Raw genomic sequence first — 144,179 nt, 5'->3', positions numbered from 1 at the left:
GCTAGCACAGAGGTCTTTAGCCGATTCATACACATATTCCTTGTTACAATGGCTGAGTTTTATCCGTTGTTCTCATTTTCTAATGAATAAACCACGTGATTTATAAAACACGACATGCTCTGATATTTCCTGTTATTAATTATATATCACGTAATAAAGTTCCCAAAGTCTCGCAGGATCTGCTTGGGTAATGATATATGATGACACACACGTTTGAACAGGGGTAATTAAAAAAAAAGCATTTTGTTGTCCGACTTGTCTGAGGTAATAAAATGGATCAGGCGATAAGGAAGGAAATCTCGGATCACAAATAGTGCAGCACAACTATGTGTTATCTGACCCCATCCAAGACAAGGGAAGATGCGAGACGAGGACTCTGGTAGCAATGCTTTCATTAAAATGAATATAAGCCTGAACAAGCCAAAAGACAATGTTATTGCGAAATGTAAGGACAGTCAGCTAGGTTGTGGCCTTATTAGACTTTGTGTTTGAAGCGGTAAAGTATGTGAAAATATATATGAAAACTGTTTATCAATATTACATTGTTGATGTGTCTAATGCTGCAAGAATTACGTGCTGATGTAGACAAATGCACTGGAACTGGAAGAGTGTACGCGATTCTAATAAAGATACATACGTATAAATTTCTGTCCAAAGATAAAAATGAAAAGAGAACTTGTATAAAACAAGAAACACAAAGCTTTGTTATATATATATATATATGGTGCAGGATTTCTTACTTTGAGTCATGTTTATCAAAGTTACACCTGCAGCAGTAATAATGTCTAAGAAACAGATAAAACGCAAATTTTAAAAGCAGATGAATGGAGCGTAAACAATGTACCAGACTACAGTGACTTATATTTGATTTAAGAGTGAACTAGTTATCGTGCATATCGTCTACATACTAATTAACACCACTCTTCAGGCGACAGTCCCAGATAAATTTATCTAAATACAAAGCTAATGCAAGTCGGTGTGAAAATGATTCCGCATGCAATATTGTCCGAGAAACGAAACTAAACGCAAATGTTAACGCAGCTCACTGTTGTTATGGGAAATATGTCACTGTGGCCTTGTTTTAGACTGAAGGGTCTTGTGGTCGTGATGTCTCTTTACCGCAAATGATATGTCCAAGAAAACGAAAATGAATCAGAAAATTCACCAAAGGCAAACCCTAACCAAAACAAAGCACATATTCCAGAATCATAAAATATAGGCCATGTTGACCTAGTTTTACCTTATGTCTGCAGTATTCCTTACGAAACATTTATATTGAAAGTCAAATGACTATCCAAGCAACAGCGTATGATAACATGACATATAACACCAGTCTCGATAAGAGAGATGGTTGGATGGACAGATATTATCCATCCGTGAGCTGGAATTACTTACTAATCTGGACACTGAAAGTAAAATATACACAAATAACAAAAGAGCCATTTTCAGTAGGGGATTATAACCTTTTTTTTCACAATGTAATGTGCTGTGGGGTATAGATTTCTCTGAAATAAAACAAACCATTGATACTGAAAGAGCACAATGCACTTGTTTTAATTGGGGATCAAATTAACAAGATATTAATCACCTGACTGACATGAGCTCCAAAATTCCCAGAGTCAGTTTGGTGTTAATGAGAATAGCTTTGACATTCAAATAAACATTCAAGCCACACATCCCTGGTCTGGCTCTAACAAAGCTGACCTCCGGTCACACATGTCCAGTATATATGCTAGAAACATAATCCTGTCATAATATCCTGTCCTAATAGCTTCGTAACATTACGGCTACCGTGATAGTATCATTTATTTATATATCCTTTAACTGAAGACAATAAAGAGCTTTTGCAACAATGCCTTTATTCGAGGAAAAGGAAATAAAATCATCACTGAATTTACTAAAGAAAACAGATGACCATTTGTAAAATACATGTTTATAGGTTTTAAACTTGTTTTCTGGCGAGTCTTTACAAACTGGATTTCCACTTATATTTTGCTCACTGGACGAGCAGCCAGCCTTGTGGTAGTGATAGTTGTATGAAAAACTTTAAAACAGACATAAAAGTTTCACTGTCATCAACGATAAATAGATACAACTAAACTTAAGTTTATTTTCAATACAAAAACCATGTTGCCGTTTCGAGGCCTTGGGTTTTAATAGGTGACATATAGACTTGCCATTGTATGATAAAATAATTTGTGAGTTAGTTTTTAAATTGTAAAAAAAAAGTTGTTAAATGATCACGATGTTAATCACTATGATGGACATGAGCTATTTCATCCCACGTGATCAATTCCAAAATTTATTGATATCCTTTTTATGAAGAACATTGTAGTTATTTAAATGCCATGAAGTATGAATCTATTTTCTTTGTAGTTATTTAAATGCCATGAAGTATGAATCTATTTTCTTTGTAGTTATTTAAATGTCATGAAGTATGAATCTATTTTCTTTGTAGTTATTTAAATGTCATGAAGTATGAATCTATTTTCTTTGCTATTTGAAAACTTAAAAGCCTTAAAAAGTACATAAATTATTCCTATATATGTTTGTTTTTGTAATAATATTATTATATGTTTTTTATCTTACAGGTGTTGTCTAATGTTGTAAAGCGCTTCGAGCTTCTAAAGATTAGGCGCTACACAAAGTCCTCATTATTATTATTATTCACCTAATTCTGACCCCCCTCCCCTGGCAAAATTGAATTATTCCCCGCCCACCATTTAAATTTTTTTTGGATAAAGTTGCAAGGGTTGATTGGGCGGTTTCTGCGCCGCCGCCATAATGTATTTCTGGACATTTCAACGCAAACTCCAATATACCCCTCCCCCCTTTTATTTATTAACGTGTAAAACGTTAGTCGTAACATAGCGTCACGTACGATAAATCCCGGATTCAATTGGATGTCAACAATATTCACACTGTACACAGTAAAAAATAATCTCTACACACTACAAATAACTGTACACAGGGAAACCAAACCACAAAAAAACAGCTATGCAGACACGGACAATAAGAAAGGAGTATGAAAAATAAAATACCATTTAAATATCATGTGCAATCATTTGTCACAAGTTTGAGAAATTTGATGGTGCTTTGTTGACTGAAATTATTATTGTGTGTTAAACTCTTGCAATTGAATATTGTCATGAGTCAGTTGACACTGCATACTGAGCTTTGCACTAGTGTTGTAATTGTCCTGGAATTATCTTGCATTTGCCAAAAAAGGAATTGTTTGAAACTGTGCATAAAAGAAAACCATGAGTCACTCGATTTAAGGATTTTATGTAAAATGTAAAAAGCTCGCAGTTCTCATTGGTGATTTACTTCTGCACTGTCCTGATTAAACATTTTCCAATGTTGCAGACGATTTTACCATCATCGTTCATATAGTTATCTTGCAAAACAAAGTGCGCTTCATGGAAATAAAGACAAATATTTATTAAAAAAACAGACTGGTTCAAATCTGACTGCAACCATGGAAACAAAGATTTTTTTATATTGAAAAACAGAATTGTTAAAAACTGGCTTTAACGATTAGTCACTTTGTGTTTTCTTTAGCATGGCTTTGTTTGGGTTTTATTATTCATTTATAGTGTCAGGATAATGTGACAAGGTGGGACAAGATGCTACATGTCTGCAGCATAATGACCCAGTACTAGTAGACATCACTATAAACTGCTACACTGCAGACATCATAGCTATATGACTGAATAATTGTTAAAGCTACGTTGAAAATCCAAATCACACATGCATTTATTTATTTATTTAGAGAACACCATTTTCTCAATTGAAAATTTCAATTTAATGGAAATAAGTTTGCTTTTATACAAACTTTTGATCATTATGTGCTATTGAGATACGTTTAACTTGGCATAAGTAAATATGCATTAGCTATCCATGAAACCTACCCTTTTTATGTGCGGCGTGAGAGATGTATAACTTGGCACATGCATGTGCGCATTAACCATCCACGACACCTAGGGTTTGTTATGTGTAGTTTAAGAAATATCTAGTCTGGCATATGCATGCATGCATTAATCGTCTTCGAAAACCACGCTTCGTTACGTGCCCTTTGAGATATACCTAACTTGGCACATGCACGTTTGTAATGACCACATACGACAACCATCATTCTTTATATGCAGTTTGAGACGTATAACTTCGCGTGTGCATTAACCATTCACGACATCACACCCTTCCTTCGGCCATTCCATTCATGCTGTCACTATCTATACCAGACTACTCGATTTCCGATACGTTATGGCCTGCAGGAAATAAAGATGAAACTGTACAGAGATCTTCAATTACCGTATACACTCTCTTGTAAGATCAGTCCAACTGTGAACTGCACGGACCCATATTTGTCGTTGCATAATGCGCCAGCAGATCTCGTTCTGTACAGTTTGTTAGGAGTAAACAGTAGAACAAATAACATATACCCTGATTTGTGGGCGCATTATGCTACTGCAAATCAGGTTCTTTGTTTGCAGTTGTACTCAACTTATATGCGATTATATACGGTGCGTCTTCAATTGCGCAGTACTTGTCTACAAAGCAGATTATAACTTAAGCGACAACAGGCAACACCACCTGTAGACAGGGTGGTACTAAGTACTTAGTTTTACCCGTGGGTCGGTGGTTCTTACAGTCGTTTTCACGGGTTCTTTCTCCACCATGTATCATGAGCTGACAAAAATGTTTTTAACACCGACAACCGCAAGACAACAATACCTAAAGTAATTCTCTTCACTGAAATCCTTCCATTCCACTTACATTTCGTCAACATGTATCCGTTCGATAATCTCATAATAAAATTTGGCATTCAGTTGTTTTTTTTTTTTCCGTCATAGTTTAAACCGTACAGTAAGAAATGAATTAATGAGGAAACCGAAAGCACAGAATAGTATAACCATATACATGGAAATTTCCATGCGGTTTTAATTTCGAAGCTTTCATGCTCAAGTGGAAAATTACAAAATATGTTCATCAAGTGGTGGGAACTGAAAAGGGCAATCATGCTGGCAGAATGCATGCATGTATGAAGGAAGATGCAAAGACCTCTTACATTGGATACAGGGGAAATAACTCTAGAAAATCACCTGAAGGTGACAACATGCTTGTGTAATGTCTGTAAATGCATTTCATCAAAAGCTGTGGAAGTAGCTGCACACGTAAGTGTAGTTATATATTGTATATACTTTTAACATGAAAACTGGATATAACTCTGGAGAAACGCATTAGTGCATGACAAAAGAATGACATGCACATGTTTGTCCCACGTCATTATCTTCCATATTCAAGGCAATTCATATAAAAAGAAAATATAAAAATAAAAATAAAATTTAGAAAAAAAATGCGACGTTTGCACACCCAAGAATTACCGTATATAGTATTCACCTTTAGTACTAAAAAGGAAACAACTTTGGCATAGCTCTGGAAAAACGCATGACGTGCACGAAAACAGAATGGTATCCAGTGACGAATTCCTGTCCATGATTTCTGCCAAATTTTAGGGTCATTAGTCAACAGATGTAGAACTTTTTGCAAGACCTGTCATTTACATAGCATATGCCACAAAACGAAGCATAACTATAAAAAATAAATATAAACTCACACTGTCATAATGTTATGAACACGTTAGCCTCAAATCAATAATCCCCGACAAGTTTCTGGATTCAAAACTGGGGGACAAGCTGCGCATATTATATATGGTACATACCGTACAACCATCCCACCCACCCACCCTCAACCGAGCAAAATTCCAAATCTCTAAAGTGTGACTGAGGGTCAGGACAGCACCATATTATTCCTGACTTCGCTAGTAGTTGGTAACTTTAACGAAGATTTCCACTGGTTAGAATTAGGGCCTAACCGAGTAGATAATTTTCACCGAGTACCGAATCTGAGTATTTGGATGTACTATTTGCCAGATCCAGGCACGAACCGAGTAGTAGGTGCGACTCCGGAGAGTACCGTTTGTTTCATTATCGTATACGAAGCTTAAACTTTAAATGTTAACTGTTTGTGTAATTATAATTTATTTTTAACTAAATTATTATGTATTAAAAAACTTTTTTTTAAAAAAGTTCGATATTTATTGAATTATTTTACTTGTAACCATTTGTGCGCGTTTTATTTGCCGAGGCGAATACTTCCGAATAGTACCGAAAAACAGGATATTCGGCCGAGGCGAATGTCCGAGGCGATTTCCGGTTAGGCCCTAGTTAGAATGCATGCATGAGATCTTGTTGAACTCGTTTCTTTTACAAAAAACGGTGTGAAGCGCAACGACAAATATGGTATTTTTAACACGCGGAATGAAAACTCTTAAAATGATACAAAATATTAAACAAAACTCAAAACGAAAATAAAAAAAGAAAACGAATAAAATTGCAAATATATGAATCTATTAATTTTTTTAACAAAAAAATATTTTGCGTTCGACTGTAAGTTGCCGAATAAAGTTGCTTTCATAACATCCTACCCTTAGAGATTTATTCGCTGTGTTTTTTGTCATTTGATTAGTCATACCACGAAAGACGCAGTAATAAAGAAAATCGAAACTCTTAAAAGTCTGTCATTTTTTAGAACAATTCATAAAAAGCGGTGGGACTAGTTACAAACACCGCCATCATGATATGCAGTATGGCTATACCACCAATACGGACATCTAGATCCCGTATCAGTACTATCTGCCACGTTTCAAGATAGCATCTGGAAAAATGCGCGAGTAAGTTATATGCGCACATTGCGGAATATACCTACCAGGAACAAGCTTTATAGTACATAGATACGTTACTACGATAGGCCATACAAAATAAAACCTCATGGAAATTTATAGAGTAGCTAAATTTATGTCAACAGCAGCTAAAAATAGCCCCCTAAAAATCAAACCAACCGAACAGTTCCCAGCGAAAATTTTAAATAAAAACATGTACGCCGCGAAACTATTAATTTACATGGTATTTAATGAAGTTTATGTCAATTAGCCACTAAATCATTAGTTCCCAATCCCCAGGTCGCGACACAAATCAGGGTCGCAATGATTTTTTTGGGACGGTGTCAAAACGTATCAAAATGTGGAAACGGGGTCGCGAGGCTCTGAAAAACTATTTTTTAGGGTCGTGGCCAAAAGAGATTGGGAACCACTGCACTAAATGACGTTATATTTATCAGCCCATCCACCGTAAGAAGCTATTGCTGTTATCTGAGCATCTGCATTCGGCACAAAGGAGTGACTCAGGCTCGGCTAACGTGGGTACGTGAGAAAGCCTGCCAGTAGCTTCTTGTGAGTCGGTGGTTCTTCCCGGGGTTTCCAGGGTTCTTCCTCCATCAGTTATATTGGCCACCATGTATAGCCTGTCTTGTGCTGAAAAATGGCGTTAAACCCTACAACAACAACAACAACAACACAAAGGAGTGACTGCATATGCATTACCAAGAAAATCATGAATGATTGCGTAGATTTATATCAACTGAACAGTAGGATTTAATGCATGACAGGCTGGTAGGGCACATCGCATCTCTATAATCTTCAAATTATAACATGTAACCGTCATATATGTCCAAATACAAGCCCTGCTATATGCAAAAGATTTGACCTTGACATTATCATAGACGAATGGACTTGGGCTTAGTGAAAGAAAATATTTATGTATGTCAGTGATCAACACGGACTTGAGCCACTTGGACTATGTCTCCATTGCCCTTGCTTCGTATTCTTTCTTCTCTTGATTTATGCTACCCTTTCAAGTTAGTTTGAAAATCCATTTGGAAATAATGTTACCATATAAAACGTGCTTTGCGTTGTCTCAGAAAAGTTCGTCTAAGATAGATGAGATGGTTGAGAAAAGAACAGAAAAGCTGCATCAAATTATCAGTTGCAAAAACAGTGTCACTAAAGACATATAGTACATTATGAGAGCAACGTAGAAGGAGTTTCTAGTTTCTCTAAATGCCTGTTTCACATCAAAAAGAGTTTAAATACCTCGTCCCGACAGTTGTAATAAACGGAGAGTTAGTAAAACGATATTATAATGTTCTAATTGATTTAATGGTGATTGGCAACACATCATCACATGAAAGACTATTTAGGGCTAAGGCAATTGGAGTGAAGTACTTTGCCAAAAGACACCCAATGGCAGTCAACTTAAGCTGGTCTGTACTGGATTCCGACACACACACACACACACATTTTTAAATTTTATGTTAAGGAGTCTCCATATTAGAAACAAGAATTAAACTATTCTTAAAATGACCAAACGAATGTTGAAAACAGAAATTTGTGAGCGCCTCCGTCTCAGATTGTGACAATTTATTCTTAAGGCAATACAGCTAAAACGTGCCAGACATTTTTTTTTATTCGGAAGACAATACAGCAAAATGTGCCATACACACTTTGCTGTTCTTAAGACCATACAGCGAAAAAGTGCCAGACACCTTTTTACTGTTCGTAAGTTGATACATCGAAAAAGAACCAGACACCTTTTTACTATTCGTAAATCGATTCAGCAAAAAAGTGCCTGACAACATTTTGCTATTCGTAAGTTGATATAGTAAAAAAAACAAAAAAACAAAGAGCCCGATACCTATTACTATTCTTACAGCAATACAGCAAAAAAGTGCCATACGCCCTTTTTTTTTTGTTTTAGATCAGGCTGCAACATCTGAGTCAAAGTTTAAAGTCGTGCAAATCTGGTTGAATCATCTGGGGTTTTCACTGACATAGTATTTACAGGAATATCGATGTTTCAGTTATAAGTATTCTTTCCAAATCTATCACTTGACATAGTATTTGCTGGAATAGCGACGTTACATAGTATTTACATAAATAACTATATTTTGGTTGTAAGTATTTATTCCAAATGTATAATTATATGTAAACGTTCATGATTTGTTTTAATGGTGCATGATTTGCTTATAATTTATATATCTACAAAATTAGAAAGTAATTATTTCAGTTCACACAATCTTTCTTTGTCAGATATTTTAATTGTCTTTAAATCACTAACAGGTGTTTTGTGAAACTCGCCTAAAGTGTTCAGGTTATTGTCCTGAACTGATTCAATTTTGTCTAGTTTTAGGTTATCTTTTGAAAAGATCATTTCAACATCGTTAACAAATATTTTGCTTTAAATATACTTTTTGCTCAGCATTGTTGATGGTGGTGATATCTACAATTTACAATGGGTGTGTGGGTGGTGTTGTCATTTTATTTTGATAGCTACCATGTATGCTTGAAAATAAGTGTCCCCTGTGAACAAATTATCCCCCTCTAAACAAAACGTGACCAAGAAATCAGTATGTGTACCTGCATGTACACAGCGTATGTCACAGGCTTTTTTTTCAAGTAAAGCCGCAGCAGACAATTTTAGGCACGAACCCAATGTGATCATAAATGTAGGTGTTGAGGCCGCATACAGTATTTAAGTAAAAATGCATTGAGAGTGCTAAGTTATTGGCAACTAGCGTACCTGGAAAAATTTCCCATATTACTATATCTTACTTGAAAAAACGTAAGAGTACAAGTAAACCAAACTCTTCAAGCACAGAAACTCTCATAAGCTCGAAGTTATGAGCAGCATGCAAACGCTCTCTCTCTCTCTCTCTCTCTCTCTCTCTCTCACACACACACATCAAAAGAAAATAAATAAAAGTCACTGTACCTGTGTGTATGAAAATATCAAACCACTGGCTAAAAAAATGCACTTAAAAATGCGCCGTGTCCCTAGAATTACACCTGTAGCATTAAAATCTTTTTTCAGGTGAAATTGTACAAATCTCTGTATCAGACCGTAGTTACTAAATGTGACGTTACTAAGATTCCCTTTCCATTGTTATGGAATACACATCGTATATGAACTCATCTCAGATTACCTAGATTGGCTGATCTGCAGTTTGCCTGACAATATACCGTCGGTACTCGCTTATGAGTCAAGTAAACTTGGATACAACATAGACCCGATCTACAGTAGCATAATGCACCCGCATATCAGATATATGCTGTTTGTTCTACTGATGACTTCTAGCAAACTGTACAGCCCCAGATCTGCCAGCACATTATGCGACGGCAGATCTGGGTCTGTGAAGTTTGCAGTTGGACTCGTCTTATTACAGAGTACTTAAGGTACCTGAACAAGTTGTTGAATCATCTTAAAATCCATTAGCAACCTGATAGAAAATCCTACAATAAGTTCAAGATAAAAATGGTTTTTATTTTCAGAGTACAAGTTTTCCTTTCATTCTAAAATTTCAGCCTTGCAAACAGCTATGGCTAAGGTTACCCATTTTGTCTTTTCCCAATGTAAACAAGTAAACAATACAAATTTCGTTTTATTTGGAGCATTAACTCTGAATACTCATTCGGTCATACCTGTTTGGCTTTATTGATGGGGAAACGTTGCTCTCCTTGAAATGTCAATACCCCTTCCTTTCCCTTTTTGTCTAGTAAGGTAACGATACCCCCCTATTACTTGCGTGGAGTGCCGATACTGATCATACAATTGAAAAGAGTTGTTAGTTCTTTGTCTCTCCGATTTTCAGCAAGTTAAATCATGAAAGGAAATGAAAAAGCGAATTCAATGCTCTTTTCAAAACATGAAATTTAAATTATACTTTAATTTTTAAAAGTCAATGTTTGAAAAAGACTTCTTTATGTAGGTTCTTTTTTTCCCTCAATACCCCCCCCCCATGTATTGGAAACTTTTTATTTGAATTTTCAAAATACACTTATATCAGTATACGATGTGAGATTAAAAGTTAAATCAAGACAACAAATTTAGAATTTATAATATAAATGTTGTTCCTATGTGAACTTTTAAATACTTAGAAGAAGAAAAAAAAAGAATTTTGTATACTTTAGACGTTAAAATACAATACGATGATAACATACAAAATATAAATAAATTTATATTTCTAGTATCCAGTGCTGAAAACAGCACGAAGGTGAATTTTATTATGAGTCTTCTGAAAATTTAGTTGGTCTTTGCTTGAAAATGTAGAAATTATTTCGCATAAAACAAATTGGACCCTAGCTGAATACAAATATATTTCATGTATTCATTGAAACAGTCCCTTATAATTTTTTTGTCTAATATGCAAAATGAAAATTATGTTAAAAATTTCACTATAATCGTTTTTATAATTGATTAAAATGCACATTATATACAGCAAAAATGTGTACACAAAATTAATGACCTCTGTTCATTTAAGGTATTGTTTTATATTGGAAGTTAAATTCATGGTCCACAAACTGTTCTGAAGGAGCAAGTTTCTTATATACACTGGTGTATTTTAAGTAACGCTTTACTGAGTGTGATACGCACCAGAGAATCACTGCAAGATTAAATCTTTTTTAAAGCAGACACCTCCAAGTAAAGGACACATATTGGTAACAGACAATATTTATATACCATATATACTAGCTTATAATTTGAATGTAACTGAAAAACTGCACATACACAGATGTGTCGTTGCAAACTGCACTGGTAGATATAGTTCTCTGCAGTTTCTGAAGGAGTAGTCAGTCGAACAAACATCATATATATAACCTGATCTACCGGCGCATTATGCGACGGTTGATCAGGGCCTACTTTTTAAAAAAAAGTTGGACAGAACTTATTAGTATAGACGGCAATTTAACTTCATATAAAAGACGTCTGTCAATAAATTATAATATTTTGTAATCCACTTTTTGTTGCTGACAGATTTAATTTCATTTGCATATTTCCTTACCTGCATTTGTTTTCCCGTTACCCTGGGGAGAGTTCTTAATACCGTTCTTGCTCCTTTCTTTCCCTATTAAAGACGTCAAGAATGAAATATATCTGGAAACCCACTGATGATAAATATTTACCTGCTCAAAATCGGCTGAGTACGTTTTTCAGAAATACTCGCTGGTCTTTTTCACTATTTCCATTATGTAATGAAGGTTAAACCAAAGTCTACTTAACACAAATACTTTAATTTTAACGCAGTCATCAATACATGATTAATTTCTACTTCAGTGAAATATTTTTTTCATATAGTAAGACTGCTGTTGACAATGAATTAACACTTTTGATTGATTATATTTATTTTTCGATTTGTGCTGAATGACGTTTAATTATTTAAACTGAACTATGTTCGATAAAGGTTATTCAATTTGTAATGTTTGAACAGTTTATATGCTTTGCATTATTTTAGATGTCAGTCATATTCTACAATAATTCTATACTTTAACGGCTCATCGCCAAGTTTTAAAGTCATATTAAACTTGATTCCAGTTTTAACCTTGTTATGGATGAAAACTCATAAATTATTTCTTTTAATCACAAATTTTAGATATTGAAATACCTTGTGTTGAATGCTTGTGTTTGGATTAAGCGCATTAGAGACTGCAATTGTCAAGTATTAAACTGACAGATCTCATGACACCATAGCCACGCACTTGTTAAGTATGGCGCGTTTGAGAGAGAGAGAGAGAGAGAGAGAGAGAAGTCCATTATTGACAAGATATATTTTATTTAAATAATCATAAAATTGAAGAAGCTACATGTGTGGATATAGATTTTATCTGTCATGGGTCCACTGCATGAGACGACATCTAGTTCTGAATGCGGGTCTTAGTACGTGAGTCGGAACTAAACACAGACTTTTCCTGTAATAGAAATCGTTCTTTTTGCAGCTTTTTTAAAAAAAAAATTGAAACTAGTCTTGAAAACAGACAATAGTATATGAATACACTCTCAGCGCTGTAGAAACGTAGTTTTGCCTGGACACGACAGAAATAAACACTGCGGTTAATTCGAGTCGTTAATATGTATAATCCTCCGCATCGTGTAGTATTAATTATTATCATGCAAATGATCTGAAGCGTCTACTGCAATGCTGTTCAACCCATTTGAAATGGCCCGCCAGAGCTCGAGCAGCTATATAGTCGTTGTTTTTCAGTTTTCTGCTGCGGCCCTCGACTTCAAGAAAAACATTTTTCAGTGGCCCATGGTGTCAAAAAGGTTGGACAGCACTGGTCTACTGCCTTGACAAAAGACAAGTTTTGTTGTTTCGATTTCATTATTTTCCAATCATATTGTACCTTTTTCATGTTGGCTTATATATAGTTTTCTGGTGTGCAACCTACTGTTTCCTCATGTAAATTTTAAAATCTAAATTGCGTGAATAGTAAATGACCGGTAACAGAAACAAACCTACTGTTTTTTTTTAAAAACTTTACAAATACATATACTATAGACTTTTAATTTTTATTTAAAAGGATGAAATGAACAAGATATTACTATGCCAAGGAATATCAACAACGTTTTTAATAATACAAAAAATAATGACGCAAAGTAATCTTTGAATCATTGTGCTAGGTACGTGGTCACTGGATACCAACCATTCTGTTCAACCATTCCAGAGTAATTTTCAGTGCTTCAAATAATGCTAGTATTTCATGTTTGGATGAGTCCGCCTAGTAAATGACATTACTGTTATTTACGTCATGCACCGTTTTAAGGGAATTATCCTTTTTTTTTGTACATAAGCATGAAGTATGTTGTTGCCGTATGCCACGCTTATAAAATTGGGACCTTTAGAATTTCCACCGGAAACGTGTCAACGCTTCATGGAAACGTATGGAGAATCAGCTGCAATTACTATATTGCACTGTGTATGCCTCAAATGTTGAATCGACGTGTTTCACTCACCGATGAATTCATTATCTATTTCCAATGACATTATAAATGTACTCATGTATATGTATAACTAGTGTGAACTAAAGGCTCTTATGAAGTAAAGTCAACTGTAGTCATTTTTAGCAACAAACCATCATAAACTTATCTGAAGGACTGACGAGCTTGCAGCTGCTCACAGAAAACCGATATAATTTTGCTCTTTCACGCGAAGCATGATGACCCAAAGCCGACAATATCATTATGCAGATATCAGAACAAAACGTATGTTATCATGTTCTCCTGCGAATCAAATTTTGTTCGAGTCTCAAACATGCTACAAATATCCGTTATAACATGCTACAAATGTCCGTTATGACATGCTACAAATGTCCATTATTTAAACTATTAGATGTCCTCCAGCATGACTGCCAGAGTCACCTCAAAAAAGCTGTCAGCCTTTTTTCTTCTTACATTGTGTCCTCTGATTATCATAATCGTTCACTTTCGTAGATTCTAATACTTTTCTGAAAGTAGGAAGTAGGATCATTATAAGCGGTTTGGACCTCGAGCTCACTGACGTAGTTTAACGGCTTATATAGTCCATGGCTTTACTATTTTTACCCAGCGCGTCATACGCGAGTGTTAAGCAAGTGTATACGAATCCGTGGCAGGCCTTCGTCTGTGTGGGCACATTAAAGTTATTTTAGGTGCCGCAGTCAGGACAATCCGCTGGCAAGCATTTACATTGACAAACAGTTATTCGATTTTCAGTGTCTGTGATTAAAGTACTTAATTTTGGTCGCTAGCACCCTGGCTTTGTATCTTATGCGCGGAAACGTCGGTGGTTTTCCATTTCTACCAGTACCGTTTCGAACTCACCGATACTAACTGTTTTATCTTCGATAGCCATCGAGTAGAGTTTAATAATCGGTACTGAGACTACTATGTGCCACCACGAGAAGTTGTGAACAGATAAACATTCAGGAATGTAATCGTAACGAAATTATTTTACCAGCACCACCCTAGACACCGGTTGCTGCTGATATAGCTGGGATAGCAATTCCTGTTGGAGTACCTATGATGGTTGCCGTTGGCAATTCTAGGAACACGATTGTTATGGCGGCGAGTTCTCAAAAAGCATCAATGAATTTTTTTTTTCTCCGAGTAACGCGGTTCTCTTGACGTTTTAAACTTGCAAATGTTTTTCCACATCAATTATTTTCGCACTTTGGCAACAATGAGGGTCCATCGGAGTTCTCATATTTATAATGTGATCACAAAGTATAATTGCTTGAGAATTTTACATTTTTCATACAAACTATTAACAAGTTACTCTTCTTTAATGGCACAACTGTAATACAATTATAAAAATATCTCTGCCTTAGGAATATTTAAGTCTCTGGCAAATGTTCGTTCTAGGCGCGTAGTGTTATGTATCTTTAATTTCTAATATTTGTTGGTTTTTCTCTATGATTATATGTTGTGAATATACATATTTTGTATGGAGGCCCCGAGTGGCCGAGTGGTCTAAAGCGCTCTCCGTTACGGATCACTGCCATCTCACCTCTGTCTGCGTGGGTTCGAGTCTCGGATTCGGCTAATGTGGGAAAGCTTGCCAGTAGCTTCTCGTGGGTCGGTGGTTCTTTCCGGGTTTTTCCCGGGTTCTTCCTCCACCTTTAATACTGGCAGCCATGTATAGCCTATCATGTGCTGAAAAATGGCGTTAAAACCTACAACAACAACAACATATTTTGTATTTGATCTTTGTCCAAAATCAAGTTAATCTTTTACCTCACCAGTGAAATTTATTTTGTCAACAATATAAACATAGCTGTTATTTTTCTATTATTGTGGATTAAATATTTACATCATTAATAATTGTATACATGCTTACTTCAATTTGAGTTAAAGATATGGTCTTGATTCTTACATTAGATTCTTCCAGAATGGTTATTCGCACATATCGTACCCATGTCAGTGCGAAATGGATACGACAGCAGCTTGCTGACATGATTATGCCGAACGTTAAAATTCGCGACAAGACACATTTATACCAGCAGTGATCCTTTCAGCTAAACCAATAAAAATAACTGCACGATTACTGTCAACAAAGGTGCTGCACACATCGTATGCAATCTACAGCTGTGAGTTTAGCCAAAACGAGAATCCCCGTTATCCTTCATAATCTAAGTGGATATGATGGAAAACTGATTATGCAAGGGATAACGGCTGCATCCAATGCAACGACAGGTGTTATCCCCGACAGTATGGAAAAAATACAAGACATTTAAGCTGAGGTAATCGACTCTCTCCAGTTTCTGAATTTCCCTCTCGACAAAATGGTGAACAACCTCAGCAAATGGTTAATCTGTATCTGCGCACAGATATTCTGAAACGTTTCGTGACACAGCCATGTTTTGATTATAAGTTCGATCCTGCTCATTATTTGTCGTCATCGGGAATGGTGTGGGATGTGCTTTCTGTCAAAAACAAATGTTGAGATAGGGTTGATAACGGACGCTGAACAACACCTTTCTATTGAGAGAAGAATCCATTACAGCATTTCCACAGCGAGTCATCGCTACGCTCGCTCCAACAATCCGCTAGTGGATGGATACGACCTGTCCAGTCCTACAAGTTATATCATGTACTTGGACATGAAATAACCTTTATTGATGTGCGATGATGTAGCCCATGCCAGATGAACAGGTTGAGTGAGTCGAGGCAACACTTATATATTGAAATATGCGTTCAAAAGCACTTCAGAGATTTGATTATTGATACTTTTCAAGGTTAATCTAGAAAATGCCGATGAGCTCTACGAAGCTCATAATGACTGTTCCTTGTCAGCCAGAAGCGTTAACGGTGTCCCATATCTGGTTATCCAATTATCATTGTATGACAGTGGACGAATCTGGACTCAAGTATACGGAATGCGTGAAGCTGGTTCTGAAACTTCAAAGTAAAACCAACTGTATAGTCCGCATACGAAACCTTCAGATGTATCTCCGGTTTAGACTGCCCATGTCTCGAGTGTACCGGGTGCTCAGGTTTGTAAAATGAGCACTTGCATGACGCCGTATATCCAAATGACTATAAATCTGCGAACGGATGCTAAAATGAATTTAAGAAAGACTTTTGTAAACTTATGAACAATACTGTATTTAACAAGACTATGGAAAATGTACGAAAACGGATCAGAGCAGACTTTGTCGGGGACAGCGAACAAGATAAGCTTCGAAAGCTTGTTGCTAACATTGCATTTGAGTCACGCAAGCCATTTGACGGCGGACTCATTGTTGTTCACAGTAACAAGCTAAGCTAATGTTGAAGAAGCCTATCTATGTTGATGCGTTTGTTTTGGACTTGTTAAAGTTGCTCGTGCACGAGTGTTACTATGACAAGATCAAATCGTTCTGTCAGGATCATGTCAAGATGCTGTATGCAGACACAGACTGGCTTTTAATGCATAAGACCACTGACGATGTCTTTGCGGATCATACGTTGTTTAGTAATACCCAGAAGAAAGTGGTAGGAAAATTCAAAGACTAGTGCCCGGGAAGCCAATCAAAGAAAATGTGAGACTACGACTCAAATTATACTCGATCGTGGTCGTACCGTAGAGCTGCAACAACGTTCAAAAGGCGAAAGGAATTCCCAGCTTTTTGTTGCAAATATGTGTCATGTTTGCGTGAGCAATGTGAATTCGCACGCACATCCAGTCTGATCCGGTCAAAGAAACATCACATGGATGTGTATCGCTGCATCAAGATGACTTTCGCTACATGATACCAAACTATAGATATTCTCCGACGGAATCAACACTTACGAGTAGGGACATCTCGCGATATTGAATCAACTTACAATACATATGCTAGCGAATTTAAATATATTTTGGTGGTAGGGATGAGTTGCAACTCTTCTCATACAAATGCTCAATTTGATGGATATGGTCCACTCGCCAAATGCTAAATGGTAGCATGTTGACTGTCCCGGAAAACTTACGATTAAGCAGTACTGTCAAATGTACACATATAACAATATCTGCTTTGACTGCAGATGTACCAGAGCATTGTACCATTGATACGATTTATGGTCGTGTCTTTGATAAATGTTTTCTAGCGTCTTTGGTGCGTACGAGTTCGGAATAATCGCATGATAATCATCGAAATCACTACGATACTTGTGTGATTTAAATTCGAAAACATGTTCTCGTTGATGAATATACTTTCAACGTCGATAGTGGCTGCGATAAGCTGGCGAATTTACTCATCTTCAGCTAACTGTGCAATTTTGGAGGATGTTTGCTATTTAATGGTGCTACGGATGCACAAAGCTCTCTCACAGTCATATGTGGTTGGACCACTAGTCCTAATGGCGAAAGAAAATCAGGAGTTTTTACCTCTATCTATATATATGATACTCGCACTGATTGTTTCAGTGATTGTACTCTTAACATGACTGTTACAATTGTCTGTGTTTATCGGAGAGAAGTTGTTGCACAATTCGCCATGGTTCATTTGCTAGTTCTAATACTCAAGTATGCCAGCTTTTCGCAAACCACAAAGTATTTGTATCCAGCGCACTTCCTCGATTTGCCTTAGTTGAATCGCAGTCAGCATCCTCATTTATAATGGAAAGTCAATCTCTACTTCCACATTTTGTCAATATATTTTTAAGTGCTTCTACTTAAAAAAGACCAGAGACTACAATCGCTTCAATCTTGGCTATTATTACATTGACTTATACATAGTTTTCCTCAATAGGGTTAACTTTTTCGGGGTTTTCCTCAACGTTATTAACATCGTCGGGTATTTCTACAACAACAGGATATATATTTTTTTTGCGTTAACGAATACTACTCGCAAATAGATCCTCACGGTCGGCAAGGCTGACTACACGACTTTATTCCGATACCACATTTAAGCCATTGTCGTGCACCGAGGGTAGCATGTAACGCGAGAATGATATGATTTACAGTATTCGTAATGGCATGTTCTGCAGCAGATTCTATATTTTCCAAGGCCAATGTTCTTGTATTGACTGCTGAATTCTACCGACATTGAACTTCTTATATATTTGTAAATTGCATTCTCCAATAGAAATAGCAAATTATGTTCTAAATTGATGGTGTGTGTAACTTCAGGCGTATGTACTTTATCGAATATATAAATGTGTAGACTCTCAGTGGATAAAATTTGATTGTATGACCATTCGCTATTAAATACTTTCCACTTGTTACAGTAAATTTCAAACTCTGGACAGTGCTATGCAAACACAATTTGTCACCAGACCCGCATCAGTTGAAGATTAACGTCAAATACATTATGTTTCAATATAATTTTCTTCAAATCAGTATTTGGTGAAATCAATGCACGCTGATTAGCATAAAGTATTATACCAATTCGCAAATAACCGCCGTTTGTACAATGGCATCTGACGCAAAATGTCTTGCACTGCGTGTATATTGACTCCATCGTTTCTATATCTTTGCATTTAAATATCTTTTTGCAAAATTCCTGACACTGCGTCACTCTCTTACACTCTTTATTTCATAAATATTTCTAATGAAAGAGTGGTTCTGATGTTTCCAAATGTTATAATGATGAAAGCATTTCTCTAATGAATCTATCATTGATGATCTTCGTTGCTACTATATTCACGTATTGTTTCAATGCTATCATTAGAGTATTCACTATTCGTTTTGCTATCTTCAGTAGGTGGTCTAATGGTCATTTGTAAACAGGGTTGTGAAGTGGCAAATTTCTGGTGATCTAACAAGAATACATTAGTTGAGACCAGAGAACCATTAATTAGATTTATGGAGACAAGCGCGTATCATATCGCCATACTACCGTGTACGGTAATATCCTTTAGAGGGAGAATTTTGTTCCTAATTAAGCATTTGTTTATACAGCAGCCAGGCGGACTATTAGGGACAAGGAAAACTTCATTTTTCATGGTAAATTGTCGCAATTGAGAAATCGCAGAAACTCTGTTATCAAACTACCAGGTCAAGCCGACCCGACTTTGGCGCCTCTGGAAAAAGGCGGCAGAGATATTCGATTCTGATTGGCTACGTTAAATAAGGGACGTGTTTCCCACACAAAATTTTCTAGGTTTTAAAAATTGCCACATCGGAAATTTTAATCAGTCAAAGCTTTTCTACGTGAGAAACCAGAGTAGGCTCCGGGGGATTTGCAAGAAATTCCTCGTAAAAAAGAACTGTTGTCCAAAGGGGACTATTGTCGAAAGGAACCGACGAAATAATTTACCGATTAGAGGGAGGAAAGTTGAAAGCAAAGGTAGTGTGACAATTCCATGTAATTTGTTGATGCCATATATAATGCGTTGCTGAAGTTATTTACTTGTATCTGCATGAATCTTTTTTCTACATTCGTGTAATAATTTGCTTTATGAATTATAACTGTGTTGAGTTTATGCATAGGAAGTCGTACATTAATCTTCTTTAGATAAGTTTGACGAATTGTTTGAATTTGTCGTCTTGTTTGCATAAGAATTACGTTCTAAGAATTTAATGCATTACATTAGTTAATATGATTACGAGAATCCGTGTGAATTCGTCGAATTTAGAAGATTTCACGTATGATTAAGAATAACTGTGTATTAAATGAAATGATTTAGTAATTGATTGATGTGATGTATCCTATTTATTTACTGTGTAAATTGAGGCTGGCTCAGAACCCCAGGCCTCGCGTATGTGTTAATGTGTAAGGTCAAGGCGTAACGAATTATCCATTTGACTAACTAGCGTCATTATAGAACATGTGGAGTCGATTGAGTGCCTTAGCGTCTGTTTAGCACTGATAGTAAACTCTGATAACGAGGGAGAATAATGAAGAATTAACTGTTTCATAAATAACGGGAAATTTAGGTTGTCTCTATTTATATTTATTTAAAAGGGGGAAAATAGCTCCTGAGACGTATAATCCTGAGACGTAGTATCCTGAGACGTATTATCCTGGGACGTATAATCCTGTGACGTATGATGTGATGTTATTCTGAGACGTATACTGAGAAATATAGAGAGAAGTGCAGTGAGACGTATAATCCTGTGACGCAATCCTGCGACGTATTATATTCTGAAACGTATTCTGAGAGTATCCTGAGACGGATGGTGGAAAGTATCATCCTGAGATCCAAAGGTCTGAACAGCTACAGTGGCAGCAGAACAACCGAGGACGAACAGGTTATGCAATCGTACAAGACGTTGATTTCGATTGTTCACTCGATCCTATGATGAACTAAATCTATCAGTAAACAGATCGGCTATTTTATTTAAATCTATTTACGTTTTCTTTGTATTTCGGTGAAAGCTAAATTTCTAAAAGCAGAGTATATTCCTGATGTAATGAATTTTCACAATGTTTTTATGTAACTGATTAAATTGTTTGCTTACATGTACGGGGGCTAGTGTTGGTTTGTTCTATATACCTGTTCGGATCTCTATCTATTTCACATATAAGTTTCAGCACTTATATTTATATTTACTCGAACCGGGCAATAACATCGAGGGCGGTCAACCCCTAGATAACGAAAACCAAATTTGGCGGGACACCCACCAGGGACAATTCTCCTCCCATTACAAGTGTCTTAGATTGCTAACTTTTGTCCATGATTATATGTTGTTAACAACACGTTGAAGTAACTTTTTAGTTTAGAACATTCTAAAAACATATTAATTTACAATTTGATTGAAATTTTACATTGGAATGACTCACACATAAGTTGAATGAAAGTGTGTATAGGGACTTGATAATAGTTCATTACTATCTTAAATCAGTCTCTGTTATCACAGTTTACAGATATGTCTGTTCAGATGTAATTCTAGATGAATTATTTAAATTATTCGTTGGAATTACTAATTGCGCATTAACTTTCGATTAACATATTATTTTAGAATCACTGCGAACTCATTCAAAGACTTTCTGGATTATATCATTGTGGTTCATCATGATATTCAGAACTATTGGAATTCGTTCAGAGCATTCTATAATTTTGCACTTGTTTTAGGACATTTATGATTATTTGGGATTGAATTCGCAATACTATAGGTGTTTCATAAACATTTACTCTTTAACATAAAAATAATTTGTTTGTTGCTTTTACTAATTGTCGGTTTCACTTTCTTTCCGTTACTTAATTTAAGACCTAGTGTCTTAACGGAAATTGAGGACCGGCCCTAAATTTCTTTAATACATTTTTGAAGTATTAAAATTGTCTTTAAAATTGAAATTTACTTAGTTTTGATAAATTTCTTCGTCCCTGGTAAATATTTTATTTCACAGATTTGAGAAATCTTCAGTGAAATCAGCAAGCATTCACAATGTTTTCTAATGTAGGGAAGTTTGTTTCAAATCCTACCCTGGATGGGATAGAGTCTATGAAAAAGGACTAGTTGCTTGAGCTTGCCTGATGTTATGATCTTTTTGAAGCGAACGCATCTTTAACAAAGTTAACAAAGCAAGAAATGAAAAATATTTTGACTTAGCATTTGTGGGAAAGGAACTTTGAATATTAGTATTTCGGGTTTGATTGAAAAGTTTATATCTGCATCTGATGAGAAATTACAGTTAAAAATCCAGATGGAATTTAAATTAAGAAAGATTCAGCTTCAGAAGAAACTATGGAAATGCAGATGCAGAGAGAGAGAGAGAGAGAGAGAGATAATAAAAAGAAATAAAGACGCAGAGCGAATGAAAGGAAATGCAATAAAGATTAAGAGAATAGGAACTGGCAGGCATAACGCTCCCCCCTCGACACCTGTTCGGGTCTTGATGTTGCCAGAAATGTACGTTTAGCACCCCCATTCAAGAAATAGAAAGAGAAAAACGCCTTCTTCACCTTGAAAACATTGCTGAAAAATGGCCAAGATACCATCGTACTTTACTATTACAAGGTGTTCTTACAGGCAGATCTCGTGAAGTGCACACTTCACTGTCGGTACAACAGAGTGGTGATTGTTAGGTGTAAGGAATATATCTTGAAGGAGTATGAGCTGGTAAATGAGGCATATCGACACGGTTTAGGAATTGTAGAAAGGAAGCTGGAAAAGAAACCCATTTCAGATGGAAAAAGAACCACTAGTTGATATGTGGTGTTCAACCGAACAGGTAGATCAAGATAACCCGAGACAGCTTATCTTAATCGAAAAGATCAACAACTGCGTTCAGAGTGATGTCAAGACCTATCTTGATAGCAAAAAGTGGAAACTTTGGAAAATGCTGCTCACGCAGTTGATGATTATTCCTTGACTCACACAGTTTCACTGGTCAATAAGTCTTCCTCTCAGCAGTCCTTTAGTAAAAATCATTTCATTCTCATACAAGTACTTCCAAATCGCAGCGTGGGCCAGCTTTTATAAATCAAATGTCTGATAAGACTGATCAAACATCTTAACCTCTTCGTAGATACACTTTTCATAAAACAAAAGGGCACGTCATTTCTGATTGCTAAGTTTAAGAAAAGGCTTTAAAAAACTCTTCTTACGTGTACTTATTGTAAAAAGAAAGATCATATCGACAGGAAATTCTTAGTTTAGCACATTAAACTCTCTTAGCTGGTCAGGTAGGAGTCAATAAGACTTATCATAAGACTCTGAATAATTTTTATAGGCCGAAACTTAAAACTGATGTTTCTACATACAAGATCTTGTCACACTTGTCAGATGGTAGGAAATCTCATTCGGAAGATACCTAAGGCTCATATCTGCTACCTATTCCTGAGTTTGAGGAACCATTTTGCAGAATAATGTTGGACTGTGTCGGTACCTTATCTAAGACCAAGCCAAGCAACCAGTACTTGTTGACCACAATGGGTGTGTCCCCAAGATTTTCTGAGCAATTCTTATGCAAAATACAACCATTGTGAAAGCCATGGTAAAGTTTCTTTAACACTCGTTGGCCTTTCCAAGTCTGTCCAGTATGATCAAGGGTAAAAAGTAAAAAGTTATGTCTTGATTTTTTCAAGAAGTTGCGCATGAATTAGGCACCCAGCAGTTCAAATTTTCTGCCTATCACCCTGAAAGCCAAGGGGCTTTATTAAGATTTCATCAAACTTTGAAGAATATGATTCGGTCATACTGCTTTGATACAGGAAAGGATTGGGATGAGGGCATTCGTTTGGTGGTGTTTGCAAGAATAAATGGCTGCATCAACAAAATTGGAAATGCAAAATATGTCACCAAGTTTGATAGTTTAAAGAGATTCTGGCAAACTCACCTCATGGAAAGAGCAAAAGAAATTTTGGAATTTGCAACCCCAGATGGGATATCAGTATAAAGGGATGTCATTTGATATGAAAAATTACCCGTCAACATTCCAGCGTTGAATGAACATATTAATATCTTATTTATATATTGTGATACATACATCGACCATGCCATCATTTACGATACATGGAAAAATCACCTGGAAACCATTCGGAAATTCTTTGTTCGACTCAGTGATGCAAATCTGAATGTTAATTTTGGTAAAAGATGGTTTTGCCATGCTTGTATCAAACTGTGGGATATATTGTTGAACAAGATGAAGTTAAACCTGTAGATATTAAGGTCAAGTTAACATATTCACATAACTTTATAGTTCAGGACATTTTAGAAACAGACTTGTTTACAGTTTGATTGGAATTTTCCATTGGAATGACTCACATCTAGGTCTAGTATATATATATATATATATATATATATATATATATATATATATATATGTGTGTGTGTGTGTGTGTGTGTGTGTGTGTGTGCACTTGGTAAACCAATGACTCATTCGTATCTTAGATCAGTCACTGGAATCTATTTTGTATTAGAGTTTACATAGGTGTTAAGATATAATTCTAGAGGAAATATTTATTTAAATTAATCATTGAAAATACTAAGTACTTATTGTCTTACGGATTAATACATCATTGCAGTACATCACGACACTCAGGACTATTGGAATTTGCTTGGAACATTTTACATTGTTGGACCTGTGGTAGGATAGTTAGGAGTGTTTTGGATTTAATTCTAAATAATATACGCGTCTATTAAAGTTTAACTTTGTTACGTGGAGAAATTAATGGCTTGTTGATTTTACTTACAATTGTTGATTCCATTTTCTTTGTGTTATTCCATTAAACCAAGTATCGTAACACACTGAAGCGAAATAGGGATTTAATCTTTCTGTAAGGTTACACACACTCCATTGTTCTGAGATTCTCATTTCAATGTTGGGTATATTCATAAGTTCTTTCAAAATACTATAACCATCACTCTTTCACCTATTGCCGTTTATACAACATATGCCTGATTATTCTCCAGTGTAATATAGTTTCACATAATCTCTACGAAATGTATTGTAGCCACACTATTCTCACACAATCTCTGCAAAATATGTTGCAATGAAATATAACCACAAACAACATAACATATTCTCACACAAAGAAAACATTCTTAGTAAAATGTATTCTGCTAGCTATTTATTCCTACACAGAGAAAACGATCTCCGCATAATATATACAATTCGGTATAGTTTTGATCAATACTCTTAGTGGTAGGCATCGACATCTGTGAATTGGTACGACCGCGGTACCTAGTATAGTAGCTTCATTGTGCGCACACTGAGGAAGTCTCACCACGGTTTCGTCTGCGCTTGCTTGAATCATACACTCGCGTTTGAATCATACACTCGCGTTTGAATCATACACCCGCGTTTGAATCATACACTCGCGTTTGAATCATACACTCGCGTTTGAATCATACACCCGCGTTTGACGAGCAGGGTAGAAGGAGTAAAGTCATCTGCGTTGACCTATATCAATAAGCGTCGTATGGCCCCAAACCCCCAATTATTACACTACTTAGAAAATCCCTTTTGACGGTGTTTATCGTAATTAACTATTATTTCCAGAGAAGGATATAATAGTATTTGTTAAATTTCTGTCGGACCGACCATCTTTTCTCCTGTCTGTACCTTGCCTTCTCCTAAATAGTATGGCGTAATCACACACTAATTGGTAGCATACTTTCACACGTTGTATCGTAGTACTAGAAACAAAGTAATTCTGGCTCCACACTTTGGAGTTTAGACAGAAGGCTAAAAAATGTACGTGTCACTGTTTCATGATAGGGAGGGGTGATTGTTAGGTAATCTTTTACTTTTTCTTCAGGACCACCCATTTTGTTTCTCAGGAGAAGATGTCATAAATGAGGTTGACAGCGTTAGTCCCAGCTTCCTAAATATGTGAAATAAACAAACTTTTCCCAAATAAGACAAGGATATTACAGTGCTGGAAAAAATATCGACTCTTAAAAATCTGATTTTTTCCAGAACATAACATTATTATTTATTAATAATCATTTACTTTTATACAGATATTAATTTCCAATAATTAATAATTTGCTAAAATAAACGTTCCATTAGAATAATAACAAACTATGATTTGGTTAATTTCAAACGTCATAATATGTATTTTCTGCTATTTGATCTCTTAGGTGTACAATTTGAGATCTTTACAATATTTTCAACTTCTGTGGATACTTAATAATATATTCATGTGTGTGTGTGTGTGTGTGCGCGCGCGCGCGCGTGTGTGTTTGTTTTCTTCTAAACACTGCGATTAAACCAATAGTGGTCTTTCAGAAGCATTATTTTTTCATAACGTTAATGGAGTGCCTATGGTTTCTCTGGACGAAACCTTTGAAGGAATACACTCTAAGTCATGAAATTTAGCTGTCTGTGTCTTGTAAAACCACAGCCATGGAGAAAATTTACCGGAATCACCTGTCTATCATGTGTACACAGCTGCAGATTGTGCAAACCAAGTCATGCCGTAATGTAATGCAGCAGCAGATTACATTCTACAGTGCTTGCTGTGTGTACGATTTCTAGCTAAACGTGTAGACCTCGATGTCCTGGCACACATGATGTAATAATTAATCTGGGTCAACACTACACTCATTTGTGCACTGGCTACATATGCAGAAATTTGGTAAAATTAGACGAGTGTTAATTGAACAGGAAAATCCCACCACTGTCTGAAATGATCTTTTGGTAGAACTTAACCCAGAATTTTTATCGTAGCTTTAACAATTTTTCAGTCATATCGCTACGATGTCTGCAGTGTAGCAGGTTATAGTGATGTCCAGCATTGTGGCATCATTCCGCAGACATGTAGCATGATGTCCCATCCAGTCATATTATCCTGACACCTGGCTGACCAGTCCTAACACTAATCTCTTATTGCTGAGCGCCAAGCGAGGCAGTTGTTAGTAGAACTTTTGTAAGTCTTTGGCATGACTCGGCGGGATGGATGTACAAAGACAACAATATATGACCCTACCATTGTTTAGTGGGGCATACAAAAGAAATAAGTTTAAAAGACTGTATAATACCAAAAAGAAAGAGGTTAAAGTGGATAAATTTCGCTATTTTGTGGTGCGCGAGTTAGATAACGAAAATAAATACCGTCAGAATGTATCTTAATGTTACAACCTCTTAAGATCGGCAACAGTTAAAATATAAGGAACCAAAATTTGAAACCCCTATGTTTGGGGACAAAATCACTAAAATTTAAATCCGATCCCGTCTTGATTAATGTTTGTGGAAGCAATGCTAACAGTCAAAGGAGTGTGATGCAAAAAGGGATACAATATTTAAATCAAAGCGGGTGAATTGAAATAGGAAACGAGATGAAAAACAGTATTTACAGTTGAAATTAGTCTACCGTCCTAGCTATAAGAAACGAACACTCTATGTATGCATGTAAAAAGTGTGCCGCCTGACTCTAGGTGTGACTGAAGCAACCATGGACTGCATTGGCAAACTATTTAATGAGGACTAGGTTCGCAATTTGTTTGTATTCCTTTAATAGCCACTATCTACAGCACCATCACAAATTCTTAATATTTTTTTTTTATAAATATGTGTTTCGGAAAAATTAGTTTACTCAAACTATGGACTTGATGGACAAATTATTTATTAATTTAGTGTCAATATACTATCAACTGCACACAGATCTGCACTGTGGACATAAAAAGTGTTATCAAATTTCAAAGCAATTTATTGACACATTACAGGTGGTGTTGACTGCACAAGCTATAGACTGTATTGGGTAAATACGGAAGAATGATTTCATTTTGTTCAAAACACTTCTAATTTTATCTCTGATCGATTCACCAGTATTAGATTGCTTATGACTAGTTGTGAAGTCTTCATTCAGGCTTTCTAGCATTTCAGGTTTTGTACTATGGCGTTGAAGCAAACAATGTACATTTAGAATGCTAAATCACGAATTCTGAGCTGATGATTATATCTTTCAAAATTTCAGCATTTGAAAGGTATTAATGTTGAATGAATTGTCCCGCAAACATGTATATATTCATATTTTTTATTCTTGTATTTTTGGAGGGATGGGGGTGGGGAGGGGGTCAGTCTTTGTGATTCCTGTTAAGTTGTTGACAGTATCTTTATATCTGGCCAAACTATTACAAGCAGTGCACCAAACGAGATTTTTAGCGTTAAATATTTTCACATTCAACCAATCAAATAACATACCGCGTTCAAATTAAAAGTAAATTAATGTTGCTTGTGGAAAATTCGCACCCAGTTGAAAAAAATCGTGGAGCCTGGTAGAGCCTTACGTGACATACTGGCACATTAGTGTAGCCAGGTATGGCCTTACATAGAATTCTGGCACATTAGTGTAGCCAGGTATGGCCTTACATAGAATTCTGGCACGTTAGTGTAGCCAGGTATGGCCTTACATAGAATTCTGGCACGTTAGTGGAGTCAGGTATGGCCTTACATACAATTCTGGCACATTAGTGTAGCCAGGTATGGCCTTACATGTAATTCTGGCACATTAGTGGAGTCAGGTATGGCTTTACATTGAATTCTGGCACATTAGTGTAGCCAGGTATGGCCTTACATTGAATTCTGGCACATTAGTGTAGCCAGGTATGGCCTTACATTGAATTCTGGCACATTAGTGTAGCCAGGTATGGCCTTACATTGAATTCTGGCACATTAGTGTAGCCAGGTATGGCCTTACACTGAATTCTGGCACATTAGTGTAGCCAGGTATGGCCTTACATTGAATTCTGGCACATTAGTGTAGCCAGGTATAGCCTTACATATAGTTCTGTCACATTAGTGGAGCCAGGTATTGCTTTATATAATATATTGGCTTATTAGTGGAGCCAAGTATGGCGTTAAAAATATCCTGGAACTGTTGTAGAGTCGGGTATGTCATTACATAATATAATTGCATAGTACGGTTTGTGCTAATGTTTCTTGAATCTAACAGTGTAAGCATAGGCTCCTGTGGTAATTTTAATTAATGTTTAATATTCTATTTTCATATCATAGTTTTAATAACAAGTGTTCCGCGTAAACAGGTGTCTCAGCTGGGTCAGAATGCTTGTCAGTGTAATACCCGTATCTGACTTTTTTCAGAAACTTTCAACTTAAGCTTTAACATTTGTTGACCATAATGCTTGAGTCGGCGAGGCAGGCGTCCGTCCATTGTTACTACATGAGAACTTGGTTGCCGAAATAACGCTGGTAGCCAGGCATACCTCGACAATCTTGCAATAAAACTATGGCCAATAATATGCAAATGCACTGTGACAACGACCTTCACGCTTCAGAAACTACAACTCAAATGAACCTCCAACGATAGTAAAACACAATAATAACCCCAAACCCACCAATAAAATATAAGGATACTCCCAATTAATCATATAGTACTATGGTGCTTTCTTTGCTGTAACCAGAAAGAAGAAAACTAATTTAAAAATACAATTTATATGCCAAGGCATAATCAAATAAAACTAAATAAGAACTGAATGTTTTCCATCACGTCCGCGTGAAGGAAACTTTCAATCCTCGACCCATGACAAAACCATGTGCCAGCTGGTTGGTTGGTTAGTTGGATTATAGTGGTTTTCGTTCTTTTGAACATGTACCACTTGTTTATTCACGCACTGCGTGATTTTTAATTACTCCTGGGGGAAGGAAAAGGAGCCTCATCCCCCAGGCTTTTATGTACTCACAGAGTACTTTTTAATTTAGCCACTCAGGTGCAGGACTAACTAGTCCTTAACAACCTGACTGAAAGGCTAATAAACATGAGTGGGAATAGTCACACCACAAACTCATGTTTCTTAGTTGGATTGAAATGTCCCAGGTGTCAACCCAAGCAGTATGTGACGCCCGCTACGATTGGTCGGCAGCGATGACGTCACATTAGGACACCTGGTCTTGTGGCAGGTGGAAATCGTTCCACATACTGCCACGTGTACGTTGTCCGAGCGTGGTAAAGGAGGAAAGGTACTCGGAAAGCTTGCCATGGATGCCATGTACTCCCCAAAACGCCAGCCCGTACTTATTCCAAATCATGTCCAGTTTTACTAATGGACAAAATATACCAATAATGTGTTAGCCACCTCTGCAATTAATCAAATCACAAGAGTTATAAATTTTGAATAAATTTTCCGAACAAGTTTGAATTTAGTGTACATAGTGTACATACTTATTGAAATTAAAAACCAATCGGTCAAGTCTAAACGACTTATAGCAGTTGAGTAACGCATGGTAAAAGAGTAAGTGTGAGAATTTAAACGGCGGTACCAAAACAGATCAATTCAGATGTAAGATTAGTTGATCTTGGAGGATACCAAGCCAAAATGGATCCCTATTAGATATTTACTGGCAATTTTAGTAGCCCTAAGATGGGCTTTTTGTTTTTAGGCAAACGTTCCCCGTCTGTCCTCTGCTTCCCTGCATAGCTGGGCTGTTTTGCTTTCTTCGTTAGTTTCCCCAGGAAAGGCATAACCATGAAGTTTAGCGATGTATTTAGCCGCCTCGGTCAGCTGGCGCAAGGAGAACTCTGAGTAAGCTTCATAATAGAAATGGCTCAAAATTCTGACTCCATAATGCCATTGTGCCGGTCGTGGTTTCTCTGTACCAAGAGAGCGCCAATTAATGTATTGGATTGCATTGACGAAGTGGCCCGCTTTTTTGATATCATCAATTGCCTTTCCCAGTCCCATATTCCGGTAGATAAAGCTTTCCTTTTTTGCACTCTGTTTAGGTGGTGCAGGTTCCTCAGCTTCATCGCCGCTGGATGATGATACTTCATGTACCGCTGCCAGCGTGGAAGTTTTAAATTCTTCGGGGTCGTCTGCCAACATTGTCTGGATTTGGCCGAGTATGTTAGTAGAAATAGTTTTTGAAGCTTGATTTAAAATTTCAGCCAGTTGTTGTTGAGTTACTAACGGATCCTGGTCCGTATTGGTATGAACAGCCTTATTCTCAATCCCGGCCCTTTGTGTTGTAGTTGTGTGAGAGGTAGACTGTTGTAGTTTGTTTTCTTGTTGAGTCGCAATACTGGAGTCACGTGGTAACTGGGTCTGCTTTCGCTCCGTGAGTGAGTTCGTAGAGGTGTTAATTTTCATGCCAGATGTTGTTTAAGAGACAAGGAGACGGTTAAGAGTAGATCAGGAAGGCAGTATAGATAAAAAATAAAAAAATTTGTTTTTGTTTTTTATATAAATTTTTTTTTCGTCTTGATTTCATTATCTATTTTGATTCCTTATCTTACTGGTTTGGAATGAAAACTTGTTTTATGGTTGTTTGTATGTTATTATGGAGTCCTGTTTTAATTAATTCATATTTTCCTATTTTAATTTTTTGTGGCCTTAATTGGTTTTTATTATTCGGGTTATGAACGGCTGTGTCAGTCTGTGAACCCACGAGACCTAGCAGGCCGTCATAATTCCCAAACAGTGATTTTATAAAAAAAAAAATGTTTTTTTTAAAAATTAGATTCGTCCTTAACTGGTTTTTATTATTCGGGCTATGAACGGCTGTGCCAGTCTGTGAACCCACGAGACCGAGCCGGCCGACATAATTCCCAAACAGTGATTTCTAATATTTTTGACTGGTGTTTGATTTACTTTCTTAGAATTTTTTTGATTAGATTGGATTCGTGTATACAACTTATGATATTTTCCAATGTTAGATTAATACTGGGGTTTGTGTTCATCGAGAATTCTGGGTATGTTGCAGGGGATCCAATATTATGCTGTTTAACTTTAAACTTGGCCCTTTCTTTTTCAAGTGTGTGGCAGTTGTTAAAAATATGCTCTATGTCTTCTGGGACCCTGCAGTGGTAGCAGTTAGTGTTATGTGGTTGTGGTCCTATGTACTGTCCGAAGCTGTTAGATAGCTTGGTTTTGCCCGTGAGTATTCTATTTATGAAGTTTTGTTCATTGCCTTTTGTTTTGGGTGGTTTCCTATTTCTACAGACTTCTTTAATGATGGTTTTTAGTTTCCTGCCTTGAGTGCTTGTGTTCCATAATTCCTGCCATTTATTGTCAATGAGGGTTTTAGATATGCTATTGAGTTCGCATATGCTATAATCTAGGTTGATGTGAGTGGTTTCGTTTAGTTTTTGTTTAGCTGTTATATCTGCCATATCGTTACCTGGTATGTTAATATGGGATGGTATCCACATAAATTCTACTTGTAAGTTATTATTGTTCATTTTTTTTTAACAATACATTGGTTTGCCTACGATAGTTTTCTCTTGATTTGGCGTTGTTATTAAGTATTGAGTTTATGACGCTTAGCGAGTCACTTATTATTACCGCTTGGGGTATTTTGTTCTCTTTGATCCATTTGAGTGCTTCAAATATGGCCCAGAATTCAGCTGTGTATATGGAGTAGAGGTTAGGTAGTCTTCGTCCTACTTTAATGTTAAGTTCGGGGATTACGTAAGCTGCTGCTGTTCTTGGTGGTTCTGTTATTTTGGATCCATCAGTGTAAATCTTAATGTAGTTGCAATATTTTGAGTTGATTTCTTCTGTACAGATTGTGTTTAGCTTGAGTTCTTGTTCGTTTTTATTGCCATATTTCGTAATGAGGGTGTTAACTGAGGGGTTGATATTTATCCATGGTTCTTTGTCATAGTGATTTGCAATTTCTGCTTGGAGGTTGTCTATAGGAAGTTGTTCAACTAATTGATGGACTAATTTCCCTGGTGGTATGTTTTGTGTTAATTTAGTTCTAAAAGGTATGTTGCATTTATTTATAGCTAGCCGGGTGGGGTGTGTGTCGGGGTGTGTTGTTAGCCTGGCTGCATATCTGAGGGTGAATTCTTGTCTTCTAAGGTGGAATGGCAGTTCTCCAGTTAAGATTTGAAGCTCCACTAGTGATGTGGATGGTAGTGCTCCAGTGCAAATAATTAGGGCCTTTCTTTGTATGCTATCTAGTTTCTTGAGGTTATTTTGGGGTGCCGAGTTGTAAATTTGGCATCCGTAATCCAGTTTAGATCTAATTAACGACTTATATAATGTTAGTAAGGTTTCTTGATTGGATCCCCAGGTGGTTCCTTTAAGGTTTGTAACGAGGTTAAGGTCTTTATTGCACCTTTTGACTAGTTCGTTTATGTGGTGTCCCCAGTTTAGCTTGGAGTCATAATGCATTCCTGAAAATCGTGCTACTTTTACGAATTGAATTTCTTGATTTTGGATGGTGAGTTTTGGAAACTGATTTTGTAATTTACGTTTGGTGGTGAACAATACTGCAGCAGCAGAGGGGGCGAATCGGACATTTTGTCCAATCGTTATTTTGCTTAATTAATACTTTCTGCACTCAACGATCTAGTGTCGTCAGCGCCTGGTAAAAAAAAAACGACGACGGTCCATCCTACACGATGGTGACGTCATTTGGTTTAATTAACACCTTCTGCGCGCCGATCCCCAGTGTCGTCAGCGTCCGGTAAGCACATCGACGACCGCGTCGATGTCATCGCCCCCTCTGCTGCTAAGTGGTTATTTACAATGATCTTACAAACAGAGTGATCACTAACTCCTCCTCCTGTAGATCAATTAGGTTATTTGACTGATCGGTGAGTTTAAAATTAATTCTCGTTAAAAACCGATCATGGCATCGCATATAGACCGGATTAATCGGATTCTCAACGATTAAAAATCCCGGAGGGGCTGTTGGTGAAAATGAATAAAGGATATATCCCTGTTGAGCTTGATTTGATTGATTGGTATCTACCTGGTAACTCCCTTCGATAACATCACACACTAGATTGATTGCTATCACCGATGCGATATTTACGTTGTATGGAGCAATATGCCTACCATCATCCCCGTTATCGTGTCTGAGGATATAAGTTGATGGACCGATAAAATCATTAAGAGACTTTCTTAGTTCTGGCGTGTTGTATCTTGGAAACTTAAAATCGGGTAAATCGGCTTCTGCGATATTATACTCGGTTAGGAATTTTTGTTTATTATCAATTCTGCTAGTGGATATTACCCCGATGATTCTTTCATTGATATATTCCATGTCTAATATAAGTTGATTTAACACCTCAACGTGTTTTTGTGCTTTTGTTTCCCGTAGCTGTTCTAGTTGTGATTGGTAAATACGATTAATCTCGATAAAAAACCTATCGATATCATTTAAATTAACTTCGACCTCGACGACCGATCCAGGAGTTTTCTCGTACCTAAAATACCAATACATGGTATTCCTGTCTTGAAATGTAAACCAGTCGGGGGGTGACGAGTTTTTCATAACAAACAAAACATCTCGATAATTGGGATTAATCTCATGATACGATTGTTTGCCCTCGGGGTTTTCATAAGGTGGATTCTTAGGCCATCCTAGTATGGTTCTTATTGAACTGTTATAAATATCAACCATATACCCCGGTGTGCTTATTTCAATCGTCGACGATAACGTCGGTTCATGAACCGTAATAGCGATTTTTGATTCCTTTCCTGTGATCGATTTTATCCTGCGTTGAAATTCTTTATTGATTTGTTCTATTTGGTATGACCCAGTTGGTATTGTAACCTCCTCCCAGTTTGGGGTTCCATCGGGTTTATTTTTCCGTGCAAAAACCAGCGAGTTATTAGGTTGTTGTCCGTTAAATGCGTCCGCTCGAATATTAGGCCAACTGTGATATACTCGCAATTTTGCCAGCGCTATTTCCTTCACTGGAACCGGTGATGGAAAGTTTACACTGAATTCGGGTTTCGTTGATGTTATCGATATCATATTTGTTTGTACCGGAGTGGTGTTCTCCGCGATCCGCTGAAGTAATTGAAACCCTTCGGGGTTCAGTGACATTATTATTATTTGTTGTCTTTAGTGTTTAATATTAATAACCAGAGCCCATTGAGGTGGTTCCGGCTTCCAGTTGAAAATCCTCGATTTTTGACATCGCGGAGCTATACAACTGGACCATCGTGGAGAATTCAACATCGGATACGAACAAATTATCAATCGATAACGAGATCAACCCGGATAATTTCGAGTATGCGTCGGATACTATTTGATGTTTTACTGTATACTCGTTGAGTTTCTTCTGAAAACACGATGATATCTTTTTAGTGATTGCGTTGGCGACTCCAGCAACTGTTGTCATTGCGGAGACAGCGATTGGAACAGCGATCGGGGCTATCGTGGTTACCGTGGATAAAATAACACCGGTACCGGCTATTATACCCGACACCGAGTACACGACCGCGTCGATGGCGGTTATTTTACGACGGTATTTTTTTATTTTTACACGGTATTGTTCGGAAAGCGTTTTCAAGTTCGCGGAAAATTCTTTTGCGGTATCGAATCGATATTGATGTGACGTCGGTGATACCTCTGATTCAATTTCCTTGGTGGTCATTTTTATTTTAAAAGAGCTAGTGTTTTTAATTACTTAGATCCACTACAAATTCCGCATACCATGTGATGTTTGCCCTAAATAGACTGCTATCAACGGCTTTAATTATAAACCGTTCGATTGTATCCTTGTCGATGATTGTTGATATTGTATTGTTAAACCCGGATGAACTCGGCGATGATATACTGAACTGCATCGCCGAAATCAATGTCAATCGATAAATGCCCTTAACAATTGCGGTGACATCTATTGCATTACGCGTAGGAGTCCAATCGAATGATCCGTATTGAACCGTGTATACGCCACTGCCGATGATCCCATGAGGTGTTTTCATTTTTTCGAGTTGCTCTGTCATTCTAGGTAGTTTGTCCTTAATCGCTTCAACATCAGTTTTGATTGTTTTTATTTCCCCTCCATACGCGTCTACATTTTTTTTGTTCGCTTCAATATTAGTTTCGAGTTGCTCTGTTATTCTCGGTAGTCCGTCTTTAATCGCTTCAACATCAGTTTTGATTATTTCTATTCTACGCAAATTCGCGTCTATATTATTCTTGTTCGTTGCAACATTAGTTTTGATTGTTTCTATTTCCCGTGTATTCTCGGTCATACTTTTTTTGTTCGCTGCAACATCAAGTTTGATTGTTCCTATTTCATATGTATGTACGTCTATACCTTTTTTGTTCGCTGCAACATCAGTTTTGATTAATCCTATTCCCCGCCAATACGCGTCTACATTTTTTTTGTTCGCTTCGACATCAGTTTTGATTGTTCCTATTTCCTGTGTATGCGCGTCCACACCCTTTTTGTTCGCTTCAATATCAGTTTTGATTGTTCCTATTTCCTGTGTATGCGTGTCCATATTATTTATGATCGTTGTAACATCAGTTTTGATTGTTTCTATTTTCCGTCCATGCGAGTCTACATTATTTATGATCGTTGCAACATTAGCGCCGATTATTTCTATTTCCCGTTCATGCGCGTCTACACTCCTTTTGTTTGTTGCAACATCAGTTTTGATTGTTTTTATTTCCTGTCCATACGCAGTGATATCATTTATAGTTATTGTGATTTCATCCGGTTTGGCATTTTTTTTACCAAGGAATTTATCAAAGTTGTCATCGATCCTGTTAACATTTTTTCGTAACGAGGTAAATTGGCCCGACAGCGTCGTAAACTCCAAAATAGTATTTTTTATTGTTGCAAGATTCGGTTCGGTTACCGTCGGGGTTCCAAAAAAACTAGCGGTAGTGAGTTGTATATCGGTGACAGATTTTTTCACCTCGGCGACAGATTTTTTCACCTGCGCGTCAAGTTCGGTCACCGATCTATCTAACCTTGTAAAACCGTCCTGGACTAATGTTACCCTATCCGTCACCGCTGATATATGTCCACCCGGTTTGAGTCGTCCGTCGCTGGTATACAGCGCGATAGTGTCCTCGGCGGCATCACGCTGTCGTATTAAAACGTCATTCAGTGACACATTACCGGATTTCAATTTACCCTGGCGGTCTTGAAATACAACTATTTCGCCCGGGTCAACACTTGTTAGATTCAACATATCAGCGATTTCATCCTCAATTAGTTTTTTTATGTCGGCGGCGGCCGTTTCCGTGTATTCTTTCAGCGCCGAAACCGGTCGTCCCCAGATATCAATCATTATTATTGTAAATGTTATTCTCTAAAATCCGTTGAGCTTCTACGACCCCACTAGTGTATTCGTTTACAACCACATGAGGTGGTTTTCGCGATGATGAAATCGCCGCGAGTACGTTCAATACCTCACGGCCACATATCGGTGGGTCACTCAATTGCTGTGTTGGCAGCGTGGAATAAAAAACCCGGGTTGAACACGCCGGGGCTGAACACGCCCGGACATACCGCATGAACTCTTTCGGCGGGGCTAACCCGTATGAATCAAAATAGACGATTGCACGCGGATCAATCGCGTACGCAACCCAATGAGTTCCCGCTCCGGAGGACCCATCGAGGTTAATTATGCCTGTTTCAGTATTCCTTGGGGCCGCCGGTAATTGATCCCTCATAAAAACACCTCTGAAGTTTTTTATCGCTAACGCGTTTGCGGCGTCTATTAAATCAAAATTAGACATTGGAGTCATAGACTCAGGAGTCATTGACTCCCGAGTTAATAAACGGTTCCCGGTAGTCTTAGACCCTTTCCCGAATACCATGAATACGGGGTTCCCGGTAGTCTTAGACCCTTTCCGGCCACGGGTCGTTTTTTTTTGTAGCCTTTCCCGGTTGCCTTCTTTAATGCCATTCCCGCCGCGGTACCAACGGCCCCCAACGCCGCCGCCTTAGCCACTGCTGGTGCGGCCGCGGCAATCAACGCTGGAATCGCAGCTAACAGCGGAAATATCCCACCGGTCTTTTCCATGTTTTTAATTGCTGCGGCGGAAAAATCTATTTGAACACCCTTTTTATTCTTCATCGCATCATTGAAATGTTTTATTTGACGCGCCGTCAACGATATCTTATGATTACCACCCGCCATCTGTGACGGCTTCAGCGTTATTGTGGTTCCGCATTGTTTAGCCGACTTTGATCGTAATTTCTTGACTTGACCATCAGTCAACTCTACACTGACGACACTATACGACATTTTATTGTAAACGCGTTTGTGTTTTCAATTACATGTTTTCCACTGGTGCATCAACGATTCTCATTCGTCCACCAACGCCTTCCAACAGCATTGATTTATCGCTGAGAATGACAGCAACCGCTCTATAATTAACACCACCCGGGGCTATACGAGCTCGGAAGTGTATATCAACGACGGATTGTCTCGTTAAATCAAGATGTTCCAACGAAAAGTAATAAATCGGATACAGGTTTTTAAAATCAAGTTGTGATATTTGCAAACCAGTGTCGACGTTTTGATCACGACCCATATATGACAGCAATCGATGATACACACGTGCGATATGGTTGTCGCCGTAATTAAGCTGTATATCCTCGGATGGTTCCTGTTGTCCGTTTATTCTCAGCGAAACATCCCTGACTCCTAATTGATCAAATATCATATGGCTGTGTTCTTGACTACCCAATCGATTCCTATTCTGCAGCGCTATGAATATATGACGCGGGGCTGAAACACCCTGTTTTGACGCCAGGTGCCATGTAAACGTATCGGCGACGTTATCCTCTTTAGCATCAGTTGTTACCGCTAGCCAACTCAACAGCGATTTCCCTCCCTGTTCCATAAATGCTAACAATCGTGCTTCCGTGGTAACTGATGGAGTCAGCACCGGCATCCACAATGCCATTTTAGTTAAAATGACTTTACCGGCGGCGACACCAGCAGCACGCCATATTGCATTGTTATCATCGCCCCTTCGCGTCAGCGCGATTGTATGCTTAGCCCCATAGATAACTTTTCTGACATTTCTGCAGAATCCAAATATGTGATGGAGTGGAATCGCGCATGAAAACTTTCGGCGTGGTCCTTGCAACATTCCTACTCGTGTTGCGAATCCTAGATTGAAATCATTGTTGGTGCTTTTTATAACAGTGAAATTGTCACCCGGTCTTGTTCTGCGGTCTGGGTTGGCTGCTTCATCCTGGTCAGCTGCGGTATTTCGTGGTGTCAGCACGTTAACGTACTGAAGATGGTCAGCGTTATTGGTGGTGTCCTTCGAAAACATCATAGATGGGCCCGCCGATCTTGTATAATCATCCGAGTATCTCGCCAACCCAATTATCGTTGTTGCAACATCAACCTCGCGTTCTATTGATTCAATTTCTCGCCCGTCAATAAGATATCTGGCGCTCTCAAATAACGCCATGATACCGTTGTTGACGAAGCCAACTCGAACACGATGGTCATCTGCGTATGGTGCATTATCGGCGGCATTTGTCACGAGTTCTCCCTCGATTTCGATAAACGCTTCACACGGCAAAAAATATTTACTGGTATCTTGGACTTGAAGTTCAATTCGCGATCGTAGGTCAGGTTGCGCTGCATAATAAGAATAATATTGATAATCACGGACAGAATCATCCCTGCGTACTGGGGCGTCCATATCAAACGCGGGATCAGCGGTACGCGCAAACATTCTATTATTTATCATGTTGATGTTTTCAATTGCGATTTTTTCGTCGTAAATTCTTTGAATTTAAACCACTCCCCGCTATCGCGTTCATGAGCGCGTTGGTTGCCGCATCGGCGGATGGCGAAGTCGTCGCCAACGACTCTAATTTTTCTTCCACGGCGTTATTTATTACTTTACTGACATTTGCAGGCATCACTGTCGTTGATGCCATTACCGGTGGTTTCTGTTTTCTTTTTGAGAATCTCTTGGATTTCACCAATGACATTAGTTTGTCCCGCGCGGCTGAAAGCGCCTTTCCGGCAACATCTCCAATGGCACTAATACCCTTATCACGAATAACATCAATAGCCTTCATTCCTAATTGTTTGGCTAACGGCGCTACTTTTGGGGCCATTCTTGTAAATAACCCCGCAATGGTGCTACCGAGACCATCTCCATAGTACGCGCGGTAAACAGGCAATCGCGAGTTTACCAAGTAGACGAGTACTGGTTTATCATGGTTGTAGTGTATGATCATCCTTATTAAAAACACCAGTTTTCCAATTAATCATCCACGAGTTCGTCTATGAGCGTTCGATATGCATTAATGTCCATAATACCGCCTGCAAATAACCGCTTGCAAATATCAGCGGCCTCATTGATTATTTCCGTAGAGTTATTTCCGGCTCGTTTTCCTCCAATTAGTACTTCCAGCCGTGATATATCACTGAGAACACTATTAGGGCAGGTAACGCCGTAGGATTCTTTACCAACAGGGTATCCTTTTCCTTTTTTTGGTGTTCTACTCTTAACTTTCTCGAGGAATTTATCGTAATCGGGATCACCACGATGTGGTAATGCTTCTCTATGTTTACTCGCTAAATACACTATTCTTGCCCAGTTCTCCGTCGAGGTTATTTTTTTCTTGTAACCTTCATTGATATACTCATCTCGAATGCTCTTAGTTGATGTTGTAGCAACAAAATTAACTAATTCTTCATCGTCGTCGATGTCTCTAATTTGATCTATTGCGGACTTTTTAAGAACATTACGGGGTATATTTCCCTCTTTCTTTTTTTCTTTCGATGTTTCTTCGGGTGTTTCTTCGGGTATTTCTTCTTCTGGTTCTTTCGCAGTAGCACCTAATTCTTCCTCGTCGGCCATTGTAACATAAGGTTCTTGTGGTTCGGTTATAGCGAGTGGTGGTGGCCTCCGTGTTGTAGCAGCCGCTATTTTTGCAGGGAGTGTTTCTAAAGACCTTTTTGTTTGTTTTGTCTCTGCCGCTATCTTTTCAAGCGCACCAAGAACGGGTACAGTTGCCGCTGTAACATCCTTAGTCGCTTTAGTTACCGGGGCAAAGAGTTGTTCGCTTCCAACAGTAAAATCGGTTTGCATTTGTTGTCGCGTTTGAAGTTTCTCTCTCACCCTGTCTCGTAACGGTATAAACTTTTTAAGCGCTGCTAGCCGCTCTCTGGCTAGCCGAGTAGTAAGTGATTCACCTACCATTATTGTAAATTGATCCGCAATTTTCTAATTTTCCGCCGAGTGTACCATCGGGAGCTCCACGGAGTTTTCGTCTATAATCCTTCTAATGTTTTTGATCTTACTAGAAATCTCCCGGCGTCGTTCATAAACACGTCCGAGTTTTTTTCGTATTATTTCAACGGCAGTAAATAGTCCAATGAATGCATTTGCGTCATTGTGGTACAGGTTCTCATTAATCGTATGTTGTAATCGTTTTATAAAAAAATACTCGCGGGCCAGGGTAAAACGCCCCCGTTTCGACTGTTCGTTAATAATCTCATAATCGGATAATATTTTTTCACTGTCGAGACCATCAGATAATTCAATTCCTTGATTTTTTAATTTTGAAATCTCAGTTAATATATTATTGATGTCTTCGATATTCATTATTCTTATAAAACATCTTATTTCTAATATCAAAAATTTTAATAAAATTATTGGGGCCATTTTTGACCCCGTTTTTTGTATGGACAGTACAATGCCGTAGATCTCCACTCGAGTGTTGTGGCAGATTGCAGGCATACATGGACAGTACAATGCCGTAGATCTCCACTCGAGTGTTGTGGCAGATTGCAGGCATACATGGACAGTACAATGCCGTAGATCTCCACTCGAGTGTTGTGGCAGATTGCAGGCATATACATATACTTAATTAAGGACATTCACATCTTGGAACCCCAAAGCATACATCTCCGGGAGGGAGGCCTAGGGTGACAAACGTCATCGTAGACCGCCCAGAAGATATGCTTGGGGGACATCACTACATGTACTTAATTAAGGATGAATATATTTATAATGAAATGATTGATGGATGATGGGACGGCACAAGACAGCACAAACATAAAACGGCGGGGCGGAACTCTACGGCCAATTCAACCAATCAAAAGCAACCCAATTAAATTAACCCGGTTGCATGATTGTAAACAAAAGACAACCACACGCCCGGGTCAAGAGCGTGGGTTAGTTTTGATTAGTTGAATTGGCTTTCGAAAGCCCCAGGCTTATAACGAGTCATCTTATATATAAAGTGACTAATACAGCGGCGTCAGTCACAAGGTGTGTGTTAATTTGAATTCCCTTGAATCGTTTGAATCCTTAAATACTTATTAATGGTGTTTCACGGCATTTAAATGAAACCAAATACTCAAATAAAACATTAAAAAAAAGAATACAGCTGTTAGATAATAGCGTGTATTTCATTAGTTTTCATCGTAAAATGATTAATTAATCGCAACATTAATTGGACTTCAAGGGACGCAACATTAATTAGACTTCAAGGGACGTAACTCTTGTCATGCGACGCTATCACAAAACGAGTTATCTCCCTTTGATGTTATATATGAAAATCGAATTCTATGACCCGTCTTTTTTGAGATCGCTGTTTGATATATTCGTTCTGCAACAAATTGTATTGAGGCGATACAAATGTCAAAATATTTTCCTGCCTCATTCATCGACTGAAATATTTTTTCCTCGTGAGTTGTTGTATCAAATGACTTTACGGGTTTTGCTTTCTTTGAGTATTTACCAGTTTGGCCTTTTTTACTATTTTCACTCTGAGAGATGGCTTGCAGATTACACAGTCTATTATTTTGATAATTAGAATCAATGTGATCAATAACGAGACTATCTTTGATCAATCCGTGGAAACATTCATAGATGATTCTGTGACAGAGATATTTTTTCCCTCCAGCAGTAAACATTAAATACCCGTGATTGTTTTTCCATCCAACCGGCTTCTTCAGTCTACGATTTCTAACAATACCGTCGCGAGATGCCTCGTAATTGACGAGCAGGGGATGCGGCTGAAATTCTTGGTCCATTTGTATAATAATACTACTTGTCTAATTTATTATTTGGTTTAATTATGAATCTTTCAACGTAGTCTTGGGGGGTTTTGATGACGAAGTCGGCGGTGGGGTTGATGACGGCGTTTTTAATTCGCTTGTCATAATAGCGTTTTAGTTCCCTGTATCGCTTTCCGCCACAATTGATACACAACTGTGATTTTCCTCTTACACCGACGTGGCAAACCAAGCACGGGAGGGGGCCAAGAGAACCATTACGAACGCTTTGTAAATGATACCCGCAGAATTCACCTCTACATGATTTATTGCACGGGGTTGTCGACCCAATCATCAACCATTTGCAGTGATTCATTATACTATATTCTTTCATTTAAATACTTGTTTTAATTATATGGATGAGTTCGAGAGATTGGCAGCAATTAAACCCCGGAAAAATATTAGGTTTAATCTCGATAGAGTCCTCAAGGACACACCAAAAGCGTTAATAAACGATAAAACCCTGTTGAGTAAAATACGCGATTGTATCAATGAATTCAAGCGTGATGGCGCATCTCACAGTTGGTCAACATTTCGAATTGATGGCATTGTTGATGCTACCATGAACGACAACCGCGCAGCAATGATAATATCACAACTTGACGGTAAAAGGTATTTCTTCAGAGTAAAATTCATTGTCCGGGTGGAATCAGGCGATTGGATCATGCGTGATAAATTTGAACCAGTTCTCAGCGACAAGAAAACAGTCACTGTCAGCCGCGACTCCAAGCCGGGGTTGTTAACCGGAATTGACAAACCATACTATGAACGAGCGTATCCTGAAACAGCAGTTGTTTATGGAATATACCCGTTAAATAAGAAACCTGATATCGGAAAACTGAAACCGATGAAACAGTCAACTGGGATAAATTGTGTAGCAGAACGAATAATAGAGCATTTTACAAATGCATGTCGAGGAAACAAATTGACTGATTTACGACGTAGCAAAATCAACCAGTGGGAACTAACCGTAAAAGAGCGTGGAGCAACCATCAGCGACATAGCGAGATTAGAAACATCGCTGAGATTTCCAATAACCGTTACAACGATAACCGGTGAAGTATTATACGAATCGAAGTATAAATCGAAGGGAGCCCCAATCAAAATTATTGATCATAACGAACACGCATGGACGCCCGTGATCACAATATTTCCACGGGATAGAACAGTAAAGTATATACCCGAAGAATTCCTGGGAGAACAATTCTCCAAGGACGGTTTTCTCGCGGAGAGGAAACTATTTGATGCTATTGCCTACTTGTGTAAAAACGACCCTGTATCAATGTGGTTACTTCGCAGCGCTGAAAACGATGCGGATACCTTTGATCAGTTTGTAAGACCAAACGGTGAATTATATCGCACTGAAGCATTTCACAACAGGATGAAAAAAACCGCCATAGAATTTGAGGAGCATGATGAACAACTGCTAACAAATTGTTTTACGATTCCATCGGTTGTAGCTCATGTTGCAGCAAGGAAAAATGCGTGGAGACCAACGCGCAGGGAATTTCTACCGGATGTACAATCCAGTTGTTTGGAATACTATCACGGTGGACTATGGAACACTGAATACAACCGCGACGCTATGATCTCGGTTGATATGGTTGCCTGTTATCCAGCGAGTTTTCTCGGGTATGGATCCGCCGCTGAGTACTTTAGACGATTTGGACACCCCAGTCATGAAATGACTCGTGTTGCTATTAATGGACCACTGCCTGATTTTGATTTAACCGGATTCGCTCGCATAGTATCATTTGAATTCGCGGCAGGACTCCATCGCTGTTGCTATATTTGGATCGGTAGACACATGGCTGAAAAGAGATGGCTGCCAATAGCGCTGCTACGGTATATGATTGATTGTAGCATGCTAGTTTCGTTGATTGTCAGTGACGCGATTATATCATACCGGGCACAGACTGAAGTCTGGTTACCAGAACCGGAGCGTCTAGATAGCATAATTGACGAGTCCAGAAAAAACATTGATGCCGACGAGGAATATATCATCGAATGGTCCAGGAGGATATTTAACCAACGAAACCGCGAGGCAAAAGATCTCGGTAGAAGAATAATTGGTAAGTTCACACAAGGTGGAAAAAACCACGACTACAAACGATATTGCTCACGGCTGATTATAGATGACGCAGAATATGATTTCGTAATCAAGGACACAGTGGCAAAAAATAGATACGTGAACTGCAAAACAGCTTTCTTGTCCAATGGAACGAGGTTGGGTACAGTTGTTACCTACAGCGATGGAGACAGCCCGGCGTATCCACATTTGAGGGCGTCTATGCTGGGATATGCCGCTATCAATTTATTCTCGATGATAAATAGATTCCCCGATACCGCGGTTAGAGTAGCCGTTGATTCGTTTTATGTTGACGTAGCGTATAAGGGAAACGTAGCCGAGTTTACTAGTCCGGACGAGAGTTGGGGTACATGGAGAATTAAAAATGAAATACGACGCGATTATTCCCCGTCAGCAGATGTCACCGTTGAGAACAACTACTTACGCGGTGATAAATTGTCAGAATGGTCTAATGCACCATCGTGTTCTGATCCAATTTGTAGACACAAGACGGTTTATTTAAGCGGCTGTGGCGGGTCAGGAAAGACGACTCGGGCAATTGAATTATTTCGAACGCGGGCAAGTATAATCGTGCTTACACCGACTCATAGACTAGCGCGAGAGATAAAACAACGAAATGTTGACGCCGTTACTTATCACAGCTTCTTTCGATACAGCGGCGGTGAGTGGACTCCTGATCGAATGGGTGAAAAATTTATTCCCGACATTATCATCTGGGATGAGATATGTACTGTTTCGTTAGATACTTTACAAATGTTTCTTGAGTGGTTGCTGCGCGCGAATACAGCGGTAATCATGTGTGGGGACCATGGCCAACCACCACCATTTGTCGGCGAGGGTCCACATGATTGGTTAAGGGGTTTTGTGGACTATTATGAAGAAACCGATACTGATTACCGAGCACTTGATGAACAACTGCGCGAGGTTAAGAAATTAATCAGATTACAGCCGGATAGAATTCAATGTGAAATAATTCGCGAGGTGATTCCGGAAACGCCGTTAAATGAATTCTGGGAAACATGGAGACCAAACGATTTGATTGTAGCGAGTAGAAAGATAGTCAGAGACACACTTCAGCGGAAGTTGTTTGCGTTGCATAAGGAAAAGTTTCCAACGCGTCCAGTGCCGTTGTGTTATAGACCCGCTGACACACGGCGGCAGAACATTGAAGTTGAAATTCCAGGCCGGACAGAAAAACAAATTCTCGTGCTGAATGATATCGTGCTCGTTGATATCAGCGTCGTCGAGGACGCGCTACGTGCTGATAAATCCCCGTGGACGCTAGGATACGCAACAACAATACATTCCTCGCAGGGACTAACCATCACGGACACAATTGTTTGGATAGTTGATAATCGCATCGAATGGTCGAATCTAGTCTATCTTGCAGTGTCCAGAGTACGAAGGATAAATCAGCTTCGAAGAATTGTTATTGACGGAGCCGGTGACGGAGTCACTGACGAAGCCGGCGACAAAGTCACCATCGATGCAAGCGTCATTGATAGAAAACTCTCGGGTTACCGCCAACAGGATAAAAAAAAAACAGCGGCGTTTTGATATTGATGCCGAATTAATAATCTCGCTACGACAACAACAGAATAATCACTGCGCGAGTTGCAATTGTATAATGAGTTGGCGTTATTCGGATAAAGACACTCGCCAATTTACCGTGGATAGGATCGATAACAGTCTCGGTCATGTCAAAAACAATGTGAGGTTGACCTGTCTTGAGTGTAATAGACGCAACGGCGCTAGTTAAGACCACGCGGGGGTAATTGAGTATCGTTAGGTATCACTTGTAGTTGCTCGCGTGTAAATCCGCGCTGAGGAGCAATTGAATCCAGTCTATAGATCGGTGGTCTACCAGTTGATCGTGTTATCGTTGATATGTTATGTGTGGTAACACTCCAAATAGGATCGGTAGCCCTTTTTTTACCGCCTTCAAGCTCTCCTGGTTCATATAGATATCTAACAGTGACATCGCCAAGAATCGGCTTAGAAACGCTATTTATTTTTAATTTTCCGGGTATATACTCGTATTTAATCGCGTCGCTGGGCTTCATGTTGATTACTCGGGTAATCTCGTTATTTAACGCTGCAATTACACCTGGCAACCTTTTAACCCATTCACGAGATCGTTTTTCTTGGATGAATTCCTTCGCGTATTGATATCCAAATAACCGTTCAGCGAGAGTCCGATTGAATCGTTCAACAATTGCCTGATCACGATGTAGCGCAGTATGACCTCGTCGTATCGCGACGCTATGATGTTTCAGCGTTGATAAAACAGCGCCGCGAAATTCACTACCAGGATCAACTTGTAATAGATTTGGCCAGCGCAGAGGACCTCTTCGATAAATCCGCTCAAACGCATCGGCTACTTCAGTTGCTGACTTTGTTTTCAATGGTTCCGCTTGTTTGTATCGACTCGCAACATCAACTACGGTTAGCGCGTATTTGTAACCGTTGTCATGCGGCAGAAATAGTATATCAGCCTGATGAACTTCATTAGGTACGCTGACATCAAAGCGCGAGAAGTTGATTTGTTTAGGCGGTGGTAGATAGATTTGCCATATAGCCTGTTTGGATAACCAATTAGCCGCAGTGGTCTTTGTTACCTTTGCAGCGCTTGCAAGCTTACCAATTGCGGCCTTCCCCTTCCAGTATCCTCTCGGAGAATAATAGATGGAATCCATCGTTTTTCTTGGATGATTGTTATTAATTACCAGCGCCAATCATTAATTTACCTTTCATAGCCGATTTTACCAACCATGAGGCCAATTTTTCTTTGACGGATTTATCAGGAATAGCATTTAGCGCGTGAATTAATTTTACATCCGCGATATGACGCTGTTGCAGATCGCTACTTTTGTAAGCAACATCATGAGCATGACACGCCTTATCGATAGCGTTTATTGGATACTCACCGGGTTTGGGCTGATTTTGATCATCGAGTCTAATATCTAATCGTGTTCCGGGGCCACAGTAGTTATATCCTGGGAGGTGTTTTTCTCCTGGATACTTTGCCCACGGTGTTCCGGGGAGTTTTGCCAATTTGGCTGCGATGTCACCTCCTCGCTTTTTTTTAAAACATCTCCGGGTCTAATAGAAATAAATCTAAATTTCTTTGTACCGCATTGTACACACTTACCAGTAAGCGCCGATCTGTTATTTCTTGTCGTAACGGTTGTCATATCATTTGTGCCAGTACGCACTCTACACTTCACACAATATAGATCCATAATTTATGTATAGAGATATGAATATAATTGATTTTTCGGCGACTAAAACAAGAGAACCAGTTAAGCATGTTGCAGCGTTACCAAACTCGATCCGGATGATTATCATCGGACCATCTGGATCCGGCAAGACGCAATTGTTACTCAATTTAATAATGAGATGGATGAAGTGGGATAAGTTGTATTTGGTTGCTCCTAGCGTAGATGATCAACGATGCTACGAGGTGTTGAAAGATTTCAACGAGAATGCATCAGCGATCGCTAAAAAGAATGTTATTGAGTTTATTACGGATATCAATGATGCACCGGGTATTGATGATATTGATGGCGACGTTAACAATCTAGTCGTGTACGATGATGTTATGTTAGACAATCAAAAGAACCCAGCTAGGATATTTTCCAGAGGCAGGCATAAAAACACTGACGTGATATATGTCACTCAACGATACACTCAGATTCCAAAAGTAATCAGAGATAACTGCAATATTCTTGCTGTATTCAACGGCGTTGATACACACACGCTACGAAATATCTGGCAAACTTGGTGTGGCGGTGACATGGACTTTAATGGTTTTCGAAACTTTTTTAGTCATGCTCAGTCGACCCCACATGGATTTGTAACGATAAATTTACATGATCCTCGGACACGATATCGTATCGGACTTGACCAAATATTCGGTTAGTTGTAAATAATTTTCATTGTAAATAACCACTTAGCAGCAGAGGGGGCGATGACATCGACGCGGTCGTCGATGTGCTTACCGGACGCTGACGACACTGGGGATCGGCGCGCAGAAGGTGTTAATTAAACCAAATGACGTCACCATCGTGTAGGATGGACCGTCGTCGTTTTTTTTTTACCAGGCGCTGACGACACTAGATCGTTGAGTGCAGAAAGTATTAATTAAGCAAAATAACGATTGGACAAAATGTCCGATTCGCCCCCTCTGCTGCTACTGCTATGGTTTTTTCATGGGATAATTTGAAACCCCATTTATCAGCCCATTTCCCTATTTTGTTTAAACTTGTTTGAATATCGCTGACTACTTTGTGGTTGGTTGGGGGGGGGGAGGGGTCCTGCTTTCCATAATCCACTATCATCAGCAAATTGTGAGAGTTCAATTAGTTTTGATGTTAAGTTGGTGTCCAAGTCATTAATCATGATGTTGAAAAGGGTTAGGTTGAGTACGCTCCTTTGTGGTGTACCGTTTTCAAGTGTGTGTGGTTCAGAGTAGGTGTCGCCGACTCTGGTTGATATTTTACGGTCAGCGAGGAAGTTTTCAATGAATTTAAACATTCGACCTGTGATGGCGTAGTGGTTGAGTTTGGCTAATAAGCCTTTGGTCCATAAAAAGGTCGAATGCCTTTTCGAGGTCAATAAATACTGCAATTAAATTCCTATCAGCTTTGCGTTTGGAGTTGAACGCTAATTTGATTGCGGTTTCCAATCGTATTAGTTGATCCATGGTGCATCTTTTGTTTCTAAATCCGCATTGATTATCGGAGATTAAATTATTGCTCTCTAGGTGGTGTTTGAGTCGGTTGGTGACTATGGTTTCCATGATTTTACAAATGTTGTTTGTTAGGGAAATGGGTCTGTAGGAGCTAATATCGTTAGGGTCTTTTCCTTGCATGGGTATTGGAATTACTATTGCGTGCTTCCATTTATCGGGTAGTTTGCCTGAGGTCCATATTTGGTTTAGTAATTTAATAATTGTTTGTTTAATGTTATTTGGGATATTTTTGTATATTGTGTATCCTATTTGATCTTCCCCTGGGCTAGTTTCGTTTTTGGTTTTCAATGCTAGGTCCCATTCGTAAGTTCTAATGTCTTTATTTAGGTTCGAGACTTTGGGACTGAGGTCTTTAAAGAGATTACTATGGGTTCTTTCTACTTTGTCCCTATGTAATTGAAATGATGGGGTGTGGTTGGTGTTGCTACTCAAATCTGAGAAATGCTGAGCTAGTCGGTCAGCTTTTTCTTTATTAGTAATGGCTCCAGCTATTTTTGGGGTGGTGTTAGTTGTCTTCCCTCTAATTGATCTAATCTTATCCCAGACTTGTTTGTTACTAGTTGTGATATTGATACTCGTGCAGTAATTATTCCAAGTTGATTCCTTTGCCTGTTTAATTATGTTTTTAAGGTTTTTCTCCTTTTGTTTATATATAGTGAAATCAATAGAGTTTTTAGTGCGTTTGAATTTATTGAGGGCTTTTTTCTTATCAGTGATGGCTTGTTTGCATTCATCATTCCACCATGGGACTGCTTGTTTATTTGGGTTACCACTAGTTTTGGGTATGTTGGTGGTGGCTGCCTTTAGTATGGTATCAATCAGGTTTTCGTAATATTTATTAATATTATCATTTTCTAGGTTTTTGGTGTCTACTTTGCTTAGTGTTTCATTAAATGTGGTCCAATCTGCTTTTGGATATATCCATCTAGGGGTTCTTTTTAGCGAGTTGTATTGGACCGTCATCTGCAGGGTGACTATTACTGGAAAGTGGTCACTGCCCAAGGGGTCAGTTTGATCCACTCTCCAGTCCGCCACCTGGGTTATTGATGGCGAGCAAATGGTGAGGTCGATGGCGGACATGAGACCGTTTTCTGAGTTGAGGCGTGTTTTTGTACCGTCATTTAAAATGGTTAAGTTAGATTCTGCGGTCCATTCTTCAATCAATTTGCCTCTTTTGTCCGTCACACACCCCCCAGCTCGTTATGGGCATTGAATTCAAATAAAACTTAAAAATAAGATAGGATGTTTTCCATCACGTCCGCGTGATGGAAGATTTCAATCCCATTTATATACTCAAGAGTATCCCAAACCCCAATATACTAAGGCATATATATTATTATACAGACACATAACACGCACTCATAAACAACTAAACTACATTAGACATTTATTATTATTGGGTTTTCATAAGAATAGAATTGGAAAACTGTGGAACTTGACTTAGATAGGCTGTCCGAAATATAACATACACAACATACAGAAATACAATACAAATAAACAAACAAACGGACATTTGACTCGGGCAGAGTCACTTTAAGAAACAAATAAACTAAGGCATAGGGAAGGAAATTAGCCCAGGGCTAAATAGCCTATGGGATAATAGTACAACCCTAAGTCCAAAGCTACACTGGTAGAAATCAGGCCCAATGTCAGCTCGGACATAGGGAAGAAAGTATACTAGTTATGCGTCATGGGATAATTTAAACTCAAACATTTGATGGATAAAAATAAAACAATCCTACAAAATTTTTATACTGTATTATTGTTTTCAATGCAATAACACATACAGACCCTATGGGTAGACAGGGAAGACATACACCAAAACACACTTTTTGAAAAACAGGGTGTCACTTTTATGTTCTAACCAGCTATATATGCTGGGATGGAGCTAAGGAGTCTCAACAAGAGACTGGCAAGAAGAAAAAAATTCCTCGCATATCAGCATATACATTAGTGACCTTTAGTAACGATTTCTTCAATTTTCAGTTGAATACAGCAACCGATACTGAAGATATGCGACTTTTTAAAATTGTATGATATAGACAGTAATGTGTTGAAACTGCTGTTAAAAACCAAGCAACCAATCAACCGACCAGTTTTCTGCTTAAACTCGCGAGACAGACAGGGCAGTAATTCCTTGCATATTAGAGTATATAAATAATGGACTTAATGAAATTGTATGCCAAAATTTAATTCCATGTAGCAAAAAAAAAAAAAAAAAAAATAATATAGATCGTGTTTTCAAAAACCTTAGCACAGAACTTAACATTGTTCAAAATGATGAATCAAACGTTCTACTTCAGCAGCAGACACAGGTAAACTTTTACTGATATCTGAGTTGAACGCAATGGCGTGGAAGACGTGACTTTGAAGAAGAAAAAAAGCGGTAAAATGGTATTGCTGTCGTGAGTGGGTCGCTCTTTCAAACTCCTTTAGGGCATGCTACCATCTTCATCCGGCTTTTACAAAAGAGTTGCATGGTTTCCAAAATATGTACATGTACTATGAATGACCTTCTCCGGCTCCTTCAACAAATCTACTTTATGATCTGATATGTCTGCGCATCGCCCCCACCCCCTTTCACAGAGAAAAAGACAACCACCACCTTTAATAGACATTCCATGTAGAAGAGAATTAATGCGCATAGATACAACCTAAAATAGAATGGTCACACAATTAAAATAGCGGTGAAATGGGTAATGTCTTTGAACGTTTATTTGACACTGCACACACCTAATCTATGAGGAAAGAACCGAAAGTACAAAATGGACGTTTGTAAGGAAAGAATTTGCTATGCATGATTGTATCTTGGACTTGACCTTGTCCAAAATCAAGTCCATTTTCTACCTGACCCGAATCATTGATTTCATGTTTGTAAACGTGTTTATCTCCATCGGAGTCCCCCATGAAATGTCTGGTCTACCTGTTGTTAACCATATTTTATATTATAATTTTAATAACAGACTTTCTAATTATAACTAAGACTTTATCTTGTAAACACTTGGAACCTTCCAGAATGAAAATTTCCATTATGTAATAGACTTTTTAAAATAGAAAATGTTATTGTGACCCGAGGTCACTTCGAGGACTATATCATCTTGTTTATATAGAAATTATTAATTCGCGCTGTAAGATCTGAGCAGAATCAATTAGTATTGTGTCCTGCATTTCATTTGGGATGAAATTTATTCAAATTATTTAATTCAAGTTATTTTCCCCTGGAAATACAAAATACTCAAAACTAACATTCTTGGAAATAGAAACTTGAATGTATATTGAAATTTCAAATAAGGATATATATTGGAATATATTATTGTGATCCAACAAAAGCTGTAGGCACATGACCACAACACGGGCCACCACAGGTACATCAACACTTCCAGCGTTGGATCTATTTTACAACATCATCCAGTATTTTCAGAACCTAAATCATTAGGACTTGTGTTAGAAATTCTAGGAATATTTGGGAAATATTTCGCAAGTTCCTTTTCCATTTTTCCCTTTATATTCACTCTCTGCTATTATACACACACACACACACACACACACACCATATACCATCATCATACAGTTCAGATAGGCATAACCGTTAGTCTGATATATTTCACTCTAATTCATTTTAAAAATCAATATAAAGTCCAAAAAATCTTGTAGGTTCAATATTCAATTTGACAAAAACGTCGGAATAAACCGGATTAAAAAAAAATTTCAATAGCATGCTGATATACCTACCAGCTTAAATTCTGCAAAATGTGACGGAGGAATGTTAACTCCATAATGTTTACTGATTTCCATGGTGAATTTTCGACGTAAACAACGTCCAAAAACCCTTTCCTAAAACAGTTGTTGACTTTACCAACTGAAATTACATATCGTACAAGAACTCAATACCATCAGACTAGGTACAACAAGTAAATCATAAGCAATATGCATCCCAGAATGAGATTAGTTTTCTCTAAACAATTTGTTTTTGTTGATTTCTCTGTTTAATTCATCTATTCTAACAGAATCCAAGGCTCTTTACAACAACTGACGTGTTCAATTCATCCATAGAGTGTACTTGCGTCTGTTTGGATTTCAAGTGTTAATTTACCACTGAATTTTTTAAAAACAAATCAGCAATAATTGTACATTGTCTTCATAGCTTGTATTTTGGTTACATAGTTATAGGTTACTGCATTTGTATGGGAAAATATGAACGAGTTTTTCGGATGGAAATACTTCACGACATTGGGAGTGCAACATATCCATCAGACAAACGAGTTCATATTTTCCCATACAAATGCAGTAACCTTTATATTATTTATATGTTCATTTTCTTATTCTACCTAAGGCTTAATTAATTAAACAAAAATACACTACAACAAAAAAGTAATTGAATGCATGCCGTATTCCAATCTAAATACACAGGCGCAGATTCATCATTACACAACATTATTAATGCGCACATAACTCTGCCCAGATAAATTTGAACTTAGTCGCGCGCTAGACAAAACTTTCGAAAGAAAATGACGTTTTGTTCTACTTAAAATTGAAATTTGGAGTCATGTTGTGAACGGTTGCGCATTGCGTGAACTTTTTCATTTGATCTGGAATGAATAGATTTTGCTATTTTGTCGATTCTACGAAATTTCGTGATTATGGACTGGATTTATCTGTCGGATTTCAGCCGCGTTTTGACATCTGCAAGTGTGTTTCTGTTCCGTCATTAAATGTTTGAAATCATAATATGGGAAAAATATGAAGTCTTTCAATTGCAATTATCAAATAGACGCTATGGAATATAATGTTTATTTGATTTTGAGTGCAGTAAGGAGGATGTAATTGCACTTGGAATAGTTGTTGTAGGGTTTAACGCCATTTTTCAGCACAGGATAGGCTATACATTGCGGCCAGTATAACTAGTGGAGGAAGAACCCTGGAAAACCCCAGGGAAGAACCACCGACCACGAGAAGCTACTGGCAGGCTTTCCCACATACCCACGCTAACCGAGCCTTGGACTCGAACCCACGCAGACAGAGGTGAGATGGCAGTGATCTGGAACGTTGAGCGCTTTAGACCCCTCGGCCACTCGGGGACCCCCACTTGGAATAGTCGAAATTACAGTACAATTTCGAAATGTATAATCAAGATTGAGAGCCCATGACATGGCTCATGTAATTCGGATTTGCAGAACTAAGAAAGTATATTTGGAGAAAAAAACAGGATGTAAAACTTTAAGTATATTTTTTGCCATTCTTATTACCAGCTAAAGAAGACATGTTATGCCTTGTCACTTGCACATTATTTGTAAGGACCCTGTCTGGCATCTATAGCTAGACTAAATCCAAAACACTGTATCAAAAAAGTTAACGCGGAATATGGCAAAGCAGCTGGTATGTGGCAATCCACGAACATCTGCTTTAGTTCATTCAAAAACAAATTTAATGAACCCATACGTAAAGCGCCTATTATGTGAGAGTGCATGATTTGTTTACAAAGTAGTTCCTAATGCACTACTAGGCACATGTGAGTGCAATATCGTAAAATACTGAACGATTCTGATACTGTAAAGTTAACGGAGAAAAAATGAGCATATAATAAACATTGTTTTTGTTGTCCATCTTTCCGTTATATTTGTTAAATCATTTTTTCCCTGCAATTTTGCAAAATCTTTTCAAATATTGCGTGATAAATGCTGTCTTCTAAACATGTTAACGCTATTTACGTCATTATATCACAGCATAAATATAAAGTGAAAATAAAAACGTTTACATATTCTTCTTTTATGCTGATATTCAACCTGGTACATGTAGACCATTGTAATTGCTTGCAATGACCACTAATACTGCACTGAACAAAGTCGCCTTCAAAAATCATTTTTACATGAAAAGGCTAAACAGTTAAATGGTTCAACCATGCATACTTTGTTCCATTAGCATTGAAATAGGGTCGTGTTCTTGATTTGACCAATATAAATGCATACATTTACGTGTCCAAAAAAAAATCCTGCACAGGAGTCGAGCATGCTAACTATTAGCTACCATCCCTTTCTAATTACCATAATATCATAATAGTGTCTCAAGAATGTAATGACACATTGGTTTTTACCAACTCCTCTGATATTAAATTAATTGTTGTTGCTACTTTTCTGTTATTACTGGTTATATTTCTATTTATCCTTTTACTTCATTTATAAACTTAAAACTAATTTTAACCCCAATGGGGTATTAATTTGCTATTTGTACTATTTTTAAAAAAGCCCTTTTTTTAATGTGTAAATTGCTCTATTGAACTGCATGCATCTTGTACTGATTTTAAAAAAAGATCTGGTTTGGAATTTTTGCATGGGAAAGAACTGTGTAACCCTAAACCTTTCACTCCCAAAAGTCAATATCATGGGTTACTTCCCTTTAGTGAGAGACGAAGAAGTAAAAGTGAAAACAAACTGATTACATAGCATATGAACTGAGAACCCTCTCTAACTGCACTGGATTTCATTCATATCGACAAATCTTGCTCATACTAAAATTCATTGGGTATCTTGCTCCTATAAGCCGATTTACCAAGTTTAATAAAATTATGATCATAAATATACATTAGTGTTGAAAAACTGAAGGAATTAAATGTATGACCACCTCAACATGCATATATATATTGCTTATAACTGTGCCCATCTAAGAGCTTAATTATTTCTGTTTATCAATTTTACCCAAAATCTGACAAGAGATAGTCTTAGAGTAGTATCAAGTTCAGCTAATCATATAAAATATCCTCATTAATATGGTTGAATCTTACTCACTGTCAACTCCGGCAATGATATTAAAAACTAAATTCCAAGTTTGTTTAGAATTAGATGTCTCCAGAGAGTTAACAAATTCAGCCACTCAGATGCAAAATCAGGTCATTAATATGTGTGGATTTCACTCATTATCAAATTCATGCAAGCTCTTGATCATTTGGGCCTATATTCCAAGTTTGATCAAAGAAATCATATGAGAAATATGGCCTCCAGATTGGTAACAAGTTTAGTGAATTGAATGCAAGATCACTGCAATACGTGTCGATCTCGCTCATTAATAAACTTGTTACAAGACCTTGATGATATAAAAAATTTCCAAGTTTTATAAAATTTAGACCAGAAATACAGCATCCTAAGGTATAATATATTTAGTCAATCAGATGCAAGACCACTTCATTGTCATATATGAATCTTCCTCCTCATAAAACTCATCCTGGAGCTTGATGATATGTTCTAAATGTAATCACAATTTCATGAAAAATATTGTTCCCCTGAGTGGAAACAAACCTGACTGATCATAAGCACATCATTAAAAATTTGGATCTTGTTCATCAATTACATTATTTTTTCTGCAGCTGTTTGTGGGTTCTTGAAATTCATGGCTTTTCAACAACTTTGACCAAATTTTGCACACAAAATATACAGGGATTTTCCCAGTTGGAAGTGAACCTATACTTTTTACCCACTTATTTCCTTGTTAGCATCATCTTCACTAGCCAGGGATCCAGTATGTTAACCCTATCTACACCTTGGCAGATCAAGCTGATATTTCAGTGCCTTGTCCTAGTGACATCTATTGGATTTCATGAGTTGCCTCCATTAGTATGTAATGTTAACTGACCAACAGTGTTTATCAGTGGGGCATTGTATATTACACAAAAATGGTGGAGGCAATTGACTTCAAAAGGATGCTTTATAAGTCTAACATCGAAAGTATGACTATGTACCAGAGAGAAGCCATTACAAGAGTATTTCAGTGAAAGGTATTTGTACAAACATTGGCACCAGCAGTGGAAAATTGCTTATTTATGAGTCCGTTCAAGTTATGTGCTTCCCTTGTCTCGATCATGTAGAAACTGTTCAAATTTGAACAAGTTAATCTTGATTGGATGCAGTGGCTGGAGGAACACATGTATAGCATAATTCTGTAACGGTACCTGGTTTAACTGACTGAAATTTTGCTGTTCACAGGCTTTGCTATATTAGGTTGTACCATTGTATTTATCACTGTTATGGCTATCTTGTGTCCACCTTAAGTGTTGACCCTCTGGCTGTGTCTTCCATCCATGTACCAGAGGCATGACTTCAGAAGACACTGTCTCTTGTTTTTCCTCCAGAATAAATCATTTTCAGTAACGATTATAACATTTTTCTTTGGTTTGCCTTTAAAACAGAACTGTAACTGTCCAATGAGTCAGAAATACACATTCTGCTTTGTAGATGCTATGAGAGAGAGAGAGAGAGAGAGAGAGAAAGAGAGAGGATATTTGCTTGAAACAAGTGAATGACATATATTTCACAGAGTTGGTGAAAATGCTTCAGTTTTTCACCCATAAGACGAAATATGTTATTCACTCAGAACAATCAAATTTTCTTTTCCTCTATTGCTCAAACATTCTGGCTACAATAAGTATCACAGACGTAAGAAGCAGATTTCTTGTTCAGTTCCATGTGATGTCAGCAGTTTACCATTTAAAGAATAGTTTAACATTTCTTGATCATAATGACAAGATGTTATCAATGTCTTTTGATGGGCTGCGAAAAATGATTATCCTATTTCACTCCAGTGAATTATCAAGATTATTTCTCTCTGAAAATAAAGAAATTCACTGCCTAGTATAAAATAATATTGAGCAAAAGCTTCGTCAAGGCAAAGCCCATGAACTATGAGGTAAACAGTTGTGAAGTGATTTAAAGAAACTGAATGTAGATTGGACAGTGAGCTGCTGGAATACTCATTCTTATATGCTCAGGTTTTATCCAGTAACTAAACATTGTCAGAATCATGCATTATTTTTCAATACTATACGGCTTCATACTGCATGACAAGTGTCTAAAAATAGTATTGTGTATTTGGAACTACTATGTAAACAAACCATATACACTCATGTTATAGATGCTTTTGGTTGCTTAGATTTGTTTGTGAATTAACAAGCTGTCATGTCCATTTGAAAGCAGAGATGATATAGTTAATGATGTGGATGTGTTCACAGAGTCCCAAAGGAAACTTTGAAACAGCAAACAAATGAATGTGATATTCACAATGTCAACAACTTGAGAGAAGCATTAATTAAAAATACCATTCTGATTATTTAAACAGTTATTTAGGAGAAATATTCGTAACTTTTTGCAAACAGACAGGTTCAGATTATGATCAGTACTTTCTAGGGTCTATATAAATAGCGTAGAAAAACATACTGAGGCCAAGGGCTATTGCATGTCTATCAGAGATGTACAATGTGACAAGTCAGTCAAAACATTAAATTCACAAAAATAATGTAACTGACGGTTTTGGTTGGATACTAAGAACATCAAAGACAATAAACGAAGACAATGAAAAAGTATTATTTGTGCTGGTGAAATGGACTATCACACAACAGCTGCTTTGCAATTTTCCATGTTTATCTATTTTGATACCATGTTAGTGACAGAAGACAACTTTATGATACAGGTCATAGCTGGGGTGCCTCAAACAGCGAACATGCAAGTGACAGGGCATAAACATATCTTAAGCTGGTAATAAAAATGGTAATAAATATGCTTACATTTATGCATCTTGAACTTGGTATTGTAATTTCAACTGCTTTTCCAACTGAAATCACATTCTCCTTACTGCACTGATCTGACCCAAAAAATTCAGTCCATCATAAATAGAAAATCAGATTTGAGTTGGATGAACAGGAAAACAAAAACCATCCATTCCAGACCAACTGGAAAAGTTTTTATTCACTATGAATTCATTCAAATATTTCAAATTTAAGTAGATCAAAATGACAATAATAAAAAAACTAATGTCAAGCAAACGACAAAGTTCAAAGGTCACTGGGCAGTGCTATGTGTGCATTAATACTGTTATTATGATGAAATTATGGTCGTGTATTTATTTTTAAATACCAAATAAATTAATTTTACTTTGTTTCTGGTATAGTATTCCTTTATTATTAAGCCTTAGGTAGGAAAACAAAATGAGTATATAATAACAAGGTTACTGCATTTGTACGGGAAAATATAACTCTTTTTTTTCGTTGTAATACTGCACTTCAAAGGTATTACTCAGAAAAAACTCATTGATATTTTTCTATATAAATGCAGTAGCCTACAATTATTATATACTCTTTGCACAAATTCCTATGTAAATTCATTATCTGTGATGATCCAGTATCCTTACCTCTTATTTGATGTTGTCAAACAATTATTGGATGCACTTAGGCTCATGCTGGACCAAACAAGTCTCTTGCTTTATCACACGATGTCACAGTATATCTTTCATTTTAAAAAAAGTCTGTACATAATATTTCATTCTGAAGAAAGTAATTTAGATACAGTTTATTATTATAAACGAGAATAAAATAAATCAATTATGTTTGTATTGTAGAATACTGTGCACTTGCTATAAGGACATGAGCCTTACAAGCTTTCCCTGTTGCACTGCCATCTTGTTCATAATATTCAACATTACAAATACTATAATCTAAAAGTACAGAATCCACTAAATATGGCCACAATGGGAAGATATTGCAAATATTCAAGGGCTATATTCATGTATAGTGTTTTCTCATGGACATTTGATTGTGTCAATCCCTCTTCCCCCAAATAAGCAAGCTCGTAAAAATCACGCATTTTGCTCTGACGAAACTGTTAATATAAAGAAAACTCAATATAAGAAAGCTTGTGACTACTAGATCAACCTCCATAATGAAGTTTTTTTACCACTGAGAAATGAGATGCTTTCATGGATTATCCATTTATTAAAAGTATTTTATCTACTTTTGGTGAGGCTGTACAACAGCATGCAAACAGTTTTGGGTATTCATAGCAAAGTCTGCTGTTAGATGCAGTTCCAATGCATGTGATGACGTGCTACTGTCGTAACACATTTTCTGCCTCTGTGTTGCTACTTATGTGAAACAACTGTAATATTCATCTTCACTCACTGAAAATTGTTTCTAATGAGCAGTTATTGAAAATGTTTGTGAATATCATGGAGAAATCACTGCAGTCTTGCACCTTGGATGAGATGTCAGAGGCATTTTATGTACCTCTGTACTCCCATAGTCATCAAGATATTGGAATTTGTTCATTTTATAGGGACACGGGCAGTCTTGGATAGCAGAATTCTCATGTGCTTGCTCAATATAAAAGACTCACTATCAACAACCAGAAGTTCTAAGTATGTTTTTTTCTAAATGTTTTATAAGTTTTATATAATATTTTTCAACAAGAAAACAATGCTAAATTTCTAATTTCATTATAAAATGCCAATAAATGCAAATATATCAAGCAATCTACCGATGCACCTTTTGAATATTTCAAGCTATCTACCGATGCACCTTTTGAATATTTCTGGTATTCAGCATTTTTGCTAATCAGGTTATGCTCTCAATGCATGTGCATAGTCTTATATAAGTGTATCCATAAATGACAAGTTACAGAACATGCTCTAATCCAGGGGTCTCAAGCTCAAACCACCATGAGGGCTACATGAAGGCATTTTTGATGGCCCAAGGAATGCACCACCTTTTGTTGTCTCTCATGACACCTTGTGATGCCAATCTTTTTGTGGGCCACAGGATACTGCTTGGTGGGCTGCATGTGGCCTGTGGCCACGTTTGAGACCACTGCTCTAAACAGATAACAAGCAAAAGTAAAGAAACACTTTTTAAACAAAAAGAAAAACTAGTATTTCACATACTGACATAATACAGTCCATTAAAACAACATGGACAAAAATATGATTGAATATTCACACTGAAAAACAAACAGTTTTACCAAAGTTTATTTGATGCCAACAGTTGAAGACAATAAATGAAAAACAACACATTTTCTTTTATTGTCTTGCTGAGTGTAATATTGATATTTAGCATTCATGCAGAAACATGTATGTACCAGCATGTGCATGTGAGTACATGCTTATGAAAGAATATGACTAACAATCTATGAATCAATGTAACAAGCTACTAGTAGTTAAAAGCATCAGACCTTGTTACAGGTCTGGTATAACTGCAGATAAACATACCCTGGCTCACATAATGCACTGGCAGATCTGAGTCCATGTTGTTTGTTCTACTGATTATTCCTGACGAACTGCATCAAGCTGGATCTGCCAGTCCATTATGCAACAGCAGATATGGGTCTGTGCAATTGGACCTGTTTTATATACAAGTATATACACATACATGACAACCCCTGGCAAGGACAAAGTGTAATCCAAGTGGACAAAAAGAGTAATCTGAGCAGAAAGAGTAATCCACATATAACATGATAAAAATTCAATGAGCATATATACAAAATGATTTATTTATCCCTCTGGACTTTTACATCAATTACTGCTTCAAGTTTTTGTATATAACACTTTGAGCTTTAAAATGCAACAGGCCCTCATATTGCATTTCAAAACACTTTGTACCAGCTGAGACTATGAATGCTTTGCACACCAGTAGAGCACTAAGTACTGGGTTACAGAGCGTGGATCAGAATTCAGTTTTATTTTCGATAACTATACTGAACAATCTCTCACAATCAGTATTTGAATGGTAAAGAACCAATATTCCTTTCATAACCTGACAAAGAAGAGGAAATTTATATCTTACATTTATTGGGTCTTGTAGCTGGGAAATAAGATGAAAAAAATCAACTCTGTCCGCATGAAGAACATTGTCAGGTAGAGTGCCAACTTGATACTTCAAGAGTTCTCCTCCTAATTTTATCAGCAGCCTTTCCTGCAGCATGGTGCAACATATGACAGAAACAACCTGATATGTTCAATGATGGAGACATTTTTCAAAATATAGAATGCAACTCCTTTATGAATTCCAGTCATCACTGATGCAGTATCTGCCAACTTATGTTCATTCAAAGCAATATGAAGCAAATAAAATATTGTTTTCTCCAGTGGAATCTACTGTTAATTCTGGTAATGAAAGAAGAGCATTCTGACTTCGCCCTTTCGTTGTCAAAGTCTCTTAGAAAAACAGTCTGGGTACAACGTTTTGTCATAATCACTACTCCTGTCTGTTGCAATACTAAACGGCTCAATTTTCATGGCTTCTGCAATTTTATGTGAAGTATCTTCTGCTAAACAACTAACAATATTAGATAATTTTGTTTCTGTACATGCATTTTTTCTGCAATTTTGGAATCTGGAAACATCCATTTGAACAAAGGACCACTGTAGTCTTCTACCGCTAGGGGTAGTCCTTGTTCTATTAAGAACTCAGTAGATAATGCCTCTGCATTTATAAAATCTGTGTCCACAATTTAGTTCTGCTGTAAGTAAGAAATTACCTTAGTATTGGAGTTAGTAAAACGAGCTAATTCAAGGTTTCTTTGTTTTACCACCATGACCAGTATTAAAATCCTTTCCATACAGCCTGCAAGGAGCATTCTGTTCTAGAATACGATCTGAGGGAGTAATGGGATGTTAATAAAAATGAGAAAACAAATTATTAATTTTTTGGGAGGAGGATATACTGAAAATGCATAATCCAAATACAGTTACATGTAAGGCATAATTTAGTGAAATAAAGCATAATGATTACTCCAAAAGCGTAATGGTTGGCATGCATATATACATGGAAGATATAGATGAATCGTGTACTATTCAAACATCGCCATTTTCATTATCTTGCTTTAAGTAAATGATCACATTACGCTACTGTTATGTGAAACATTATTAGTAATTCACATTAAAGATTATATACAGACTTGTGAAGTAATGTTTGATTGTCAAACATAACTAGTTTTTCCACCGAAAACTAGAATATTATTTGCTTGTTTTTTTATATGTACAATGAGTGAATTAAACAACAAGTGATTATATATATATATATATTTCTCACCCATGCGACAGAAATCTAGCTGTTTTGCTAACCTTACTTTTCTTATATCAGTCTAGTCATCTCAGCCAGGGTGTCTACGCGCTCAGAACTACTTTTTAGAAAAGAAACCCTTGTTGTCTTCTGCTGTGCCTGACATAGTTGTTCTAAATTCAAAACACAACAACAAATATATAACAAAAACAGAGTAACTTAATGTCAATCTATCTTTGAGAACACACCATCCAAAAACATTTCAAGAGAGACAAAGACACACACATATGATGTCAAGGTTTTTGGTATTCAGACACGATTTTGGTCTTCCATAAAAAAAAGCTGAAAAAAGGGGGCTTTGGGTGTCCCAGCTAAAAACGCACTATACAATCACAAAAAGCTGCTCCTGATGCAACTTATGATCATAACATAAAACAAAATGACCGTCTAAAAAACTAATAAACTTATAAAAAATGTTCAACTTGACTCAAATAATTTCACAATATTTATTGTCACATGAATTTGTTCTCCAATACTATTGATGCTTAAGATATTTCATGTGCATTTCAGTGTTCACATCGTATTTAAGTCACAATAATTTGTCAATTTTTACAGCAAATATATTATATTTCTTTCTTTTCATAACAAATCTGTAAAATAAACACCCAAGTACATAAACTATATACAAATAATCCCTTACATTGACTTGTATTTTTCTCCACTGGACACAACTTGTTGATATGCCAGTCAAGCTCTTTCTTTAGCCTTCCTTTTTGTCAATAATGACTTTTTTGGCTCAATATCCAATTGTTTCTTTTCCTTCTCAATAAGAGCCTTTTTTCTGTCAAGATGGTGCTTGTATTGGCAACATGCAGTATGCATATTCTGACAGAGAGCTACATCTGTTCTCTTATGCAAGAAATTTTTCTTCATATAGTAACTGATTGCAGTTTTTCCAGATGACTTCTGAGCTTCAATTTTTCCATATGCAGCTTCTTTTGTAGGTGCTGTTCCAAACTCTTCCTACTACAATTCAGATCTCTCTTGCTGAGGTCACAAATGCCAATCTCTAGCATTCAGTTTTCTTATAAACTGACCAACTAAATTTCTGCTAACTTTTTGCTCCAGCCATTCCCATTTCCTATGTTTTTTAAACTTTTATTTAAACTTTTCATGTCATGGTCTCTCTCAACAACTCAGGACGCCATGTTTTGCAAGCATGCTTCTTTTTTCCTTTGCCATGAGTTTCCATTACATGAAGATTCATTGGATGAATTTAAATGTTTGGCCAATGAGAATAGTCTTTCCGAGACTCTTGTGTGCTAACTAATATATGGAACGAATACTTTACAAGGGTCATTGTGGAATGGGATTGGACAGACTGTTTTTTAAAAAACCGAATAGGAGATGATATAAAAATGGACCATATCAAGAAAAATCTGATTCAAGTCAGGATAAAAGTGGAATTTCGCTTTAAAATGGAGAAAAATCATGTCTGCTCAAAGATTTCCGTACCTGCAGAGACATGAAGCTGTAGACCTGTCAAAATAAACAGATCCATTACTAAGATCTCTGTAATTGTAACTATATGTAACTGTTGGCATGTTAGGATGGAAAATCTATCATTAAGATCTCCAAAATTGTCAAATGAAGAAGCCACAGGCCTGGTGCTATGGACGGATCTTTCAGCAAGATCATCTGATTAAGAAGGCTGGACTGGCAAACTGGCCATCTGAACTGGTTAGATTGTTGTCGTGGGATTAAATGCCATTTTTCAGCACATGATAGGTTATGTATGGTGGCCAGTATTAATGGTGGAGGAAGAACCCGGGAAAACCCTGGAAAGAACCACCAACCCACAAGAAGCTACTGGCACATACCCACACTGGCCAAATCCAAGACTCAAACCCATGCAGACAGAGGTGAGATGGCAGTGATCCGTAACGGAGAGCGCTTTAGACCACTCGGGGCCCACGAACTGGTTGGATTGTGGATGGCTATATGGTAGTAAGGGATAGATCCATTGCATCTGTCAATAATCCCTATGTGCTTGGACTTACAGGTCTGAAGGCCATGCTCGGACATGCGGGTTACATAAGCCACTAGGACTGCCAAAAATGGATGTACATTCCTCTGTTGTTTCATAACAACTTGTAGGAATTTTAAAATTGGTGTTATCACCATCTTTCTTTGCCTTGGTCAACATTTGCAAAACCATAGTCTATACACTCTTGGACCATACAGCAAACACAATGAATGGTACTGGCAAAGTACATTTTGTACAGTCAATGCATGGATGGTTTAAATTGAACACAAATTTGGCTTGGGGTTCACTGGAGGTGTCTCATACAATGTTGTAAAAAGTGAAGCTTAAAAACTAGCAACACCTGGTGGTGGTGGTGGTAACGGGAGGTAATGGGCAAGAGGATTGTCCTTTGTCTATGTGATAGTAGGGCTTCATTCAAGAAGTAGCTGGCTTATATCCCTAACGTTAATGTGATCGGGGAATGTATTTGAAGGAGGGAAGGGATGAGTGAGCTTATCATAGAATGAATTCTTGTAGTTTCAAAATGATTACTGTCAAGTATGATAAACACTATGATGAAGTTTGGTAAACATATGAATGAAAAACTTCAACCACTGTTGGAAAAATGACCGATATATCTTGCTAATGTCGGTTTGACACAAATGATATTTTGACAAAAATCTGAACACTGCACAACTGTGTATCTGGTAGCAAGAAATTTGATCTTTTTATTCCTAATACATGAAAATGATGGACGAATCATATTAAATTTTATCAAGTTCACAATATTGTGATTAAAAATGATTATGCAAGATCCCCTGACAAATGAATATATCAACTGTGAAGAATGACAACCAAATATGAGAAATCTTATAACTTAGCAAGTTGACTATGTACTGTTTTGAATACATGTACAAAAATATATATAGCAACAGTATGTTGATTGAAGCATCTGTTGCTCAAATTGCTCTAGAGTTGAATTATTAAAAATTTATTTCATAATATTAAACTTAAGTTTTACAAATAACTTACATTCATGATTGCAGCCTGTTGAAATTTTTTATATTTATGGAACAGAATAAATAAATTACACACTAAACAGTTGCTTCAACATTTGTTTTCATGTCTTCATGTTTATGTAACTTGGATCTACATTGCAAACTGTCCTCCAATGTAGGAGACATGGAGGTTATGTAAGGAATATTAATGACACTGATAATATAAGGTATATATAAGAAAGACTTGTGAAATTGGGTAAGAAGATGATTCATAAGAGGTTACAATCTGTTGCTGTGAATCTGTTTTCTGATGCTAAAGCCCTTGTGTTATCCTGAGATCATCCAATGCAAGATCTTCAAGTTTCAAGGTCTGTAACAGAAAAGGAAAAGTTTGGTACATGTGCAAAATTTTAAAATATTTTTGAAAAAAGAATTAGCATATTTTTTTCCAAAAATGGAAATATTTGTCTGAAGTTCAATATTTAAACTGGTTCTTGCAAAAATCAGATGTATGACTAAACTGTGTGAAACTTAAAATGTATTCATGAAGTACATATGTCCTGTTATATTACTGACCTAACCATGCTTACTAGGAATGCTAGCATTAATTTTTATGAATCAAGGCAGTATGTCCAGAGTGGGTAACATATCTGTTAAAAGAAGCGAACATCTGTACAACCATACTGCATCTTTGACTTTATCCATGTTGGTAACCAGTCAATTGGGCTAAGGTAAATTAGTTTTCAAAACAGTTCAGGCTTGCCTGCTGTTTAATCTTAGTGACTAAAATTGATGCAAAGTTTCAGCAGCTAAAGAGGCACTAAAGTTTATCGTATTTTTCCTTACAATAGGAAATACTCTTTCACTGTCACTGTTGTTGATCTCCAACTGAGAAAGGCAGGTTATGTTCAAAAAGAAAACTCACAAACAAAGCTTCAACACTGGTAGCTTGCAGGACTTGAGCAGGTGGCTTAAAGTACTCCAGAGCTGAAATCTGCTGGGTGCTCTTCATTTTTTCCAGTCTCTATGTGCTTTTTCACATCATTCTGCAACATGCCCACAGGGGCTCGTATCGTTGCTTACACTTTATCTGTCATGCATGTACTATATGATAATATTATTATATAGTACATGTATGACAGGTAAATTGCAAGCAACGATATGAGCCTCTGTGCACATTCCCAATTCTAAAATTTGCGGCATAACACTGTACGAAAAGCATAATGTACATTGAAGTTTGATGGCTGAAAGCAAGGCCAATTTTCAGTGTACTCCAATCTACATTTAACTTTTGTGGAATACATATCTTTTCCATTGGGTGAAAAAAATTGAACTGTTGTATAGTTTAATTACCAAATGGTATTAATCCACAAGATGAAACGTTGAATGATTAACGATAAGTGGTGTCGGAACATGTGTGAAAAAATATGAACTCGAGCAAATTATGATATATGCTGATCTTTCAATATCTAAAAAACTTCCTATACTCAAAAAAGCTGTCTCCATTTGGTGTTTGTTTAAAAAAAAATTACAGTTGCTACAAATATATATATATAAATACTATTTTAATACAAAAATCAGTTGGGCTCTGGTTTTCTTCACGAGTATTTGTGAAACATCTGTTCTAAATATAGATTATACACTTTACAATGCTTGCTACTGGGCAAACAGTAACAACTGAATACAGCTCTACTAACATCGTGACTAGCAATATAGGACTGTTTTGGGTATTACTGACCACTGCTGCAATTTTGACTTGCACGCTTGTGTGTGTGTGTGTGTGTGAGTGTGATATGGATTTTTAACGTAGCTTTTAACAATATTTCAGTCATATCGCTACGATGTCTGCAGTGTGACAGTTTATAGTGATGTCTAGCACTGGGGCATCATGCCGCAGACAAGTAGCATGATGTCCCACCCAGTCACATTATCCTGACACCAGGCCGACCAGTCCCAACACTAACCTCTTAATGCTGAGTGCCAAGTGAGGCAGCTGTTAGTACCAGTTTTGTAAGTCTTTGGTATGACTCGGCCGGGGATCAAACTCACGACCTCCCACATCCGAGGCAGACGCTCTAACCACTAGGCCATCGGAGCAGTCTAATTTTGACTTGCACTTAATGGGATAAAATTTATTTGATTCATGAATTAAACCAAATGAGAATTCAAGAATATGTGATTTTTTTGCATGCGGCATGAATCCATAAATTGCTATCTCGAGTCGTGAAATTCACACCAAAATCTTGAGGGTTGGCAGGTCTGTAAATGTATCCATTTCTCCAAATCTTAAATTACACATTCTGTCAACATTCTTGGTCAAAACAATAACCATAAACATTAAGTTTTCCCCACAAACAATTTATCTTCATATTTCCTTTGGTTTTACCTCCACTGGCATTATCAACACTTTACAATCTTGTTGAATGTGGTCTTGTTATCTATCTTTTTTCTTAGTTTTTAGAAACTAGTCCATGTACAATTCTATCATATTGGTGTTGATTTCTATCCAACTCTATCCACAAAGAAAACTCATTACTAGTTTTAATTTAAAAAATTCTGATTTTCCTGAATTTTATCAGAATGGAGAGATAAGCATTTATAACAATTCTGGAAACACTTACCACCTTACCATTGTTGTGGAGCGGCATTAAAACAACAAATGGAAATCCTACACAGCAAAAGGTTTGTACAGTTTAAATGGATATTTGACAAAAATATAAATGTTCAGGGCTTCTGTTTATGTAATGTATACCCCATTCAAGGCATTCTTCAAGCTGGTTGTCTAAAACAAATTCATTGCAATGATCTGATGCAACACCACAGAAATTTACATCTTTAATTGCTGGCAAGATTCATAATGGATTTATCTTCACCTAGGTGCATATCTGTCAACAAATGGTAACCTAATTCAGTTTAATCAGCAGATTAAAGGCTACGAAATAGGCCATATGTGGATCAATTAACCAAGCTGACATTTAGCCTCTTTTGAAAAACCCATTTTCATTTGCTGAAGTCTCTAATTTTTATCCAATTACTCTATTTGCACGATATATTGTCTATTGATCTGTTTGTTAATAATGACACCTCCTTCTAAATGGCTGGGTGGAAAATTCATGAAACTATGTACATATGTTGATGAACAAAAGGGATATGTACACTGATTGATTGACAACTGGTGACCCACAAGAGCGATATGTACATTGATTGACAATGTGGTGACCTACAAGATGGATATTTATATAGATTGAGAATGTGGTTACCTACAAGATGGATATTTCTACAGGTTGACAATGTGGTGACCTACAAGATGGATATTTCTACAGGTTGACACTGTGGTGACCTACAAGATGGATATTTCTACAGGTTGACACTGTGGTGACCTACAAGATGGATATTTCTACAGGTTGACAATGTGGTGACCTACAAGATGGATATTTATATAGATTGAGAATGTGGTGACCTACAAGATGGATATTTCTACAGGTTGACACTGTGGTGGCCTGCAAAATATATATGGTTTTTAGCCCCTTCTCTTTGGAATTGCCGAGAATCAACAATCAAATACACAAATCTGCTATTACATGAACATTTTTTAACATAAACATTCTTACCAAACTTTTGTAAATGCATTTATAGGACAAATAACATATTTAACAGATTTTGAGTCACTACTCCTGCATCATGATCTGGGTTTTGGGGTTATCTGCCATATCAAGCAGTGGAAAATGCTTACACTTTTTTTGACGTGGTTTCTTTTAAAGTTCACTGAAGAGAGGATTTTGGAATTTAGAAAGCAAAATAAAGATATTACAGAGAGATTTGTCAGACTCACTAAGTCGTACTGTCAGAACTGAACACAGTGAAAACGATTATCAGAAACCCAAAAAATCATGCCATCTCATATAAATAGAATTACTAGTTACCTTTTCATTTGCTAGGTGCAGAAGACATACAAAGGCAATGGGAACACTGAGATTGTGGGCTGTTTGTCCAGACAGTTTTGAAGGTAGATCAGTAAGAAGTTCTTGGAAAGTACAGGATCCTGTCATTTCTTTGACAAATCCTGTCAGTCTTTTCTCTGCCTCTACTGAATTGTTGTTTATATTCTGTGCCTCTTCTGGAGATGACTGTGTAAAATAATGTACATGAATAAGAAGGCCAGGATGCATGTCAACCAACAATCAAAACACGACTGTAAAATGTATGACCTTGACCCAAGGTGATAAGGCTGAGCAAGCATGTCACTGAATCAGCTAAGTTTCATAATGATTTATTCCAAGTATAAAGAAATTCCATCAAGGGGTTGATGGTTTAAAAAAAACAGAAATGCACATTTTATATGACTGTGACCTGGACTCTTGGACACTGAGGAGAGTGAACATAAATGAATTGTCTAAGTTTCATGAAGATTCATGCCAAGGATGATGAGACTTGTTCAGTGGGTTTAGCATATATATGCAGAGACTTGTTCAATGGGTTTAGCATATATATATGCAGAGACTTGTTCAATAGGTTTAGCATATATATGCAGAGACTTTTTCAATGGGTTTAGCATATATATGCAGAGACTTGTTCAATGGGTTTAGCATATATTTGCAGAGACTTGTTCAATGGGTTTAGCATATATATGCAGAGACTTGTTCAATGGGTTTAGCATATATATGCAAATGAAACACTTTGATGAAAACCTTAACTGTTGAATCTGATGTTGACAATGGCAACATAATTACTGCTTGTCTTGCTTTGTACCTACATGGACTTGGCAACTAATATCCACAAATGCTTTGGGCTTGATTTTAAACAAATCTGAGTTACATATATCCTCTATATGGATTGCAGTCCAGGAGAGTTGTTTTTGAAACACTTCAAAAAGTTGTCAAAGAAAATGAAAATAGCATTTTCTCCACATGTTACTTTGTTTATCATTACATGCATAGGTGCAAATGTTGCAGACAAAACCAATTAGCATGTCATGCCAGGAAAACAATGCTATTCCACGTGTGTCATCTGAACCACCCAATTTTAATCCATTTTATTGATTTATTTATTTATAATTTTTGGAATAACTAAAATTCTGAATTTAAAAGTTAGAGTTTATTTGGTTTAACATTTTTTTTTTTAAATTTCTGAAGATAAATTCAAGGAATTCTGAGACAAATGAATTTTCAATAAAATTCAAGGACTGGTGAAGGCAATCCTTCATTATCAAGGACATTTCAAAGTTGTACAAACCCTCCTCTATATCCTTAAATAACATCAGCACACAGAAACATGCAATACTGTCAGATATAATGCTGCTAAAAGAATACAATATACGAATTACTTGTTGCTATAATTCTTACCATTTAAATTGTGTAACAGCTATTATAAATTAAAACAAGAGAAAAGTAGAGCATGATGTATTTACCACCATTTAACTATGGATACAATATAAACACATCCCACCCCCCTTAATGTATGTGACCTGAAAAAACTTTAGCACAAAACTTTAACAATCTATTGAGAAAGCCACCACTGTGACTGCCATGACTGCCTGAAAAGTGGCACCTCTGTCTAATCATTTGCTAATACAGATAAGAAACAAAAATAATTATCAACATCTGCTAAAAACTGAAATAGATATACTTTGTAAATATTATATCTTCCTCAGACCAAAACACAAACAGGACATAGATTCTGAAATCTTTACAAGCAAACTAGAAACTTAAATGCCCCACCACTGGTGTGGTGTAGCATTAAAACTTTAATATCAAGCTTAAATTCCAAAGGATGATGGTTTTGCTGATTTGCTGTTTTATGGCTCAGCAATGCAAGCATTTATTTCACTGCCAAGGCAATTAAGGTAAAGTACCTTGCCAAGGCAATTAAGGTAAAGTACCTTGCCAATGCAATTAAGGTAAAGTACCTTGCCAATGCAATTAAGGTAAAGTACCTTGCCAATGCAATTAAGGTAAAGTATCTTGCCAAGGCAATTAAGGTAAAGTACCTTGCCAATGCAATTAAGGTAAAGTACCTTGCCAAGGCAATTAAGGTAAAGTACCTTGCCAAGGCAATTAAGGTAAAGTACCTTGTCAAGGCAATTAAGGTAAAGTACCTTGCCAAGGCAATAAGGTAAAGTACCTTGCCAAGGCAATTAAAATAAAGTACCTTGCCAAGGCAATTAAGGTAAAGTACCTTGCCAAGGACACACCATGGTAGTCAAAACAGGCTGATCTGATAGTAGGATTTGAACCTACTACCTTTCAGTTGCAAATCCAGCATGCTAACCATTGAGTGAGTCACCATGCCTCTGCCAAATTTCAAAGAATTATAATGATCTTTAAACATAATGAAGCATATCAGAATTGACCCTTACTGTTTTTAATGGTGTTTTCCCTTTCTTGCAAGCTTGTTTTTTTTATGACATAGTTGTACTTCAAACATGAAATCAGATTGGGGAAATGGGTTTATAAGCTTTCAGTTTCATGCCTAAAGGAGTTTGTTGTACTCACAGAAAAACTTCAAGACAACAGTCCACTCTAGGATGAACGACTACAGAATTCAAGTGACTTATGAAAATAAAAATTATACCCAGAATCAAGAGAACAAGTTATATTTTCTAGATGTAACTTTATTTCTTCATTAAACGCCTTCCATATTTCATAAAAATTCCCATTGTTTTCAAATGGAGAGAGGAGCTTACTCATAAATTGCAAGTTCTAGAACAGACAATGATGAGTCTGGATATGATCAAAATACAGGAAAACTGGTTCTGCTACATATTCTGTGTAAAATTGTTTTTTTTAGATGAAAAATATTGTGATCAAGAGTGTGTCCAAAATAGAAACTCTAATACATTTAAAAAAAATGTACTAGTTGAAATGCATCTAAAATATTTGATAAATGGCTGAACTTGTATAACATACCATATGTACTTGCTTATAAACTGAGTACAAGTGCAAACAACACAGACCCTGATCTGCTGTTGCATAATGTGCCAGCAGATCAGCTTCTATGCTTTTTTGTTCTACTGACTGCTCCTAACAAACTACAGAGATCCAGATCTGCCAGTGTACTATGCAGTAGCAGATCTTGGCCTGTGCAGTTTGCAGTTGGATTTGACTTTTAAGTGAGTATATACGGTAGCTTACCTCATGTTTTGCCAATACGTTCCACATGGTTGACTTGAGTTTCTTTACATCTAGCTTCTTAGCTGTCTTGGCATATTCAATGTCAATCTTTGCAACCTGAAACATGTATAAAAATAACATAAACTAGATCTATTTGAGATAGTTCCATCACATAAGGCTACCACCAACTAAAGTACAATCAGCAGGGTCTTAAACAGAGGAACTTGTGATGGGAAAAATTATTAGGAGAATGGGCATTTCAGGGATGATAACTCCTACTTGTGATGGAAAAAATTATTAGGAGAATGGGCATTTCAGGGATGATAACTCCTACTTGTGATGGAAAAAATTATTAGGAGAATGGGCATTTCAGGGATGATAATTCCTACTTGTGATGGAAAAATTATTAGGAGAATGGGCATTTGAGGATGATAACTCCTACTTGTGATGGGAAAAATTATTAGGAGAAAGGGCATTTCAGGGATGATAACTCCTTCACATTAAGACATGGAATGTAAGAAATCCTACTCATTCAGAATCTCATTAACATAAAAGTGCACACCAAATTTAGCTGAAATCCGATTATCCTTAGTTATGTAATGCAGGGCGTCAAGCATCTTTCAAACACAAGAATATATGAATGGTGCTGAAAATATGGGAATTTTGTTTTGAAAATATAGCAATACTAGGAACATTAAGCGAAAAGACAAGTAAATTAATCAACATTCAGCAGCTCATTCCTTTAATTTACTATTATAAACATTTCAAACCCAACATTCAGAATAGTTACACAAAGAAAACCTTTCTATAACAGTCGGTAAATCAGTCTATGTAACTGAGCTTATATTGTGACAAGAGATTACAGTGATCACAAAATGAATGCATACGGGTGAGCTGCTGGTCTCAATACAAAACAGGTACACAACATTTATCAAAAGCCACATTATTCTCAAAAAAAAATCATTCTTATTGTAACTCTCACATCAGAACAGGATAAATTTTGTCTGTTTAAAGTAAAAAGTTTACAATTGAAACCCATGTGCTGTTTAACATTAAAGCAAGAAGAACTACTTCAATTTTACTGTCTATTGAGCTCACAAGGTGTCTCCAAAATATCCTCTTTGCTGAGCCACCACCTGTGCTCAGAACTAAAAGTATTGGACAGCCTAATAGCAAGGTCCCTCTAAATCTAGACAAAGTCCTTTCTATAATCTAAGGGACTTGCCCATTGGAGTTGTAGGAAAATAACTTATCTAATTGAAGGAAAGAAACCTTGAGTGTGTTGACAAAATGCAGCATTTTCATTTTCAAGTTATTGAAAGACATTAGTAAATTATTCAGCCTTTGATGGAGCTTCGTTTATACCTCCCACTTCCTAATGAAGACCAATTTAACTGTAATGAAACATCTGTCCCATCAGTTTTGAAGATAGATCATTAAGATTCATGTTCCGATGAAAGTATGTGAGCAATGAAAGGGGAACTGTACTATTTCTATTCTCCATAACTCATTGGTTACCTATAGCTAGAACTCATTCTTTTTACAATAATAATAATAATGATAATGATAATGACAGTCTCTTGCTCACACTGACTTGGTAATTCATTTAGGTTAAATATACCAAATGGTACCTTTATGACTGATTGACAGTTAAACTAGCTTGGAGATTAGCAACTTATTAAAGCCTCCAATACAATGTTTATCAGCAAAAAAGAAATAAGATAATCACATTGTATTTTATTCCGTTTAGTTCATACAGTTGGTAGCCACTGATTCTGTTGATACATGGAATGTGTTCTATAGCTGTGACACATCCCCCCTACTATGACATGAACTAATTACAAAACTAGAAGTGACTGTTTCTTTAATGGATATAAAAAACAACAATGCCTGACTTTCAACTTTGATACAGAAATGTGGCAATTTTTGCAGCACACGGGAAACAAAACTACTGCAAAACCTGTGAATACTCGTCCCTTTAGATCAAGATGAAATACAGCTTGAACATGAACCTGATGGTGAAATTGATGCCATACAGTTAGAGACTGCAATAATTACTCAGAACTGTGCACATTACCATGCAGAAAGTGTTAAATTGTTGGAAACCACATTAGTATTGAGGCTACAGCAGGATGTGAATGAGGGTTCAGTCAGTCTAATGAACAGTATCACAAGTATAATAACTGACCATTTCATGCAGTTCACATATTCTAACACAGGGCTGCATCCAACCTCTCATGTAAGAAATTAAAATACTGCATTGCATTTTTCCTGATTCCTTCAGACAGAGTTCTAGGCTTCCCTGTTTATCATCCCTGATTTGGAATCTATAATATTAACCATGACATTGAAAGATGACTACTTGTGAACCATGATAACAACTCAGTAAAAACAAGACCAGTGACAATATCACTACCCAACCAGTGATCTAAATGTTGACGCTCCTTAAATTCTGGAAGGGAATCAGTTTGGAATCCTCAAAATTCTAAATGACATTGATGCAACTCCTTTTCATATACCAAGACAGACATTACTGTAGAGTTAAGTAGTTCAAACCTTTCTGGCAAAGATTGCAAAATGCTAGGCATCTGGTACTCCGTTTTCTTACAAAACGACCAACCATGTTCCCATTAACTTTTCATTCAAGCCATTCCCACTCCAACACATTTTTCAAACCTTTATATAAACTTTTTGTGTCCAAGTCTTGATTGATAATTTGAGATACCATATTTGTCAAACATGTTAATTTCCATCAATTTCCATTACACAAAGAGTCTTTGGACAAGTAAACCAATCAGAATGCCTTTTACAATCATCATCTGTTAAGTGACATATGGAATGAATACTATTACATACATCATTCATATATATATATATATATATATATATATATATATATATATATATATATATATATATATATATATATAGTTAAATTATTGCATAATGGGGCTGGACAGACTGTTATTTAACAAATCTGGATCATAGATGATAAACGAAAAAAAAAAAAAAAAGCCATTTCAAAGATAATTAGATTCAGGCCTCAAGCAAAGTAGAATTCAATTTTAAAAATAAAAAAAGAACATCAACGCATTATACTGATCCATGAGTGCCTGTATGACATGGGTTCAGCAAACTGGACAGAAACCCCCCCCCTTAAATCTTTTGGTTTACAATCTATGATTGTATGTGGCAGACCGTTGAAATCAGAACCATATAGCAGAGTCCAGTCATGACAGAACAGGGCCACTTAATTATCATGACGCTGTTCAGTTCATTATGCAAGGATGGGGTACAGGATATCTGATCCACATAACTGGTCCATAAATCTGATGTGTGAAATCTTAACTGAGGTGGTTTGCATTGGTCTTGACCTTGTGGACTGTGACAACAGCATCTAGGAGTGAACTTACACAGAGCTACACTTATATGACAATTTACCTGTCAGAAGGATCCATGTGGTAGCCAATACAGGTACAAGTCTTGAAGCATCACTAATAATACTTATGAAGTGGATACCATAGCATCAATTCTAATAGAAGGTTACATGTAGGTAAGACCAATTTACTGCTTATACAGTAAAAATCACTGAGTGTCGCTTGTAATAACCACAAAGTGGACACTATGCTAGATTATATATAGAAAACTTACCTGCAAGTATCCAAATGCAGCAGAAATTATACAGCTATTTCATTTGCATTTCTTTTTTTAACACACACAGTACCGATAGAATACTGTCATTTGTAGAGAAAACTCCTCAAACTTGCATAAAGGTAGAAAAGGTTTCACAATACTTGTATGGCTTGTGAGTCCTCTCTGTCGACATCTTGTCACATGGCATGAACAGATGTAATAAAAAAAAAGTATTTATAGGATTATGCGCCAATTGCAATATCAAGGGGAAATCATTTTATCTGCCACCTATATGTGGAGAGACAACTTTTAGCTACTTGACAGAAAGAGTGTTTGGTTAGGAGGGCTGGATTTGAAAGGTGGTAGTAGCTTTCCAAGGGTATTATTTTTTAGACTTTAAGAAGAATAAAATATGACATAATAGAGAACATTTCCCAAATTTGCAACAAACTACATCTGTTCTGAAACAGTCTCAACTTTGGCATTGAAACTATTAGTTGCGAATTGCTGTAAGATTTACCTTGTATGGTTGAGCAAGAAGCTTGTCTCCTGACAGAATGGTGCCATCTAGGGTGGTGCTGGCTGTAAAGCTGTGCTGAGACTGGGAAAACATATCCAGAGAACTGCTGAACTCATTACCCTCGGCAGTGAAATTGAATTCCCCGCTGTCATCATCATCACCTCCCTGTCACACAGAAACTGATTATTAAAATCAGCATTCAGTGTTTGTAAAATGTATCTCCCCATGCTTACCCTCTTTATTTAAGGTAAAAACAAAATGTGTTTCTTAATGCACTGGTTTTAAAATTATGGTAGGCAGGAAGGTTTTTTCTTTCTTTTTTCTTTCACATTATAAATTCTAATAATTAGGATATGTAAAATAAGTGTGCCTGAAAGTACTGGGCACAAATCAATTCCTGAATTTTTTTTTTCTAAATATGTTTTTTTTTTACCCTGGGGAAAAAAGTTTTAGGGTCAGTAATGAAAAACAGGGACTGTCGGCCAACCAGAAACATGCATACTTTTCTTTCTGCCTTACCACTATCCTTAACTTTTATCCCTTTAGTTAAATCCTTGAAGACAAAGATGTCAGTTGTATAATGGTCAGTATTTATTAGAATAATTCCCAATATTTTCCTGAATTTCTTTTATTTAAACAAAATAATTCATTGAATTAATGACAGATTGTGTATCTCTGTAAACTTATTCCCTTTTATCATTAGGTAACCAGGAAATAAATTATATCTTCATTGGCAAAGGTGTGTCTTCAGTACCAAAATTATGTTATACTATCCATGATCAAAGGCTTTCACAACAATTCAAATGACCACAAACCTTACATGATTGTTAAATATGTTGTTTTACAATCGATATTAATCACAGTTTTTATCCCCTTTAGTGACCTTGGCTATTCACTAATGTTTGACACCAACATAGACGTGGATGGATGTGCACTGATGAAACAGAAGGTGCATTTTTCAATTTCCTTTTCTGACAACAGAGCACCATCCTGGGGTTGCACAGGGGTCAAGACTGGGGTGGGGTGGGGTGGGGGTGGGGGGTTACACAGGATATAATGTGCTGGAAACCCATGAACTTTGTTCAAGGCGCAACACTGATGCAGACAAAAAAGTATATATTGCAGTATCAAAAGCTTGTTGCGTAGCAAGTTTTGTAGATTTTGCTGTTGCTCTAAACACGCATTTAAAGAAAAAATTTAAAACATTAGCCACAAAGTATAAAGGAGCCACACGTACACATTTTCTGTATGTGTTTCATTCCCAGGGATTTACAAATCAACTTGCCCAACTCCCAGGACAAACTCAAATTAGGCTTGGGCAAGCTCAAGTTTTTAAGTCACTTACCAATGGACACGTCCAAAAAACTGAGTTGGGGAAGTGTTTAATGCTGCAATACATATTTTCATTTTATAGTCAATATTAAGGTTACTTGTATTTTCTCACACAGGCATGAAAATGTGAATATTTAAATGAAGCCAGCTTTGACAAACAAAAAATAAATACCGATATTCTAACCTGTTATATTTTAATCATAATATTTGTAAGCATCTGAGATAAGCTGATGTCCTGGTCCCTAAATGCCTTAGGAATTTTGTTAGCTGGCCAAGTCTAAAGATTGTTTTGATGCATGTCGCCATATTTAGGCGAGAAGGACATTAAATGTTAATAATATAATTTATGAGATTTCATTGACAGGTGTGTTCAAAACTAAAAGATGCTTGTCACTAATGATTAACCACCAGGATTTCTTTCAAACAATGATTGATGAACTGAAAATGTAACACTTACATGTTGTCATTGTGATCTGCTGTTAATGTGGTAATTAACAGGAGACCAATATGTATATACTGCATGGCAAACAATTAAATGGATTGAAATAAGTGTTCTCAATCTCAGAATCATCTTGTTGAATATTTTGATGCATAATGGTGATTTCAAGATGACTAAATGATAATTGTGAAGTACACTCATAAAATAAGCATTCACAAATCTTTCAGTTGTTAGTATAAATTATTCATTACAAAGTCTTGCTTTCATGACTCTTGATGTAGCTGATGAAATGACTCTGCTATCTTATTTAAGCAAGAAAAGAAAACCTGATGAAGTTTCTAGCTCTAATAAACTCTTTTACAGAAAAAGGATTAAAATTAAATTAATGCAGTTGTTATTGTTTAAGAACAAATTTCTATCTTTGTTTAAAAATCTAGCCATTTCAAAACCAATATCTACTTGATCATTTTGGAGCAAGCTCAATTTTCCCAAGAGCAAGCTGCCTTTAAGAAAATTCGTAAATCACTCATTCCTATAGATCAACAAAGCTTTTGATAGACAACATTATTTCTGTAATCTGGTAATAAAATATTAGCTATTATATGTGTCTGTTTTATTTGAACCCTTTAAAAAAGGAATTATGATGCATTTTATATTGTTTCAATGCATATATGTCTCTGCAGTAAATGTAATTTCCACTCTGCCTTAAATCGATATGTTGCGATAAAAGTATGGATAGAGACTAATGAGAAAAAACTTCAGGTATTGGCTTGATTGATGAAGTTTTAAGTAAGTTCTGGTGTTTGAAGTTGGTTTGTATCTGAGGCACACTAAAAAAAAGCAGTGATTCAAGTGTTTTTCAGTTTAGTTAGCATCTTCACACTTTATGTGTGCTCTAAAATATAAAATGTTGAAATTGCTTGAGACACGATGGATCAGTGGTTAACGTGCTGGGCTCATAACTGAAAAATTTTGAGTTAGAATCCTACCATGGGACTAGGACAGCTACAGTTATGTGACCTTGGGAAAGGCAATTCACTCCTCAGCACTAAACAACCTACTTGGGTTGCTCTGCCGTAAAGCACCAAACAACACAGCTTGCTAACTGCACTGACATGGTTCCCATGCTTTTTCAAATAAAATTTCCAAGTTTTATCCAGGGTGAAATTCATTTTTTTTCAAGGTTCACATATCATCATTAATGAATGGAATTAAAGAATATTTAACTTAGAAAATGCAGGTCATTTTGGGTAAACTACATATTCAAACAAAATGTATAAGTTTTTATGGAGTTATTTGAATTTATAAGTGTCCAAGAAAAAGATAGTACAGTGCTGATGGCAAAGTTAAAACGGCAAAACTGTAAAAGCAGATAAGATTATCTCATTTTTGAACACTGCTTGTGCATCAAGTCAGGGCTTGTGTTTTGTAAAATGCAGAACAACTGTAAAATGCAGAACAGCTGCGAACAGCTCATGCTTTAACTAGATGAAGATTTTAACATAACTTTGTTCAAAATAGAATACGATCTGAAATCTATAACCACAAAGTATCCATCCCATTTTTTTAATTACCATATGTATTTGTGTAAGTAAAGTCTAACTGCAACCTACCATGACCCAGATTTCTTGTCAAAGAATGGACTGGCAGACCTGGGACTATGCAGTTTGTTAAAATTAATCAATAGAATGGGCAAAGGTCCTTATCCACCAGAACAGGATCTATATTGGTTGCAGTTGGATGGGACTTATCTGTGAATATATATGGTAGTATAAACACTTACATCCATTTTGTTGGGACAGTAGTTCTCCTTGTCATTTTCATTGTCATAGTCATAGTTATCGATGACATCATCCACCTCCTGAGTGTTTTCCTCTTGTCTCTTTATCTACAATACCAAAAATAAGGATCATTTAAAAGTGAAAATTAAAGTCCAATATAACATATGTAAATGTTTAGGGCTGTTCCAGTAAACCATATACCCCCTGAGGGGAAGGCACTTTCAAATTCAACCAACCCACAACAGAAGTAATTTTAAAAAATTATGATAAACCGTCAGGTATGTTTTAATCGAAAAATACTTCCCCTTACAGAAGCATATTTTTTTAAAAACATAATATCTGGCTAGGGGTTAGTGGGCAGCAGAAGCAATTCTGAATTCTTATAGATCATATAATCTACTGCATATTTTTATTTGTATTCATTCATTATAATCAATATTTTGTCCTTTTGTTTGTTTGTCTGTCAGCCCTGTAAGTCTTTGACAATGAATTCACAAATTTTCTTGGTGGCTTATAGACTTACTCCATATTTGACAGCTAATTACAATGTTGTTAAAAGAATTAAAATTTTCTAACAATTCAGTTGGACTTGGATTATATACTTGATTCATAGTCAATGAACAGGTTCTAAAACTGATGTGTATATTTTGGAACCCTGTTCCTTCATCACATTCAAGATTTGAATATACCAAAGGTGAAATTAGTACAGTTGCATCCTAAATTACTATCATGTTGAGTTCAAATGTTATTTAATGTGAGACTTTAATGCCAGAACTCACAGCTTCAGTGATTTTTGGGTTAAAAAAATGAATCTCTTCTCAAACAGTACATTACATTGTTTTTAAATGATAGTGTGAAAATTCTTGATATGTAAAAATTGCACAAGAAACAAACAGCAGATCAGGAAATTAATACCACTGGGAAAAAATACTGATAGGAATATACAGAAATAATGATATTATTATTTAAATGGAACATGTGATGACAATATGAGTGCTCATTCTACAACTTTGTGAAATAAATCTTGTACAATCGAGTCTTGGATTCGGCCAATGGGGGTATGTGAGAAAGATTGCCAGTAGCTCCTTGTGGGTCGGTGGTTCTTCCTTGGGTTTTCACGGGTTCTTCCTCCACCATTAATACTGGCCACCATGCATAGCGTATCGTGTGCTGAAAAATGGCATTAAACCCCACAACAACAACAACTTGTACAACTAATCTTTTGTTTCTAACAACACTCTGTAATATGGCAATAATTTCTGCTCACATAAAGTAGACCCACTTAGCCCCTTGCTAATTAATAGTTTTAGATTTTACAACAAAACTAAGCACATTTTACCTTTTGACAATAATACACGATCACAAATATTGAGATCGCAAGAAAACAGAAGTTACAATTTTATTATAAGTATTATTACCGGTAAAACTAAAGGAGATGGTAAAAAATAATCAGGACAAACAGATTTAGGAGTGTAGTAAAAGAATTCATAAATCAGAATGACATCATCTTTTCTCATCAATTTTATCATTAGTTAACAACACTGCTTCAAAATGTTGTATACTAGATAACAGTAATCCAATCTGTAATACAAATACCAAATGATGGCTTGGAACTAACTGCCAAAAGGTCTGCAGAAAATATCACCATGCTCAAAATATACACAGAAATAACCAAACATAAACAGGACAGATTTTGTCCATCTTGCTTTGAGTTTACACAGATCAGTCAGTCCCTTATGTTTAATATCATTTAATTTTTGCACATAGAGGACATGTACTTCATTTGGTAATACATTTGCATGATACAGACATGATTTTGGCATTCCACAAAAAAAGCTGAAAATCTGAAAGGGGGGTTTGGGGGTTCTCCCCCAACAAGGGAATCGAGGGGCAGCCCTCCCCCCGATCCAGGAGTCCAGGTGGCTGAAGGCCCCTGGCAAAAAATGCATTTTACAATCATAAAAAACTGCTCCTGGTGCAACTTATGATCATAATATATAACAAAATAATCATTTGAAAAACTAACAAACTTACCAAAATTTTTCAACTTGACTTGAATAATTTCACAATATTTATTGTCACATGAATTTGTTCTCCAATATTATTGGTGCTTAAGTTATTTCATGTGCATGTCAGTGTTCACATTGTAATTAATTCACAATAATTTCTCAATTTTTGCAGCACATATATTATACTTCTCTATTTTCATAACAAATCTGTAAAATAAAGACCCAAGTACATCAACTATATACAAATAATCCCATACATTGACTTGTCTTTTTCTCCAATGGACACAACCTGTTGATATGCCAGTTGAGCTCTTTTTGCGACTTTAGCAAAGATTTCTTTAGCTTTCCTTTTTGACTGACTTTTTGGCTCAATGTGCAATCGTTTCTTTTCCTTCTCAATGAGAGCTGGTGTTTGTATTGGTGACATGCAGAGCGCATATTCTGACAGAGCTACTTCTGTTCTCACATGCAAGAAATCTTTCTTCTTATAGTAATTAACTGTACTTTTTCCAGATGCCTTCTGAGTTTCAATTTTTCCATATGCAGCTTCTTTGTAGGTGCTGTTCCAAACTCTGCCAACTGCAATTACCGTATTTCAAACCGTAGAGCAGAGGTCACAAAATGACAGTCCTCTAGCTTTCAGTTTTCTTACAAACTGACCAAGTAAATTTCCGTTGACTTTTCACTCAAGCCATTCCCATTTCCAAACCTTTATCTAAACGTTTCGTGACATGGTCTCTCTCAACAACTCAGGACGCAGGCTTCTTCTTTCCATTGCTATCAGTTTCCATTACATGAAGATTCATTGGAGGAATTTAAACTCTTGACCAATCAGAATACTCTTCACGAGAGTCGTGGGCTAACTAATACATGGAACGAATACGTTACAAGGGTCATTGCAGAATGGGACCGAACAGACCATTTTTAAAAACCAGATCAAAGATGATAAAAAAAACCCCAGACTATATCAAGAAAAATCTGATTAAAGTCAGGAGAAAAGCGGAATTCTGCTTTAAAATGGAGAAAAATCATGTCTGATGATATGAAAGTTAGTCCCGTCATTCTTTTGTTGCCATAGTGGTTCTGCTAACTAGAGATCTACACACACTTAATTATGCTGTATGGGGATTCTCTGATGAATCCTATAATTTATGTATTGCTGTCAAAAACCATGGAAAACTTCACCTGGGTACCCATTGTGCCGTTTAATGGGTAACCAGGTACCTGTTAGAACATGAAAGACACGTACAACCCTAGTTACCCCCACTGTACCAGTGACACCACATGACCATGCAGTCGTTGCAGCCGTGTTTGCTATTGCCTTATTAGAAGTGCTGCATGTGGTGCGTGCTGAGTGGCTGATTCATTTTCGCTAGCGGACCACTTGGCCTACTTGTTATGCAATGTAACAATTTAATAGGGCAAGCTTGACCTCTTGGCATTGGGAGTCTGTAGTATAAGCTGTGCATTTTGCAGCAGTAGACTGATGAGTAAAGTGATATCTTAACATGCATAGTCTACATAGTATTGTTTTGAACTGTGAAGCTGTTTGCACAGCCCAGTGTGCAGCAGCCATTTAGTAGTGGGCCGCTGATGCATAATGGGTGGTCCTACTCCTCTTCATTAATTTTCAATACCTGGTTTTTTCACTACGGTCGGGTACCCGGTTACCCATTGACAGCCCTACCTATGAGCATTAATCTGTTGATTGTTTCTGAATTTAACATGATCCTCCTCCTCTGTGTATGAATATTATTCTGTGCTGAGAACTCCCTTTCATTGTCTGCTGTCTGAAAAGGCAAATGTATAACTAGCTCGAACAAGTTACTGTTCTTTATGGCTGTGCATTTTTCAACATCTCACAGGTGTTCTCTTGGATATCTCTGTTCCAAAAGAGATGAGTTTTCACAAACATAACTCTGCCAAAGTTTCACTTCCATGAATCAGTGCTTTGCTGCCTCTTATGCCAGATTGTTTCTCTTCCATAATGTTCTATTAGGGTTTTAAGTCCAACATTCCCATAGTCTGCTTGTTCAAACATGGATACTCTTTTTAACTTGTTAAATCCTTATTTATACAGTTTACCTGAACGCTCAACTTTAATAGGCACAACATCTCTCAGTGTTGAATGTCTGGATAAAAGAAGCTAATATTGCACTGAACTTTTAAATTGCCTGTATTTAGGCTTGGTAGTTTCGAAATAATGCTGCACAGTAGGTTAGGCCTAACACGCATTGTGTCTGTCCAACATGTACATCGGACTTGGACTCTACATCAATTTCGGGCTCAAAATCACAGACTGGTATTTCCAGTGACATTTTCCCAATGACCAACAGCCTGATGTACATGAAATTCATTGTCATCATAGCTATCACCAGCCAGTATTTGCCTACTGAAAATGTCGTCTGGGGACAAACCCTGTTATTCAGCCATTCTGGCTTCCTGTGTGGCCCTTATTTGAAATACACATATGTAAAACTTCCACAATGAAAGTAAGGTTAAAACTACTGTAAATGCTTGTTTCAGGGCTGAATGAACCTATCAAATTTAGTTTAGCAGCTATTCATGTCAAACCGAAGTATCCAGCTATTTTAATGTTTGCGCATCAAGCACTGTAAGACCACTACTGGCAGCTCGATTACATTGTGACATGCACTTTTAAAGTTAAAAGTTGAATAAAAACAAAGCAAGTTTAATATCTGCTTCTGACCCAATGTTTTATTCACGTGAGTTAGATTGCTTGGAGGGGGTTAGATGTGATTTTCAATATATACTCTTTTTTCCCCTGACAACCACACTATCAAGTTCTCATTGTGTTAACACAGCTCACAACAGAAGTGATTTTCCTAACCAACCTTCCACTGTCAGAAGCAAAATAGTTTGAAACACAACCACCTACAATAGTTTTTCTGAAGTGCCATCCAGGGGTGGGGTGGGGTGGGGGATATATGTTTTACTGGAACAGCCCTTAATAGTATCAAAGCAAAGTTTTGAATATTCGTTTTATAGTGCCAATCAAAAGATAGTTCTAAAACTGTAAACATAAAATAACCTAAACATTCTTTAGAAAGAAAAATTATTCAAAAGATATGTAAACATATAATTCTCCAAGATAGATGCTGAAATTTTATATATATATATATAGATACAAAAGACAAAATCCCTATGATAAAGGTCTAAATCTATTACATAGACTGCATTCTTTCAATAGTTCAAGATTTTCTCTGGTAATTCATCATTCTAAATCTTCTTTAGTTCATATACAAAAAAGCTTTTGTCTCACAGGTGGAATGTCAAACACTCATATAGGAATGTCGGTGTAGAGTGTTAAGTCATGCACTCTGGTTGAGGTTCATGGGTCAGGTCTATATATCAGCAGTACAATACCAACTCATCTATACCATTTATTTCATATGAGGGATGCCATTCTCCAAACTGCTTTGATGTTGATCTGGGGTATGAACAAGTTCTTAAATTAAAAAATTTGTATGATTTTCACTGTCAGAAAATTGGTAACCATGAATGAAGCTGAATTCCTAGCACCATTCCTTTAATGATATATTATATCCAGAGAGGTTTTCATTTTCCCTTTTCTTCACTGCATTTAAATATTTTACTTCCCTTCAGAAGCTATCATTCTAATACAGCCAAATGCTGATCCATGCCAAGGGTGACTCATATAGGTTGGACTGTAGTTGAGCTTTGATTATGAAACTAGAGCTTTTTGTGAAGGGTGCATTAGAAAAGGCCAACACTCACTACAATTTGTTCCATAAGGCCTTAAACAGAGGAATTTCTGTTGGGAAACCAACATTAGGAAAAGATAAGCATTCTGGAGCTATGACTCCACTAAATGATAGAGAAATGAGGTTGATCAAAAGCCACAACTCTGTCGAACATGGCATAAAATGAGACACATAGGCTGATCCACGTAACACTGTATCAGGATGTTGAATAGTGCTTGAACTATTCGGATTACAAGCAACATTGCAAATAAAGGTATGAAGATAAGCAACAAGGGCAATAACTGTTCAGAATGGTATAGACAAGACAAATGGTCTAACAGAATGATGGAAAAGGTGATTATTAATAACCTACTATCTTGATGTGGAACTAATCAAGATATTTTAATTATAAATCCCTGTGACCCATGGTTAGTTAAAGTGTTTTTCCATAGGGGTTCACGAGCAGTTCAATCTCCCAACCCAGACAAGTCCCTGGTGATACAGTAAAACACTGTTTATCTGGACTCCATTGAACAAATGCCTCAATATCCAAATAACAATTTAACACATACGTAATGTATTCTTAAAGCTAATATATCCATATCGTAAATTTTCTGCATATAACACAGTATATAATAACAGCTCATGTCACAAATTAAGTTACAATGTCATGTAATTCAAAGATGTAACAATACATCTGAATGAATTTCTGGACATTTCACACATTAATCTTCAGTTTCGCCTGATATAATTATTTTTCAATATGTGACGTATTGAATCTTACATCTGTGCTCATTTAATAAGAAATTTATAACACTTGTATAATGATTTTAATATTGTGATTCTAATGTCTAGGAAAATAAATAACTGACCAGTTCTATAAATTGTATCTGAAATGAACTCCCATGTAAGATCCTTTTCTCCATCTACAAATAAGTTTATAGGAATAGACAACCCTTTTTAGTTCTTTGAATTGATTCATTTAACTAGACTTCTTCTTCTTTTTTTTTTCACAAGAAAAGGGTTGGGAACAAGTTTCCAGATTAAAGTTTTCACTGCACTTCAAATGATGATAAAACGTATATCAAAGATTATCTTAAAGGGAGATTATTCTCACTGCTATTTACCATTATCTTCTTCCTCAAGAAAAGTCTGAACAATTTATTGGCATCATAATGATGATCCTTTGGAAGAGTTGTCAGGTCTTTATTGTATTTGGACAATGTTCCTTTAGTTAGACATGTTGCCTTTGATATCTTGAACTGCTGCTCAAAATCTATCTCCACATCAAAGTTCATTCTGAAAGCAGCCTTTTTGGTCTTTGGTTTGTCTGTGGTATTCATACTCTTGAACTTAGAATCTAAAGAAATGAAGAGCAATATATGAGAAATTTCTAAATATTATGAAGTTAAATTTACTCTGAAATCCCCAAGAAAATATAATCTGAAAAACATTTGCTGAAGTTAAATTTACTCTGAAATCCCCAAGAAAATATAATCTGAAAACATTTGCTAAAGTTAAGTTTACTCTGAAATCCCCAAGAAAATATAATCTGAAAACATTTGCAGGGTCTTGATGCATTATTTGCATCACCACTTGGAAAAAATTGCAAGGTCTTGATAAACAAATGTTTCATATAACCTGGAGTCAAATTTACAAGACATTTTAAAAGCAACTGTGAACAGCAATATTTAAGAAATATATGGCAGCCAACAGTCATTATCAATTATGCAAAACAAAATAAAAATCTAAGCCTTTGACCATAAAATGTAGCAATAAAGCAAAAAAATTCAAATTCATCTGGCTGTGATTTTGAGTCAATGTCAAGAGATAAAAGTTAATCATAACTAATAATTTCAGTAAACTTAAATTTATTATAAAGCTATAATTATGACAATTACAATGGCTAGACAAACAATATTTAAATTAGTCTCACGTAACATATTAATAGAAATAATGTTTACAAATTCTACACTGATGGTAGAAATCTTAAGATACTGGACTACTCCTTTAGTGATTACATCTGTTATCTAAAATTGAAAATAAAACTAACCAAATTCTGATATTCAATTCAGTTAGATTCTGGGCTGACTAACTGTAATGTGAACTCTTTGTCAATCTGTATGGCAATAAATGAATATCAAACTTTCATGGTAAGTAGATAGTATTAGAAGATATCAACAGGACATGCAGCAAAACAAAACCAAAGAAAACAAGAAGAAAATCTATTGGTAAAAAATAATAAAAAATAAAAATAAAATAAAGTTCAGCCAAAAATAAAAAGGCCACATTAAGATAGAAGGATACTCACAAATACTCAGCTCTGGTTAAGTTTTAAGAAAACAAAACAATGTATACAACCATTTTCTACCTTTATAAAATTGCTGACATAACAAATTATCATCTGTTGAAAACTTAAAACACAGAATTATCACATGATTACTGTGTTATTTACACACACACCCATATCATTTCCATATTACACACACATAACACATCATGATGTAAGAAATGACATCATACCAGGCATAATGTCCTTGCTATCAAACTCAGTTCACTACACTGTATTGTGTGGTTTTGTTGAATGTTATGTAATTCACTGCACTATACTGTGTGGTTTTGTTAAATGTTATGTGATTCACTGCAAAATATTGTGTGGTTTTGTTGAATGTTATGTGACTGACTGCACTATATTGTGCGGTTTTGTTGAATGTTATGTGATTGACTGCACTATATTGTGTGGTTTTGTTGAATGTTATGTGATTGACTGCACTATATTGTGTGGTTTTGTTGAATGTTATGTGATTGACTGCACTATATTGTGTGGTTTTGTTGAATGTTATGTGACTGACTGCACTATATTGTGTGGTTTTGTTGAATGTTATGTGATTGACTGCACTATATTGTGTGGTTTTGTTGAATGTTATGTGACTGACTGCACTATATTGTGTGGTTTTGTTGAATGTTATGTGATTGACTGCACTATATTGTGTGGTTTTGTTGAATGTTATGTGATTGACTGCACTATATTGTGTGGTTTTGTTGAATGTTATGTGATTGACTGCACTATATTGTGTGGTTTTGTTGAATGTTATGTGACTGACTGCACTATATTGTGTGGTTTTGTTGAATGTTATGTGATTGCACTATATTGTGTGGTTTTGTCGAATGTTGTGATTGACTGCACTATATTGTGCAGTTTTGTTGAATGTTATGTGACTGACTGCACTATATTGTGCAGTTTTGTTGAATGTTGTGTGATTGACTGCACTATATTGTGTGGTTTTGTTGAATGTTATGTGATTGCACTATATTGTGCAGTTTTGTTGAATGTTATGTGATTGACTGCACTATATTGTGTGGGTTTGTTGAATGTTATGTGATTGACTGCACTATATTGTGTGGTTTTGTTGAATGTTATGTGATTGACTGCACTATATTGTGTGGTTTTGTTGAATGTTATGTAATTCACTGCACTATACTGTGTGGTTTTGTTGAATGTTATGTAATTCACTGCACTATACTGTGTGGTTTTGTTGAATGTTATGTAATTCACTGCACTATATTGTGTGGTTTTGTTGAATGTTATGTAATTCACTGCACTATATTGTGTGGTTTTGTTGAATGTTATGTAATTCACTGCACTATATTGTGTGGTTTTGTTGAATGTTATGTGATTGACTGCACTATATTGTGTGGTTTTGTTGAATGTTATGTGATTGACTGCACTATATTGTGTGGTTTTGTTGAATGTTATGTAATTCACTGCACTATACTGTGTGGTTTTGTTGAATGTTACGTAATTCACTGCACTATATTGTGTGGTTTTGTTGAATGTTATGTAATTCACTGCACTATATTGTGTGGTTTTGTTGAATGTTATGTGATTGACTGCACTATATTGTGTGGTTTTGTTGAATGTTATGTAATTCACTGCACTATATTGTGTGGTTTTGTTGAATGTTATGTAATTCACTGCACTATATTGTGTGGTTTTGTTGAATGTTATGTGATTAATTCATGTCATGTTTTGTCACGTGAAACTTAAACAAATTTGTTATGTGATAAATAAATTTATGTTGTTTTCTGTCATGTGATGAATTCATGTTGCTTTGTGTCACATGAGAAATTCATGTCATGTTTGTTATGCAATGAATTCAATATTAGATTACTTATAATTTTAAAATAAATATATGAAGTTCATTTAATAAATTCCATCTTTTCTCATCAAGACTTACAAAGTATAGAGATTATTTGATTCATTTTTTCAATATAAAGTGACTCATGTAACTGACTCTGCTGAAATCTAGAAAAAACTTTTAAAAAAAACATGCATTAGACATAGCTTTAATACCAAAGTCATACAGATCATGCAACTAATAAAACAATAAATAAAAAAATGGAATCTTTTTGTGGGGTGTTCAACTAAATTTAGTCTGTTTTCTTAAAAACTAATTTTATTATCAATATGTATGCCGAGAATTGAAAATTCTAGATTTAAAAACTGATTCAGTTTTGTTAAAATATCTACTCCTGTGCTAAAAAGCTTTAATGAATCAAAGTTTCACTTTTTTCTAATGTTTCAATGTAAAAACTCAGATGAAGATTTGCATGCTGATAATTTGTAAATCACAATAGGATAATTGCATCAAACACCTATTTGAAATCAAAGTAGTTGTTTGGGGCCTAGCAATGCAATACTAACCTAAAATTTCCAATTATAAATACAGAGAAAAGTATACACTCAAGTTGAACATTTTTTATGTAATGCAGACCTGGTTAAAATCCTTCAGAAACGGAATAAAACAATGATACTAAAACAGACAAAATTATATTTATACCCCCCCCTCCCATTTACATTTCTCTATTTACCAGATTGATTAATTAAAGTAAATGCATGTACATGACCTGTATGACTTTCACTATAGATTTTTCCCTATTCCTCCATTTCCTTAGGCTTCTCCTTTAATTGTTTTTAAGTTTCCAAATAGAATTCAGAAAATACCTCTTGATACAGGCCCAATTTTCCAGTGGGAGGGGCCTGCCCAGGCCCTGAGAAGTGCCTTGTTGAAGTAGGAGTAATCTGATGGGGTTGTAGCCAGGACCTGCATTAGAGAACCTGTTGTACTGTGCCTATGGGGAAAAAAAATGAGACTCTTTTACAGACTGCAGAGAATTTCAATTCATTCATATATCTCATGAGCAACTTCTTTTTAATGATGCAGGTAATATTGCTAGGAATCAGCCAAACTTGTTTTCTCCTTAAAATGTAACATTTAACATAAAACTACAAGTTAAACATTGAGTTATGGCTAATGCTATTGACCTTGTGTTATAATAGACCCTCCAGCATGGATTACAACACGCACACTGAAAAATGACAGGTTTCTGGTCCTAAGGTTTTACCATTTGTCACAAAGTTTTTTCAAATAAGTAGGATCTAAACATAATTAAAAATTCAGTGTCAATCAAAACCTTTAAGAAGAACAGAAGAATCATGTACATTATTAGCTTAATCTATAATTTAGTTGATTAAGTTTGTGGATACCCTTTGTCATAAAATTCAGATTCCTTATTTTTATTCCCATATACAATCCAGTGGTAGAATATTGTAATTCAGCTGTTGTGATGTAACTGATCTCTTAGTTTTTGACTATGATGTATACATATAGTCTATTCAGAAACATCAAGGTACTTAAAAAGTACTCATCAGATTGGAGAATTAGTGAATTACCACAAATTCTCTCCCTTTATCTTCAAATTGAAAGCATTCAGTTAGCCATCATGAAGAAAGCACAGTAATTCACTTTAAATTGTCAAAGTCATATCATTATTTGTTGTTACATATACTATGTGACAATGACTAAATTCATGGAATAGTGTTTATACTCATTAATCTGAGATTTTTTTCTGGGATGACTAGAAATGAGGTTTAGCCCCTTCATTGTGGGACATGATCAGACTAAGTGGATAGATAAAACTGCAACAAAAGGAAATTGCTGAATTTGGAATTCTGCACCATTGTAAAAAAAATTCTCACTCAAACAAAAATCCATTATCAACCTAACAAAAAACCAACCTTCTGAAATAAAAAATTTAATAATAGTTGATAAAGAGAAAGGAATATAACTGTGAACTTTCTGGCCATACTAAATCACTAAACTGTAAACAATACAAATATTGGAACAAAAGATAATCTGAAGAATATCATTTAACAGGGTAAAAAAATGAGTAAATTTTGAGTTTTCTAAATTAGGCCATCTGGGTACTATTAAAAATTAGGCCATCTGGGTACTATTAAAGAAGTGCATCTACTTTTTATAAATAAATTTTCATGACAATGCCTTCACTCTTTCTTTCTGAACCTAATACATGAACACACAGGACCTTTTCTAATAATACAAAAAAGATGCACACCCTTGTTAAGAAAAGTGATTTGTGGAAACCACATTTCTAAAAATAGTGCAAACAACTCAAGTTGGATCATGGTCTCTATTATATCAGAAGACAAATCAAATATTCATGTAAGGCCTGAACAATTTGTGAACAGCAAGACAGAGGTAAAATGTTGCTTTATTAATACAAATTAAAGTGCATGTAGAGAAATTTAACACACAAGCAACTATCAGGTTCTATAAAGAATATATGTATGCAAAAGTGTTAAAATAGAAAAGTAATTTAATGAAATAATTTAAAGATTTACTTCCCAAATTAAATACAACATTTTATATACAGTAACACTTACGTTAGATTTGACAATGCCGACTGTACCAACTGTGCTGCCTTTCCATCTCCTATATATTGAGACTCGCCTGCCATTGTCTCATCTTCTTGATTCATATGTGGAGCCTCTGCTGTTAGTAGTTTAAAAACATAAGTAACTATTTTAATTGGATAAGCAATTTGAATTTGCTGATAAACTAACTAAACAAATACAAGAAGCAAAGTAAGTTTTGAAATATTCATTTCTACACTACAGGGATACAAATAATAAAAATGCCAAGCCTCAACCGTTTTTCCTGGATGATTAACACATAATGAATAATCTGTTAAAAATTGCATTTTTGATATTTACTTTTTGTGTTAAAGACCACTGTTGTAAATAATAATGCTTTCTCCTGTAGCACTACAACACCTATATAGGAATATGTACTTGACCTATACCTGTGACACCAAATTATAAAACTGGATAAATGCAAATTGGTTTGACACAGAAAGGCAACAATATTAGTAGCCACACATACAAGGTTAACACTGATGTACATATTCAGATCAATAACCTAACTGCAGTGTTCTAACTAGCAAATTCGTTATCTGCCTACTGTGGCAGGGTCACAAAGGATGGAATCTGTGATCGTTGTGTTAGATCTGTATAGTTGCTGAAAGCTCGGACAATAAACAAGTTTCATGCACAGCTGTCTCAATGGGCATGTGAGAGAAGCGCACAAATGGAAGAAACAAACTATTAGTGACCTTGACCTTGAAGATAAAACCTCAGTGATACATGAGATGCCATCAAAATGCAAAGAAATGGTGCACCATGGTTCATTCATAGACCTCAAAAACTGCTTTTAAGATGCAAGGCAGAAACACAATAAAATATACCTAGACTTTTAAGATGCAAAACATCTTCCAAACAAAATACATAAGTACAAAGCTTCTTTTATTGATCTTAAACAGTGCTTAAGTTGTAGAAAAGAAGGGAAAATGTGACAAATGTAAATTAATGGCCTACAGCCTTGACCCATTCCCCCCCCCCTCCCAGTGTGTGGTATGCAACACATCTCCAAATTTAAAACTCTATCTTTGTATTTTGAATGTATTCCTACACCTATAAATAGGGGTGAAATCCACCATTCCAGCAGCGATGGCTCAGGTGAGTTCTAGTGAATGTGTAAAGGCTAAAAATAAACCTATCCATCCAAATTTTGACAGCTAAAAGTTCTGTTATAAGTCTATGCTCTTATAATAAGTAACAGAAAAGAGTGAAGACAAGCTTTGTAAAATTTAACAAATAATTTATTTACCTAGACTACAGAGTAAAAAAAAAAAAAAAGAAAAAGAAAAAGAAAAAGACGGTATTGCAAATTAAATCACAAATTGTAATCCAAGAATTAAAACACAAGTCCTATCAATGAAAAGTTTTAAGTGAATAAGAGTTCAAATCCAGATGAAATTAAAGCTGGAAGGTGATGATCTCTGTAATAGCGATGTACTGATGTGTCAACAGTCTCTTGTTGAATCACAGAAAATATTATTCCAGTTTTTGAATTCCATATAAATTCCAGTAAATATCTTTGTCCAAGAATTATCAAAGCACTTTTGTATTTCCAAGGAAAACAATCACTTGAATTCAATAATTTGAAGAAAATAAAATTCACCCCAAACTGGTTACAAAATAATACAACTTACCATGTCAGATGCTAAAGCATGACTAATTTAACTTTTATCAAAACATCAGTTATACACCTAACTAAGATGCAAAACAAATTTCCGAATGGGGGTCAAAAGTTCAATCTTTTAGAAAAAATAGAAGTTTGTTTATCAACTGACGCAAAAAATATTTCCAAATGGGGGTCAAAAGTTAAATCTTCTAAAAAAAATAAAAATTTGTTTATCAATTAACACAAGCTTGATGTCACGTAGTCCAGGTATGACCTTGATTCAATTTAATGATTCTCACTCTGAGAATGATAATAAAAAAAAAAAGTTGTTTACCAAAAGTGTCACTGATTTTGGAACAAGGTCAGCAACTAGATACAATGTTTCTATTATTAGTTGTTTACATCGAGAGAAATTTTTTAAATAAAAAAATCAATTCTGGACAATGTCAAATCCAATAAAGAATGTTACATTACAATAGCATGTAATGGAATAAAAACAATTTAAAACAAACAAACAATTAAATATACATAACAGTTCCTTGAATATAACAGCAGGTAGTCAATTTAATACCAACACACTAAATCATTAAAAGTGTATTAAGTTCATATAGTAATTAATAATACTGACCATTTGATACACTGCTGACAACTGGCAGAGAACAAAGTGATTTACTGTTCATTTTCCAATATAAACTGTCACTGTGACATACTATAAATAATAACGAATACTATAAATAATGATAATAATTCTTTAAAAGTTTTTCCATGTTTATTTCCCTCTTTACATCAGACAAAAGATTCAGCCTAGTGACTGTACTGACAACAGTGTTAGTGTGTCATCATCAGCACAGATGTTTGTTATCCATTGCTGTAGTCCAATCCAATGAAAAATCTGTACTCCAACTGACAAAACTGATTTTCCTGCTTAATTTCATTTTACTCAATTTTGCATTAATTACATTTTATCACTCTGAAATCACAAATTTCCATCAATATCAGTTTTTGTATCATTAGGATGCTGAAATAATATACACAACACAACAACAGCATTGCTATAAAATGAGCCAGAATCAACCCTTGTGACACACTATTGACATTTGCTTCCAAACTGTGTCTGACAAATTAATCATTTAAATCTTAAAAATGAATCAGTCTGGTGCCAAACTTGATTCGACTTACAAAATCCAGTACCACTTTGGAATGTCACATAAACCAATAAACAATTTTTCTGTGCAGGATTGGTTTTAGAATTATGCTTATTATTTGAATACATGATGCAAACCATGATTAACTAAACATTTAGGGAGATTTTCAGCTGCTACTTAACTCTGCTGCTATTTTTGTGATTTTAACATGCTCAGATTACCACACCTGTTATATTATTATGTTATTCCAAACATTTGCATATATGATTTGAATGCAAAAATTTTGTGTTAGAAAACATATAAACCTAAAAGGGATAGAACAAACTGTTGACTGTTCATTTTATTTTGTATAAATATAATCAAGAACTTTTGTGGCAAAAGCATTGATCTCTTGGGACTACAATACACCAGAGATATCTGGTAATGAAAAAGGTTCAATCTATCTTTCTATTCTATTTTATCTGGCCATGGCCACTTTTATATTAGAGTATTACATATATAATTACCGTCTTGGATGCAGGTGGTTGCAGATTCAAGCCCTAGCCGAGTCATACCAAAGAATTATAAAACTGGTACTTGCAGCTGCCTCACTTGGCACTCTGCATTAAGAGGTTTGTGTTATGGCTAGTTTAACTGGTGTCAGAATAATGTGACTAGGTGGGACTTGATGCTACAGGTCTGTGGCATGATGCCCCAATGCTAGACATCACTAAAAACTACCACACTCCAGACATTGTAGCAATTTGACTGAAATATTGTTAAAGCTACATTAAAAATCCAAATCACACTCACACACACATATACATTTTTTACATTAAAAAAAATGTCTCCTTTTGAAAGAACTTATGTGCTGTTGAGCACCAGAAGCATAGGTAAATACTCACCATCATTGTCTCCATCACTGCTAAAGCTGCCATCTCCCCCTCCAATCATGGTGAGGTTAGGTTCTGTGGTTTCTGGGATAGGCTCTGTCTCAGCATCCATGTCAAATACATGATCCTTAGAACCAGGGATGCACAACGAACTCTGGATGGATTGATGCCATGAAATATTTAATATTCTTACAAATTCAGGCCAGTTTCTGCTATAACATCTGTGTAATCTTTTATGTACAGCAAGTCTACAAACATCTATGATGTGCAAAATTTCACACATTATATGTAGTTGGAACAGGGTTCAGCCTGTCGACTGACAAATTTCACTTAATAAAGATACTGCTGTCAAGGCAAAAATGAAAAATTCAGCAATTCAGCAAACTATTTGTTCAAAAACATGAGACATAAAAGGATTTCTTCAGGATTCTCAGACTGGCTCAACTAGTTTGTCAAAATCAGTCAGTGAAATGTAATTTTTCACTGTACTCCATACATGTAGCCCAACATTCACTAGCTCATGTAGAAACTACCATGGTACAAATGACTAATCATTTCATTCATTAAGCTTATTCAGTTCATATGGAGTTCTTAATCTTAGCCCTGTTATTTTCGTTTGATGTGATGCAAGCTGCAATTATTCAAACGAATGTGGAATAGGCCTCACTTTAAATGCCAAAATAAATCTTTCAAGATTTTGTACTAAGAAAAAAGTAATTTAAAAAACAAACTATGCAGAATAAAACGAAAAGTGAATTGGATTATGTACAAGCAATATTCAATTGGTGAACAAATTCAGTTTCATGAAATCAAGTTCATGCTAGGCTAACATCTGCTTAGGAACTTGGCTGTAAATATTACTAACAGGTACTACTTACTGTATCACTTCCATCCCAATTTGTGAAAATAAAACTGGAAAAGGCTTCACAGACTTGAAGAGAATTTATATCCACTCCTTTGAACATACCTGAAAGTAAATAATCATATGTAGTATAATAAGCTAGTATTCAAATGAGATAGTTATCTACTTACATGCTGTATTTTTTAGTTCTGTGCGGCTTAACACCGTTTATCAGCACACTGCAGCCAGTATACTGGTGAAGAAGATCCACCAACTGATGAGAAGCTGTTGTCAGGCTTTCTAACATACACACATTGGTATAACTCATGGAGACATTGGTGATATGTGAGTGATCTGTAAAGGTGAGACCACATGGCCACCCAGGGCCCCTTGAAACAGATAAGAAGGCTCTCAAAAAATCATCAGTGTAAATGCAAAATTATGTTTATTGTAGTGCATAAAAATCCCATGAAAAGTTCTGATATCTTGATGATATGTCTCTGTTCCAAGTTTGACCCAAATGATACATGAATCACATTCATTATCAAACTTGTCTGAGACCTTGATGATATAAGCCCATATTTCAAGCTGATTAAATTCAGAACATAACTAATGGCCTTAAGAGTGGAATACGCTAAGGGCTGTTCCAGTAAAACATACCTGGGACTCATGGAAGGCACTTTTGATGTGGATTACTCACCCATAGGTACAATTTAAAATTTTCTTATCATTTTAATATGAACTCTATGAAATTAAAGTACCCAGGCATGTATTTGGAAAAAGCTGCCTTCACTGGGTACCATGTATGTTTACATTTAGCCAATCAGATGAAAACTCACCTCATTACTATGTGTGGATCTCACTCAATATATAACTTGTCTGAAATCTTGAATATATATGGCAATATTCCAAGCCAGCGATGTAAAATGAGCATGGACTTGAAGGTTTCCCAAACTTTTTCTCCAAATGTCTCCCAAGTCTTCACCCACTCAGGTAGTGGTAGGCAAAGATAAATACACTTATTAAGTTTCATGACTATATGTGTACTATAAACTGACTATAAAGAAAATCTTAACACAATTACAAAAAAGTTGCTGTTGTTGTTGTTGTTGTAGAGTTTAACGCCATTTTTCAGCACACGATAGGCTATACATGGCGGCCAGCATTAATGGTGGAGGAAGAACCCGGGAAAACCCCTGGAAAGAACCACCGACCCAAGAGAAGCTACTGGTAAGCTTTCTCACATACCCAGGTTGGCTGAATCCGAGACTCGAACCCACAGTCAGAGTTGAGATTGCAGTGATCCATAAAAGAGAGCGCTTTAGACCACTCAGCCACTCGGGGCCTCTTACAAAAAGATTTTGACCCATATAGTAACAATTAGTACTGTTGGTCTCCCTAACAATTTATGCACACACGAACTATCATAAATGATGATGCAAGGTTGTCTGAGACATAACGCTAAACAGACAAATTAAGTATGGACCAATGCTGACAATAATAGAACAAGAGTAATGTGAACAGCACATTAAATGCTCACACGGCTTAACAGTCTTCTATGTAGGCCAGGAGTGGGTAAAATATGGCCTGCAGGCCAGATCTGGCTTGTGACCCATTTTTTTCTAATTAATTTACATCATAGGGTGTAGCTTTAAAATCCCTTTTCTGGTATATGCCCTGAAGGAACTTGCCATGCCTAATGTAGGCATTAGTAGGGTATGTTTGACTCTAGAGACTGACCAATGAGTTTGATTTAACTCAATCTCTGATCATGGTATGCAGTCCTGAACTGAACTTAATGTGCTTAAACCATTATTTTCTTATTAGACTTACTATGACCATAACTTCTGACCCCATAAGCTATAATCTGTATTACCCTAAGTGCAAGCCATCCACAAAGTTAACCACATATTTTCGTAAAGATACATGGTTGATAACTGAAATTTGTGTGCAGAAATAATTTTTTCAACCAGTGATCCTGACCTTACACATGTAGACCCCAAAATTGATAGACTTCTTCCTTACCCAAGTGCAAGACATCCACAAAGTTTGGTCTCTGTATGTGATGTAGAACTAATGTTATAATGCACAAATCAATTTTCTTCTTTGCATGGCTCCTGCAGACTTAACAAAAACAAATTCCATGACTTTTCCAAAACTTTTTTCAGGGTCATTGCACAAAACTCAAGGACCACGTGTTATATTAAGTGAAACCATTTAACAATTGCAATTGTTCAAGACAAGTATTTTGAATTGGTGTTCCGCTCTCTATAAAATTAGGAGTTATCAAATTTTTTAACTTCACTGTCAGAAATGCCATGACTTTTCCAAAACTTTACAAGGTTTTGAGAAATTCTATGACTCTTCAAGGCCCCTTGAAATTTATTGGTTAGATTTTTTAAAAATTCCAGGACCTGCAGGAACCCTGTTTTTCAGTCAATGATCCTGACTTTTAATAGCACAGCAACACAAATAGGGATTTTAGTACTGAGGCAACTGGAGTAAAGTACCTTGTCCAAGGACACACTAGGGCAGCTGACCTAGACCAATCAAATTAGGATTTCAGATTGGCCAACACGAACAAGACCTTCTCAGTAAGGTGGTCAAATGTTTTCCGTATGTTAGACCAGTTTTCAGTAAGGTACAACAAAAAATAAAGTACTGCTATTGGAAAATATGCATTTAAAAAGTTCAGAAGCGTGATTTGAGACTGAAGCAGTGATAGTAAATATTATGTTCAACTAAAAGTTTGGAAGTACACTTAAACCTTAATTACATCCAGTACAGTTTCACAAATTGTAGTTCTAAAAAATATAGAGCTCAAAGTCTTTTTGTTATCTCTCATCTTGACATAATTCTTGGTATTTTTTTAAAAATTTCATGTGGCAATGGCAATCATCTCACTGGCCATGAGACATTCAAATCAACACATGTCCAATCAATGTAATTGTTGCCTTTCCTGCCCCCCCCCTCCAGAATATTACTTTTTATCCTTCTGTACTGATTATTAAAACAATTTAAGAGGCTTATTGTCCTTTCCATCTTGAGCTTGCTGGATGATACTTTTAGAAACAGCTTGATCATATACATGTTTTGCAAGAAAAAATATGTTAAGTATGAAGTGCATGAGGTACTCCTGTAATCAGTCTGGTTTCTTGACCATCTCCACTGAATCATATATGAAACTTGGATCCAAATCAAACAGAGACAAGCAAGTATCAAGATTTTACGGCAACAACAATATTTCCGTAGTTTTGTTTGTATTCCTTAAGTCCATATTTTAAGGGTCATTTCTGTAAGACTTATGGTCAAAGAAAGTGTTGACAGGTCTGGGATTTGAACCTGCACCATTTTGGTCACAAGTCCAGCATGCAAACCACTGAGTCACCATGGCTCATGTTTCCATTAGTCACATGTCATGCAGGAGCATGCAGTGGGCCTATTCTACATCCTCAAGATCACAATGGGATGCAGTAATCTTGATTTTTAACCCTCAAATCAATATGCTTCTTTCTTACCCCAAGTGCAAGCAACCCATAAAGATTTGCAACTATTGGCGGAGAACTTAAGCTATTGTGCAGAAACCATATTTCTTGTTTCAGTCAGTGACCTTGACCTTTGCATTGCAAAAGCAAGAGTTATTTCTTGTCCCAAGTGTAAGCAACTTCAAGGTTTGGTAACTCTAGTTAGTGGACAGCTTGAGTTACTTTTTGGAAACAAAATTAAAAGCTGATGGACAGACATCACATTATGAGAGACATTTCTAAAAGACAACGAAAACCACTCAGATCAACATTAACTTTTGGTCTGTACCTTGAATGGATGAGAGATCAACCATTTTTCTAATTTGCTGTGACTGCTGTGACAAAGTGTTGGTATCTGCATGTGACACAATGGTTGTGGAATCCAAAACCAGTTCCTGACTGTCATCAAAACACCGCAAATTGTTCATCAATAACCCACTGGTGCCGCCTTCATCAAATGCTGCTGACATTAACTGAAATGTGGGATCCACCTAATGGAAACAAAAAGAAAACTGAGCATGTGACAATAAGGAAAAGACTGATCCTTAATTTTATCACATGCTTTCCTGAAATCATGAAAAACTATAGCCCCATCTCATATCTTCAGGAACCTCTGGTAGCTCAAGTGGTTAGAGTGTCCACCTCGGATGCGGGCGGCAACAGGTTCAAAACTGGGCCGAGTGATACCTAAGACTTACAAAAATGGTACTAGCAGCTGCCTCACTTCACGTTCAGTATTAAGAGGTTAGTGTTAGGACTGCTAGGCCTGGTGTCAGATGTGACTAAGTGGGATATGATGCCACATGTCTGCGGCTTGATGCCCCAGTGCTAGACATCACTATAAACTGCCACACAGCAGACATTGTAGCAATATCACTGAGTCTTTTTAAAGCTACGTTAAAAATCCAAATCACACACACACACACACACACACCTTCAGTCACGACCACATGCAATGTGAACTGCAAAATAAGAGGTGTCCAAAAAATTATGATGTAAAATCAAAAACAAAAGGCTCGATTCGAGTGAATTTAGAGAATAAAATCATTTTAAAACATCATAAACTTTTTTGCTGTATTTGAAAAAATACAAAATGGATAAAAAGTCTCAGCCATAGACTTTCACGGAAGAGAAGTTTTCAGAATTTATTTGAAAAAATATTCCATATGGATTACACAACAGATTAACATAAAATAAATATTTCATATACTCCATAAGCCTTTGTTATGTACTAAAATATCGTTAATTGATTTTGACAAATCCAATGAACTACAATGAAAAATTACACAATGCATGTGTGTAGAGAGAGAAACTGTTTCATTTTTTTCCAGTCATATTTAATATAACTGAACTGGAACAATGAATAAACCTTTTTAACATGAACTGTCAGATTTTTCAGAAAACTCATTTTTTCGTGAACCTGTCAGAAGTAATCTTTTATTGCACAAACAGAAATCTAAAATTTGTATAGCTATTGAAAATCTGGTTTCAGGTATGGATGATGTTTTAATAGGAGATAACTTACCTCAATTGCAAGATCTAATTTGTTCACATTTATGTTCTTTAGGTTGGTCTCGACCGTCTTGCTTTTTCTTATCTGTGGAAAGGAAATGTTGAATAATCCCATATAAGAATGGTACCAAAGATACCTAGATGTTGATTTGTTTGAAAATAATCTACACATCACCTACAATTACATCTTAGATCAAAGGGATCCATGACAAATAGGAAGGATGAATGATACTATTCAAATTATATAACAATGTGTGGTGTGAATAAACTTTTAATTGTGTAAAACCTGTGGGAAAACAATTTACACCTGGGATGGAACAAAATTTCTTCTTGCTTGGAGAAAAAAAAATTGTTGGGATTAAAATCAGAAGCATTATTGAACCTTATTATATTACATAAGGAATTTCTAAAAATAAAAAAGGCAGAAATAAACAGATGCCCTTTTTGGCATGTTGATATTAATACTGGATCATCAAACACAGGTTTGTAACTTATAGCTTTGTCTTCAATATTTACATTTCACTGTGCAAAGGCACAGTTAAATTACTGTTGTGCAAGTTTTTATGTAATATTACAAGCACAGATAGAAGACTTTTTAGAAGGGGAAAGAGAGGGATCCTTTGCTCAATAATGGCATTTTCAATAATGATGTGCTAGTTCCACCATTCTTTCTACACATTTTATATATAATTTCATTTGTATCTAAAAAATTAAAACACATTCTATCTGATACAACAGGAGAAAAAGAAAGTAAATAATAGAGTCTCATAAATAAAGTTTCATTCAGTCTCTTTAGGAAATCGTATCACAAGGTACTGAGGGAAAACTAAGAAGCAGGAGGGGGATGATATGGTCAATGGTGATGACTTTAACCTGTTTCACATAATATCAGGTTTCCTCCCCTTTCCCTCTCAACTGACATATGTGTATATCTTTTCAAATCCACATTATGTACCAAAAATACTAGCATTCCAAGTTTGAGAAGAAACTTTTTAATAACTGTATAGACTTAGATCTGCAATTTCATACTTCACTACCAGTTCTGGGTCTATGCAGTTTGTTAGGAGTAATTAGCAGAATAAAGACTGCATTATGTGGCAGCAGATCAAGGTCTATGTTGTTTGCAGATTGGACTCGACTTATAAGCGAGCATATTTGGAAAGGTGTTGAGTTCATTTTTGCAGTATTACATACTTACTGCACCGCTCCGGTGGCCTAGTGGTTAGAGCATCCGCCTTGGAAGCAGGAGGTCATGGGTTCGAACCCCGGCTGAGTCATACCAAAGACTTGCAAAGTGGTACTAACAGCTGCCTTGCTAGTTGCTCAGCATTAAGAGGTTAGTGTTAGGACTGGTCGGCCTAGTGTCAGGATAATGTGACTAGGTGGGACATCATGCTACATGTCTGCTGCATGATAGACCCAGTGCTAGACATCACTATAAACTGCCATACTGCAGACATCGTAACGATATGACTGATTTTTTTAAAAGCTACATTAAAAATCCTAATCACACACACACACACACATACTTATTGAGATCACATCAGTTGTCAAGAACCAAAAACTGCCCTTTCAATTTGCAGCAGGTCAGAACTTTCAAAGGTCATGAGCAGTTTTCACTGACTTTATACTTTTTTCACAGGACTGCTGTTTTAAATTTTCAAATTATATAAGCATAAATCACAACCAGTCCATTTACATCCAATCTGTTCAAGAGTTCAAAGCACTCAAATCAAGAGGTAAAGTCATACTGACAAATCATAAGCTGTGCAGTAAGAGTTTTTTTATATAAAGAAAAGCAGACATCTTTAACATTGCCACTATGGCTGCTATTACCATTGTTGCACACAGAGCATTGGCTTACAGGATTCCTTACACTTTTTTGTCCCATGTCCCCATAATCTTAACCCTGTGCATCCTAGTGGGTGTGCTTTTTTGTCAGAAAAAGGATTGAAAAATATGCCTACAACTTTTCGTTTGTGGATATCCACCCATGTCTCAATTGGTGCAAGCAATGTCCAACGTCACAAAAGGAAATAAAACTGCGAGATGATAACAAATATCTATTCTAAAACAATGTATCTGGCAATGAAAACATTCATTTGTGATAGTCAGGTGAATTGCAGTGTAAAAGTGTTTGAAGGTGAGGAAGATTTTATTTATTTTGAGGGTGACAAATGTGACTAAATATATGCCAATACACAATTTGTCCTTTAATGATTGATTCGTTAGTTTGAAAAGAAAAGCAATTCAGAAAACATAGGTATTTATTATAATAAATGCTGGTGGATAATAAATGTATACTAAAGGTAAATGAGAGAGCAAGATCCAGACTGGAGCTCATTTCAGATTAACCAGATAATGTCTTCATGAGTTACTTGACTATATGATAAAACTTTTATTGCAATAATGTAAGTGTTCAAGTATAATATGATAGTACAGAGCAAACCACTAAGTGAAGATGACAAAACTGTTTCAGCAACCAAGATTACCTCATTTTTATAGCACTATTAGTGCATTATGTATGAATGGTGCATAGGGTTACAGTGTCCCCTGCCCTTGGGAACCTAATGTTCATTACTGTAAAAGTGTAATCGATCTGCATACATAAGAAAAATAATAATACAGCCAGCATAATTTGTGTTGTTACCTATACAAATAGATGATATAATCTAGGGAAATGACAAAGTGTAACAAACTTTTCTCTTTTTCTTCTGACTCCCTTCATCTTCTTGTTCTGTCTGTCCATCTTCCTTCTGTTCTTCGTCTCCTCCGGGCTCTGAGAATATCAAATATAAATAAAATCTATTCTTATATGCAGTCAAACCTGTCCTAATGGTCACCCTTACTTAGCAGTCATCTGTTCACAATGGCTATTCTAATTTCTCCCTATCAAGTATCCTATATATATATATTTCCTGTATGTAACAGTCATCTGCCTTCTGCAGACAGCAGCCAAATATTTACTAACCAAACAATGGATCATAGCTGTCTTAAGCATTCACTTCTCAGCCGTTTGTTCATAAGGAAGAGATTGTTTAGATAAAGGAATATCATATGAATCAATGCGCAAACATTTTCTTATCTCAGTTTACTTATCATACTCCAGCCTCAATGATAGTGTAACTCAAACGTGTCACTATGTCCAAAGCACCAGTTTTTTTTCATTAACATACAAGGTTGAAGCAGTTTGCTAGATGGTGAGAAAATTGGTTGTGTTATCACATCAAAAAATTAAATAACCATTTGTATCAGTGTGACAGGTATAGTGAGATATCTTCATCTATTTAACAATGAACTGAAATGGTCTCTGTCTACTTCCATCAAGGTCAGGGGTCATTCAATATTCAAAACATGTCTGTAAAGGCAGGTGAAGTTGCAGTTCACAGGTGACATTTATAGGATCAATTAAAGCAAGCAGGATACAGTAGTTTTGTGTGGAACATAAATTTAGCAGAGAACATGGAAACATAATTTATGATTTTGTTGTAGAGTGCATATAAAACAACCCTGATAATATTATCACATGATAATAATAATAATAATAATAATAATAACAATAACAACAGCAATAATAACAACAACAACAATAATAATAATACTAATCGGTCAATTGTATTTGTTCAAAAACCATCTTTAAAAGTTGAACCTGTGTACAGAGGTCCCTCTGTGTAATGATCAGTTTTGCCTTTTCCCATAATTCACTGCTGGTGACTGGTCTGACTACTATTTTTTCACATCAAGTGATCACTACAGTAGAATTCACCTTAACAAACCACTCCTACTGCAAACAAGAAGTGGTTTTCAAGGCCGGTGGTCTCTAATTACAGGTTAGAACATTAAATAAGTGATATATATCAGTGCATTGAGAATGCGGTCTCTTGAAATGGACTTTTAGAGCAGTGAAATTACATTATAGGTTTAAAGTGTATAATATTCCATTTTAAATTTCATATTTGTGATTTAAAATTTTTTGTGTTAAATCGGGTAATGAGTTGAAAAATGCATATTAAAGGCAGCAAAACTAAACTTCAAAGTTATTTTACATTACAAGGTTCCTCCCATAAAATTCGGAAACTAGGGATATGCATGAAGCAATATTTAAATTTTTTCAACATGCAAATCTCTGTACAAGGGAATGAGCATGTGTGTGTGTTGTTCTGATATAAATCATGCTGTCAAAATATTCATTACAAGCTCCATTCTTAAAGTTTGAAAGAATTATTTTATCATTCCTGAGAAGCAACTCTTCAAAAGATAAATAAGATTACGATATGAATCAGTCAGTTATTAAACTGTTAAGGAAACTCACTGGTCATTGGTATATGGACCAGCTATAAGGTAATCCACTGGTCATTAGAATACAGACCAGTCATAAAGTAAGTCACTGGTCATTTGTATATGGACCAGTAATAAGGTAAGTTGCTGGTCATTAGTGCATGGATCACTTATAAGGTAAGTCACTGGTCATTAGTGCATGGATCAGTTAAAAGGTAAATCATACTAGAAAAATGTAACTGAAAATTCTACTATTATTACTTTTTTAAGTTTATTTTTTACATTCTTTTGATTGATCCATACCCTTTTCTCTTATTAGCTTCACAGTGTACAGTTTCAAACAAAATCACATGCTATCTCTCATACATATATAGTCAAACCTGTCCTAACGGTCAGCTGTGTTCAGCTGTCACCTGGTCACAAAGGATAATTCTACCCCCATTTCCTAAATAAATACCCTGTATTTAATGGTCACCTGCCTATGGCAGTCAGCAGCCAGTTGTTTCCTAATCAAACTATGGTTTCACCCTGCCTTAAGTGGTCTGAGGAGATTATCAAATGTGACCACTCCAAGTATTCAAATTCAACACTTCTTTCGTTTCATGAGCAAGGTATAATGTAGATAAAGGCACATCACATGAATTGATGTTTAAATGTTTCATCTCTCAATTGTACTTACCCAACTCCAGTCCCACTCAAAGGTGTCAAAACGCTGGCTTTGAAAGCAAGGTGGTTTTTATTCTATATTATCTGCTGGATGGTGGGAATAGTAGTATTACTGCAGCAGAAATGAAAGTCATCTTTTGTGCCAGTGTGACAGGTAGACCTATTTATCTTCATCTATTTACTTCTGAATTAAAGCTATCACTAAAGAAAAAAATATGTTCTTCCTTGATAAGAGATACAAGTTACATCCCTAATCATTAAAGTCAGGGGTCATTCAATATACAAAACTTGTTGTCCATGGGTCGCAATAAATAAACATATACAACTCATTTGGATTTTTTGTTGTACACAGCTGGCTTCTTGCATAAGTCAACTTATTTTTGATCTTGGTGAGTAGAACAACCGACTAATCCAGATAGTTTTTTCTTTTAGGATGGATTGAAGTGAGTAGGATATAGTAATCTTGTGTGGAACATAAACTTTGGAGAGAACAACACATACCTGTAATAATTTTGTCTTGTGATAATAATAATAAGAAGAAGAAGAAGAAGAAGAAGAAGAAGAAAAATTTGATCCAAAACAAAAATTAAAAGGTGGATCTGTGTAGTGGTTACCTGTGTGCAGTGGCTAACTTTGGCTTTTCCCATGAATGACCGCTTTTGACAAGTTTAACTGTATTTGTATATAAATACACAAACATGTACATGACAAGCAATGTCAGATCTAAACTATTTCTAATCAAAGATCTGGATAAACTCTCCATTAAGAGATTATTACCACAAGGTTTGTCAAGAAAGTTAAGTAAGCTACTTTTTTTTCTCTGTAGTTGAGAAAACACTACTGGGTATATGACATAATGGGAAGGTGAAGGTCACTAAGTGAAAAATCATTTTGTTGTTAGTTAACAAATCTTACAATCTGAAAATGTCACCAACCATCACTCTCTTTAGGTTTGTCTGAACCCCTCCCAAGTCCGCTCAACACTTTGAATGTTTCAGCATGAATGGCATCCACTCTCCCGGCATAAATCTTGGCACTGGCATCTAATGTAGAGCTAGCAACCTGCAGTGAAAAAACAAGAATCAAACATTAGACTGATAAACTGAAGAAAGTGAAGAACAAATCTAATGAAACTAAGTCCATCCATCTGATTCTTGCATATTAATATTAATCAATGCTGACTTCCACCAAAATTCTCTAATTTATAAAACTGAGTCTCTTCCATAGTAATAATTATTTCTAGGAGGGATGTTTTGTCTTGCATTCTGCATTGTGATAGGAATAATTGCTTCTTGGAGAGATGTTGTCTTGCACTCTGCATTGCTATAGTAAAATTACTTCTTGGAGAGGTGTTACCTTGCATTCTGCATTGCTATAGTAAAATTACTTCTTGGAGGCGTGTTTTGCCTTGCATTCTGCAATGCTGTACACAAAAAAATGTGAACTGAAACAGTTAAATGAATGTTACTGCCTTTCTCAAAGGCTTTTAGTTCAATTTTTTGAATAAATATGTTTCTTTGTAAACACTTGCCTCATCAAAACACAAGTTCTTCCACTACTTCACAAATCCAAAGATCTTAACCAAGTCTTTTGACTTATTCAAGTATTAAAATATTGTCTACTAACTGAAATAGAGCTCAGATGTGAGTGGTAACCCCTTGGATAGAGGGACTGGTGTGAAATCCTGTCATTCAGCAGTATGACTAAGTTGAAGTACATGCTTATCCGAGAATACAACTATGAGGAGTGTTTCCGAAGGAGTGCCTATATTAGGATTGGGAAAATGTCATTGAAGAAACATGGTTTACACCAAAAACTAGTTCTTTATATCCAGATACAAAACCTGATCATAATACATTAAAAGAGTAAGATGTCGAGGGAGTTACATTGCTTTAGCCTAAAGCTGACCCTGTCTCCAGTTGTATAATGTATGATAAGCAGATTAGAAACTTATCTGAGATATGGACAAAATCACAGATTGATGAAGATGTATTATTTAGAGAAACATTTGTTACTTCTGAAAATCTAGCAGAATAGAAACCAATATTGTTTCAAAGTTGATGATGGAACTGGCAAGGTAGCTGCTGATAAAGGCCCCACTAAGTCAAACTGAGTCTTTAGCGATGAAAGGTCTCTCAGAAGACGGAGAGTGTTGAATAAGACCTCCAATCCAGAGCTTGAACAATGTCAAGAAACAGTTCCACTTAAATGCATGACTTCTCAAACCTAATGAGTCAATGTGAAAAATTGTGTGGTCTTGTGATGATTTCCTGCAGGATGAGCTTGTAAATGTAAATAAAGAAATGACTCAGAACAAAACAGCCTGAGTGGAAATATCATTCATTCTTTGTGTGGTAAGAACAAATGAGATATCCATCATCTAATCAGCTCTGTGGAAATATCATCCATTCTTTGTGTGGTAAGAGATCTCCCTCCTCTGAGATCAGCTCAGTGGAAATATCATCCCATTTTATTGTGTGGTCAGAACAGATGAGATATCTATCCAATCAGCTCAGTGGAAATATCATCTCCTATTTTATTATGTGGTCAGAACAGATGAGATATCTATCCAATCAGCTCAGTGGAAATATCATCTCCCATTTTATTATGTGGTCAGAACAGCTATCCAATCAGCTCTGTGGCAATATCATCCCTTCTTTGTATGGTAAGAACAAATGAGATCTCCCTCATCTGCTCAATTTAGTGCATTTCAGTACCACATTAATGCAAGAAAGTTTGGATCAATGAATAAGGCACAAATTCACTGATTCTGCCAACTAAAGCTAGGGCAACTAGATAGCCGGTTTTATATGACAACTGATTCAGCAAGGCCGATGGTGACTTGTTCAAACACATCAAACACAAGGGTGGTTCCATTTCAGACAAAGGGCTAAATCCTGAACTTGAGACAAATTGAAACTGACGTCTGCTTATGTCCTCCCTTCTATGGTAGCAAAAAAATGTCAAATGTTGTGGAAAGGTAGCCCTTGATTGTGTTCTGGGCTAACTTCTTGCAAAGTCAAAGGAGGGAGTGCTGCCAATTTACAGACCAATAATTTAAGTGGTAGACCTTGTTGCATGAGCAATTCTGTATAAAACTCGTTCACAAAAATGTTTCTTTTTGTGGAATGATTGATGAATCTATCAAGAAAATTCAGCATTTCTGCCTTGTGACTGAAAGCTTATATGTGCAGTTGTTTCAGTAGGTGTGGGGATGGTAGCATTTTCCATGGAATCTCTGCCATTGGGATCAGGAGGTTTTTTATCCAAGATTTCTCCAGGCTAAGCAGAAACAAAAAGGATTGGTCTATGCTTACATTCCTGTGCCTTATAAATGACCAGGAAAATCAGAGCAGTTGTGTAAAGACATATGGAGGGGTTCTGGGTGTTTCAGGCTTTCTAATTTTTGAAACACCATAATACTGTTTACTGCACAATGAAACTGACAAAAAAATTGAGATACATAATATTTGTCTACAATCAGGTCTGAGTAAAACTCAGTAAAATAGATTGAACAAAACTTCTCTGGTTATGAGGAAATTTTCTGGATTGCTCAAACTTGATTAAGAGTACAAAATAAAGCATATTTGGGAGGCAGCCTCTTTTTGAACAAGGATGCTGATTAGGCACAAGTAGAAGTGGTACCTGATGAAAAACATGATTTGGTACCAAGTCCTCTATTCACCCTCATATAATTTTTGTCTCTGGAAGAAAACTGTTTTAACCCTTTTAGCTCCAAAACAAGCCAAAATACATGTTTGTAATTTACTAATTATGAGGGCTAAATTTGCAAAGTAGTGGAAGGACCCAGTAACATGATTGGGTAACCTATTTGAAGAAAAAAATAATAACATGTGATATAAGTAAAGATTAATTTGAAGAAAATTTTAAATCCTCTCTTACCTGAAAATTTTCTAGCTCCTTCTTCTTTAGGAGTTCTGACATGTAGTCAATCAGATGGAGACCAAAGGCATTTTTGGAGTTGATTTTCTGAAGAGAACAAATTATAAAATCAAGTTGAAACTTATTATCCTCACCAATAACTTATAGGCTGCTGGATGTTGTACAATACACTGCTGTTTAGTGATACATTGAATGGTGCTGCAGCAAATTTGATATGTGTGGTCATGCAATTTGTTGTACAAATTATCAATAATTTCCTTGTAACCAGAAGGACTGAGAAATTAACTAGTCCTGCTGAATCTTCACTAGTTGTTTCCACATAGCAAAGTCAGACATATATCCATAGCAACAATACTTTTACTTCTTAAATAACCGGATTATTCATAATTCAGAAGTACAAATCTTGCTTTAGAAAACCACCTATGTTCCTTGAAAATATTCACTATAAGTTCACAACAAAGAAAATTACTGATTCTTCATAACTAAAAATAATTTTAAAAAGGTGACTCAATAACAAAAAAACAAGAGAAAAAGACAAAGACCTCTCTGATATTGGTCATTATGCATTACTCAACAAATCATTTAATGCAGTACCACCATGTGCTACAGTGAAAGCAGAAGATATCGCATTACATGAGTACATGCATTGCGTGGCATTACATACCCAAGTAATGTCAAAATATCTAAAATGTGGCAGGTCGCTTGAAACTTGAGACTCATAGTCTTTGAAATAAAACTTTACCTTCTAAATCTAACAAAGTCAGTCAGATTTAAACTGTCATTTTGAAATACAATTTGTAAATTCCTCATTTGTTCTTTCTAAAGGAGCAACTGAATCTCATCAGGGATTTACATGATAAGCTTGGAGAAAACTTGTACATCATCCAATTATTCAAACTTTATGAATGATAGCATAAATAAATGCTGACTGTTGACAACTGAAACTTTACTGCCCATTGGTGTATTAAAATTTTTAAAAAAAATGTCCATCTGGAAATTCACTTCCCTGGGCTTAGTGGACCTTTTGTCTTTTGAATAAATAGACAAACACTTATATTTGGCATAAGAAATATATTAACAAATGAAAGAGGGGACAATTGGTCAACAATCAATTTTTGTACTACCTGCCTTCTACTTGTTGAACGTTGACTGGTCAACTAGCTGTTTCAGCACTAGTAATAAATGAATGCACATGCTTTTTTAAAACCTAACACAAACTGCCAATAGCCAATACTACCAGAAAAATGATAACTTCATCATGTCAATTGATATACACAAACTAGAGTAAACCCTGGTTCTAATTGCTGACCTGGTTTCCATTGCTGCTATCAGCAGATAATTTCAACTGAGGACTACCATAACAAGTTGCTGCTATCGGCAGATAATTTCAACTGAGGACTACCATAACAAGTTGCTGCTATCAGCAGATAATTTCAACTGAGGACTACAAGTTTGGTAGGTATCACATAAGTACTCATTCAACCAAAAACATTTTGACTCACATTTTCAGCTGAAAGCTTGATACAGCTAGCATAGTGCTCTGATAACTGTGCAGCAGTAAGACCACTCAATGGCAGTGATTTCCGCCTGAAAAATAAAACAAACGAAAACTTCAGCTTTTTTTTTTAACAGTGTTAAAACTTCTCATTCAATTGTTATTGTACTTTGATATTAAACTGAGGAATACCTGTGCACATGCTTCATGCAAAAGAACCATAATAAAGCCATACACATAAAACAGATAGCCATAATTAGTATTTGATGTATTATTTGAAAAATGGATGGAACGGTGGTTGTTGTTGTTGTGGGGTTTAACGCCATTTTTCAGCACGATAGGCTATACATGGCGGCCAGTATTAATGGTGGAGGAAGAACCTGGAAAATCCCGGAAAGAATCATCGACCCACGAGAAGCTACTGGCAAGCTTTCTCACATACCCACATTGGCTGAATCTTAGATTCGAACCGCCGCAGACAGAGGTGAGATGGCAGTGATCCGTAACGAAGAGCGCTTTAGACCACTCGGCCACTCGGGGCCCCGATGGAACGTTGGTACAGCAAGAATCTTAAAATCCGTTATTCAAGTTGCCTGAGAAGGACATCTGTACCTCTGGCAAATAAAATTCACCCATGTAAAAGCAAATCTGACTGTTTGATATCTTGGATACTCTTCAGCAATGATTTTCAAATAAAATTCACCCATGTAAAAGCAAATCTGACTCTTTGATATCTTGGATACTCTTCAGCAATGATTTTCAAATAAAATTCACCCATGTAAAAGCAAATCTGATTGTTTGATATCTTGGATGCTCTTCAGCAATGATTTTCAAATAAAATTCACCCATGTAAAAGCAAATCTGACTCTTTGATATCTTGGATACTCTTCAGCAATGATTTTCAAATAAAATTCACCCATGTAAAAGCAAATCTGACTGTTTGATATCTTGGATGCTCTTCAGCAATGATTTTCAAATAAAATTCACCCATGTAAAAGCAAATCTGACTCTTTGATATCTTGGATACTCTTCAGCAATGATTTTCAAATAAAATTCACCCATGTAAAAGCAAATCTGACTGTTTGATATCTTGGATACTCTTCAGCAATGATTTTCAAATAAAATTCACCCATGTAAAAGCAAATCTGACTGTTTGATATCTTGGATACTCTTCAGCAATGATTTTCAAATAAAATTCACCCATGTAAAAGCAAATCTGACTGTTTGATATCTTGGATACTCTTCAGCAATGATTTTCGCCACTTTCATGAGTACAGAAGACATGTTTGATAAAACCTTTCAAATCTTTCGTCTGCAATATTTCCCCCAAATCTACATCAATTCTCAGTTCTGCATCAAGACAATTATGTATCCATCTGGAATTTGAAGAACTCAGTTTTTAATGCATCCAAATCTTCCCCTTTCCCAGATTTGGAAATCTGCTGGTGAAATACTCAGTACTATCTACATATCACTGTAGTTTTTCCATGACTTTCAGAACTTCTGCACTGATCAAAAGCTCACTGCTTAGTGGGAATTTCTTAAGGACATAATTGCAGTCCTCCTAGAAGAAATGCCTAACCTATGAAATGTAGAAATTTAATCTGTAGCAAGACTTCCTTTTATTTTTCATCTGCCATGTATTTTCTTTCCTCTTACCCAAACACCAACTCTGTACTCAACTCCCTTGTATTTGACTTCTTCATATAGTCCAGTCACGAAACCGTTAGCCTTCACAACAGCATCAGGTTTTCGGAAACATGTATTAAGATCTGTAATAACCTCATGTAGTCGCTTTCTGAGGACACCAGACCTGCCAACCATGACAAGCCTGCCTCAATAAGGTGTAACAAAATATCAATAACTACTATTGTAAAGCTGGAAAACGTAATTAAAAGTTAGACTCAGTGACAATAAACATTATGTTCAACTGAATTTACCACTAGTACAGTTGTACAAACTTTAGTCCCAAACCCTATGCAACTTAATGGCTTGTTGCTATCTCTGAACTTGGCATAATTCTTGGAAATTCTTTTTCCATTTCACATGATGATGGCAATCATATCTCCCGCCACAAGACATACTCAGATTGGCAAGTGATGTCCAATACTTGTGTCCTTTCCAGCTTTTATTCACAAGAATCTGAATATTCCTTTTTATTCTTCTGTGTTGATTATTAGCACTTTTCTATTTGCTTATTTTCACATTCTTCTTAAACATTTTTTTTATATAGTCAACAGTTTGATCATGCAGACACTTTGCATGATCAAACAGGTGCAGTTTAAAGCGTCTGAAGTGCTGCTATAAACCTAGTCTGGTTCCCTGACTAATTTCACTAATTCTTATATGAAACCTGGATCCAAATCAAACACTGAGGAAACAATTCCGGATTTTTTTGGCAGTGATCATTTTCCTGCAGTTTTTGCTTGTATGCCGTATGCCAGTATTTTAAGGGTGATTTTTGTAGGACTTATGGCAAAATCTTAAGGGTTGGCAGGTCTGGGACACTAATCACTGGAGTATCCTTCTGAAGAGCAAAATTTGCTTTTGTAAAGACTGGTAGTGTGTGAACCAAAAACAGGCAATACAGTTTGGACACGCTGCTACCCAGAAAATGGTTTATCCTTTCAAGTCTCTTTGTTATATTCTTTGCAACACCATTGGATGCATGAGATTCTTCTGCACAGAAAAATAGTTTGAGCATCTCCCCTGTTCTAGCAAGCAATTATGCTTTCTTTTAGGACAACCATCTTGTGAGGCCATGCTTCAGAATCATTCAAATTTTAGTGCAACAATCTTCCTGAAATGTGATTAATTTGTGCTGAGATTTTGAGCTTTTATCCAAATAAACATAAATATAAACAAAAATCTCTTCTCTGTCAATTGACAGTTCTTTTGTGACAATTTTCGCAGCTGTGTTCAAGAAATGGCAGGGACAGCCATGCATGAATATTCCAGGACTTTCTAAAAAAAATATATGCCATTACTCCCTTTCGCCAGCCAGTCAGGACAACAGCATTAAATGCTATGCAATTCTGCCATGGTATATACCAGCATCTGATTGCATCATCAACAAGGTTACCCTGTGGAAGCCTTGTTGCAAGACACAACCCACTTAAGCTCTGTTGTCACTTGCCCAACTCTCGGATTGAAATTCCTCACAATGATGGGATACAGCAGATTTTCCACCATCATTGCTTCCATCAGTCGCAACAGAAAAGAGTGACATCTGCATTCTCTCCACTAGCTTCTCATAATAACTGGCCATGCGCTTTATCATATCCATTGTCTTAGATCTGGTGCATGAAACTTTCTGAGAAATATTCAAATCAGGGAACATTTTCAAAAGATGTAAAGATGGCCAATGATGGCTAATGTGAGATTGTGCTCTGCAACGAAGCATGACCAAAGTGCTTCAGCTTAAGTGCCTTTCACTAGATCACATTCAAGTGTAGATTTGAAATAGCTGCTCAGAGGGACTGATGTCTGCTGAATTTTTACATAATCTGCATGTTTCTTGGAAGAAATGTGTTTGTGAATATCATCTCTCCCTCCATGCCCAACAGAGAAATCCACACTGCAAATTGTGCAACGTGCATGGGTGTCATTGATGCATGATGATTTTATAGAACCAAAGACTTTTTTGAATATTCTTCACTAAACCGTATTAGTCTTTTCTTGCTCTGAGTTGGCTTACAGTCCAACATTTTAAACCAAAATGAGATCCTCTTGGTGATGGCATGAAATTGATCACAAGATACAAATTACTAAAGGTGGCGCTATACAGTTTCGCATTTTGCATAGGGTTAGGATTTTAAAGAAAAAGAATGTCCCCGGCTTTCCTCACTGGTTATACTGGCTATTTAAAAAAGACCTTGTATATCTTAGGCATAATGCAAAGAACCTTTAATTCCCTTTATTTTGGTGTATGATTGATGGGTGTACTATGGGTTATAGAGTATACAGCTTGGCCTTACTTCAAATGTGCACCTTTCAAAAAAGTGCTAGCTCTACTTGGTCATTTTCACTTCCTGAACTTCAGAGGTAAATTGTATAAAAAAGATCCGATAACTTTTTTTACATTTTATATATTTGGTAATTCATTCATTGCACTTTCAGAAGCTGGTATTGTCTAGTCTGGCAAAATTCATTTTCCCTATTTTAATAGCTGCTATGTATAGTGTACTTTAGACTAATTCAGACTGATTTTTTAACACAAGGGAGCAGTCATTTTAGTTAGCAGTGTGCTTAAATCATGTAAAATTTCCAAAAGTACAATATCCAAAAGAAATATCATCCACATTACATTAATGTAGCATAGAGGTATCCAAACATTCTCTCCACTGTGCATGTTTTAAATGTGAACTACTTCACCTTACATACGTCACTCTCTCAAAAGTACATATTATCTGGTGAGCGCCACCAAAAAAAAGACTGAAACAAACTGTTCTGAATAATAGCATGCTACGTGCCAGAAACTAATGTTGCAAATTACTAGTCTGGTTCCTGGACCATATATAGCCATAATATGGCTATGTATAATGACAGAGGACCAGTCTAGCAAATGACAAAAAAGACTGGAATTGACTGAAATCACACTCAAGTTATATACCGGAAACTGATAATACATTAATTCTTTTCTTTTTAAGTTCTTAGGAAAAAATCATGACTTTTTCCATGGAGGCATGATTCATGAACAGGCTCAACAATTCGGGACATTCATGCCCAATTCAGACATCTCCAGCATCAAGCTGCATAAAATTCTGTTGAATTTGTTCAAATTATGTAAACTTTAAAGACCTTCATTGAAAAATGTTCACTTTCAAAATTTGGTTGAAACTTATCTCATTTTCAAGAAGTTGAACATATAGTAAATTTTCACAGATGACCCATTGATGCATACTGGACACAGGATTACATTAAATTCACTTTGTCTTTTGGTCCAAAAAGATTCTTAAAAAAAATACTGCAAAGTCAAAAGAGCTGACAGAGCTAAATAAACTGAACTATACAAATTTTACCTTTCTGCAGGTGAAAGAGGACTTCCTAGATTTTTATTTTGAAGTTCCAAAACCCTGGATCTTCTGCGATCCATCTTCTCCTTCTTATCATCACGCTCTGTTGTAAGCAATGCTGCTGGACTGCAGACTGGAACATGGCGGCTCGTGGATGGGGATACAAAGCCATAGTGGGGTGTGTGCTCAAGGTTTGGTGTTAAAACAGGAGATAACACCTCCCTTCGCCTGCTGGACGACATACCTAGAGAGGGAAAAAGTTTACTATAATATTATGAAATCATGAAAACGAAAACTGTACAAGAAAATGTAATGCCTTTATTGTACAGGGAAAGAAAGTGGGATCTATAATGTGTCAGGCTTTATTTATGACATCAACCAGATAACAATCATGGTATTTTATAAAATATATTCAATCTGACTATTGTCTACACAATTTTATTTAATGCATTCAACCCAATAGAGAAAATGCTTGATAATAGGTTGGTATTCAATTTTATGACAAGCTCTTTCTTAATAATGTTCATTATGTGAAAAATAAAATTCCGTTTGAAAACTGAATTTTATTTTTCAGGTAATGCCCATATCCACTGGAAATGAGCAGTGCTTGAAAACACTGCTCATTCTTATTGGATATGGGCATTATTATTACCATATATATTGGGACACAATAAAATAATAATTTTGTTCCTGTCCCAGAACTTGTGGTGAAACTTTTCTCACCTAGATCAAATGTCCCAAGACTTGAGAAACAAAATAAATTTGTGTTGAATCTGAACCCCCCACTGCACAATGCAATAACTTAGATAAACAAAACACTGATAATAAAATGTAAGAAGCTAATCTTGTATTGTTATCATTCATTCCTTTTTTAACATCATGAGCATTAAAGAATAAAATATATCCACAAACTCCATATGTGTAGAGTAGGCATCCATACCGAAGCATGTATTGTTTATGTCAGATAATACACAATACATTGACATGAACATTGAGATACAAATTGTGCTTGGTTGTGCTCAGAGATTTGAATATGTTCTCCAAATGAAAACTGGATCCAACAGAATTGCAAATGAGAGGGAAATAATCAACTGATTGCTTCAAGACAACTGCCATTCATGCATGACATGGTGCTAAGTGCAAAATAATCAATACTGAATTATATCCAGGTTAACCATATGACATTATCTCACAAATAAAATCATTATTTGAAAATACATTCACTTAAGTGGAAGTGACAATCCTTTTGCTAGTATTAGTTACAAAAAGTATTATTAAAGCAAGTTATTGCTATGCATACTATTTACCTGCAAACATCAATGCCTGTTTGTATTAATTGTAACTACAGATGCCAAGCAAATAGAACCACAGATGGTTAATAAATACAACTGGCAGAGAGCAGTAAACCCATTGTTTCAGCATACCAAAGCCAACTTTGGATACATTTAAGCTGATTTTTTTTAAAAAGGATATCAATACAAAGGTTATCTTATTACAAAGCAAGCCAACACTGGAAGCCAACAGTGTGCGGATTTTTTATATATATAAAGTCGGCCAAGATAGGGAAGTTAACTTTGGTTCCTTTCACCGGAATTTTGAAAATAAATTGAAACAATGGAACAATTTTAAAGTTATACAATACATTGCTTCCTGCAAGGACATTCATGACCCAGTGTCGTCCAGAACATTTGGAGAAAATAAAAGCATTTAATGAATTAATGAAGCACAGAAGAGAAGATGACTCCGATGACAATATGATCAGTAACATGGATGAAATTCTAGTGTACTTTGATCTTATTCCTGGACAGAATGAGGGGGGTTAAAAGTGTGAGTTTCCGCTTCAGGATATGTGTTGCCTCTAATGATATATTTTCATGGCATGAGAAAGCTATTAAAAAAAACTATTAATACACTGAAAAAATGTATCATGCGTGTGCATGAGAAGGATTATGTTGATGGGATACTGCTGCAGTGGATTAAAGAATTTTACCTCAAAGTAGTTTTATATTAATTTTTTTTTTAAATTCAGTTGGAGTGCATTTTCAGACCTGTAATTTTTTAAGGATTTAAAAGATGTCCCACAACTTAAAACTCAAAAAAACGATGTGTCCCAGAACATAATGTATAAAAAAAATTATTTATGTTATCCCAACATATATGGTAAATACAATAGTCAGGGTTCCTGCAATCTTTAAAAAATGTAATTCCAGGACTTTTCTAAGACCTTTTTTAATAAAACATTTTAAGAGTACTGACTATATAAATTTATGACCTCTAATACTTACCTAAAACGTAAATTTAATACAAAAACCTAATTTGCTGCTGGCTTTGGGCATACCTCATCCTATTGGATTGGTCATTCTCTTTCGAGTTCAGTGAGTATCATGATTTTGAATGGCGGTAAGATCGCTGGATGTAGTCTGACTGTAAAGTTTTAGGGGAACCTACTCTAACAAATCTATGATCAAAGTTCAGTAGGTTGATAAAACTTTTGCGCTGGCAAACGAATATGCGACTGGATAATGCAAAATGACCAATTGCATGACTTTTCCAAAACTCTGAATGACTTATGAAAATTTCAAAACTTTTCAAGGCCCCTGAAATGCCTTTATGTAACTTACAAACTTTTCCCTGAGTAGTGTAAATAAAAACAAAATTCTAAAAAAATAACATAAAATCAACAAGCACATGTGCATTGTGAGCTATGGTAAAAGTACAATAAATGAATTCTCAATGGTAGATAACTGATCTTTATTTAACACTGTTATACCTACTCCTCGATAAATCGTGCACATTAGGATCCAAAAAAGCCCAGACCAGGATGTGAGTTACAGAGGGACCTCTGAAAATTAACAAGAGAGTACCATCCTTGCTGGACATTGACAACGACAAGACCAAGTGGGATGGAGCTGTTGAATGGTTTGATGCCACAATCAAATTTGTTGGTGAAGCTGTTCATGTTTCTGTATAAACTACCTTTATTTTCAAGATAACCAACATCTGCAAGAGTCTTAAAAATATTACTGCACAATGTTTTGACACACATCACATATTTATCTCTGAGTCTTACATTACTGCTCTTTGCAAGTGAATGTCGATATGTTTATGTTAGTGTTATTGTTGATGCACAACAAGATTTCCTATTTTCACTTAATATGATTCATAAAACAACAACCATCAACATCAAAATGAGATTTTTTGGGGCTATATTCTTTTATTAGTGAAATAAAGATGAAATAATTTCATTGCAAGTTATAGTGAAATTTCTTAACGTAGTGTTTCATCTACAAATGGCTTCATGTAAGTTGTTTGAGTCATTAAGACAAAAAACAGCGAGTCAAAATCCAAACCTATGAGTCTTATTTAAGCTGATGATCAGTTTTCAATAGTTTTTAAAAAATAGTTATATCGTTTAAATACACAACAAAAATATTAGTTACATAATGTGACTAAAGCCAATAAGGCAATTCCCTTGCCAGAAGCATCTGAATATTCTATATTTGTTAAAAATCTTCTTGATGGTTTCATGTCATCAGAAATAATCTGAGCATATATGACAAGATGTTAACTGTTGGCTATGTCAGTACTTTCATCTGCCATTGCTGTCACAAATGACGAATTTTGCAGGTCACGTATAAGACTATCCTCAACGTTTGATTGGCTCTTCTGTAACTCTGAATAGATAGTAGCAGAGTCATACTGATTGGCAGAATTCTTCAAAATGCCAATGGCATCAATTTCTTCAGCAGTGTATTAAGAAGTGATTTGTATTTAACAAAGGAATGTCTTCTACACTCAGCGTATGTACGTACTTAAATAGCACTTTCACAGCTTAGTGCTATGTCTTGCTTGGAAGAAAGTTTTTGTAAACCTGAATTCAAATCTGCCTGGTGCTGTGGACCTTCAATCAGCAGTTTGTGTTCTGGCAACCCAACATGCCTTGCCAGTGTACTGTTCTGAAAGTTATTGTGTTTTGCACAACTGTCATAGAGGTTTCTTTTTAGCCTCTGTACAAATATTACAAAATATAAAGGTGTCTTAACTGTCACATTCTTCACTTGACTTAATTTCTTTTTGAAAATGTAGCAACTGTTTTCAACCATTGCTGCACAAATTATGTTTCATCTTACAAGTAACCGTTACCTCTACTTTGGATGATGAAGTTTTCACTGGTTCAATAACAATACTATTATCATCGTCGGTCATAAACATGGTCCAAACGATAATTTCATTTGTTAAGGATCTATTTTAATATTTTTGCCTTGGACGTCATTTTCATTTGAACGCTGACAGATCTTGGAACAATGAAAGACATACAACTGAGCGAATGGAAATTGTTGCTTCACTGTGTGACAAAGGTAAGCATAAAATAATAGTTTCTTGTGAGAATCACTTTAAAATGATGCGTTTATTTTCTGCCTTTCTTGGGTGGGGTGATTATACGGTTCTAACATCTTGTTGCTACAAATGATGTGACAGTTACAGGTCACATAAGGTCAGCTCCAGGCTCCACACTCAGTTGTAACCCTATGTATCATAGTAACATTAGCATAAGAAACATGTGCGCGTTTTCCCTGTTTGGGAGAGTTGTAGTCTAGCCAATAAAGTAGTTACAGCAAACCTTATTTTTGTGTTAATCAACAAAACATAATATTGAGGTGTGCCAATTTACATACTGGCGACAATTTATAGACTGAACCTTTGTTTTTCATTAACAGGCAAAACCTAACATGAGGGTGCATCAATTTACGCACCGACGATGATTTTTGTGTGTCAAATTGGAAAAGTCTGCGTATTTGATGCAAGGGTAGATAAAACACTGCCTAAACTGTAATTGTGAAATAAAGCTTTATTTGTACTGAATACTCCTTTCACTTGCTTCTCTTGCTGATACTAATCATCTTTGTGAATTAGTAGGATAAACCAATGATCAATATCTAATTTATGTTACCTACAAATTAATATTTATAACAAGTGTTCAACTGAAATGAGATGACCTGAAACTATCATGACCATTAGAAATTGCAGTTAGGATCTGCATGCCCTTGTAACATTTTTTGTTTAATTATTATTTGACACTTTCAAGATGCTGAATCAGATTTCTGGGCAAATAATGCCATTTTTAATTAAAATAATGAGCAATATATTAAAGTTTCATTTATTAGTTTTGATTATGATTTTTTTTTTCACATTCATAAGGCCATTCTTTTGATATTTCCTAGAACAAAAAAGGGATCCATGCCTGATTCATTATAAGAAGTTTCGTGAGTTATCTGGATGCAAGTTATCGAGGGAGAGGTGTACTTTGCAATAACAATATTTACAGTTGTATGCAGATCTTTAACAGAACTTCATATAAGAAATTAATAAATTGGGTATTTTATTCTCTGGCTTGGAACTATTCAGTTTTAAAAATATGACCATTTGACATACCTGTATTTACATCAGGAAAAGGCATCAAAGTAGTATAAATAATGCATTTAAACTCCAAACTATGCAACAGCATAGAAAAGACTGTCAATTATGCAACCGTAAGTATAAGCTTCCAACTACGCAAATGTTTCAGTATGGGTGGCCAACTATACAACATATTCTTGAAATTTGGTTATGAGTTCCCAAGGTGATTCAAGCATAACAGAGCCATTACTCATTGTGTATTAGGGCTATAAGACACATCCCTGTAATCACAACTATCAGTGTGATGCCTAACACTGTAGGACTTGTTGTTGCTGTTGCTGTTGTAGGGTTTAACGCCATTTTTCAGCACATGATAGGCTATACATGGTGGCCAGTATTAATGGTGGAGGAAGAACCCGGGAAAACCCTGGAAAGAACCACCGACCTACGAGTAGCTACTGGCAAGCTTTCTCACATTCCCACATTGGCCGAATCGGAGACTCGAACCAACAAAGACTGAGGTGAGATGGCAGTGATCCATAAAAGAGAGCGCTTTAGACCACTCGGCCACCCCAATGTAGGACTAAGGAATCCTCATGTAGGTGGTAATGCTGTTAAGTACAGTACAAGCAACCTCAACAATAGGTTCCTTTATTATCACTGATATTTGTTTTACACCAATTAAAGAGGCACTTTGCATCTGTCATAACATGTGCTTTTCGTCTTAGGTGATGGAATCAATACAGTAGGTCAGTAATCATCTTGCATCCTTTTTCTCACAAATTTTTAACTGCTCTAAAGATAAACCAAGCAAAGAGAAAACAGGTTAATAGTATTCATATACCCTCCCATCTGTGGTACCCCCAGCCGATTTTAAAAACAAAAAGCATCAAGGATATAACAAATGCACAAAACTTAGTCATTACATTCATCCATTTGTAATTTCTAATCTGATTGTCATGACGGGGTCCCTAACGGTGTCAACTTATTTGCATTTCAAACCAAATGGATCCTCTTGATATAAACAAGCAGACAGACTGTCACTCCTGTTTTCTGGTTTGTAGAACAGTCCATTTTAGCAAAAACTGTCATCTGCGTCAAATAACTGCAACGTGTCACATTGCATATTTCTAAAACAAACTGAACAAATATGTAATAGAATTTTGAAAACAAATGTCACTAAACACCATAACTTAGGGCATCTTGTCACAGTCAGCATGTCATGTAATAATTCACATGGACGAACAGGCTAGGTCTGCAATAAATCTCTAGCCTGCAATGGATGTGATGCTCTGGTTTGGTGACGTAATTGATTTTTAATTAGAATCTTTTGGGTCAGAACTGGGGTTAAGTAGTGGGAAATGACAACATGGAAACAATCCGGAGACAATTTGTGCCATCTGGAAATATATTTGTCACAAAATGAGTTTTTCCAGAAATAGTTATTAATAAAGTTGGAACAGAGGGAATTATTCTAAATTTGAGGAGTGTATTAAAATTTTGGTGATTATATAAAGTTGATCAAGCATAATGTGGGGTGGGGTGGGCATGTTTCCCAAAACCAAATTCAATGTTAAAGTAATTTCCCTCAAAAAGTAGTCACAGAGAGATTTGGGTTCATAGAAAACAATCAGCCTTAAAAAGCACAAGTTTGGAATTTATTTGTTTTAAATTCATACTTCAATTTACCTTCGGTTTGGAAGTTAATTGTTTACATTCATTTGTTTTGAATATTATATGACTGATGTATTGTAAGAATGTCATACAATATTATCTTCATGGTTCCCATGCTTTTCTAAATATAAATTTCCAGGTCTTTTCCAGGATTAAATTAATTTTTTCAAGGTTAACCTATGACCATTGCTGAATGGAAATAAAGAACATTTTGGATTATAAAACATGCATTTTCCAAATCTGAAGATGTTTTTCTTTCAAGACTCTCCAAAACATATGTGTCAGAAAAGACGATCATATACAAAACCACAAAATGAGTCACATGAAACAAGTCTTACTATATTCCTATAAATTGGCATTTTATGTCATTTCAATGATGTAAACCGACATCGGAATGAGTAGTCAAAGTTTCAGGAATATCTCACATTTATCAGCATATAGCGACACTCTTCCACTAGTTTATGTGTAATTAATATACTTAGTGTGCTGTCTTTATCCTGGCAGAACGAAAATATGACACTACCAAATGGATGCATTTTCATGTTCCATTTACATATATCTGAATTTGTTACAATGTAACAGTAGTTGAGGTATGCCAAAGTATATTTAAGTAGGTTCATGTGGTGGATATGTTTCTTGAATGAAACGAAACATTGCTCTATAGTTTCCAATAGGCATAATATATTTTTATTCATTTCGTTAAAGAATAATATTTCAACTTAAGATTTCGACATTCCCAGCTTTCCAGTCAAATGAAATGTAGGCCAACGAAACTTGAAAAGAGGTCCAATTCTTTTGTGAGAATGTGAATTTATTAGAGAAAAGACGTCAGAGTAAGTAAAGTCTAATTAAAACATTATGACTTTACTTTGCAGAAAAGCGACGTTATTTTAGTTGCCAGTTGTGTGAGATACTCCTGAAAATCTGACTTTCGTTATGATGTTATTGTCTGACAATACAAACCCGTCTGTTTGTACCCCCCTACCGATTTAAATAATGGAAACCTTTAATGTGATAAAAAGTACAAGGAACTTAGTCAATTCATTCACTGATTTATAGTTTCTAATCTGACTGAGTAGAGTGGCCCTAACACCGTCATCTTATGCGTGTTTCATGCTTAACGGAAGTTTTCAGTGTAATAGACGGACATGCTCTGATCCACTTCCAGTTTCTGCACAAGTCCATTTTCAGCAAAGGGTGTATCACGACTACAAATGTACATACATAAATCATCTGCATCCGATATTTACAATGTCGAATAAAAGGAAAATAATGACAACTACAAATTTGCTTTTCATGTGGATTTAACAAGCAATTTAATTTCTATGTTCATATATGCAAAGGGATATAATTCCAAACTCTCAACGTTATGTAATTTACGCAATTATTCAGCAGTTGCCGAACAGGATGAACTATGTCATTATGTTGTCTGATGGAAATAAACTAACCTATAGTGTACCCAATATGGCGCTGTGTTAGTATCGAAAGTCCGTTAAGCATGAAATGGTGCAGGGGATGCCAGCATTAGTGCCATTCTGGTCAGTCAGTTTAGAAATTATAAATCAATGATTCAGTTGACTTAGTTCTGTGCACTTTTTATCACATTAAACGCTCTCGTTTTTGAAATCGGTGGGACGGGGGTACAAACAAACGGGGATGTAGAGTCAGACTATTAGTCGACATCACAACACACTACACAGCGCTGTTAGTTAGGCTCCAAGACCTGACGCCAAAACATAAATATCAGCGTCGAGGTCTTACATGTAGGACTACTTTTATAGTATGATCCAGGGTCCTATGTCAGAACGGGTCATAGGAGTACTCTTAAGTAATTTTGTTTTCCGTCAGATTAGTACTTTTCTTTTTCAACATTCAGCTTGCGTCAGTTAAACGTGTCCTAAAGAGTATCTCATGATTGTCTGAAAGTGAACAATTGTCGTTTTAATGTGAAAGCCGTCATATGCACCTACTTAGGAATAATACTGGGTCACGTTGTTTGGTTTACAGAAATAATTTCAAAACTTAAGTCTGTATTTAGGACCGTGAATTCATGGTTAACTATCTAGATTTATGACAACATCCGAACTGTTCTTCTCATCTTGTTTTCAAACATTCCGCCTTCCGTTACAAAATAACGTATAATCTCGCACATTCTCGTTGAAGTTTAAAGTTCGGCGTTTTAGGGAACACACCAAAGGTGCGACGACTGAGAGAAGAGTGGGTCTACACAACAAGCATGCAGTGTGGAGGGAAAATTTGACGGAAGAAAAGACACATTAACATATTCAAAACACGTGCAAAATTATTTTAAGAGAATCATGATGAAAATCATAATACTTTTTTTTACGACTATCAAAGGAGTTAAAAATAATAATACTAAGAAGAAGAAGACGAATAAGAAGGAAAAGAAAAGAAGAACATGGAGAATAAAGGAAACTGTTTAATTAAAAATAAAATATTTACGTTAAATTTAAGCTGAATTAAGTCAGATAGACTTGGTTAGATTTTTCGATAAATTAAATTATATTTTAACCATGTGGTTTGCCTAGCGATATTAACTTTTTCACAAATATGCTGATATATATATATATATATATATATATATATATATATATATATATATATATATATATATATATATATATATATATATAATAATAATAATAATAATATTATTATTATTACAAAAACAAACACCATGAAATTACAAAACCATTAAAAAATAAAAAACATGCTGAGGATATTTCAGGTAGGAAACATTATTAGGTCTTTAAGTTTGTTCGTGCAGTCGAAATAAGTGAGTTTTGAGAGCCCTCTTGAATGTGATCACTGTGTCTTTGTGTCTAAGTTCAGTGGGCAATTCATTCCACGTTGCTGGGCCTTGGCATGCAAAAGAACGCTGACTATATGCTATATGACTTTGTTTTCATAGTGGGAATAATGAGTATATATATATATATATATATATATATATATATATATATATATATATATATATATATATATATATATATATATTATATATCACTTAAACTGTAGGAATACGCTTGAAAGTGAAGAACAAGTGAATTCTACGAATATGTATCGAGAAACCAGAATAGAGCTATAGGTTTCTTTTGTGAGTGTCGTAATTTTGTTGAAGATACAGTGTGCGTACCAATTCGAAATTAATATACATATTTTTCATGTGTTTGATGAGGAGCTAATCTGTTCGTCAGGTCTTTATTTGATCAACTGTTTTATTGCTGTTTTCTCTGGACATGTTAACGTACTCTTTGGATTCTATGCTAACTTTGCTCAATCTCTGTTGTATCCGCCCCCGCAAATGCAATCACTGTGCGTCCTTTCCTTGTTTCAGTCATTTAGCAGATTAAATAACCGGTCAACGTCGGAACGTATTAACAAATGCGACTTATGAAAACATTTCTAGTATTTTATTATCCTGGATATATTTACATGTTTTGTCCATTTATCATCGAAAACAAGTTAATTAAAATTTTATTGACGATATGAAATTTTTTGTGTGCTAAAACGTGATCACTCTGTAATTATACTGCTGGCACGACTTCTTCAGTAAAATAATATTATCGAGAACTCGCAACATTGCCATTATACCTTGAGAAGATCTGCTACGATAACTGTGAATGCGGCCACTTTAACGACAATGCAATGGTAATTATTATTACAAGAATCCCTGGGCCACTATAGCGAGATTTTTTAAATTCACACTGGGCCACTAATGCGATAAGACAAAGGGTTGGGTTTTGTATAGGGACAATATGAATGGAACAGGTGAGGTGACGTCACGGTAATAGAGATTGGTAACAATGTTGCAAGTGGCTGACCTGAATACGCGCTACCCTAGATAGAGACAAATACAGTAGAGACATAGACATTGCTAACACATAGACATAGATTGATGAACATGAATCTATCATATAAAACAGTTATACAACTGACTAAAAAAATATAGGCAAAAAGCGAATCTTTTCAAGGCATATGAGTGGTCCTTAAAAAGGGCCTTTTGGTTTCTTCTATTTTATACAAACCCCAAATATACTATCCACACAAACGTCCGCGATCACAAACACACACTCTACTATTCACACAAACGTACGCGAACGCACACACACACACACACACAGACACGCACACCACAGAGGGAAGAAGAAAAAACAAACCCAAATTATACAATTCAAGCAGAGAAAAGAGAAAAAACAATCCGAATATACTATCCACACAAACGTACAGGAAAGCATACAACACTAAATGTACTCTCAATACAGAGGGAAGAGGACAAAAAATCCACAAACAACCCCAAAATCTACTATCCACACACGGGAAGAAGTATAAAAAAACAAACAACAAAATATGCTATCCACACATACGTACGCGAACGAATACACACACTCTACTATTCACACAAACGTACGCGAATGCACGCGCGAGCACACACGCACACACACACACACGAACACACACACAAATACGTGCTCGTGTCTCGTGTCACAGCAACAGAAAAAGAAAAGCCTACAGAAAAAAGCACCCAGAAAACAGCTTCTTCCCTCAAGAGGCCACGACCTACAGCGACGGTGACCGCGTCTCCGGTAGCCTCAGGTTCTTTTACTTTTACGTTGATAGTGACGCCAGCCATGCCCAATTTGACACCCATTCTTCCTCATTTGATGAAACAATGGAAACTCGCGACTACAAAAATTTCTCCTCCAGCGGTGACACCCTCCTTCTCTTTAGCTGCAGTTGCAGCTGCTCACAAAGTACCTGCCCGCTAAATCAAAGTCCAAGAGAGATCTGGCATGATACAGGGTTTATTGGATTTGTCCAAGCAAGAACTGTCCTGATTTAGTCCATTGCGAATCCATCTACGACATGTAATGCCAGTCATCAAGTTGATACGACGCAAAGACAATCAGTGGCGATGCATTCCATTATAAGAAAAAGACCTGCGGTAAAGGATGGGGATCAGTATTTTTGTGATCCTGAACTCCCAAAGATGTCCCCTAAAAGAAGTTCACACCACTCTCTGGCTAAAAAAGAAAGAAAAGGAAAGGGCTGCCTCCTCGTTTAGCCAAACATTGGGACATGTTATCTGTCCTGTCCAAAGCTCCTTCACCCATGCGAAAATAACTCGTTCAAACAGCCCCCAAAGACGTCGTCAGTAGTGAATAGGGATACTCTACGTACAATGGGAATTAGCATTACAGACCCCCCTTGGGACAATCTACGTACAATGGAAATTTAACATGGCGAAAAATCGTGGGTCAATCTACGTACAAGGGGAATTTAACATGGGAATAAATCGTGGGTCAATCTACGTACAAGGGAAATTTAACATGGGAATAAATCGTGGGTCACTTTACGTATAAGGGAAATTGAACATGGGATTTTTTTTTTTTAAATTTTTTTTTAAAAAAGGGGTAGGCAATGGAAAGGCTATCTCTTTTCGAGAAATATGGCTGGCCCTGAAAAGGGCCTTTGGGTTATCTTCTTCTTCTTCTGCTTCTAATTTCTTCTTTTTCTCAACCAACTTCTTATTTTCTCTCCTACACTCTTTTTCTTCTTTTTTTTCTCCTCCTCTTCTTTCTTCTCTTCCTCCTCCTCTTCTTTCTTCCTCTTCTCATTTTCTTCTTCTTTTTCAATTTTTTCGTTCCATTTTGTGACGATCGTGGATAAATACCTATGTATCTATAATCAGCTGAAATTCCTATGAAATCCCACTATCTATTTATGCTCCAACTTGTGGGTTTTTCCTCTGGAAAATCCCACTATCTTTTTATAGCCTCAGCTTGAGTGACGTTCCTGTTTATGAATTCTAGTATATATGTATAGCTACAAAATGTGGAAATCCCCAAGTCGATATTTATAGTCTCGAAATTTCCAGCGTCAGTGACGTCACTGTACTGAAAACTAGGGGATAAATGGCAACAGTGTTGCAAGTGGCTGACCTGAATACGCGCTACTGTAGGTAGGTAGGTAGAGTGTATCTGATAGGGATAAAGTGAGTTTTATACGGACAAACAGAGACCAATAGACACACACAACGTACGCGCGCAGACACACACACACACACACAAACACACAAACACACACACAACGTACGCGCGCCGACATACTCACACACACACACACACACACATACTCACACACACACACACACACACAGAAACACACAACGTACGCGCGCAGACATACTCACACACACACATAAACACACACACTATAAAATAGATAAAATTAGTAACTACTTACAATATCAACTTCTGTGACGATCGTGGATAAATACCTATGTATCTATAATCAGCTGAAATTCCTATGAAATCCCACTATTTATGGCTCCAACTTGTAGGTTTTTTCTTTGGAAAATCCCACTATCTTTTTATAGCTTCAGCTTGAGTGACGTTCCTGTTTATGAATTCTAGTATATATGTATAGCTACAAAATGTGGAAATCCCCAAGTCGATATTTATAGTCTCGAAATTTCCAGCGTCAGTGACGTCACTGTACTGAACACTAGGGGATAAATGGCAACAGTGTTGCAAGTGGCTGACCTGAATACGCGCTACTGTAGGTAGGTAGGTAGAGTGTATCTGATAGGGATAAAGTGAGTTTTATACGGACAAACAGAGACCAATAGACACACACAACGTACGCGCGCAGACACACACACACACACGCACAAACACACAAACACACACACAACGTACGCGCGCCGACATACTCACACACACACACACACACATACTCACACACACACACACACACACACAGAAACACACAACGTACGCGCGCAGACATACTCACACACACACATAAACACACACACTATAAAATAGATAAAATTAGTAACTACTTACAATATCAACTTCTGTGACGATCGTGGATAAATACCTATGTATCTATAATCAGCTGAAATTCCTATGAAATCCCACTATTTATGGCTCCAACTTGTAGGTTTTTTCTTTGGAAAATCCCACTATCTTTTTATAGCTTCAGCTTGAGTGACGTTCCTGTTTATGAATTCTAGTATATATGTATAGCTACAAAATGTGGAAATCCCCAAGTCGATATTTATAGTCTCGAAATTTTCAGCGTCAGTGACGTCACTGTACTGAACACTAGGGATAAATATCAACAGTGTTGCAAGTGGCTGACCTGAATGCACGCTACTGCAGGTAGGTAGGTAGAGTGTATCTGATAGGGATAAAGTGAGTTTTATACGGACAAACAGAGACCAATACACACACCCACACAACGTACGCGCGCAGACACACACACACACACACATACACACATACACATACAGAGGGAAGAGGAAAAAACAAACCCCAAATATACTATCAACACAGAAGGGAGATGATACAAACCCCAAATAAACTATCCACACAAGCGTACGCGAACGCATACAAACCCCAAATATACTATCAACACAGAAGGGAGATGATACAAACCCCAAATAAACTATCCACACAAACGTACGCGAACGCATACAAACCCCAAATATACTATCAACACAGAGTGAAGAAGTAAAAGTTTTTTGAAAGCACCTAAGCCCTCACCTGCAATGACCAACTCTGCCAAACACCTACACCCCACCCACCCCCACTCCCAACACTACAAAACCCATTTAACCCGTTATTTTATGGCATCAGTGTGTGATTTAGGAAACATCAAGACACAAAATAATGGAGGAATAGACTGACTATTGTTTACCGACTTGCATGCCTAAAGAGCGTGCGTGAAGGAAAACATCCTTCCATTTCAATTCTAACTAAAACATGATCCAGAGGGATAGAGATAGGTGAAAGGGCACAATTTCATAAAGTGTGAGTAGAAAACAAAACACGCCATCCTTATTATACAATGTCAAGACCAAGAGACACTTACGTGTTCTTTCTGGTCTATTCTCTTTTAGAAGGTAGTATGAAATTTCACATCAGGGCCAACGCATCGGCTCACATTGTCAATTTTTCCATTTCCATGTTTTTACTGGCACAAGTTCTTCATCATCTTCAATTTCTTCTTCTTCTGAATCCCTCTTCTCTGTTTCGTCTTGTTTTTGTTTATTCTCTTTTCTCGTAGGGCACTCTGAATTCCAGTGTCCTTTCTCCTGACAACGATATTAGGTATCTTGACTTTTGTCTCTCTTTCTTAGACGAAGCAGGTATTCTGGAGACAAATACCCATTTACCTTTGCAGATATAGCAAACTTCATTAGCACTTACACACTTTCGTATGACTCTCATCAAATCAACGACCAAAAGAGTAAGTTTTGTTGCCACTTTCGCATGTGAATTATGCTTTCGTATGACTTTTAGCAAATATTTGACCAGCAGGTCGATCTGTGCTGACTCTTCCATCTTTGATCGTTTGAGAGCGGAATGAATACTCTGACGCTAAGACACTCTCCTTATATACAGAGACCTGCTGCGTATGAAACCTAGTCAAATGTAATTTTGCAATAAGATGAAACGATTTCATTGAGGAAGTAAAAGGCAATGATGTACCGTATCGCCTCACACAAAACCTGAAGTGTTAGTTCAAATCCGTGTCAGCGATTTCGAAGACGACATAACTGGGCTTTAATCAATGCTCTCCATTTCTGCCACAAAACCACGAGTCCTGATTCACGCCAAAAGAAATTTCGTTCGGTCCATAAAAAATAGTATCACATCCGAGAAACGCAAAAACGAACTTCCAGAAAACTGAGAACGACGGCTTACACCTACAACGTGAAATGTATGAGTTCAAGTAGTGCGTAAAACTTAGTCAAATTAAATTTTTATAGTCAAGACGAAACGATCTCTTTTCGAAGAAGAAAGCAGAAACCAAGCGACAATGGCGATCCGTGTCACACAACACTTTTCAAAATGTATATGATCAGAGGTTTGCTCTAGCGATCTGCACGGTTAAATTAAATGTTGATGTATTTTGCAATAAGACGGACACAATTTCCATGGGATCGCCCATGGAACCATTGTTCGTGCATTAGTTTAATTTTTTAAAATATTTTTTTATATAAATCGCCTATAGGATAGACCCAGTAAAGCATGGCCATTCTCGTCACTGTGTGAATAGCTACTCAAGTCAATTCGAAGTGAACGCGGTAAGAAAATAAGTATAGCCAATGAAATGGCTTACAACGGGTGATGCATTGTTTTGTTCTAGGACTGTGTGGCATAATAATCCCTATGTTCTTGCGTTGTTACCATTACAGTGCAGACAGACTGAAATGTGAACTTACAAGCCCTCTTTGTGTGTGTGTTGTACCATTTCTTCTTACCACATCAAAATACTGAGCGTCACAGTATTGGTTCGCGTTTTCAAGCTGACCATTTTTTTTTTAAATCTCACTTAAACATTTTAACATAAATACTCACACTCACATCGGTAGAGTCAGAACAGACGTGTTACAGTACTGAGGGGCATGTTATCTTTGTTTTTTTCAAACTAATAAATTTGGGGTTTGTATGAAGTAAAGAACCGAAAGTACAGTGAAACTCAAGGATGATGACCCAATCTGTCTGTCTATTGATGCGTGTATTTACTTAAGAAGAAATATGACCTCTAAAACACAAAGAGATACGGCAAGCATGATTAGAATGAACATAACGATGTTTTCCTTCAAGTCCGTGTAATTTAGAGTTTCAATCCTCTTTGAAAACAAACTTGGTCTCCTTTTGTAGGGCTTGAAATAATAAAAAACCTGAAAAAATCTTAAGCACTTTGCTATAGATAATTTCATCAACAGACTAAACAACATAAATGCCGTTACAACACTAGAAAGCCTTAAATCTTCTATCAAAAAGAAATGCATCAAAAAATTAAAGATTAACGATAACTAACCAATGAAACCGAATTTAACAAAGGCAGTGACATGTGAAGAAATGTCTCTCACTTTGGAAAGGTAGGCGAATGTACTCTGTCATGCACCATCAACTTGAAAAAAAAAAATTATAAACAGAGAGAAACCTGAATTCAAAACTCAGTTGTTTTTTTTCTTCAAAATTGTTTCGTTTCTTTTTTCTTTTTTTGGAACAAATCTAAGCACTAATATAGAGTGGAAAAGGGAAAATGCACATACAAGCTTTGATATTTCTGAAAAAATGAGGGGATATTCCTAACGTTCATAACCACCTATGGACTTGGACTTGTCTGTGACTTATCCACAAAACAAGATGTACATATTTCTGGTCAAGCTGCAAGTGTGTGCGTGTTTTTGAAAATGGTAAAAATGGGATATACAATTTTCTCGTGATACTTATAAAGTGAAGAGTCTGTGCAAGTGTCAAAAGCCAAAGTCATATAAGTTTTGTATTTTGTACGGCTTGTAAAGATTTCCACTTTAGAAAATGTGAAGTATCACAAGTTATTATCACAAACAGAAGTGGAACATAGGGGCTTGCAAGAAAGAAAATAACCCAGACAGTTGGTGTCATCAAGAGTGCTAGAGACGGTACCCGAACTTGCTTGCTTGCTTACTTGAATTAAAGTGATTTTCGCCCTAATGAAGCATATATCACTGATTTAATAACGCACCGCGTGATTTTTAATTACTCCTAGGGAAGGAAAGAGAGCCTCATCTCCCAGGCTTTTATGTACTCACAGACTACTTTTAAATTTAGCCACTCAAGTGTAGGACTAACTAGTCCTTAACAACCTGACTGAAAGGCTTTAAACATGAGTGGGAATAGTCTCACCACACACTCATATTTCTGTCCGAGCGTGGTAAAGGAGGAAAAAGGTGCTCAAAAAGACAGCCATGGGTGTTAAGTACTCAACAAAACGCTAGCCCGTACTTATTTCAAATCAAGTCCCGTTTTTGCTAATGGACAGTAAAAAGTACCAATAATGTGTTAACCACTTGTGCAATTAGTTCAAATCTAACGAGTCTGTTAAATTTCCTACTTCCTAACATATCTATCTAATATTAGTACTTAGTGTACATAAAAATAGCCATACTGATCTTATTTAAATTATTATGTCTAAGAGACATATACCAGTTTGGTCACTGTTAGGTTTAAAAAGTTAAATTTGTTGCGGTGTTCCAATGGGTCAAGTTTGTTTCGAGAATAGTTTAGTCAAGGAGGGATACCAAGCCAAATATGGTTCCCTATTTAATAAAAAGCAATCTTTTGGAGCCCTAAAAAAGTTTGTTTTTTCTATTAGAAGGTAACACGTCTCTCTTTTGCTTTCACGTTCTTTCCTGCACTCCTAGTCTCATGATTCTTGATATCAGGAAATGCGTAGCCATGATGGGCGGCAATGTAAGCAGCGGCTTCTACCAGTTGACTGAGGGGGTATCCAGTGTAGGTTTGTCTGTAGAATTGGGGAAGAACTCTGACCCTAATCCCCACCGAGAAGGTCTTGGTTTAAAGGTGTCTAGAGATTTGTAGGCAACGTATTGTATGGCTCTAATAAACTGCCCTGCTTTGTTGACGTCATACAATGCTTGATCTAGTCCCATTTCGGTGTACTTCTCAACGAGGGTCAGCGTCCCCCTCTTCCTCCTCAACCGCCTCAATTTCCTCTTCTGGTTCTGATACTAATTCTTTAGTTGAGGTAGATAGTTTCCAATCCGCTGCTATGGTGTCTGTCGCTGTTATTGTTGTTGTGGTTGTTCTTTCAGCTGAGATTGCCTGTAGTATCGGAGTGAGAAAAGAACGTTGTTGTTTGTTGTAGGGTTTAACGCCATTTTTCAGCACACGATAGGCTATACATGGCGGCCAGCATTAATGGTGGAGGAAGAACCCGGGAAAAACCCGGAAAGAACCACCGACCCACGAGAAGCTACTGGCAAGTTTTCTCACATACCCACATTAGCCGAATCCGAGACTCGAACCCACGCAGACAAAGGTGAGATGACAGTGATCCGTAACGGAGAGTGCTTTAGACCACTCGGCCACTCTGGGCCCCAGAAAAGAACGTAGTGCCTCCGATAATTACATTTGAGTTAGCCATACCGTTTGTCTAACATAATTGGCCCTTTGTTTTGCCACCACTCTTTCCGGGGCAGGTTGTTTGTTAGGTATAGTCGGCTGTTGACTAGATGTTATTTGTGTTCTCGAGGTGGGTGGAGTGCTAACTGGCTAGGTCTGCATTTCTTGCTCCCGCTACTGTTGCGTATATTTCTTCCCTCCACACCGAGTTCTGGGCCTAATTCTTTTAATTTCGTTGTACCCGAACTTACATTATCCATATTATCACCAACAAAAAAAAAAACAAAAACGCACAAACCTAAAAGAAACACTCACTCACTTTTTTACAGAACATTACTATTTTTAAAATTTTGATAAGCGACGGAAACGAAGGACTTAGAGTCGCACTTTCTAACCAAGATAAATAAATCATGTGCTGATAGACTCACTTCTGTATTTTTTCTTCTAACTGACTAACATATCATAGGCAATGGAATGTTATTTCTTTTCGAGAGTATGGGGTAGCCCTGAAATTTTTTTTTGGAACTTGAAGCTATGGCGATCGCTTAGATTATAAGATGGCGGCCTCCTCTGATGACAGGCTTTCTCATAGGATAAGGTCTGCTTCTTCGGAAAAGAGAAGAAGAACTCTTTGGTGTCGATACAACTGTTGACAAAGCCTCTGTTAGGTTCATGCTGCTGCTGTTGCTGCTCTCTCTGCTGTTTATGAAGTCTGTACTTCTCCATCCATTCTTCTTTCTCCTTGTTGAATTCCTCCTTGAAGAGCTCTTCTTTCAGGTCTCAGTGACTTTTAGCATTCTCACATTTTCTATCTCTTCTGGCTTCGGTATCAGACTGTGTCTGACCCTACGTAAATTCACGTAGGCTTCGTTTAGCTTAGCTAGTTTGGAGCACATCTTCGTAGGAGGATGAGTTAACAATGGATGGGCAGACTGGAAACTTCCCCGGTTCTTAAAGTCAAAGCGCGGACGTGAAGGAAAACATTACTACACGGTTTTCTAGCCGGAACGTTCAAATAGTGTTATGGGAGGGATAGAGAGAAGTCAAAGAGCATGAATCAAGATTCCTATAGCCAAATAAACCACAAAGGCAATTTTTTCTTCAAAACACAACATTTTTTATTCATACTAACAAACAACTCTAACATTTTTTTAACAATAATCCAACACTATAACATCAAACAGTTTTTTTCAAATACCAAACATTTTTTTTTCAATTCACACTCTACTTTAAACAGGGCTGACAACATTGTGAATGAAATTGTGATTTCCACTGTCGGAAGTCATTAGGCCATTGATGGACACTACGTTTTCTGGTTAGAGACAAAAGATAAGCATACTGGTCACAAAACCATCGATGTACTTTCACATCGTTTCTAGAAGAATGACGAGCATCAAAATGAGTCACTAAATGTTCTAAAGAATAGCCCAGGCTGCAATCATGCAGAAAATACACACAGTACTGTCCACACACCAAGGAATATGTGCCTTGTTATTTCACATTATTGAATCGTGTGGTCTGAGCATTTCTTCTCATAAAGTCAATGATATCGTCTTCCAAAGGGGGCAGTCCATAGGAATCAAAGTATTCCACACATCCTTCTTGAGGAAAGTAGACGGCTACCCAGTGGGTTCCTGGGAGATGACTGTCGTCCGTGTTGATCACATAAGCTTGATGGTTTTGAGGTGTGCAATGAGGGAGTTCATCTTTAGCACAGACGACAGGATTCCAAGAAGCAGTGTACAAACTGTGGTTCAAAAGGTAATAAAGTTCTCAGGTATCCATTTTTTGTTTTTTTTCTTCTTCACAGGTAATGATAAGTGGTCAATTCGATCCTGACTTTTTGCTTGAAAATGTCTGACGAATAAACGGTTATTCGTTCTGTTTCCTCACTCTGATTCAGGAGAGCTTCGATGCGATGGATCTCTTGTGTGGTTAATGGTGGACAAGAATGTTCACGCAAGTCTTTATACCGCTGGTGCAACACGTCTTTGTTCGAGATGAGACTCCAAGCTTCGTCCAGATACTCGTCCAATTTTTCTTCTTGACTTAACATCAGGCATTTATCGTGTTGAATTTGACTGGGATGATCGTTTTGACATCCATAACAATTTTTCTTGATCAATTCCTTAATTTTTTTCTGTCAAGACTATAGCATAACAGGAAACTAAATGTGATTCTTGTTCTGGCCATCTAGACTTCATCATGATGACTTCTTCGTCTTTGTCTTGGGATTCTCCTTCCTCAGGGATCTTCACATTCCATGTCTAAAGAATCCCTACTATACAAACATTGATAAAAATCCTCCATGACTTCTAATAGTCTAGAATGACTTCTCTCAAACTGTTGGTTTATATCGTATTGTCCAATTCAGCATACAGGATGACGTTCACCGTATTATCTGCGCGTAGATTTTCTGCAAACTGAAATTCCACACGCATCTGGCCGGATTTTATAGGGTGGAAATGTCCCTCCTCGCTGTCTTGACTTACAATTCGTTAGAGAACCGTTTTCGAAAATGGAGTTTCACTGTAACTTTCCCTTTGGAGAATGGAATATTTTGTCCCAGATCTCCTTTTATAGCAATGTTGACAGTGTCTAAATACGACTTACTGACGGGCAAATAGTGAGGATGTACAAATTCACGGTGTACGTGATAGGTGTTTGCACCTTCCTGGTCATTGTTTGTGGTACTATCCACTTTGAAAGGAATGACACGCAGTAACGGAACAGAGGTGTGTCCCACCACGTTGTACTCCACCACATCGGAATACACAAAGATCAAATTAAGTCCTTGGTTCAGTTCTACCGGGTTTCCAAAAGCTCTGTAAAAATCCATATTACTTTTGATCTTGGGGCTCATATTGTTTGCGACCATTTCTGCATGTCCGCCCAAAATTTCAAACAAACTACCATTGAACCTGAGGGACAATGTGTCCGTATCTTGAAATTTGATCACGAGACGATGAGCCACTTTATTGTACTCAATCTTCACACTTGTTTTGGCTCTGTTCAGTGCTTTGCCAAAGGCTAAGTTGAACCTGTCCGCAATAGTGTCCACCAAATGTTCACCACTAAAATAATAACCTGAAGGAATTTTCAAGGTGTAGATAATGAAGGCTGGATTGCTGGCTGGTCTTGTGTCCCCTAAAAACCCTATTTTGTTGATTTCTTCCTCCAATTGGGCATTCAGGATTTCCACCTCGAAAGTGTCTTGCTTTTCGGTGATGTTTTTGATTTGTGTTGGGTGAATGATTTCCACTAAAGCCACTTCCCAATGGGCTTCGTGATCTAACTGGATGGTCTGAGGTAATTTGACCGTGTAACAGCATAACGTGTTCTTGGGAAACACCTCCATGGAACTGTCAATGGGTAAGGTTAAGTAAAATTGGTTGTTATTGCTCATAATTCCAGAGTTTTGTGGCTCTCCGAGGCGATACTGGAAGTTAGAGGAGTGTCTCCGCCCAAAATGGGGTTGTTGTTGGAGTGGTGACTGGCACTGACACTGGACACAAAGTTCCCGTGGTTCCCGTTTGAGGAGAATTTCAGGGAGGGATTAGGAAGCAGGTAACCGATGTAACTGCTCAATACAATGGTCCACAAGTGTTTGTCTCCTTGTTGCAAACTCAAATTGGCAATGGCTGCACCGATGACACAATACACCACGAAGGTTTGGCAGAAAAAGACGATTTGCGTTTTAGGCACACGTTTTCCATACCACACCCACAAGGGTTGTGTTTGTAAATCTTGCAGAGAAGAATTGGGTGAAGGAGTGATCGCAGTAGCTGAATCTGTGTGAAAGGGCATGATGGTCACTTCTTTTTATAGTGCGAAGCGTCGATGCAAGAATGAAAACTGGGTGGATATCCTTTCCAACGTACTTTGACTTCTTTGACACGTCGTTTGCCCAATTTACGGTTTCTGCGTTTGACAATGCCTTTGATGTCGTACACGTCGTCTTTTTTGGTGACACGACTTGATTTGAAATAAGTACGGGCTAGCGTTTTGTTGAGTACTTAACACCCATGGCTGTCTTTTTGAGCACCTTTTTCCTCCTTTACCACGCTCGGACAGAAATATGAGTGTGTGGTGAGACTATTCCCACTCATGTTTAAAGCCTTTCAGTCAGGTTGTTAAGGACTAGTTAGTCCTACACTTGAGTGGCTAAATTTAAAAGTAGTCTGTGAGTACATAAAAGCCTGGGAGATGAGGCTCTCTTTCCTTCCCTAGGAGTAATTAAAAATCACGCGGTGCGTTATTAAATCAGTGATATATGCTTCATTAGGGCGAAAATCACTTTAATTCAAGTAAGCAAGCAAGCAAGTTCGGGTACCGTCTCTAGCACTCTTGATGACACCAACTGTCTGGGTTATTTTCTTTCTTGCAAGCCCCTATGTTCCACTTCTGTTTGTGATAATAACTTGTGATACTTCACATTTTCTAAAGTGGAAATCTTTACAAGCCGTACAAAATACAAAACTTATATGACTTTGGCTTTTGACACTTGCACAGACTCTTCACTTTATAAGTATCACGAGAAAATTGTATATCCCATTTTTACCATTTTCAAAAACACGCACACACTTGCAGCTTGACCAGAAATATGTACATCTTGTTTTGTGGATAAGTCACAGACAAGTCCAAGTCCATAGGTGGTTATGAACGTTAGGAATATCCCCTCATTTTTTCAGAAATATCAAAGCTTGTATGTGCATTTTCCCTTTTCCACTCTATATTAGTGCTTAGATTTGTTCCAAAAAAAGAAAAAAGAAACGAAACAATTTTGAAGAAAAAAAACAACTGAGTTTTGAATTCAGGTTTCTCTCTGTTTATAATTTTTTTTTTTCAAGTTGATGGTGCATGACAGAGTACATTCGCCTACCTTTCCAAAGTGAGAGACATTTCTTCACATGTCACTGCCTTTGTTAAATTCGGTTTCATTGGTTAGTTATCGTTAATCTTTAATTTTTTGATGCATTTCTTTTTGATAGAAGATTTAAGGCTTTCTAGTGTTGTAACGGCATTTATGTTGTTTAGTCTGTTGATGAAATTATCTATAGCAAAGTGCTTAAGATTTTTTCAGGTTTTTTATTATTTCAAGCCCTACAAAAGGAGACCAAGTTTGTTTTCAAAGAGGATTGAAACTCTAAATTACACGGACTTGAAGGAAAACATCGTTATGTTCATTCTAATCATGCTTGCCGTATCTCTTTGTGTTTTAGAGGTCATATTTCTTCTTAAGTAAATACACGCATCAATAGACAGACAGATTGGGTCATCATCCTTGAGTTTCACTGTACTTTCGGTTCTTTACTTCATACAAACCCCAAATTTATTAGTTTGAAAAAAAAAAGATAACATGCCCCTCAGTACTGTAACACGTCTGTTCTGACTCTACCGATGTGAGTGTGAGTGTTTATGTTAAAATGTTTAAGTGAGATTTAAAAAAAAATGGTCAGCTTGAAAACGCGAACCAATACTGTGACGCTCAGTATTTTGATGTGGTAAGAAGAAATGGTACAACACACACACAAAGAGGGCTTGTAAGTTCACATTTCAGTCTGTCTGCACTGTAATGGTAACAACGCAAGAACATAAGGATTATTATGCCACACAGTCCTAGAACAAAACAATGCATCACCCGTTGTAAGCCATTTCATTGGCTATACTTATTTTCTTACCGCGTTCACTTCGAATTGACTTGAGTAGCTATTCACACAGTGACGAGAATGGCCATGCTTTACTGGGTCTATCCTATAGGCGATTTATATAAAAAAATATTTTAAAAAATTAAACTAATGCACGAACAATGGTTCCATGGGCGATCCCATGGAAATTGTGTCCGTCTTATTGCAAAATACATCAACATTTAATTTAACCGTGCAGATCGCTAGAGCAAACCTCTGATCATATACATTTTGAAAAGTGTTGTGTGACACGGATCGCCATTGTCGCTTGGTTTCTGCTTTCTTCTTCGAAAAGAGATCGTTTCGTCTTGACTATAAAAATTTAATTTGACTAAGTTTTACGCACTACTTGAACTCATACATTTCACGTTGTAGGTGTAAGCCGTCGTTCTCAGTTTTCTGGAAGTTCGTTTTTGCGTTTCTCGGATGTGATACTATTTTTTATGGACCGAACGAAATTTCTTTTGGCGTGAATCAGGACTCGTGGTTTTGTGGCAGAAATGGAGAGCATTGATTAAAGCCCAGTTATGTCGTCTTCGAAATCGCTGACACGGATTTGAACTAACACTTCAGGTTTTGTGTGAGGCGATACGGTACATCATTGCCTTTTACTTCCTCAATGAAATCGTTTCATCTTATTGCAAAATTACATTTGACTAGGTTTCATACGCAGCAGGTCTCTGTATATAAGGAGAGTGTCTTAGCGTCAGAGTATTCATTCCGCTCTCAAACGATCAAAGATGGAAGAGTCAGCACAGATCGACCTGCTGGTCAAATATTTGCTAAAAGTCATACGAAAGCATAATTCACATGCGAAAGTGGCAACAAAACTTACTC

At 36.4% G+C, this 144,179-nt stretch overlaps 1 protein-coding gene across 2 annotated transcripts; it reads right to left on the bottom strand.

Moving 5' to 3' along the window:
* Positions 1-61,260: 61,260 nt before the first annotated feature.
* Positions 61,261-127,813, bottom strand: LOC149795692 (condensin complex subunit 2-like). 2 transcript variants are annotated; one of them, XM_089965567.1, is made up of 18 exons: positions 127,672-127,813; positions 118,637-118,874; positions 113,623-113,707; positions 112,121-112,207; positions 109,153-109,279; positions 105,973-106,052; positions 103,287-103,358; positions 102,051-102,252; positions 98,275-98,363; positions 97,409-97,550; positions 93,741-93,849; positions 92,001-92,128; positions 88,123-88,355; positions 81,264-81,368; positions 77,710-77,874; positions 73,578-73,673; positions 70,371-70,574; positions 61,261-66,817 (listed from the first exon to the last, which is right to left on the bottom strand). In XM_089965567.1, exons 2-18 carry the CDS (start codon positions 118,870-118,872, stop codon positions 66,761-66,763), a joined length of 2,217 nt encoding a protein of 738 aa, XP_089821693.1. In that variant the 5' UTR covers positions 118,873-118,874; positions 127,672-127,813; the 3' UTR covers positions 61,261-66,760. The 2 variants fall into 2 exon arrangements, with proteins under 2 accessions (XP_089821693.1, XP_089821694.1); XM_089965568.1 differs by having other exon boundaries at positions 93,741-93,846.
* Between the last annotated feature and the right edge of the window lie 16,366 nt (positions 127,814-144,179).

This window comes from Sinohyriopsis cumingii, chromosome 7 (genome assembly GCF_028554795.1).
Source record: "Sinohyriopsis cumingii isolate HCF-2022 chromosome 7, ASM2855479v2, whole genome shotgun sequence".
Classification (NCBI taxonomy): Eukaryota; Metazoa; Mollusca; class Bivalvia; order Unionida; family Unionidae; genus Sinohyriopsis; species Sinohyriopsis cumingii.
Note: the sequence above shows the minus strand (reverse complement) of the source record. Positions and strands in the feature narration are given on the sequence as shown.

Bases quoted from the DNA above. Each gene is read 5' to 3' on its own strand.
- LOC149795692 (XM_089965567.1), bottom strand. From the start codon at position 118,872: ATGTCGTCCAGCAGGCGAAGGGAGGTGTTATCTCCTGTTTTAACACCA. The intron at 93,850-97,408 runs GTGAGTATTTAC...AACTACTAACAG, and splicing joins CAGTGATGGAGACAATGATG to CAGAGGCTCCACATATGAAT. The intron at 77,875-81,263 runs GTAAGTGTTTAT...TCTGTGTGACAG, and splicing joins ACTGTCCCAACAAAATGGAT to GGAGGTGATGATGATGACAG.